At 35.8% G+C, this 144,179-nt stretch overlaps 1 protein-coding gene across 3 annotated transcripts; it reads right to left on the reverse strand.

The window, feature by feature from the left end:
- Window positions 1-308: 308 nt before the first annotated feature.
- On the reverse strand, window positions 309-65,189 carry LOC123679133 (transcriptional regulator CRZ1). 3 transcript variants are annotated; one of them, XM_045616535.1, is made up of 2 exons: window positions 65,142-65,189; window positions 309-3,698 (listed from the first exon to the last, which is right to left on the reverse strand). In XM_045616535.1, exon 2 carries the CDS (start codon window positions 3,672-3,674, stop codon window positions 2,040-2,042), a length of 1,635 nt encoding a protein of 544 aa, XP_045472491.1. In that variant the 5' UTR covers window positions 3,675-3,698; window positions 65,142-65,189; the 3' UTR covers window positions 309-2,039. The 3 variants fall into 3 exon arrangements, with proteins under 3 accessions (XP_045472491.1, XP_045472489.1, XP_045472490.1); XM_045616533.1 differs by lacking the exon at window positions 65,142-65,189 and adding an exon at window positions 56,005-56,221; XM_045616534.1 differs by lacking the exon at window positions 65,142-65,189 and adding an exon at window positions 6,861-7,008.
- Between the last annotated feature and the right edge of the window lie 78,990 nt (window positions 65,190-144,179).

The following is a 144,179-nucleotide window of genomic DNA, read 5'->3' on the forward strand; positions in this document are numbered from 1 at the left end:
TATGGGAAAGTCAGCAGACGAGATTTGCAGGCTCTGTGGATCGGAAACAGAAACAGCCGAACACTTGATATGCAAGTGTCCGGAGCTGGCTGGCCTAAGAACCATTCACATGGGTAAGCCGGTCCTGGATACCAGAGAGGTAACGGCCAAGGCCCCTAAGGAGGTTGTCAATTTTATTAACGTCGTTGACGACCTCCCTGGGTTTCTATGATATGAATGAGTAGGGTAGTGAACAAAAGATCTGCATGGTCGCAGTTCCCGGAAGGCTTACCGAACCAAAACGACCCCAGTTCAAATAATAATAATAATAACGTTCAAGTAACATTTATTGTAATAAGTTTACAATTATAATAATAAAAAATTATAAAATGTAAATATATAAGATTTTAAGTATGACAATACTTGGATAAAATCAATAATACACAAAAAGGAGGACATAAAATCTGATATAACTATACATAACATGTGAAACTGAATAAAATTCACGTCTATGGCAATAGAAACGTATAGATATATAGCTCATAGTATTCAGCATTTTACATAACATGTATATTTCGTCTATAAGTGTTGTAGGTATATAAAGTTTTGTCTTTCAGATAGAACACAGGTTGAAATGAGCTTGGCAGTTTGATTTCAAGGTGTAAGCAAGCATAATCATTCATTTGTATGAGATCCAAACATTAAATAATCCCTTTACCATGGCAAAAGTTGCAAACTCTTAACAAGTATAGAGAGAACCATTTACAAAAATCAACAAAATACTGATTAAAGTAAAAAAGAACAATTGGTATCTGGAAAGAGTAAAAGTCTTGGACAGACGTCTAACATATCATAAATATTTATAAATTAAACAACAAAATTGTAATTCCTTCGTCAATAATTGTTCGCCGCAGTACTCACATTCAATCAATTGAATATTCTTTTTATCATGTGAGATTTTGAAGGTAGACATATCGTGTTAATGCCTTGACATAATGGTAAACTGTAGTTAAGTAAACTATGCACTAAAGTTATACAACTAAAAGCAACTAGGGAAAAAGTACCTTTCTGGAGCACTGTTGAGGAATGTTGAAATTGTAATTAAAACTATTATCGTTCTGGAAAAATATATGAACTTTTCCCACTAAACTTAAATTTGAATGGAGCTGGTATCCACTGATAAATATTTCAAACTCATTGCATGCATCAACACATTAGGATGTGCACATATTTTCCATCGAATAATGATATTATGTACAAATATGATGAGATGATAAGTTATCGATACAATGGGAAGAACGCTATCAGTTTCACCCTGTAAAGAATTTTCCGAGTATTTTGGTACTAATTTTACCATGAATAAAGTCTACATAAAATAAGACAATAAAGAAATGGCAAGATCAAAATATTTTAGTGTAGAACTGAATTGTTACCTTTATACAGAACTTTAGAATTTTATATATAATCAATAATCACAGCACATACAAAATAATTAACAAAAAATGATATAATAATTAGGAACAAGTGATCATTTAAGTGATATGAGAAATGAGTATTATATTCTTTCGTTGTTTTGCTGTTAATTATTGCATTAAAGTTGGAATTTCATAGTTTTGAATATTTCAGAAGATGTTCGTCTTTCTATCGAAATGATAATAAATAAATAAATAAATTTACAATATGAACTACGACTAAAGTTTTCGATTACAGATACTCCTAAAAATAAACGAAAATTATTGTCGAGCCATGAATCTGCTCTTCCAATTCACTTAGAATTAAAATTAGAATAACATGATGGATAACTTATTTTAGATTTGTTTTATTAATATTTTATGTACATGAAAATTCGTAATCTTACATTTCTGAATGAAGTGGTATAAAAAATACCCATAAAATATAAAATCAGTTTTGAATAGATGTCAATTTATTGAATTTCTCCATTCCTTATTGAAATATTAGACTTGTGTAATTTTATTTCGTTTAATTTTCAGAGATATCGTGATATTACATTCACTGAATTAAACATAGAAAATCCAATCAATTTATTAAATCCGAGGTGGCTACCTAGATTTTGTCTTCGTGGTGGCAACATTTCCAGCTGCTGCCGCATTTTTCTGTGCAATGTGAGTCTGGTAATGTTTCGCTAAATGCGCTTTCTGCCTAAAACTTTTACCACATAAACTGCAAGCGAAAGGTTTTTCCCCTGTATGCGTTCTTATGTGAACATTAACCGAGTATTTATCTTTAAAACCTTTGGAACAAATACTGCAATAATGAAGAGATCTTTCCTTCCTTATACCATTACTGGTTGAAGTAGCATTTTGAACAGTGGTCTGTGATTTGTTAGCACTATTTGATCTTTTGTACTTTTTCGTTGTTTGCTTGGTACTAGAAACAACCGGTGCTGCTATCTGTATTGGTGCAAGGTTGTTAAGGATGCCAATGTGTTCTGGACTTATGCTATAAACCGTGTTATCAACAGAGGTATCAATTTGACAGTACTGATTCACAGTTTCAGCTACTTCATCTGCTATTCGCTTCAAGTCTTCAGGGTATTGCTCTAGCTGGCACAAGAGAAGATCGTTCATGCTTTGGGTACTGGTAGGATTCTCTTGGTCATTCACATTCGACCTGTTCGATATGTGCTCCTCAAAGATGACTTTACCGTTTGCATCTATGCCTGCTACTATTGTTGGTATGTGATGATCACTATCGTCTTTAATGTAGATATTATTATTTTCTGTTTTACCTGGCGGTGTGGAAAGAGCTCTCCTGAGTTCCGTATTATTCTCTGCTTTGACTTTGACGTTGCCATTGTAACGCCCGAAAGCTTTGCCCTGCAAGGCACTTCGGAGCAGAGAATCTGCAGCACCATTATTGGTAGTGTTTTGGTTGGTGAGTTTCCAATCGTTGTTGTTGTTATTGAAGTTGTCATGAGCCTCTAGCAGCGGCGTATCTATTATCATACTATTTGCTAATTCTTCTTTGTTGTCGGCGTAGCCACTGTCCTCATACGTGTAGGTTTCAGACTTGATGAGACCATCTGTGTTAGGACTTATATTGGTGTCGCTGTAGTTGTTATTGAAGCCATTGATCTGGCTCGGCATGATGCTCAGAATGGAGTCTATATCCAGATTGGCCTGGAGTTCCATAGAGTTGGGACTGGACATGGACGATTCTTCTTCTTTGGCCGTCAACGGCGGCCTATACCACGTGGGCGTTTGATCCATACCGTTATTTAATACTGTGAGAGTGGTGTAAATGTGTCCGTCAGTGTTCGTTTTCGCATTGTGCACAACACTATTACTAGCCTCGTCCGAGCTCCAACAATACTTATTTAAGTCTTCTAATATGGCGGTTTCTAACTTAACGGTGTCTTTGTCGGTCCAAAAGTTCGCGTCGTACGTCGGAACACAGTCGTTGGAGTTCTGGATGTGCGAACTCAGATCCACCGTCAGCATGTTGTTGGCGGTTGTGGTGTTGTTGTTGGTTTCTTTCTCTTCCGGACTGCCGTTGTTCAGGAAGGCGTTCACCGATCGCATCTGCTTGGTGAACTGCTGGATCGAGTGGGAGTCGTTGGAGTCTGGCGTGACAACGAAATCGAAGAAATCCGTCTTTGAAATGTCCTCGCCTCGGAAGGGGTCGGTTATGTCCATTATCACAGATTCTGCCAACTCCATGGAATCAATTTGCATTCATTTTTTGCCTCAGCGGTTTATCTGAAAGAAGAAACAATAGTTTAGTCTTAAATCCGGATAGATTTGAGTCGATTAAGGTTTAGGAAGAAATGATTTGGCATCAGGACTTTTGAGCGTTTTTTTATGCCATAGAGTAATAAACATGGATAGAGGGAGTATATGCAATTTTTACATGTCCCCTACATGGTTAGGTTACGTTGTCCGATTGTGATGTATCTTCAAATCCACAATTTTACTATATCGTTATGAATGTATATTATATTGAATGAAATATATTTATTTGAGTGATTCCCGATTGAATATGCAAATTTGAATATTTGGAATCCGATATTTTTCCTAATTTTGGAATTTATAATAAGCAGAATATTTATTATTTTCTGTCTCTACCTGCTGAAATCCAAGGTTCGGTAACTTTTGCTCTCCTAATATCATTGGTTGTTTCATGTCGTTTGGCACGCTTGAAGTTTGTTTTCTGAATTCCTTATACATTTAGGTATTTATTTCAATACATTTTGAGTTAATATGAAACGTTGATTCACTATGGGACATAAAAAGAGCCTTCTTTGTGCAGAAATTCGCGAATTGAGTGAAATATCATATCACTGATATGTTTTTATTCCGCGCGTTTTATGTCAAATTTGATGGTTCATGTTGGGGACAAAATTTGCTTACTTAAAATGACATATGCTTCCTCTATCTACGTTTATTAATCTGAGGTTTTTGCGCCCTTATAGACCAGAGAACTGTATATTAGTGTATATATGAAATGTGATTTATTCCGATGTCATTGTTGTTGGTTAATTGATCTCGATGAAGGATTCAGATGATACGATCCCATCTGAATTTAGCAGATATAAACTAAATTTCAACCTAATCGGATTTATTTTTAGTTGTTACGGAAATAATTCGAATTTTGTTTCAATATCCTGCTTGAATTTTCTCTAGGACTTGAAATGGTTATTCACATATACAGTAATTAATAATTATAATAACAACAATTTTGTTAACAATAATCATATAAAAAAAAATAATGAACAGGGTGAGTCTGTGACTTGTACAAATATTTCAACCGAAGATTTCTATGGCCAAAGGAAACACTTTTTCGAATTTAAAGTAAAGTTTAAAGGTATTGTAATGCTTTTATAATTTTACTGTAATACTAACAGATAATTAAGAAAGGAAATTTATTGTATTGTTTTTGAACTACGAATTTACTAAAAAATATCTAGGTATAAAATTTTTTTAACTATTGTATAGTTGTAAGAAACATACTTAACCTTTCTTGGTACATGATTAAAATATTCTTCGCTTAAATTAATGTTTTTTGATAATTACCTATGATGAAAATAATCAAGAATCTGACACGGTACTTTAGTTTTAAATGATACTAACCATCTGGGAACACTTGAATCAACTACTTTAGTTCGAAAACTATTATCTGTTGTTTAGTTTAAAACTACTTAGTATGTGGTAATGACCCACCCTTGTGCGAGAATGTGGTCACTAGTCATAGAATATTGTCACGAAATTCTTTATCTTCTTACAATCTACAACATCATTGAAACATTGAAGTTAGTTTAAAACCACATTTTCAGTCATCGCAGAAAGTAACATTTCTCTCAAAAATACGATTTTCAACTAAAGAGACAACGAGAAGAATATTTAAAAATAATTCTAAACAAGCAAACAGTTGTCATCAACTGGAGAAACATTTTCGCCTAACCATAATTTTCGCAAATATTTGAACTCTTGAAATATAAGAGCAAGTAAACACTACCTGCCGGTAGCCTAATATGGCACCTAATTGTTATTTGCCCGCACACATATTTTAAACAAATAGAAAATCCTAACGACGTCAATAATAGTCGAGCTGAATTTTACTCTTGCAACTTTCACACAATCCTGAATTATTGCCGGAAGATTATAATTAATTATTCATTATAAATCAACATAATTAATATGAATTTCTGCATTCCTTGAATACCGATATTCTATTTGCTGTTTTCGGCGTTTGCATATTTCGGTTTTCACGTTGCTAATTAGTGTTGCACCATGAAATTATACAGGCACGAAATTTAATGATATTATTGCCAAAGGCACCAATTCATTCCACATTCCGCTTCCATCATGTTTCATATTTCTTGATCTAAAAATATATGGAACGAGTATGTCCAGTATTGAGTTCCAATATTTTTCATTCTGGAGATTAAAATGAAAAAATATTCCATAGCGACCTTTCTTTTCTTTATTTCTCGAAAAGAAGAAAATAACACGTCCTTGAGTAAACATGTTTCAGTTCAATTCACAGGGTTAGGACCTTTGAAATCAGGGTACCAATTCTAAGCCAACGTCTCGTTTATATCGTAAAAATTATCAATCTCGCATGTGGCACCAAGGCGATTCTGGAGATACCCCATTTATTGGGCCTTACTGTTTTCGTAGCCGAGATACAGGGTGTTTCATGAATTTTGCCCGTTTCTTTCAGTGGCCATATCAAATGAACCACCAGGTATATTTTCTCCATATTTGGCAAATATGTTCCTAATTGAGAGCCCAAACGTATGATGCAATAACCGCCTTGAAAATCCAGGTCCGGGTTAACAAAAAATTATGAATCGTTTGAATCCTCGAAAAAACACCCTCTAGATCGGAATTTTGAAAATATGTTTTAATATTTGGAAACACTACTTAAAACTAAACTGAGACGAGTACTTCGAATTTTCGCGCAGACAGTTTTACTGCACACATTTTCAACGTAAAAGTAAAGTTTCTAAGAACTTGAATACCTGAAAGTGGTTTGAAGTGACTTTTAACAATGAATTATCAAAAATATTGAATCCATAATTATTTCAACATTACTTTGTAATTCATTTTTACATTTTTCCTTTTAGATTAGGGATAATAATGTGGTTCAACGAAAACTTAACACCTCGATTTTCCGACTTTGAAATGAAAATGTGGAAAAAAGCGGAAAAGTTTTTCCTCCTCGAATCAGAAAAAGACAGGTCCGAGCGATTCTCCACATTTTCATTTCAAAGTCGGAAAATCGATTAAGATTTCTTTGGACCACCGTGTATTTTTAAACTTTATCAAGGCTACAGAGAAAAAGGAACAAAATAGGCATATGTAAATTGAAGTGAAAAATATGTATGAATAAAAGGTGATAGAGAAATATTTTCTTACCAATTTCATTTGGTCGAATAAAGATGATTAGATCTGAATACAAAGGATATTTGAAATTAACAGTAACACTTTGTTAAATGTATAAAAAACCAAGATAAAACGACACAAGGACTAAAAAGTGTATAATAAAAATGCAATCACCGTCCGAACACAACATGAGTAACATTTTGATTTTCATACAGATATCATGTGTTAACATATTTAATTTATGAATTGTGGATTTCACGATTTATGTCTAATAAATCAGCTTATATTTGACATTGATCTGGTATATCGGTCCTGTGAGTAGTAATTGACGATCTCATTTAGTTTAATGAAAATCATTTCGCTGATGTTCCTTTTCTTTCCATTATTATGAATTAAAGAAATATTTATAAGTAGCGCAAAATGCCTTTCATTCAAGTTTTCAGCTATATAAGGAAATTAATGAGATAAAGATAATATGAGTAGTTTTTTTTTTTTTGGAAACACCTCGTATTTTAAACTACAGGTAGTTTAGTTATAATAAACGTAATATCGTTTTATTATATGATAGAAAAATATTTATGCCCATTAGCATGTAGAATACACCCATGCTGTTAAAAATACATTTAAGAAATTTTTAATGATTTTTTCCTAAAAAAATTGAGATTAGATACGTCCAAATTTTCATACGTATATAATAAGAGACCACACCATCCTGAAACCGGTCCTGATTCGTGTTACTCTGGACCATTTTCAACTGCGTTTCTAACGTCCAGCATAAGCCAGTTTTAATTTCGTAGACGATTTGATGCGCATCGCTCGGAGAATATTCGGCATGCCATCATAAAATATTTAATGACAAGTAGCGGGCATCTGGCCGAGTCAAAGAGAAAGTAGCGCTTATCTTTGATGCAACAGCACATACAGCATTTGCTCGCAATTTCAACTCGAATCGCGATTAGAAAAAAAGCTCGATATCACCTCGTTCTTGGGTCAGTTGTCGAGTTGATACGATTCAATTGGGAAACTGAATTTTGTTTCTTTATACAGGGCGTTACAGGAATGACCTCTGTGAAAATTCCATATGGCTTTCCAGGGATTGAGTCTAGTAAATCGGATCAAATCAAATTTATTCCAATAGGTATATAAATTTAGATACAATCAGAATAATAAGTTATAATATCACAAGATCATAGACAATATTCGATTATTATACACCGATTTACGAGACGTAATTCGCGAAACATCACGAGAGCGCAATCGAAATATATTTTCTCTAATTCTGTGGTTATTCCGTTCATTCTTTCACATCTTGTAGTACAAAATCGTGCGAGAATATATCAGAAACGCACAGTTTTCATGGTTATATTTTATTATTCTATGTTGGTACTCCGAACTTTCTGCCACGGCTTTATCTGTCAATTCATCAATTTGCCTTAAAAAAATCAGTTCTGCCAACCAACATTTTTCAATGTAAAAATCACTAAATGATATTTATGGAACTATTTCATTAATTTCAATAAAAATGCAATGAATTAGAGAAAATAATGTATAATACTCGTACAGAAGGCTCATTCTACCACTCGTTCATTCAAAAACTCGCCACTTCGTGGCTCGTTTTTGAATTTTGAACTCGTGGAAGAATATCAATGCCTTCTGCACTTGTATTATAAATAACTATTCTCTAATTCTGTGGTTATTCCGTTCATTCTTCCACATCTTGTAGAACAAAATCGTGCGAGAATATATCAGAAACGCACAGTTTTCATGGTTATATTTTATTATTCTATGTTGGCACTCCGAACTTTCCGCCACGGCTTTATCTGTCAATTCATTAATTTGCCTTGAAGAAATCAGTTCTGCCAACCAACATTTTTCAATGCAAAAAGCACTAAATTATATTTATGGGAATATTTCATTAATTTCAATGAAAATGCAATGAATTAGAGAAAATAATGTATAATACTCGTACAGAATATGTATTATAAATAACTAGTCTTCGTTCAAGTGGTATTCGTTACGATTATATTATTGCTAAGATCTAGACTTCTTGAATCTCGCAGTCTCAAAGTTTCAAAGAAACTTTCTAGAATGATCCAACCCAGGAAGATTACGCCATAGTATTCCTCTTTCGGTTTTTGTCTTCTCCTGAAACTCTTTCTTGTGAATAAATTGACCCTTTATAACGAATAATTTCAATAACCACAACCAAAGAACTGCTATTGATAATTCAATGGCATTTCACTCAGCTTGACTATTATTTTTTGGCGAACGTCCAAGAATGTTACTAAGGAAATTATCACAATATGGCAGGAGGCGAAACACCAAAACGATTATACCACTTCGTCAAGTAGTATATTCACTTATTGATACGCCGTAACTATAGGAAATTTACGGATTCTATTGGTTCATCAGAACATGAGTTATTCAGTGTAATGTTGACATGATTGGGTGAAATTATTTGAAATGAGACAAAATGACAAAATTTTATTGATTTTAGAATATTTCGTATAATTCATTAAAAGCCCTGATACCTCTCAGAAGGAATTATCACGCCACTGGTAAAACGTGGACTAAGAAGACCTCAGCTCCAATAAATTGACACGTGCACCAGGTAAGCAGTATATATAATTGCTCCACAAACTACGACAGCATCTCGTAAAACCCATTGAATTGCATCAAGAAACGAATAAATAGATCAGTCGACGTGAGTTAAGGTGCAGGCGGCCTCTTCTCTTTGACGTAGGCGTCTCCAACTGTCAATTAAGTTTCACTCCTAAACGGAATTCCAAAACAAAGCGTATTCGCGAGTTTCAAAACGCAGATACGCTCTCGGTTTGGTTAGTTATATTGGTACAGCTGTTGGCACGTAATAGACTCTGATTTACATAACTGTGGAGTTCCACAGGTGGTTTGTTTGGCCTATACGCAGTCCCCTCAATTTATTGGACGATTGAGATCCGAGCGAGCCTGATTGGATCTGGACATGTTTTTTTTTTGCAGTGATTCGTGGCATCTCTAAATCGCTTTTCATTGACTCACTACGTACCAGAACAAATTGAGTCTGATTTTGAAGATACCCCCCTCTTAAAACTATGAGAAAAAATCTGTTGACAGAGTAAAATTAATCAAACAAGAAAAAGAAATATACAGAATTTTCGACGAATTATATAAAAATAAAGAACAACGGTATAAAATCCCAATAGTGGAACTAGTATTCTTTAACGACATTTGATGAAGAGTCACAAAAAATTGTAAGAAGTAGAATTTTCTCAGGAAACAACACCTTCTGGATCAAGTAGTATTTGTAACAACATAAAACGTTGGATCCAAAATTGTCAAAATAATTTTTGGACGGCAGCTCCTTTATTCTTGAAGTTACAAATATGTGGTTTGTTTATTTGTATTTGTAACTTTCATTAGCCAGATTTCTTGTTCACAGCATTCACTTAATTTTTAACTTTACTTTTCACGAAGAATTTTAAGGTGACAAGTTGCAGTTGATTGAAAAAAAGGTGAAAATAATGTTTTTTTTTTGTTTTGAATTAATGTAGGCACTTGTTTCACCTACTTCCTATATTTAACATAAATATTCTATCCATTCAAGGTATATCTACTAAATCAATTATTTTTCAAACTAGTTTAACAAAGAGTTTGAATTTTCAAACCTGTACCCATTGTCCAGTTTGATCTGACTTGAATCATTTGTCAGAAAGATTGACTTGAGTTTGACTTAACTACAAGTCAATCTCAAACATTCAAGTGAAACTGGTGAAACTCTAGTAAAAACCTAGAAGGTATGTCGCCTCTTTTCAAAAAAAAAATAGATATTTGTATTTCGTATGTTATGTGCAGAAGATTGTTGCTTTACATGTGATAGATATGTGGGTGAATAATTCCATTTGAAAATGGAAGGGATCTAATGGAAATTGTTCAAATTGATTAGTGCAAAAGCTCGTTAAGAATATTAAATTTGAATGCTAGGTTTGAGTGTATCTAACGCGTCACATTTGCCTCATAAAGAACTAGTTGCGAATGTTGCGATATACAGGGTGGCCACTTTTTCAATGGGATTGTATTGGTAACTTTTAAACCATAAGAGTTAGAAGGTCGGTCAAATGGACAAAAAGTTGCATGCATAGAAGCATTATCAAGCAGTTCAAACAAATCGAGATTATCAGGGCCGGTTATTGAGATATCATAAAAAAAGTAAATTCTGTCATTTTGATTTTTCTTTTTTTCCCACTTTATTTCAAATATTATCAAAAAATGTTACAGGAATTTTTTATTCGAAAATAAATTGTTCTCAATTTGACGAAATCAGATTTCGTATACAACGTTTCGTGCTCTCTGGGCCACCCTCAACCTCATTTTTTTCAATACGGACCTGTATATTTTATGACACTTTTCGAAATAACTTTTAACGCTGAATTCAACGATATATCATACAATGTCATTCAAAGTTGATTATCAGGTGATTTTGACCCTTATCCAATTTTCTTTGGGTCGGATCTGTAGTGAATACAACTTATCAAAAACTGCTGTTAATAAAATAGTCACCAGACGCGAATACAATGATTTTAAATTTGAATACCAAGCCTTGCAAAACTTATATCGTAATGATATCAAAATAAAGTTCGATTCTGGAACAAATGACAAATCCAACAATAGTGATTTCTCGCGAGAAGATTGAGAATGTATTGGATGGTATTCAAGAAGACGAAATAAGCAAATGTATAAGTATGGGTTCCAGAACCGTTAAGTGCATTTTACAAAATGGTGGACATTTCGAACACTTACTTCACTCATTTTCATTTACTTTCGAATAATCATTCGATTTTTCTTTCATTAAATGATAATTCGTTTAATTATTATGAATTGAAATATGTAAATAATTATTACTTGTTTCTTGATTTGATTCTGACATGTTCCATTTAGTTCAAGATGAGTAAGTTGATTTTCTCAACGAAATGTATTGCTTGTTGTTAATTAAACTAAAGGTACCGAAATGTAATACAGATCCGTCCCAAAGAAATTTGGATAAGGGTTAAAATCACCTGAAAATCAACTTTGAATGACATTGTATGATATATCGTTGAATTCAGCGTTAAAAGTTATTTCGAAAAATGTCATAAGATATACAGGTCCGTATTGAAAAAAATGAGGTTGATGGTGGCCCAGAGAGCACGAAACGTTGGATACGAAATCTGATTACGTCAAATTGAGAACAATTTACTGTCGAATAAAAAATTCCAGTAACATTTTTTGATAATATTTCAAATAAAGTGGGAAAAAAAGAAAAATCAAAATGACAGAATTTACTTTTCTTATGATATCTCAATAACCGGCCCTGATAATCACGATTTGTTTGAACTGCTTGATAATGCTTCTATGCATGCAACTTTTTCTCCATTTGACCGACCTTCTAACTCTTATGGTTTAAAAGTTACCAATACAATCCCATTGAAAAAGTGGCCACCCTGTATATTCGTATGAATATTAATCGGATATTCTGATTGATTCGAATGACTGGATTATTGACAATTAATTGCGGTTTATTGACCTTGCCACGACTTTGTCTATATCAAGCCCACTATTGGCTAATGTTATAATTATTACCATTAGTTGTATTGATTCAGAAACTGTATAAGAGTTTTTGTTCGAATTCCTGCATACAAGGACGAAAAAATCGAGTATTCAAGGTGATGGTGGTGTGAATTTCCTTGTTAAAAATCGATACGTTGATTGGAATTCCGATCCTTCTAGGCGGATCTCGTTGATTCATTTTTATGTATATAAATTTACGAACGTAATAATTATTGTATACCGGAACTGCCCAAAAAATACGAATGACGAATATAATTCGTTGAATACAGCCATAATTATTATACATATACAAAATTTATTCATTTTGAATATCGCATTGCGAACGGTGATTGTTTTTGAACTTTCTAGAGCCTACATTTCATGAAAACTTCGACTTTTGACCCTCGGATGTATTATTTCAATCAATGGAAACTTGTACCAAAAGTCAAAGTCATTAGTTATTTCCTTTTCTGTATACATATCTTGCATACACGCTTCCTCTGCTACCATAAAGATACAAAATTTCCTATAACTTTCAAATGGATATGTTATACGTATGGTGTGTGTCGTATAAGTCAATTAAAATAACCGTTATTCTTGAACCATTGGAAGCTGGCTTATTTTCATCACAAGTCAATAAAAGCGTTATTGATGTAGGTTTTACCGCCTGAATTGAATCAACATATGCCTAAAAAATGCTACAAATTTAATTGTGATGAGACCAGAAAAACAGAAAAAACTTGACTGGGTCCACTTTCATTGCCATTACTGCATATATTTATGATTTTTAGAGCAGAAAAAAGTGTTTTACAATCCCCAAATTCGAATGATTAAAATTTTTGGGACTGATTGTTCTTCTGTATCTTCCATAGTAGTAACTCAGATTCGATGATTTTGAAATCTCAGTATTTGTACCCAGATAATATTTTTAAATAGGTGTCCAAACTCTTGTGAGCATTTATTCAATCCAAAATGTATAATATTCTCCGGAAAGTCTAACAGGTAATATATTAATATTCAAATGTTAGTATAATTTATTTAAATATATCACGCATGACACTATTTGCCTAAAAGCAGAAGCATGTAAAAACATTTTGTTTCTTAATTAATCGAAACAACAATTTGTGTTGTTGTTTCAATTTTTTCGGACATTAAATCACGAGAGATTTTTTTAAATAATATTAACTTTTCTCTTGTATATTTTGAATGTGAAACTTTTAAATTCTATAAATATTTGTATAGGTAGTTCCCATCGGAAAACACAAAAAAATTGTTTTTAATAATAAAGATGAAGATGAATAGAACACGACAATGTGAAATACAAACTGAAAACATAATTTTTCTTTAAAATAGAGATCAGTGAAAATACTCGAGGAAGCGAAAATTAATGAATTGACTTTCAGAAACGCTTTGTTCGTCTCCAATCAGTATCTTCGAAAATCTAACGGAATTTTTAACAATTTTTCAATCATGCAACAGATGTTCAATTAAAAACCCTTTATCATGATTTCAAAAGCACAGATTCAATCAGTCGACGAAACCTAGTTCTTAATAAGGCGTTTTTCTTTGTCGAACAATCCAAACTCTCATTGAGGTGCGCCAAGTTGAATCGGGCATAAAAACAGATGCCAACAAAGACCTCCAGTAAACCGTAACGATCTCATAAAATCCAAAGGAAAATATTGTATCACAACTGAACTTATTAAATATAGCTCAACCCACAAACTATATCTAAGTAATAGCGGTTGTACTAACGTGATCTTGTCCGCCGTCCAATAACAAGGCTCGTAGCTTTATTCGATTTCTTTCATGATCCATATTTTATTATCGAGGAAAAATGCGCGGACGAGGATATTTTATCCTAGCCCCGAACGTAAATAAATTTGTCCGTTATTTTTACATCGAAAAAACATGCAGAAATGTCGGTAACGCCCTGCACGAATTTGTTATATATATAAGGCGTTTCACTCTGATCGACACGATCTTTTTTATTTTTTATTCGTAGAGCATAGCGTGGAAAAATGGAGAAAGCAGGCGCGATTGTACCTGAATTCTCAACTATCGTTTTCTCGGTTCTCGACGCGGTCGTTATCGCATAGCTGTGGCTTGAATAAGGTGTTAATGTTCGCCATATTTCAAATAAAGCCATCTTGATCTGACCTTAACACTTTATTACAAGTCATCTAATGAAATTAACGTTTATGGCGTTTGGTCTGGTTGCAACTTTCGACAGTACGTCGAAAAGATGCTAGAAACCATTTTGGCGCTCCAAATGGAACTGATGGAGGTGGACAGGGCCGGCCTAAGGCCCCTCGGAGCCCTGGGCGCTGAAAATAGTTTTTTTGTGAAAAAAATGTCAATTTTTTTAGGACTGTATGAAGTACTGGCAATTATTAAACCTACACAGCTAGCAACATGGGCGTACCCAGCAAGGGGCAAGAGGGGGGCAGCTGCCCTCCCTGGAAGCAAAAAAAATGATCTTTATTGAATTTTGCTTTACTGGAATTCATTGAAATTCTTGAAATAACTTTTTTATAATGAAAAATACTTACACTATTGAAAATTATAAAATTAGGGTAATTTATCGTTATTTTATAAAATGTTACAACCTGAACGGCCATGGTTTGCCCCTCCCTTAGTTTTGATGGTGGATAGCAAAATCAGTATTCTTCAAATAAGTGAAAAACTTGATTTAAGAAAACACGCAAGGTTCAAGGGTCTCTCCCAAAAGAGCGTTCAGTTCATGTATCTTTTCTGAAAGCCTCTCTAAAGGTGATAGAGGCTATGACTCGTATATTAGGTTAGGTTTAGTGAGTAAGGATCTCACACTATTTGACTTTTAAAGAAGTAGTTCGTCCATCAGAATTCCCCCTGCTTGTGAGTAATGAAATAAAACATTAAATCAGAATATGGTATGTATCCAGACGAAGCCATTCGACCCAGAATCCTAAATGGTTTTATAATATTCTTTCACCACCTCCAGACAGGTGTCGACGATAATTTATTGTAAATCTGTTTTTTATGTGGTTCATTTACAGCGTCGAGTTGAAAGTGAGTACCCAACTTCATTATTTTTTTTTTCAATTCAACCGACAAACGCAAAAAAAAATTGGTCATAAAAATGGGGAAATCCGCAAGAAGGAACAAATTGATGACGTTACTTAGAGTATAGCTCACCTACGTTACTGGTACAATAAATGACTAATGATGCAATCCATAGATAGTGGAAAACTTTTGAATGTGAAATAATATATACAATTTTTCCATTGACGGAAAATAGTAGAATAGTATATTATTTCAGAACGAGGAGAATTCTATGTAGCTGGTTGAATAAGCAACTATTTACTTTATTACTGCGACTTTAGAAAATACGGAAAACAAAAATGGCCACTCAATAGACCAAAGATCATTAAAGGTTTAAGACAATAGATCTTTGCCATTGAATAGTGTTTGCATGCAATAAAATAACACATGAAATTTAAGAGATGTTGAACAAAGATACTATTACTGCTTACAAATGAACGGTAGTCAGTTTGAACTTCGTTCAGAAACTTCTAATAAGTTATTCAGTAAATTCAAAATTTTATAACCTTAATAAATTGAGTATCACTCAATCCATTTAAGAATCTCGAGATTGTCACCCCTCTTAAGGTTTTACATCCACGAATGTTCAATCATAAGATGTCTCATTTCAGAATTCTCAGGGGGCTGTGACCAATACTTTAGGAACGATTATTGTGTAATAGTATATTCCAAAACAAGTTGCAGAATGGGCTCCTAATCCAACACGAACGCATGAGTGTTGGAATTGCCTTTTGCAACGAGTATTAGACGATATTTTCTCTATTTCAGTCAAGTTTTGTGAAATATTATCGAAATTAAATGAAAAATTCAGATTATATATCCTAGTGACTTTTGCATTGTACCTTGGCAGTTGGTGAGACTGTTACGAAAATTGACAGATTACGGAATTTGAATATTAATCGTAAGTTTCGAATTTTGAAATGATTTATAATTACGCATTAAATTCGTGAATTATGTCTGACGAAATCGATTTAACACTACCGGAATTAAAAAAATTGCGAATAATGTTGCAAATCATTTCACTATATTTGAATTATATTATATTGACAATTATTGACTTTTGTTGAAATTTGATAGTATTGGAAATCAGTCGAGAAAACCACAAAACGAGAAATATAACTGAAAACTATGCTGTAATGAGTTCATTAAGGCACTGTTTTTAGAACTGTAATGAACTCATTACGATACTGAAATAAAGAAAAACATTTATATTTGAGGTGACTGTGACCAATATTTTAGGAGATGTAACGATTATTGCGTAGAGACCCAAGAAACCCCCCCAAGAAAAAATATACCTTCTGGGCCACCCTGTATGGTAATTTCGATTGAACAATCGTAATATCGGCAATACCTTCGAACAATTAAAATATGTCGTAAACTTCCAGCCGATATCATTTTATTGTTATGGAATAGGAAGGTCAGGTCGAGTTTCAAGGCGGGAATAAAAGTTTTTTCAGAAATTTTTTGGCCTGTCGCCGGGAACCGCGTACAAGGAACTAAACGAGGTGAACAAACTCGATAAGTTCCACTAGAATAACTACCTCGCAGACATTCAAGGCAAGGGTTATCTCCCGCAGAAGCCTCAACCTTGTCCTCTAAAACGGGTCGTAACTGTCCGAAACCAACTGACATTTACATATTTCTCGAATAACCGAAGAAATGGCGGAAAAAAGAACGTCGCAATCAACGGGAAAATCTCCTTTTCGCCGCTCGCTAGATCTCTGATCGCCAACCTTCGTAATGTCAGACGGTTAACCTTTGAGAGTTGAGGTGCGCGCACCATGGGTTTCGCACCCAACATGATATTCAATTTTTCGACCGTAATTCATATACCCGCCGTCAGCCGACCGCATAGGGATTTTTCGTTTATCGGGTTGGTACCTACCTGCGGGTTCCTGCACAGCTTTCCACGTGACATTTGAAATGAATTTACGGTTATAGAGGAAATTACCTCACCCGCTTTGTATTTGCATATTTCTCTAGTCGGCGTTGAACGTTGCAGCGCGGTGATCTTTATTTATTGCTTTGGTGAACTTTGGCCTTAGAGGCGCGTTTTTTCTGGCCATGAGTTGATTTCGATAACTTTATCCGCGGAAATTCGTCATATTTCAATACTTTTTCGAATGTAGGTACTCGTTTATTTTACTTAAAATTTCCAATCTTCATGTGATGTCAAAGAAGCTTTAGGTATGAGGAAAAGTTAAATAATGAAGATTACAATTCACTGCGACCTAATGGCCTGCCCCTCATCAGAGCTATTTTCGCCATAACGCGATCTAAGGCTTGCCTTCCAGGTCCAGAGTTCTAATGAACTCCAGTATCTGGGATGGCTTCAAGGAGGCTACTTCCTCACTTCTACAAGTCTTGTCCAAATCATTTTTTGCGTTGGCTAGTGATGGCGAGGCATTCCGTCACCGGGTGATCCAGAGTTTCTTCCTCCTTCCTACAGAATCTGCAGTCTGCATTTTCTGCAAGACACATTCTCATGAGGTGTTTCCTGAGGCAGTAATGCCCTGTAAGGTATCCATTAAGGAGGTGTGTAGTATATTCTTGCTAGGATCCAGATACTTCTTGGATCTAGCAGTGTCAAAGTTTCGGAGAAATCTTTTGGAATGATGCAAACCAGAAAGAATTATCCAGAGTCATTTTCTTTCGGGTTTTTCTTTCTTTTGAATCTCTTTTCTGTAGGTACATTTGCCTTTACCACAAAAAGGTTTGTGCTCCTTTTCTGATAAGTGTGTTGGCCTCTTCATTCCCTCTATATCCAAAAAAAAGACCTTCAAAATGACTATTTCATTGAGTTTCCTTTGGCACTCCAGTATCATCTTAAAATCGATGATATGTGAGCTCAGTCCTTTGATTGCAGCCTATCAGAATGTATCGCTATATCACATTTCTGGTAGTTTCTTGCTTGTTTGATTTCAACACATCTTAATAGTGCAAGTATGTCAGCCTGAAAGATACCTAGACAACGATATTAAGCATTTGGTGCCAGTCACGGATACTTCAGCGCTAGTCATCGTCGTGGTTTTGGCACCATCTGTGCACCATTTAATGGTATTTTTGTTGAGAACTGGGACTGTGGAATCCTTTTTCCAATCTTCTTTTCTGCTTAGTGTCGGAATGAAGGTGTTCTGGATGCTAATTTTCTTTATCATGCCGTCACTGTCAACACAATTTTGAACGAACAAATCAGAAAAGAAATGATCATTTGAATTATTTATCAAATCATTGTATTGAACAAGAACATATTTCTGAAATGAAGTTGTATAAATGTTTATTGAGTATTAGCTTGATATTACGCGCACGTTTAAGTCTCCTTGAATATTCTACATTGGCTGCTGTTTCTCCTCTTTTATTGTTCTGAGCAGAAAGATTGATAATTTTCAAATTTTCAATTGAATATAAAACCAGTTACTCAACATATTATCATCAAATAATAATTCAAAGGAGGAGTAGTGTCTCACCCTCTAAAACCAGTGAAACAGCCTGTACAAATTAATTGTTCCGATGTGTTTCAACTCGAACATTAAGAAATTCCACAACTTTCCAAAGAGAGAACTCTGCCTAACACTGATCATAAAGTGTAGCAGCAACTTTATTAATACAAAAAAGGAGAACAATAACATCAAATGGCATAGCATTCACGGTGCAATTAGAGTAATTATTCGGATGACTAGTCAACATTGGAGGAATTGTGGGGAATGAGGAATTCCAGACGATTATTCCAAGAATTTGAAGAAGAAATTGCCGGATGATCCATTTTGGCATGCATCGAATAAGGCACAAGAAGTTTTGAATTATTCAATTTGAGAAAGTGTATATTTATCCTCGAAATGGGGCTTGCCGAATGCATTATTTCATCGGAATATCATAAGAAATTTTCCTTTTTTATATCATTTGATATTCTCCGATTCTGCATTGAAAATTATTATAATAATTATTGCATTAATGAATTTAGTTGATTATCAAAACGACGAAAAAGTTCACTAAAAAATTTTGAATGACTGTAAAGTGAATTTGATCGTGATTACAGACATTGTGAAGATATCATCTGAACGTGTACATCATATCATTCACGCAAGGTTGTGGCATTTGTATTCTGGGATGCGCAAGATATAATATTCATTGATTATCTCCAAAAGGGCCAGACCATCAACAGCAATTATTATATAGCGTTATTGAATCGTTTAAAGGATGAAATCGTTAAAAAACGGCACCATTTAAAGAAAAAAGACAATGTGCCGTGTCACAAATCAATGAAAACAATGACAAAATTGCGTCCATCGTATTCGCCAGATCTGATCCCCAGCGACTTTTTCCTGTTCTCAGACCTCAAACGAATGCTCGCTGCAAAGGAATTTAGCGCCAATGAAGAAGTAATCGCCGAAACTGAGGCCTATTTCGAAGCGAAAGACAAATCGTACTACAAAAATGGTATCGAAAAGTTGGCAGATCGCTATAATCGCTGTATCGCCCTCGAAGGCAACTATGTTGAATAATACAATCGAATTTTGCCAAAAAAATTTGTTTCACTATGGTAGACCGGGGACTTTTCAATTGGCCTGTTAAACGAAGAAATTTGAATGGTAGGTCAAGCGAGTAACAGTCAAAACGTACACCGTGAATTCCTATGTTTCAAAATACCGAAAAGTTCCGGAAATTATAGCCGAATAATGAAATCAACCGGATTATGCCACGCTCATAATAAAACGGAAAAATGAAAATACCCATTTCCTCAATATTGTATAGCAGTCAGCATAAAACTTCCAAGTTGTCTCCGTTATCTTCGACTTCCTCACTCAACTACCGCATTGACGTCACAATAGAAACGACAATCGACAATTCTCACTCATTCTCATTGACTACAATGTTGGAATATTTCATTCAACGTCAATCACAATCGATACGAAATAAAATTGTTGAAATATAACTACAACAACAACATTGTTGCTAGAGTGGATCATAATCAGAAATTGTTTGTAGGTTGAGAGACGAACTGTTGAGAACCTAGAATAAATAGACTTAAGTGCACAGTTTAGCATCAAATTAGGTGTGTAAACTTTGCATAGGCTCAAGTAACACCTTCCCATACTGACCTACCTTACGAGATTCTTTTCTCCTGTCTAGACATGCAACTTGAAAAATATGTGTGTGTCAATATTAAGCAGGTGAAAATTGGTTCATGACAAGAAAAGGTTCATGTTTCATTGTAACAGGCCAATTGAAAAGTCCCCGATCTACCATTGGAAAACACATTTTTTTGGCAGAATTCGATTTTGTTATTCAACATAGTGGCCTTCGAGGGCGATACAGCGATTATAGCGATCTTTCAACTTCTCGATACCATTTTTGTAGTACGATTTGTCTTCCGCTTCAAAATAGGCCTCAGTTTCGGCGATTCCTTCTTCACTGGTGTTAAATTTCTTTGCAGTGAGCATTCGTTTGAGGTCTGAGAACAGGAAAAAGTCGCTGGGGGCCAGATCTGGAGAATACGGTTGATACAGAAGCAATTCGAAGCCCAATTCATGCAATTTTGCCATTGTTTTCATTGATTTGTGACACGGTGCATTGTCTTGATGAAACAGAACCTTTTTTCTTCAAATGGGGCTGTTTTTTAACGAATTCATCCTTTCAACGATCCAATAACGCTATATTATAATCGCTGTTGATAATCTGGCTCTTTTGGAGGTAATCAATGAATATTTTACCTTGCGCATTCCAGAATACTGATGCCATAACCTTGCCAGCTGACTGTTGTGTTTTTCCTCGCTTTGGATTCAGTTCATCGTTTGCAGTCCATTCAGCCGACTGTCGATTGGACTCCGGAGTGAAATGATGGAGCCAAATTTTATCCACATATCGACGCAAAAATTCAGGTTTATTGCACTTAAACAGCTTCAAATACTGCTCAGAATCATTAACACGTTGTTGCTTTTGATCGATTGTGAACTCACGCGGCACCCATTTTACACACAGCTTTCTCATGTACAAATATTCGTGAATGATATGATGAACACGTTCAAATGATATCTTCACAATGTCTGCTATCTCGATCAACTTCACTTTACAGTCATTCGAAATTGTTTTGAACTTGATTTTTTCGTCGGTGACAGCCTCTTTTGGGCGTCTACTGCGTTCGCCGTCTTCGGTGCTCATTTCACCAAGTTTAAACTTAGCATACCAATCATATTCACTCTAAAGGATACCTTTTTTAAATTTTTTCCTTGCCTTTTTTTTGGTTATTGTAGAATATTATCAGGTATTGAAACTGGATACGTTGAAGAATTTGCCAGACCTGAAGCATAGGTAATAAAATTCTCGGAATAGAATTCTCTTGGAATCTCCTCATTGTCATTAGTAGAAAATTGGATTTGACAGTTAGTTTTCAATCGACTTTTAGATGAACAACGCATTCCATTCTTGTAGACAAACCATTCTCATGAAGAAGATACAACTAGCAGATGACGTCTTCAATCAAAGCTTTTCTTCAACAAGACACCGGCCATCAGCTATCTAAACAATGAGATAAATACATAATATACTCAGATACAAACTTGCTGTAGGTGAGACTGTACCTGTTCACACAAAACCTTGATAGTGCGTCATCAACCTAGTCCATATAATAGATTTCCCTAGCATATGAAGTATGAATTATAATTCGAACATCATGAGAAAACCGTTTCTCGTATCATAAATTGTGTTCATTCATTCTTATGTGAATACCTACCATTTATGGCAAATTATTAGCAACCAAGAGTTACAATTAAACTGAAATTGTGGTTTCACATTCAAGAATACACACAATGCATCTAGAAGATATGTAATAGAAAGTTTAATGAAACAGTGAGTTATTTTAATTGTTTATTAAACGAAAGAGGAATAATATCGATAATTATCTCATAAGGAAAGTAGGCATCTCCGAGAACATGGGAAAATTGGATTTTCTTTTGATTTAGGAGTGTAGATTAGATTTGTCCCGGAATGGACATACCTATTGTAAATATTGTTTCATCGCAGAGTGACGATCTGAAATTATAGGGTGTTTTTTTCGAGGTATATAACTTTAAGTTGGCATTACTGTTCGAGATGGCGACCGATTTAACAGCTGTCAAATGATTTATTCTCAGTTTGGTTTGGCAATGAATAGACTCACGCCTGAACAACGCTTGCAAATAGTGCAATTTTATTTCGAAAATAATGGTTCTGTGCGGAATACGTATCGCGCACTACGTCCATTTTATTTTGTTTAGCGATGAAGCGCACTTCTGGTTGAATGGCTACGTCAACAAACAAAACTGCCGCATTTGGAGTGAAGCTAATCCTCAAGTGTATGTCGAAACACCGTTACATCCAGAAAAAACTGTCTGTTAGGTGCGCTTTATGGGCTGGTGGAATCATTGGTCCGTACTTCTTCAAAAACGATGATGGCCAGAACGTTACAGTCAATGGTGATCGGTATAGAGCCATGATTACTAACTTTTTCATTCCTGAATTGAACAACCATGATGTCCAGGAGCTGTGGTTCCAACAAGACGGCGCAACATGTCACACAGCTCGTGCCACAAACGATTTATTGAAATACATGTTTGATGACCGCCTAATTTCACGTTTTGGACCTGTGAATTTGCCTCCAAGATCTTGTGATTTAACACCGCTAGACTACTTTCTGTGGGGCTATGTAAAGTCATTGGTCTATGCGGATAGGCCAAAAACCCTTGACCATTTGAAAGACAACATTCGCCGTGTTATTGCCGATATACGGCCACAAATGTTGGAAAAAGTAATCGAAAATTGGACGTCCAGATTGGACTACATCCGAGCCAGCCGTGGCGGTCATATGCCAGAAATTATATTTAAAATGTAATGCCACAAGATTATCTTGCGGATAAATAAAATTCATGTCAATCGAATAATCCATCGTTGTTTTATTGCAATTTAAAGTTCTATAGCTCTAAGAAAAACACCCTTTATAAACAATGTTAAAATTCTTCGGAAACATCAATTTGTGTGTGAGTTGAAGTGAAATTTTTCCATAAAAGATCAAACGGAGTCTGATGTGTGTTATCTGAGCTTGACCTTAATTTAACCAAACTGTAAAAATGCTGTAGGACTGTAAAGCACCAATCAACTGACGTGTGCTTATCAGAAGAATCAGGTCTGTAATCAAGTTGGTTATAAATGAAACTGAAACTGATTATGGAGATTTTATTAGTGGCCTTTTCATGGAAATTGGAAGAGACAGCTAGCCACAGAAGTGTTATCGGCAATAATTGAGGTTATCATTTCAGAATGAGTGACTTTTCTTTTTGGGATATTTATGGACAAAATTTAAACTCGAAGATCTCCACAATTTATGCTCAATGATAAGCATTTAAGAGTATGATCACCTAAATGCTCGAATCCAGTCTTATTCGGGTTAAAATTATGAAGGCTTCTACTGATGAATAACATTGGAAAATATTCTCTGATTAATAAAGCTATATTTCGAATAATTTTTTGAGCATTCGTTCTCCTTGTAGTTTCAGCAATTAGCTTCTGGCTTCTTCTGAATCTACAAGTAACAGGACAATTGAAAAGTGCCTGGTCTACCATAGTTAAAGATATTTTTTGGCAAAAACTCGATTTTATTATTCAACATAGTTGCCCTCGAGGGCGATACAGCGATTATAGCGATCTTCCAACTTTTCGATACCATTTTTGTAGTACGATTTGTCTTTCGCTTCAAAATATGCCTCAGTTTCGGCGATTACTTCTTCATTGGCGCTAAATTTCTTTGCAGCGAGCAAACGATTTCATTAGTTTTGAAAAGATAATAACATGATAGCGTCACAATGACAGTATTTAGAGTTCTAACTCCCATTCCACTAAAAATTTTATTTGTAATTCTTTCAATGGAATGAATATAATGAACTTTTAGGATAAGTTGGTATGCAACTTGGCAAGTTCATGTTTTGATTGCATCAGTCTTGCTATAGAGATAATATTGCAGTTTTCTAGTTTTGAAACACTTGAAACAAAGGTTCAATTATGAAATCGTTTCTCTAAGTATAAGATCGCCATTTGTTTGTTAGCAGAACCTAAAAACTCAGCCTTGGAGTAGCATAAAACGTCGAATTGATTTCTCTCTACATACCTCGAAGCTTCTTCGAAAACACCAACGATATAAGTAGAAAAGAGAAATTGTGCAGCTATGATGGATGACGGACAAAAATAAAAATATGTTCCAGTAATTTGTCTGTGCAACTGAGGTAGCCAAACCTGATGAGCCATCGGAGACGAGTCCGCTAATAGCCATTTAATGACAAGTTTCAACGCCAGAGGGCACAACCAATTTTCGAGACATCGCCATGAGATTGCAACATCGCCGAATCTATCCACCATTTTAATTGATATATTATTCAATTCTTCATAGATGACCGTAGGGCTATATTTGTAACAAAATCTATGAAAATCAGGCCACTCAGCCTTGCTTGCGTGAAACTCTCGAAACAGGATATAATTAATCTAGTGAAATCTTAAAAGTATCGGTTGCTAGTTTTTGTCAGGCCTATTTTACACGGTCCGTTGCAAAAAATCTGCATATGAAAAAAGGTTGATTGAATTTTCTTAGAATTATCCAATCGCATGCGAAGCTGTAAAAATTACTAGTATATTTGCTGACCTTGCAGATTTATTAAAGCACTACGGTATCGGATGACTAATCGAGCTATAAATATGTATAGAGAACCACGTGAGGACCAACGGCAAAGCACCTATACTAATCAAGATAATTCTCAATAGATAACCATACTCTACAAAGATAATCAAAGAATGAAAATATGAGAAAAACACTTAAGTCAGGAGATTCTCTTCCAAACTGAGTCTTTTTTCACGAATGTTTTCCTTCAGATTGTCTAAATAATATTCAGAATTTGTTTTTTACCAATTTTCAAGTAATTCACAAACAAAATTCCTTTCGCACCTGAAAAAACTGATGCCTTCTTGACCGATTTCTGGACACGAACTCGTTTCAGAACCGAAGAACCAGGCTCACACCACTCTTTAGCCTCTTGGTTTGATTCAGGATCATGGTGATAGACCCAAGTCTCATCCATAGTGATGAATCGCCACACAAAATCCACTTTTCCTTTTGAAAACACTCTAATGTGGCTGAGAAGGTCGCATTCGAATGTGTTTTTGTTCCATTGTTAGCAAATGAGACACCCATTTTGCATACAGCTTTCTGAAACCCAATACTCCAGTCAAAATATTGCTCACACTGCCCAATGAGATGCCTAGAGCTTCTACTGAATCTCTTTCATTCACTCGACGATCCTGTATTTTTTCTACAATTTCTGATGTTGCTGTTTTTGGACGTCCTTGACGTGCATCGTCTTCAAGACTTCTAAGACCACGTTTAAACCCATCTTTCTACTATAATAATTGTAGATTATTACTATATAATTGTAGATTTTACCAATATAACAAAAAAATCAGCTCTATGAAAGATATTTTGTTGTTCAGAAGGTTCTGATCAGAAAAATGGATTATTTTCTCTTTGCAAATGGACAGATTTTAAGATCTTGAAAATGAAATGATTGAACCTATTAAATCTCTCAATTATATGATCTTTCTAAATTTCACTGTTTTAAAATGGATATTTATTCAATTGAATATTGAGAAAACTGAACGACTTTTGACAATTCCCGAGCTCAATCGACATATGCAGACCCTGATGATTTCAAATCTCTTATCTCTAACATATTTCGTTGCACTGACAACCAGCCAGATATAATCGCATTTGAACTTGGATTCCTCGCCCGAAAATTCAGAAACTAGCGAAATCAAAATGATAGCCTTGTGTTTCCCTAGAACAAGCGCTCAAAAGCTTCACCATTTGCTAGAATAACAATTCCTCACACAAATTAATTCTACAAACATCCACAGCACAAGAAAATCCCAGTATCAACAAATCTCTATGGGATTCATTCGACTCCTGACATTCCACACAGACATTGCTACAAACATAAAAAAAAATCGGTTGAAAGATTATCTCAACTGCGAGCGCCTGCTCAGATAGTCATCGCTCCAACGAACCAGGAAATGTGAGAACTTGGAGGACAAATAGTTTGAAAAAAAAACCAACTGCGAAGCACTCGACTGTGACCCTACAAACCCAACAAATTGTAGAGCAGAGAAAAACTCACAATGCGGTACACAGATAGAGTCATAAATTCCATCTTATAAATTGAAAGGAAGCGTGTTCCAGTGCATCTTCAAGTGGTGTGTTATAATGGAACATATATTGAATGTATTTATGTTCCAGTACTGACTATTGTTAACTAAGTCACGAGTTTGAATCTTGGTTGCATTTCAATTAGAAACTATATGAATCGAGTTGTATTTTTAATCTTCGCATTGATGTTTAATGCCATTAATGATGTCATCCTGTAATGTTGTTTATGATGATGAGGCGCTCGAAGTGACCAGGCCTAGGAAAGTCCTAGATAGGCTTCCTATAGCGCCTCATTTAGATAACTCTACACGTAAAATGAGGCGGAAAAGGTTAAACGACGTTTTATATTCAATATCGATAATGGCATTATGTAATGCTTCTGTACAGGAAATTCTAGTAATCAAATTGGATCATTCTATACATGCAAATCCGAATCAAACCAGAAAACGTTGGCTATTCTGAGTATATTATTTGCATGTATTTATTCAAGGTCCATATAAGATGGTTACCTACTCCAAAATTTAACATTTGAGGATGTGACATTATAATCTGAAGATGCATCAACTGGCTTTCAAACTATGATTATACAGACTCATTGTGGTATTGAAGGAAATGAAAAAGCTGATGCACTTGCAAAAGGTTGACACCTGTTGGTCCTAAGCCCTTCTGTGGACTTGAATAATACCAATACAAGGCAGCGTGGCAAGGTGCTCTCACCGACCTATACCTGGAAGCTTCTGAAGCTACCACGAGCTGGGCTTCGACTAATGGTGGGACTGCTGATAGGACACTGTCGGTGCAGATACTTTTTGTACCGCATGGGTAAGTCAGCAGATGAGATCTGCAGACTCTGTGGAGAGGAGGAAGGAACAGCCGAACACATAGTCTGCAATAGGCTGACTGGCCTAGGAACCACTCACATGGAATGGAAAAGACAGTTCTGGATAGTCTCGAAGTAATAGCCAAGGCTCCTATGGATGTCGTCGGAAAATAAAACAAACGCTTCTGTTCTACAAGAATTGCAAGTCAGAAAGCGCCTGCTGGACCAAATCAATGGAGCATGTCTCGGATATTTCGGACCGAGTTCGGACATATAGCCAGAAGATTAGGGGAGATAGATAATCTTGTGGTTAAGGTTAAAGTTGAGAGGACGAGATGTAGAGGGAGATCTCCAATGAGATCGTCTGCAACCGGAAATGAACGGACACTCAATATATGAGGCAAACATTTGGCGCCCAAGTGAATGGAGAAAACAAAGTTAAGAAAATACCTGAAATAGTATCACTACACCCTCTATCTAGAGGGTAGAAAGACTCAGAATAAGAACCAACTGTTTCTGACTAGAACTTTAGTTTGGAAAGACATGGTTCTTTAATCAAAATTGTGGATTATGTTAATGCTTGTTTATTTTTTATTTTTTGACCAATGCAAAAGATTGAACATTTTGTGAAGAGAGAAATTGCCCACTGAAAACGCTTGCTTTTTTCTTTAATGAGAATCTATTTATCATTGACTTGGCAAAACTGTCGATAAAAATAAGAAACTCACATCGAGTAGGTAATGAAATGGATACGTTCAAGAATTCAATGATAATAATAGTTGTTGCAAATCTGAAGAAATTAAAATGTAACGAATGAATAGGTCATAATAAATCAACATAAATATGTATTATTGATTAATTAGTGATCAAAAGATTGCCTTTTTGAATAGGTATAATAAATTTGAATTAATAATGCATATTTCTCATTTCATTGACCAATTCTTGGTAGGTTTTCGACATTTGAAATAGTTGATAGTATGAATCACATAATTCTTAAAATTGCAAGAATGGAATTCGTGCAAAGGTGATAACAAAATGACACATTTGCATACATTTATTTCTTTTATACATATATAGGAGAGCCAAAAGGGCAGAGTATTACACACTTAAGCAGTTGAAAAGTATCAATATGTGATTTAGTGGTGCATAGAATCTATAACCATTACTATTTATGGATAATGTGGATACAAATAGCACATATTGCGGTTTACAATTAAGTCTCTAGACAATTTCGTTCTTGCATTGCCAGTATTATGGGGTACCGTAATCCCTATCATTATTACCTATAAATAAATTTATAAATAATTCAAGTCTAGGTGTGTGGATACAAACCCATCAATTCTTTTCATATAACCAGCTCTAGTCAAACAATCGATGCAAATTATTGTTATTTTAACCTTCCAGATAGCTCGTATATCCAGTCACATCGAGAATTTCACAAGTTCAAAGGTATATCCAGGGAAGTGAATGAATCATTCGGTTATTGGGACGAAAATAATGGTTTCATTGTTGCATTTGCTGGTCCATTGTTCATCTGGTTGTTTCAGTTTCTCCAGTCTGAGGAGTTTGCACGACGCGTTCTTATTTCAGAGATGTTAGCCGAACTCGTCTATTCATATTTAACGGAACTAAGTATGAGTCAGTCGTTTTGTTTGTGCTGTTGGCAAACCTACTTTTTCGCCTTCTACGGTCTGGGAGTTACTCGTCTATGAATGTGCAGCGTGCTCTGTGGATCTCTCTGTCTTGCAGATTTTTATTTGTTTATAATGGAAAAGTTTGAATCGCATCCAGTTTGGTTTTTGTTGGTCGAAATATTCTTTTCGAATTTTCGATGAAAATCATAGAGTAATAAACACAGATAGAGGGAGTATACGCAATTTTGACATGTCCCCAACATGGTTAGATTACGTTGTCGGATTATGATATATTTTCAAATCCACAATTTTACTATATCGTTATGAATGTATATAATATTGAATGAAATATATTTATTTGAGTGATTCCCGATTAAATATGCCAATTTGAATATTTGGAATCCGATATTTTTCCTAATTGTTGAATTTATAATAAGCAGAATATTTATTATTTTCTGTATCTACTTGCTGAAATCCAAGGTTTGGCAACTTTTGCTCTCCTAGTGTCATCGGTTGTTTCACGTCGTTTGGCGCGCTTGAAGTTTGTTTTCTGAATTTCTGATATATTTAGGTATTTATATCAATATATTTTGAGTAACTATAAAACGCTGATTCACTATGGGACATAAGAAGTGCGTTCTTTGTGGAGAAACTCGCGAATTGAGTGAAATATCGTATCACTGATATGTTTTCATTTCCGCGAGCTTCATATCAAATCTGATAGTTCATGTTTTGGACAAAATTTGCTCATTGAAAGTAACTCATTGAAAGTAACATATGATTCTTCGATCTATGTTTATTACTCTGAGATAAATATATATAAATATAGCGAAATATTTTTCAAATAAATTTCATTTTTCAGAAACACCCTGTAACTCGATAACGAATCAAGATATCTAGATTACTCAAGGAACGTCAAATTTACTGCAATTCTTCAATGAAGTCTTTTACTGAATAAATGAATTCAGATCGAGTTTCTAAATTCGACTTACGATTTAGTAGAATGAAATTCTTAATTAGTTTATAATGAAATATTCAACAGATTAAATTTTCCACTGAATATATAATATGCATAAGGAATTTATATTCAGTCAACTGACGATTTGCAAGAAATAACTATTCAAATTTTCCACTGATAGCCATCGATGAGTTTGAGCACAAGACAAACTGTCCAATTAGGGCTATCGAACTGAATAAATAAGAGCAAACTCAATTCGTTTTTATGAATTTTTTTTCAGCAATATGAAATCACACAGCATGAATACTCAGGGAGTGTTTTTCGATAAGAAAAATACTGGATATATTTGCCTGTTGCTTTGTTTTAATATAAAAGCACAAATAATATAAATCTTGAAGGCTTTCTTCCAAAAGTTATTCTATTTCCTCTTTTTAATTCTGACAATTACACTCGCTTTTTTATACAGTAGTTTCTTCAGTTTTTACATTCTTGATAATTGGGGTTGCTGCTGTGGCTGAACAATTTTAATGAATTGAGAAGTAGAAATAGAAGAATTAGCTTTTTATTTAGGATTTAAAATGAATTTTCATCAAGTGAAGTCAAATTTCGAAAAATTGAATATTTAATGAATATAGTTCTTATTGTGTGAAGAAATAAACAACATTACATTGAAAACAATTGAAAATATTATTACCGACCCATTGAGTAGAAATCATCGAGCAAGAAGAGCCAAGGTCCGCATTGACAGGTTCAATTTCAATCTAGATTTATCATTTCACGTTCCGACAGTTCAGAATAATAGTCAGCAGAAACAATACGAAGAATGTTGATATTCGTTTGTGTTCTTGTTAATAACAAGAGGGTTTGGTAACGTTCGGTTTCCATTGTAAGATATATAGATAGATATGGATTTAGAAATGCAACAGTTCAGCCACGAAGGATTACTCAACGAACCCAACGTTACAAAACTTCTAAACCTATTATTTGACGCGTATATACACCTTGATATTGTACCCTAATAACATCTGAATTGTACACAGAGCAACCTTGTATAATCAATCACTGTCCGCAGTGATTATCTTCGTATTCACGATAATTTATGCAACGAATGAGAATAGAAACAACTAGACTGATTTTACGTAAGATATCTTTGGTTGGCGGTGTCTTAGGCACCCACATAACAGCGGTAAGGTTCGAGCTCATACTCTATGGGCTTGTTTGAATGTGTGAAGTTCGTTTATGAGCAGTTTCTAGTGAATCAGTGAACAAGTTTTCCCTTAAAAGGAATCAAATGTTATATTTCCTATATTACTGAAACAATCATACATCGACATCTTTCAACGTGACATAGGTTAGGTTAGGTTAAATAAGGATATTTTAGCATGGACTTGCACTAAAGAATAGTGATGAATCCAGATTTGTCTATGCAAGGGTGAAAGACGAGATCCTTAATTTTGCGTTGAAGGCATTTGTACACACTGTTGGGACAACAGTATAAGAATAAGGGGCTCATGCTTATAGAAACAAGTAATCTTTGGTGTACATCAGAGGCAACACAACTTCCATGCGTTATATGTTTTGTTTAAATCATCTTTTTTCGAATCAGTGCAAGTACAAAGCCAATAACATACAGAGAACATTTATACAAATATATATTAGCGACAGCAGGCATATACAGACGCACTGTTTCAACAAGATAATGTGCGATCATATATAGCCAAAATAACTAGTTCATTTCGAAGACAATCAACTCGATTTGCTGTCTTGTCCCCTAGATCTCTCGATCTGTCACCTATTGAAGACGTCTAGGACACTTGGAAGAAGATTATATACTCCTTCAGGCTCTAGCCTTTCTTCTACACTAGATGCAAGTGGCCCGAGATGTGTTCTGAGTTCTGAGTATGCTAAGACGTGTTCTGAGCGCATAAGACGTTGTCTAACACATTATTCATTGGTTACATTCTTCTCAACTGGTGGTTTTTGAACATTTATCAACCAAACCCAGAGAGTCACGTATATAACAAGTTGTTGTTAGAGGGTATACTCCTTTCTTTATTATTTTTATGGGCCAGTGTATACTTATAAACTCTTGTGATAATGTCATAGTGAACAGGAATGGAGCTGCATAAGGTAATAATAGTATAATCTAAAACAAGTTGCAGAATGGGCTCCTATTCCAACACGAATGCGAAATTTGAACGCATGTGTGTTGGAATAGGCTTTACAAGTATTAGACAATATTTTCTCTATTTCAGTCAAGTTTTGTGAAATATTGTTGAAATTCGATGAAAAATTCAAATTATACATTCTGGTGACTTTTGTATTGTATCATGGCAGTTGGTGTGACTGTTACGAAAATTGACAGATTACGGAATTTGAATTTGAATCGTACGTTTCGAACTTTGAAATAATTCATAATTACGCATTAAATTAGTGAATTATGTCTGACGAAATCGATTTAATACCACCAGAATTAAGAGAAATTGCGAATAATGTTGCAAATCATTTCTCTTTAACCAAGTTATATTATATTGACAATTGACGTGTGTTGAAATTTGACAGAATCGGAAGTCAGTGTAGACAATCACAAAACGAAAAATATTACTGAAATAATACTGTAATGAATTCATTACAGCACTGTTTTTAGAACTGTAGTGAACTCATTACGATACTGAAAGAGAGAAAAGCTATTATTGCATGCAATATTCTATAACACCTATATGATTTTATTTGTAAAGTTTAGTAAAAAGAATAGGTCAACCGAATATTAATTAATCTCTCTTCATAGCACATACATTACAAGACATTCATTGAATAATGAATAGTCCATCATTTGATCAAAAAGAAACATTTTGAGGAACACATCTGCCACTCAACGAGACATAGAATTTTCTACTAACTACTCAGTTCTACCATCAGATCTCGACACGGTAGTACCAACTTGACAGATTCTACCTAATGACGGGAAGCAAATTCCTAGAACTAGTTTACTGAAAAGATGCATATCTTCCATTAGAAAAAATTTCTTCGAATATCTAGGTCGCGCTCAATTTGAGCCGATCAAACGACTCAATCTCTTCTCTAAACGCAAACGTCAATTAAGCCGTATCAGTTCTGATAGCTGGTTTGTTTCGAAGCAGGTGTATATATATAGTGTGGAAGGAAACTAAAGGTTGCGTAAGATATAGGATAACAATGTGGAACTGAATGGAGCTTGGCTACAGGTGTTGAATGTCAATAAGGCCTGCTCCAGATAGAGATTATGTACGGCAACAGCATTCGAATTCTTCGAATCGGTGGGCGATTCCACGAAATACCCGAAGGGATTCAGCTCGGGTCGTAATTTCGAGGCTTTGTTTATTGTTCTTCGGCGTTTCCAGATGAATGGCTTGCGTAAGAAATGTTAATTCGGATTGTTATGTGGTGGACCCGATACATATGTGACGCAGATGAATGTCAGTGTGTTGGTGCCTGTTAAGTCCCAAGATTGAACAGCTGGAATGGCTATCTTAAAATTGCTGAATTGCTTCCGCCGGTTTTTCCCAAAATTCGAGGCTTTATTGTGAAAAACTGGTTATATCTTTATGATTCATAGTATTGTCCATCGCTGGCCACTACTTTCTCCCATCTTTCGGGAAGCGTAGGAATCCCGCGTTGAAAAAACTGGTCATCTTTTGAAGCGACACACGAATCGATCCAATTTTTTTATTTTTTCATAAGACCGGTAGTTCTGGTCAGCCAGGCCGTGTGCCATTGGTATAAACAAGAGATAGTCCGAGGAAGAAACGTCTGGATAATGCAACGAGAGGGGTAGGACTTCCCATTTCAACTTTTCGAGTGTGTCTTGACCACTTTCGCAACATGGGGTTGAGCATTGTCATGCTGTAAAATCACTTTATCATGTCTCTCGTTGTATTGCGGCCGTTTCTCTTTCAATTCTCGGCTCAAACGCATTAATTGCCTTCGATAACGATCGCCTGTGATTGTTTCAGTCGGTTTCAACAACTCATAATACACTATGCCGAGCTGGTCCCACCAAATATGGAGCATGACCTTGGAACCGTGAATATCCCTATGATTTTATGCTCTTGGGATTATCGTAACGAACCCATTTTCGTCTCCAGTCATAATGCGATGCAGAAATCCTTTCCATCTTTGTCTTGCAAGCAGCTGTTCACAAGCAAACAAACGCCGTTCAACATCTTTCGACTTCAGCTCGTACAGCACCCAATTTCCTTGTTTCTGAATCATTTCCATGACTTTCAGGCGTTTTGAAATGGCTTGTTGCGTCACTGCCAAATATTCTGCCAATTCTGGTTGCGTTTGACACGAGTCTTGATCAAGTGATGCCTCCAGTTCTGCATCTTCGAAAACCTTCTCTCTTCCACCGCCATGCTGGCCTTTGACGTCAAAATCACCGTACTTAAAGCGTTGAAACCACTTTCGGCACGTTCTTTCACTAATAGCAGCCTCACCATAGGTATTTGAGAGTATTCGATGAGCCTCAGCTGCAGATTTCTTCATATTAAAGCAGAAAATTAAAACCTCCCACAAATGACGAGAATTTGGCTGATATGTTTACTCGAGAATTTCTTTATGATGCAGACACAAATCAACTAATATTCCGATGGTGTTATGTTTACAAATAATATAGCTTATTGTATGATATCTACAATTTATTTATTTCGACTACCACTTACCGTTACAGCCATTTATTGCAAAACGGCTGAAGCAAAGTTGTACTCCTAATAGCATTAAATACTAACGTGAGTTTCAAAGTTGACATCTAAGTCCCATCAACTTTGTGAGAGTACCGTAATACATCCTGATCTCTGTTCCCAAAATATTCTTTATGGTTCTTAAAATTTTTATGAATAATGTTAGATAAGGTTATCTTTGAAGATCAGAGACCAAAAATGTTCAAAGCACCGATTTTTCACACTCAACGGTTTACAGGAACCAGGTTCAAGTTCAAAGAGCGCAAGAACCATCTTCCCAAGTTGCAGCAGCCTCCTTCGGATCTCGACTTTCTCAGGCAGCAAGTGCAACATCCCAACAAGACATATCAAGAGATTAATGAGCGTTGAACATCAAGATAACTAAATAATCATTGAGTGAGACATCCAACTTGAAATATTTTGTCATTCTCTTCCCTCCATCTAATACATTAATAGCTTCTACGAAATTCTTCGTCGAGCATTTGTGGTTCGACACAGCTGTTGATTATTCAATTAAATTTCTTTTTTCAACGTTCATGGTTTATAATTGCGAGACTAGTTGGCAACGATGTCCGTTTCTTCTTCGTTTCTTCGGCGTGGAATGCTGTGATGAAAATATCACGAGAAACCCGAGATATTCCAGATGATACGGCTTGGAAAATGACTTGTGCAATCGATATTTAATCATTTTGTAACCGAACATTTCCTACTTCGATAATAATGCAATGAAAAAATGTTCTATTAGCAAATGCAGGTAATTATAAATAGCGGTTTTGAATGTGAAAAGCGAGTTGGATTTGATTTCTATGGATTTCCCTTGTTGTTAGTGAAAGAGCATTGGTAATTGCAATATTTTAATCCAGTCATGGAAATTAATAGTTTGACAGATGTCTTCTTTTTTGGACAGGAAGAAAGAAAATTAGATGACTTTTTTATTGAAGAATAAACATATGCATTTTCCCATAATAGTTTATTCTAAAACAAGTTGCAGAATGGAATCCTATTCCAACACGAAAGCGAAATTCGAAAACGAGCGACGAAGGAGCGAGTTTTCGAACGCATGTGTGTTGGAATTCCCTTCTGCAACGAGTATTAGACGATATTTTCTCTATTTCAGTTCAAGTTTTGTAAAATTTTGTCGAAATTCAATGCAAAATTCAGATTATACATCCTAGTGACTTTTGTATTGTATCTTGGCAGTTGGTGTGACTGTTACGAAAATTGACAGATTACGGAATCCGAATTTGAATCGTACGTTTCGAATTTTGAATTAATTTATAATTAAATTAAATTCGTGAATTATGTCTGATGAAATCAATTTAATACCACCAGAATTGAGATAAATTGCGAATAATGTTGCAAATCATTTCACTCTATCCAAATTATATGATATTGACAATTGAAATGTCTTGAAATTTGATAGGATCGGAAGTCAGTGTAGACAACCACAAAACGATAAATATAACTGAAAACAATGCTGTAATGAACTCATTACTGCATTGTTTTTAGTACTGTAATGAAGTCATTACGATACTGAAATAGAGAATAGTAATTTACGTAACAAGTCCGGAAAATAGGGTTTTTTTGGACGAATAGACAAAATTCCAGGAGTAGCGAAAGCGAGTCCTGGAAGTCTGTGAGTCCAAAAAAACCATTTTCGGGCGTGTTGCGTACAATATTTTTTCGGCAACCATGTAAAATAACTCTATCGCTGCTGCTTTCCATATTTTATTGCGATTGCGATCAAAAAACATGTAAATTTTTGACAACTAATTTCATATGAACTGTCAGCCGTTATCTCGGTTGCTATGGATTCTATGATTCTTTTCCGGCCTAGTCCGGGAAGTACGTACTTTCCGGACTAGGCCGGGAAATGCTACTTTCTCAGAGAAAAAGCGTCCGGGAAGTGAGCACTTCCCGGACGGTTGCCGAAAAATATATTTTCGTGTCTCATAAAGAATATCTACTTCTAAAAGAAGTTTCAATTGCTGGTGGTAAAAGGGTGTTCCTTATGAACTTAAACTGTTGGATCAAAATAGGTTCAAGAAGAAGATCAAGCTTATATCCTTTATTCTTCATAATCATGATTACTGTATTGTGTCTTTGTGAATTATATTTATTGATATGCTCATATATCTTCTTCTTCTCTTTTTATTCCTGTACCTACTCCTTGAGATTTGTAGTGAAATCTTCACCGCTGTTAAGGACATTTAATCAACAATTTTGTCATCAGAAACAAAAAGAAAGATAAGATTGAGGAAATAGTCCACAAGTTTTTAGAGAAAAACAGCAGATTTTCCCAGTAGATTATCGGATGCTAGACGAATCACAGCGGTAAAGTGCGAAATCAAGAACTGGAACGAATGCAGTTCGTAGAATTCGCATTCGTCGAGCTGCAAGATACCAACGACTCAAATGTCAACACTCTAAGCTACATGTTGTGGGTGTTATGTCACCGCGCACAATAATCGCTCTGCTTCTGTTTTTCCCTGCCGAATGAAATTCAGAACACGAATTAGCCATAAAGAATAAAACAATGCGGATCACAGGTGCCGCTCAGCTATACAGCGAGCCCACAATTGAATAACGCAGGCTGTTTTCATGCTAACTAGACAACTCGTTTCAGTCGGCTAAATGGCACTGTCTATACGCATTTTCTATATGCCATAAAATCGTTCGGTGTTTTGCATTGGATACGGTCAATTCTGAGGCGATCAGAACGATAAAACGATCGTAAAATCGGTTCCCGCTACTTTGCGGACCATTTCGAAATTGCGCTAGACACAAGACGCACGATTCTTATTTCGTCAGCTATAGACGGAATTCAGATGGTTCCGATTTGGGTAAAAACGCAATCGGAATTTGTGACTCATCATGGTCTGGCTGTATCCCGATTTCGAAACTTCGATCTTGAGTCATTCTTTAAAAGATACTTCTTTGATGACTGCTGAACTTATAAAGCTGGCATCAATTAATAGATTGAAGGTTGAAAAAACATCAGTTTAGGGGTGTAGTAAACAATATGATATTTATTATTTACCTATAACTCCAATTTCGTATCTATTTCACTTGAAAAGGGTGTTTTTTTTAGAGCTATAGAACTTTAAATTGCAATAAAACAAAGATGGATTATTCGATTGACATGAATTTTATTTATCCGCAAGATGAGCTTGAGGCATTACATTTTAAATATGATTTCTGGCATATGACCGCCACGGCTGGCTCGGATGTAGTCCAATCTGGACGTCCAATTTTCGTGACTTTTTCCAACATTTGTGGCCGTATATCGGCAATAACACGGCGAATGTTGTCTTCCAAATGGTCAAGGGTTTGTGGCTTATCCGCATAGACCAATGACTTTACATAGCCCCACAGAAAGTAGTCTAGAGGTGTTAAATCACAAGATCTTGGAGGCCAATTCACAGGTCCAAAATGTGAAATTAGGCGGTCACCAAACGTGTCTGTCAATAAATCGATTGTGGCACGAGCTGTGTGACATGTTGTGCCGTCTTGTAAGAACCATAGCCCCTGGACATCATGGTTGTTCAATTCAGGAATGAAAAAATCAGTAATCACGGCTCTATACCGATCACCTTTGACTGTAACGTTCTGGCCATCATCGTTTTTGAAGAAGTACGGACCAATGATTCCACCAGCCTATAAAGCGCACCAAACAGTCAGTTTTTCTGGATGTAACGGTGTTTCGACATACACTTGAGGATTAGCTTCACTCCAAATGCGGCAGTTTTGTTTGTTGACGTAGCCATTCAACCAGAAGTGCGATTTTTCTTACATTTCTGATAGTTTTTTGCTAACTCAACAGTGTCAGTGACAAACGAATAGTACTTCAAATATTGCACACTTCTTTATAATTCCTCTTCATGGTGAAATATCTAGGAAGTCAATTCAATTTGAAATTCGAGAAAAGGAAGCTCCAAATGCCAAACTCATTTGACACACAAACACAAAAACTCTAGTATAACAAGATCAAAATTTGAATTTGTCCAATATTCTACAGTAACTAAAAAAAAAATTAGGAGAATTGAAGAAATATATAATTATCTTCTTCGCTGCTTCGAAATCGTAGCACAAAATTTAGTCTCGCCTAATTTTCGAAATCCGTCTCGACCCAGAAACCTGAAACTTTTTTCTCCAGCTCATCTCCATCTTTTCATATCTGCATATCCAGACTCAAAAACTTATGATGGTATTAAAACTGTATCTTATCTCTCCATCAGATCTTGGAACATGGCAGTCGAAAATTCGAAATTCAAACACGAGTTTTATTGATTTGCATTCGTTAATATGCGTTCACACGGTAGATTTCAGACTCTATACGCTCTAGGCTTTCCATACTCATTAGGAGTTACCAGGCACAGTAGAAATCGATCAATTATAGAAGGTTTATTGTATTAATTTGTTTTGTGGTGGCGTAACCAAATGACATTGCGCAAGGACAATAATTCTGATTAAACCGTTAGATTAGGGTCCAACAGTTAACTACAACTCTGACCTTGAAATGGAATAGAAGTAGACCAACAGAAGGATTTTATGTAATGACAATAAAATTCGAAGTGAAATTTTGTTAGTTCATGTTTTGAAATTTAAAGGATACAAAATCAATTCCTTGATTTCAGTTTGAAATCTTTTGGAAATTTTCATTTTCAACGAAAAATACAGAGAAAAATTCCTATGGTTCACCAAAAATAAATCTATACGATATACATCGAACAGACGAATTTTTTTCACCTGATTTCAGATTCTTCACATTCAAAATCGTAAACTATCAACGATGGCTATCAGTAGAAAATTTAAATAATTACTTTATGCAAATTTTCAATTTACTGAATGCATATTCCTCATATATATTCAGTGGAAAATAAATTCGTCTGCATATTTCATTAAATTCCTCATTAAACGTTTCCATATTGAATATGATAAGTCGATATAATAATTTCACTGAAACAAATTACATTTACTTGGTTTTCATACATATGATTCATTAAGAAAAAGCATTAAACATTTTAATCACAGCAATTCATTCAACTTCGTGAGCAGGAGAAGCAAGAGAAAACAACATAAATTTTTGGAACATACAAAGAATGATTGCCATTGATAATTTAGATGAAAAAAGTTGAACGTTGTTATTTTTTCTCAGTAAATTTGAAGAATTCCACTTAGTAGAGTTTCATTAGATTCTTTGTTACTATGAGAATGAATTTTTCACTGTTAAGTATGTAATTCGATTGACATGAATTTTATTTATTCGCAAGATAATCTTGTGGCATTACATTTTAGATATGATTTCTGGCATATGACCGCCACGGCTGGCTCGGATGTAGTCTTCTAATACCCATAAGCTTTGAGCATGATTTTTGAGGATTTTGAGGAAATAGACTCCTCTAATTTAACTCACACTCTCTTTTTCATTGGGGCCTAGGAAAGTCTGAATAGAAACAACTTTTTATGAGTGAGTAATAGCGCGTTATGATATACTTTCCACAGGACATCCTGTACAATGTAATAATGAAATGAACGAGATAAGTTTAGCTAGTTTAGCTTTTTTCAAACTTAGGTATCATTTAATGGATTGAGTTATATTCAACCAACTCTCAGTATAAGGACATTGAAAAAAATTAAAGACTTTATATGTCTATTTATTTGCTCTGAAATATTATTTCTATTAATACCATCATATTCATTTCGAATTCTTGGACATTTTTGTAGATTCGACACTCGGTAATATCCTGATTTCTATCATTAGTGAGCTCCCAGTCAGTGTATCAATTAAGGTATAACTAACGGATTTGCCAGCGCAAAATTGTAGGGAAGTACATCTACTACACATCATAAAGGCACATTCGATACATCGTTATAGGCGACTTAATTGTAAAGCGAAATGTTCACACAATATACTTAATCCGCAATGATCAACACTGAGTACTATTTATGTCACATTTTGATGAATGATTCTTTGTGAATAGAAGCTGTTAATGCCTACCTTCGACTACTGATTAGCTGGGAAGATAGATATCGGTCTACATTCAAAGACCGGGTGTATAGAAATCGAGAATGGGTAGGAATTGAACATCGTTTAATAGCGAAAGGTTTTGCTACTCACTTGACTTTGTATCTTCGTTAGAAACATATGAGTTTAGTAGGGATATTTATTTTTAGACCATTCTCTATTATGAGTAACTTTAATTAATTGGTTTTTTATTTCTCCTTATTGATAACATTTCGATCAATTGTGTAACTATAGCATTTAAGACAACTGGCATACTATTAATATTCTCGTAGTAATAAACATAGATAGATGGAGCATATGTCATTTTCAGTAAGCAAATTTTGTCTTCAACATGAACTATCAAATTTGAAATGAAGCGCGAGAAAATGAAAACATATCAGTGATCCGATATTTCAATATTTCACTCAATTCGCGAGTTTCCCCACAAAGAACGCACTTCTCATGTCTCATAGTGAATCAACGTTTCATTTTAACTCAAAATATATTGAGATGAACACCTAAATATATCAGAAATTCATAAAACAAGCTTCAAGCGCGCCAAACGACGTGAAACAACGAATGACACTTGGAGAGCAATAGTTGCCAAACCTTGGATTTCAGCAGGTAGATACAGAAAATAATAAATATTCTGCTTATTATGAATTCGACAATTAGGAAAAATATCGGATTACAAATATTCAAATTTGCATATTTAATCGGAAATCACTCAAATAAATATATTTCATTAGATGTAATATACATTCATAACGATATAGTGAAATTGTGGATTTGAAAATATATCACAATCCGACAACGTAACCTAACCATGTTGGGGACATGTAAAAATTGCGTATACTTCCTCTATCTATGTTTATTACTCTATGGTATCTACAGATTCTTGATCAAAATATTCTAGGGAAAGATCACGGTGTGAATTCCTCAGATGTTTCCACGTCCAGAAACGTCTGTTCGAATATCTCCGATTCAATCAAACCTCTGATCGATACAGCTAAACTGAACAGCATGCCCCTCAAAGGCGAGGATATTAAGAAGTGTATAAACAGTCGTGAAAAATACCGTTACCAGCATCAGCATCCTCGTCATTCCCGAACCATGGGAAAGTGTATGAAATGTCTGATTGTCCTAAAGAGCGCTCGTAAATGGTAACCTAAACGTGTATTTTTCGACATTAAACGTTCTGAATCTACCTTAAGATTGTCAAGAAAGAAATTCATGTTCTTCGTGATTATGGCATATGAATGTTAATTCGGCTGGGATACCTACACGTTTGGTTCTATTCTGGAGCTCACATTAGTTGTACGTAAACAGATCTCGTTAGTGTTCTCGGAAATAGGGATGCCAATAAGATGATATCGGTTCTTGGAAAGGACACCGCTTAAATTGGAATGGTCATTGAATGAAGAAATTCTTCTATGACGAGAGAGAAGTGATCTTCTGAATTTTTTTATTCTGAGTAAATTGTCATTATTTATGGTTATTAATTTTTCAAGTCAAGTAGTAATTTTTCAATTTCAAGTCGAGTATTTATTTATCAAGTACCTGATTCGAATTTGAGTTGATTTCAAGTCAAGACGAAGTCAACTAGCTTGAATATCAAGTCAAGCCGTGAATCCCTAACTGCAGTAGCTAACATATTGGCTTCAATTCTTTCCAATAATTATTTTCGATACACGAAAATATTACTAAGTAAGTACTTGAACGTATATCTCGAAAAAATATCATTATGAACCGGTTCTGAAAAGTTTTGTTGAATCCACGTTTTCTTATTAAAATTCTATGAATAATTCTGTTCGAAAACTTTTAAGATATAGGTATATTAAGTAATTTTTTTGTAGATCTGAAAAACCATGAGGTAACGGAAATGGTATCGTATGCTGAAGTTGACTTTCGATTGAGTGATCGACAATATACCTACATGTGAATGAAGTTGAAATATGGTGTTCAAGCTACAGCTTCCAACCGTGTCAACCTCTATATCAGGAAATTGGCAAAAAGCGGATTTAGTTCGAATATATAATGCCAGAAACTTGTATTGATGTGTTAACGTTACCGGGAGAAAACCTTGATTGAAATGGATTTTGTTTTTATTGTGTGTGGGCATTAACATATTCACAAGATTCTTTTAGGTCAATTTGTTAGCGCAAGAACTGACACGTTACAATTTCTTGGCGATCAGTATCAAGAACACTGAATGAAACCAAGATCAGTTCATCAAAATGCTTATGAATAAATAATAAATAAAAAAAAATCAACTGAACTCAACGGATACTCTGCAATGAATTACAGGAATAATATTTCCTCAAATTTTATTTTTAATTATTATTCTTGCCTAATTGGATAGAGACTGAAGAAATTTTCGTAATAAACATAGATAGTGGGAGTATATGCAATTTTTATGTCACCAACATGGTTAGATTATGTAGTCGGTTTGTGATATATTTCCAAATCAACAATTTCATTATGAATGTATATCATATTGAATGAAATATATTTATTCGAGTGATTCTCAATTAAATATGCAAATTTGAATATTTGCAATCCGATATTTTTCCTAATTGTCGAATTTATAATAGGCAGAATATGTATTATTTTCTGTATCTACCTGCTGAAATCCAAGTTTTGGCAACTATTGCTCTCTTAGTGTCATCGGTTGTTTCACGTCGTTTGGCGCGCTTGAAATTTGTCTTCTGAATTTCTGATATATTTAGGTATTTATCACAATATTTAGAGTAAATATGAAACGTTGATCGACTATGGGACATAAAAAGTGCGTTCTTTGTGGAGAAACTCGCGAATTGAATGAAATTTCGTATCTCTGATATGTTTTCATTTCCGCGCGCTTCATATCAAATTTGATAGTTCATGTTGGGGACAAAATTTGCTTGAAACACTTGAAATATTCTCTGATGAATATCCGAATTATCTTATCGAATCGAAAAGCGTCATCGTCATTCACATTTATTCCTTCCTCCATAAAATGAAATCACTGAAAGTCATCGTTGAATTAATGAATTACATCCTCTGGGATAAGTTTAGTAGGTACATCATTATCCATGAAATAACTGTTAATTTCGAATAGGAAGACAAGCCTACACGCGCTATATGTAAACCAGGCAGTCCGGCGAGCAAATACACGTGCTTGCATAAATTCCCAACGATATATTTCAAACCATCAATATTGGCACTAACTGCCTTTGAAAGCCATTTAATTGATGATCCAATCGTGATAGAAACCATAGAAGAGCAAATGACTGTTCAACATGGAATTGATTCGGTCTAACAGTATTCCCTATCGCAGTTTCACTACACTCCGATCTGAAATATCTGGTGCAGTCAGTTACGAGGTGCTTTCAATAAATTTTTCACAGTCATTGGCCGCTAATTTCTCACTAGAATGTTGGAAACATGGTGTATACCTTTCGTGTTTTAAAGTTGATAGTGATTTTGTGCGCGTTGCAACTATTTATTAATTCTGAAGTGATTTACTGACGTGTCGTTAGGAGCTTATTGCACCCATAATGCATCGAAATGTGGTGTATAACATAAATACCTAAAATATTAATTCAAATTTTTATCCTTGTACGGTGCATAACATCAGTAAAGTTATTTGAATACTTGTCTGGCATGAAATTGATCAATCATTTCTGCGTGGTAATTGAAAGATCTTTTCAGTTTTGTTCTCATCTCTTACAGGGTTAGATGCAAAACCAATTAATATCTAGAGTAGAACTATTGACTAGTTGTAATCGAATTCAGGTTACTATTTTGAAGAAACTCCGCTGTACCTACCTACTTTTTTTAATAAATGAAATAGACTATCATTCATTAAAATAGAAGTTAGAAAATATATTGCCAATCGTTCTCACAGTTCATTCTTGTTATAATAAGTCAACATATTTCATTCGAAGGACCCACATTGCTTTTCAAGCATTTCAGTAATTTGATTCAGCTCATAATCAACATATCCCAAAAGTTATTAAGAAATATTCATTATAAATTATTTCCTGCAAAAATTATAAAGTAAATTTTGGTCTCTGCTGACGTCTACTTCGATTTCATACCGGAAACTTTCACTCTAGATTCTATAGGAGTGTTATGCATAACTGGTGCTGTATAGATACAATCATCTTCTAATTGTATAGCAATTAGAAATATCAAGAATTAGACATCAATCTTCCTATTATGTTAGCATCTGAACCAGATTGAACTCATTACTCATTGTTTAGTTTTTCATGCGAAAAGTATTGTATGGATATAGATCTCTTATATGTTATCAGGTTTGTGAATAGGGTTCATCTCAAAATCTGGAATTCAAAATTACTCGATAATTATAATGCCACATAATATCGCCTCAGAAACGTGATCCCGAAAAACATTTGAATTTTGAGTAAAATAACCTTCTTGATACTAGGCCCTATTATATTGATCACGTGATTGAAACAATGAGATTTTCTCCATTACTATGATACCTACTGATACCAGAATGAAATCTTTTTTGGAAATGAGTATCATCATTGTATATCTCTAAATTGAGAATCTATAAATGATAAATAATCATTGTATGGGTGGCTTTTCTCAAATCACCGTTTTCCAAGAAGCAGGTTCGTTTATGATTCTCCGAAATTATGATTATGAAGTGGATCATTTGACTGTTGATCTTGTCCTTCCAGTTTTAGGTTTTCTGAACGTTTCAGCTGCTCCGAATATAGTTTTACAGATATTTATCAACTCGATCTGTGTCGACTATAAACACGCCAACAGCTAGATCATCATCATCAATTATTAGAGATAATCTTGAAATTTGCAATGCAAATGAAATTTCGGGTGGTACTCGAGAATGTTTATGACACGATAAATCGAATTTGTCAAAAGCAGAATCGTGTTAGTGGAAGAGTTTATACAAGAGTGGTCATGATATTATGAAAGATTTGTTTTCCTCTGAATTTGAAGTTAAGATGTGAAGTTAGTGACCCATTCTGAAAAATAATCTAAAACTGAATGGATAGCCTGAAAATCACCATATCACCATGAAATCAATAAAAACCAAGTGGTCAATGGTTTATTCGACACCACACTCATACAATGGGTTTTCAATAGAATGCCATTCATAGAGCATACTATTTCAACGAACATGACCAGCTTCAAGTCGATTCAAAGTACACAAAATTTTACTTTATTTTGTTTAGCGATGAAGCGCACTTCTGGTTGAATGGCTACGTCAACAAACAAAACTGCCGCATTTAAAGTGAAACTAATCCTCAAGTGTATGTCGAAACACCGTTACATCCAGAAAAACTGACTGTTTGGTGCGCTTTATGGGCTGGTGGAATCATTGGTCCGTACTTCTTCAAAAACGATGATGGCCAGAACGTTACAGTCAATGGTGATCGGTATAGAGCCATGATTACTAACTTTTTCATTCCTGAATTGAACAACCATGATGTCTAGGAGCTGTGGTTCCAACAAGACGGCGCAACATGTCACACAGCTCGTGCCACAATCGATTTATTGAAAGACACGTTCGGTGACCGCCTAATTTCACGTTTTGGACCTGTGAATTGACCTCCAAGATCTTGTGATTTAACACCGCTAGACTACTGTCTGTGGGGCTATGTAAAGTCATTGGTCTATGCGGATAAGCCACAAACCCTTGACCATTTGGAAGACAACATTCGCCGTGTTATTGCCGATATACGGCCACAAATGTTGGAAAAAGTCCTCGAAAATTGGACGTCCAGATTGGACTACATCCGAGCCAGCCGTGGCGGTCATATGCCAGAAATCATATTTAAAATGTAATGCCACAAGATAATCTTGCGGATAAATATAATTCATGTCAATCGAATAATCCATCGTTGTTCTATTGCAATTTAAAGTTCTATAGCTCTAAAAAAAATACCCTTTATAACTCTCCGACTTCACTTTTATAGGCAAAGTGGACTTTGGAATTCACAGAAGGATCAAGCTCAACTCTCAACTCAAATCTAGAGTATAATTATGATTCAAGAAGGAGTTATTGAAACTTACTTTCAATTCCATATATTAAGTACTCTTGATTATCCAATTGAAAGCAGAAAGAAGTTTTGTCTTCAATGTGCTGATATAGTGTTTTTGAAAAGACAACATCAATTTAATTGGAATGCAATGAACATTCAGATATAAGAGATCGGAAGGTTACTTCATGGATCTACTCAAATCCGGAGCAACCATAGATCATTCTGCCAATATCCGGGACCACCCAAAACCGGCTCATCTCATCTTCCCAGACTAATTTGGCAGGATCGCACTCCTGCGATTGCGTGAAATTTGAATAATCCCCATAACAGAACCGCGAGACAGAAGTCGACTGGTCGTAAATTCGTGGCGGACATAGTTGGTCAGCCGATCCGAAGAAAACAATGAATCCTGCCACAGTGATTTACCGCGTCTCAACTATAATTGACAGATCATTTCAGAAAAGAACTTTTTCTGTCCAATTATAGCGCAGAGTCGCCTTTAACGGCTATCAGATATCTTACTGTTTGTTAAAGTGAACCGGCTGCAATTCCGTCGCATCGAAAAAATAGGTTAGAATTTATGAGGATCTATAGGCAGGCATCGGCTACTAATCATATTGAGTAGGACGACAATATATTATTTATAGGTTATTCAGTTTATGCTCCTACTTATGCTCGCTGCGGAGCAAAGTGCGCATTTCCTGGTTAACGAATGTTATGTAACTCGATCCGAATCTGTTATAGCTACTTATATGTTTCATTCATATACTTTGTATGTGGTTTTCACATGCTGCCAATGTTTCAGAATATACCAGAGGAGATTGACGCAGAGGTAATTCGCCGAGAAGAGAAGATTCCAGAAGAGAAAATAGTCTTCGAAGGATTCAACCCCCTCTTGAAGAACGATGGGATATTGAGCTTATTGTTTTGTGGTATGTCATAACACTCTTGCAGTGATGTAACGGCACTGCACCTTCTCCAAGAAGTTGGCATTTATGCTTTATCGTGGCCATCCTGTTTACTGGACTCAAATCTCACCGACCAAGTTGGAGCTATGGTTGAGCAGAAACGGTCAAAAATCAGAAAATTGACTAATATTCCATTTTTTTAGTCAACAAGATAATATTAACAAAGGGACCTATACGTCGATACACGGTTTGTTGGATATAACTAAAAACCAAATTAGTTGAAATTGAAGAAATTTACAGGAAACAAAAAAGACTACGATGAAATGCATCATTATGAATAACCGTTATTTCATCATAATAAATAATCTAATATGTATATGATATTGTTTGGGTAACTGTAAAAAGATCCGTTCCTTTAAATATTCGCATGAATTTTGACTTGATTTGAGCTATCCTGTTCGGATAATTCATAGCATATAGATACAATTCAGCTCAACTCGTAAAAATATCTCGTATATTATAGTATTATATATATTCAATTATTTATGATTCAACTGTATGTGTGGACCAAAGTAAACAGGCAATGGCAATGGCAATTATTCTATAACTACTTTTTAATCCTATAAATAACAATTGTTTCGCTACACGGTAGCTTATAATAAATGAAGATCAATATCGAAGAGGCTACTGGGTAGAGAAATATTTCAGTTCATATAATTAAAAAGTAGATATAGAATAATTGTTGTTTCATTTCAGATTTCAAATGAATTTGCATCAAGTGAAGACAGAGTCAATGCAATCATTTTATTGTGTGAAAAATTACTAGAAAATCATTCAAATTGTATACCTTGAAAATCTCAGTTGATTAGCACAATTCGGAGAGTAAATTTGAATGATTTTCTGGTGTTTTGAGCAGAATAAAACGAGACAATGAGAAGATATGATTCGTTTCCTTGTGAAAGTACTGATCTGTGCAAAATGCAAAAGGAAATTCAAAGTCCTTCAAAATGAGGTGTTACTCGAATCCTGTTTTCTATAATATTATTTGGGGTTCCAGAGGATCGCATTTTCAAAAATCAAAAGTACGGCAAATCATTAAAATATGAAAAATATCAAGACTGACGAACATAGCGCAGTCAAATTACATTTTGAACAGAAAGGTTGCTTTGCATTCGAAAATGGAAAAATTAAAATTCATAATATACAAGTTATATGCGTCAGATTTCAGACATAAGTTGCTATTCCAAAAAAAAAATAAAATAGTTCATTAAAAAGTAGTAAATGTTCTTTCGAATGTTGCCATCAAAGTTAGAGCCAAATTTCTGACTTCTGTCGGTTCACTAGTTGAATATAAATGAGAATAACTTGCTCGACAACCGTTGAATTATGGCATTAAGAAAATCCATAAAAAAGTGTACCCAAATAGAAATGAACACACGTACACAAAAACAAACAATGAAATAATGCTCTCAGCTAATATTCAGTTAGTAAAGTGGCATTTCCTGCTACCTGCAGAGCGCCGAAGTCGCTACATCCGCTACATCGAGAATCGGATCAGTTGCTTCGATACAGTTCAGCAGGCAATTCGATTTAAATTCCAGTTTTATAAAAAGACGGATCTCATTGAGGAGCTGAACGGAATTTTTTATATTTTACATTTTCCGCCGGATGACCCGGGCTAGCCTCAATTAAAACCCGTTAAGTTTTTTATTAGCATATGCACCGACAACTTCTGCGAATACATTGCTCATTCTGAAATCGGTTAATTAGAGCTTGAGAGGAGAGAGATTTCCAACATGGAGTCGATCGAGATCAATTTCAATATTCAGAAGTATATCGATATGAATATTGATCGAAACTTCCCTTCTCTTTTTCTTGTTGAAATATTAGTTGAAAGTAGTTGAATGTAGTTGAAAAAAATCCATTATTTTTGCAAAAGATGGATTTAGTTATCTGTATCTCGCGTTGTGTGAGTCTGACCGAATTTCACTAGATGGCATGAGAAAGCTGATATTTCATACTACAAAAACTTTCCAGGGAGTTTTGTGATGAGTTGACTCAGTTTAGTTTGAGCGCATGTCAAAGATGGACACTAGAAAAGGAAAAATACCCTATATTTAACAGTTTCTTTCGATGAAGCCGAAAATGCAAGCCAAGCGACTGAAAATGTGAATAGTGTTTATGGCCCTGATACGGCAACTGACAATCATGCTCAATTTTGGTTTTGTTTATTTCGTTCCGGTAATTTTTATGTCAAAGATGCACCACACAGTGGAAGGCCAATTGTCCAAAATGTCGATAAAATTGACGATTCCAAACATCATGTAAACACTGTTTCGATTGTCCAAGGGCTAAAGATTGCACAAAAATCCGTTTGAAACCATTTGCATACGGCTGGTCTCAAGAAGAAGCTCGATGTTTGGGCACCACACGAGTTAACGCAAAAAATCTTATGGACCAAATTTCCATCTTCGGGTCCCTACAATATCGACCCATTTTTAAAGCGTTTCGTGACTGGTGATGACAAATGGATTACTTGCGACAACGTCAAGCGAAAACGGTCGTGGTCGAAACCTAGTGAGCCGGCGGAAACGGTGGCCAAGCTAGTATTGACGTCCAGGAAGGTTTTGCTGTGTGTTTGGTGGGATTAGCAGAGAATTATTTACTATGAGCTGCTTCCCTACGGCCCAACTGTTAACTCGGAACTGTACTGTCAACAATTGGATCGTCTGAAGGAAGCAATCGCCCAAAGGCGGTTAGCCAATAGGAGAGGAATAGTGTTCTATCAGGACAACGCTAGATCACACAGATTAATAGTGACTCGCCAGAAGCTTCGGGAGCTTGGTTGGGAGGATTCTATGCATCCTTCTTACAGTCCGAACCTGGCACCAAGTGATTACAATATGTTCCTGTCTATGGCGAACTATTTTGTTAGTGAAAAATTCGCTTCAATAGAGGCTCATGGAAATCGACTGTCTCAATTTTTTGCCAATAGAAACGAGGGTTTCTATGGAAAAGGCATAATGATATACCTTCAAATACAAATACAAAAACTTATCAAACAAATTTGACCTAAATCTTCTACTAACTATGGTAATTAAAGCCTTGTTTTCCATGCAAAAATAATGGATTTCTTTTTACTACAACTTATAAATAATAATAAGCAATAAACAGTACTATTTGAATTGTATCATTTCTATTGAAACACCCTCACCAATCATAGAGTTGATCCTGAGGTTATCCTTTCCGAAATTCAAACGAAATTATCTCAAATTCATTGAGCTAGACACTGCCTTATCTATTGTTACCGTAGCAGTGGTAAGTAGTTCCTGGTAATCAAAAACAAAACCACAATTGAATAAAAATCTGATATATACTCGAATTGCTAATGAAAAATTGATTGTTAAACCGCATTTTAAAGTTCGAAAAAAATAATAATCGGGATATTTGAAGGATAATAATAAAAGAATACAATTTATATCAAGAAAATTGTAGCATGAAAATATGAAATATTTCCAATATTTTCATCAGTACATAAGTATTTGTCAAAATAAACAATGACTTTCATGAAATAAAACTACGTTTCAACAAGTTTCACGATAGAGATAGTACACACCATCACAATACCTAATCAACTGAGAAAAAAACCCAGAAAATCGAAAAAAGAACCTTGAACTTCACAGATCAATACTAAATTAAGTTCAATCTCATCGTGACTCCAATTTTCATCGACGAACTCGAAGGAACGAACAATAATCTTGATTAGATGATGAAACTGAAAATTTTCGATATCGATTTTAACGCACTCGCTTGAGTAACTTCATTACAATCTAGCGCGTGGGGCAATCTGGGACCGAACGGAGTAATGAGAGAATAAAGAGAATATTTATATCGGAACCCGCAGTCTAACCAACCTCCCAAGACATTATCGATAAATCAACATCGTAGTCGGTTATATACTACAGATTTAATGAAAACACCCGCGATTCGTTCATCGATTAGAATTTTTTTTTAGTTTGATGACGATATGTTTATTACTTGTTAGTGTCTAGTTAGTTTCTTCGATGTGGGTTCACAATGCTTGCCATATTATGATGGTTAATCTTAGAATTGGCGATGGAAAATATTATGAATATTTACCTAATAAATTTTAGTTTATCTTTAGTTTTAAAATTTAAAAAAAATTTTCTCTTTCTAGAAATGATAATGACAAATTCAATATTTAATTAGTTTTCTCTCTTTAATGTTTTTGAACATCGTACACGATCGTTTTGCTGAGAATTTTTATTTTTAGAATTATTCACAAAATCTTCAACAGAAAAATCTACCAATTATAATGAAAAGCTTTAATTTATTATCACAAATAATAAACTGAAGTAAATATTAATTTTGGATCAGAAAACAGATGGTGAGATTTGATACTTCAGTAATTGTATTTTCTTTATTTGATCGTATTTATTCTTGACACTATCATACATTTCAATTTTAATTTTTGTTTTTTTATAATTATTTGTTGTGAACGAATCTATGCGATTTGTTTCTGGCTTATTATGGTAGAGCTTCATTATTACATACTATTTACTTGGTTGTGAGCAATTATTGTCCAGGAAACAAGGTCCTGAATTCAAAATAATATTCTTTTATTGTTTTACTTTCACATAAAAATATTCAGAAAGATAGGTTAATGATTTTCTTATAAATATCTATCAATTCAGAGAGTAATTTTTCTATCGTAGTATGATTTTCTTATATAATATTTTATTGTTATTTCATTCAATATAATAAGTTTTTTTCAGATGATGTTCAATATTGTTTCAACAGTACATTTTCCTCAACTGTTATATCACTACTTGAACTCAATTTCATGAATTCAGGTGAAATTATTTTTTGGGCAACGAATTGTTTCAATTTATTAGTGATTCTATCGCTTTTTGTTTTCAAAATCAAACGATGGAGTTGAAGAACTTTTAATGGATAACAAATGTTTTTTGTTCATGTCAATAGATTAGGAATAGATTTCACATCCTTTAAAATATGAAATTCCAATGTTATCTAAAACTTCCAGTGCTATGTAGATATTCAGATTATTAGGGAAATGAAATTGCTTTCACATAAAATGAAATAATTGCGGAAATTCTCAACTTTGAACGTTAATCACTAAGATATATCTTGTAATTGTCGATCATATGCTTACTCGATCATATACTCAATATTATTACAAACACATGAAGAAATTTATCCTTATTTTCAGGAAAATCATATAACACTTTAGTGACTTCATTCTTATGTTCTTAACTACACGATTAGCTAGTAAAAAAATGTTGCCAATTATATTAGAAATAACTGTTCGATGTTTTATGCAGTGTAATACGAATTTAACAAAACAATTACATAGGTATATGATACAAATTATGGGTGATGAATTTATTGGAGCAGCGCAATCTGCTTGTTGCGATATGTGTTGATTCTTATTTAATTATTATTAGACAAATGAATAAGTGCTTGCGTTATTCTAGTTGGTAACAAGGTGTTTAGTTGTTAGATATTGTTACATAAAAGTGATCTCGAAATTTGTAATGATATATAATCTAACGTAGGTGATTTGTTTTGATATTAGGTATAGCGATATTATTCCACTGATGATAAAAAAAAAAGATTTTTTCACATTGTTTGTTATGTATAGGTAGGTATAGATCTATTTTATATGACGTAATATGTAATTATCTATATTGTGATTATATGAAGTATCTGGTCTTTGAACAGAAACTAATATTATGTAAATAACTTGATTTGATCTGAAGAACTACTGATGATGATTTGAACTATCAGAAAAACTATGTTTTTTAGTATGTTGTGTATTTTATCAGCAATATATGTTTATTTTTCGAAACTAACTATAAGTACAATTAATCGCCTAAAGACTTATAAATGTAGGTATTTGATTTTTAAAACACATCCTAACAAATTCATTTCAAAAAATATCTCAATAAAATGTATAATTTGATAATTGAAATAACATGTACTGATCTAACTACAAATACCGATGGCAGTAAAATTTATACCTTATATTTTGAATTGATTTCGTCCGGAAGAAACACTAATTTTGGTAATTAATTTTCAATAATATCCTGCCTCGAGAATTCAGAACAAGGTTGGCTCTTATTAACGTGAAATATCATTATTCCTCATTCTCTTGCAAATTTTTCCAGTTACCGAAAATTCCAGTTCCGTTGCTTTACCCATATCTGAATCGTTTTCGTTCCTAATTGCATCAATTCGCGTAATGAAGCTCATAATTGTCATCACTTTAATTAATTCTATAAATCTCGAGTGGAACAAAGTTCCGAAAACTTATGGCCAAGAAAATAATTTAAATTAAGGTAATACTGAACGGTAAGGAATTAAGATACTCAAAAGAATAGCAAGAATTCTTTAAGTAGGAAATTTCACAACATTGAATTTGATTAAAGTCTTTCATCGAGTTTCTCGCTTAACACACCATTGAATTCTCAATATTGACTTTTCGAATTTAATATTAATCTAATGAGAAAATTGTTGATGGATTAAGGAATCTTGATAACATTTGAAAATATCCAATCTCAATAATAAAGATGACATTAAATGAAATTACAGAACGAAATTCGTAGTTTGATGTCATAGAAATATTCATTGGAGATTCGCGCTTAAGCCACCATTGAAGTCTCCATAGTTACCGATTAAAATTTGATATTAACTCAATTGAAAAAATTCTCAATCGATTTCGGAATCTTCTAATAACATTTGGAATGATAATCAAATGAAATTACAAAAGAAAAGTGTGGATTCAATTTTATGGAAGAATTTCTTCGAGTTACTAGCTTAACCCACCATTGAAGTCTCCATAGTTACCGATTAAAATTTGATATTAACTCAAATGAAAACATCCTTAATCGATATCGAAACATTTTAATAAAATTTGGAATGATCATCGAATGAAATTACAAAAGAAAAGTAGTGGATTCCATTTTATGGAAGCTTTTCTTCGAGTTACTAGCTTAACCTACCATTAAAGTCTCCCATAGTAACTGAGTAAAACTCGATATTAACTCAATGGAAAAATTCTGAACCGTTTCCAAACCCTTCCAATAACATTAGGCATGGTCATCCATCAAATCAAATTACAGAACAAAAATTGAGAATTTAGTTTGATGGAAGCATTTCTTCGAGTTACTAGCTTAACCCACCGTTGAAGTCTCCATATTAACTTATTGAAATTTGATATTAGAATTAAAGTTGGAGAAATTCTAGATTGATTTTGAAATCATTCAATGAAATTTCACGACGTGTTTAGTATTTAATGAGGAAACAAAATTCTGGCAGACATTTCAACTAATTGTGAAAGTTGGCTTCAATTCGGTTATAGGTAATTTGTGGTTTGGAGTCAGAAAAGTTTCAGCAATTTCTTCTTTTATATTTGCCGTGCAATATATTGCAAAATGAGTTTTTGATAAACATTCATTGAGTAACGGTATTATTTCGATAAATTTTCCTACAGAGAAACCAAGCAAATTGTTCTATACCGAAATTCACTCAATTAGTGTAATCCCGCTCTAATTAAGACTTGAATTCAAATGAGTCAAAACTGTTTGATGTACCCCAATTAAGTATTCTCAGTTGGGCTATTCAACTTCGCCAACCAACGGTAGCAGGTACAATGACTTGAGTCATTGCACCCAAAAAACTAGACCGTTGTTCTCATCAGACCATTTATTCGTTCGGCTTATTGCTTTCCGATGTTGAATCAACCGCAGAAGCCAGGGATTTTCCAGTAAATTTCGAAAATTGAAACACTGTAATCTCCTCATATCACCAATGAAATAATTTGAGGGAAACTCAACCTTTGTTTTATACGTTTGAGAACTTATAGAGATTCTTCATGCAGAGAAATCTTGCTGAAGAGGATATTTCCATGAGAAGAAATGAATATTTGATCACAGAAGCTTTCCCGGATTTTTCAAAAGGATCTTGGGTTGAAATATCGAACACACAAATTTATCATATCCTTATAAATGTCGAACGCATATTTCAAAGTCGATCAGTCCACGGTTTTTCCTCCTGGTAGAGATTATACGTTAAGTCTTTCTGCATCCGTGAGTAAATTAGAAACGTTGAATATTTCATGAGCAGTATCCGGATGTGAAGGCCCAACAACTGAATAGACTTAAAATAATACCCAGAACGTAAAACTCACTTGATGCACATAACTCCAAAAGTATCCAAAATAAACGAGGAGGTCCTTCAGTCTCCAAGTCCGAAAAGATGGAAGGAACAAAACTTAAAATCACTAATATCACAAAGAAAGCACAACAAATCGAGTTGAGAGAAACACGCGCAACGTACGAACTAAACAACTAGGTTACCATTTTAGTGGGACTGTGACTTGAAACTAACTAAAGGCTAGTTTCTTCTTACAAGGTTGTTCATGGACGGCTGCCAGCAACAATCTTAGAAATCTGAGAGGTGGGGAAACTCTTCGGGCCCAGAGTGTACCAGCGACCAAAATCGTAGGTATCCGGTCTGTCCACTAGCGGTTTATGCTAAACGCGCGGATAGTCCTTTTCTATCCTTTTTTTTCTACGATTTAATTATAACTACTTTTCGACGAGACAAAAATAACTCTACACATACGAGTGAAAAGCTGAGCGGCATGTGAAAGTTATTAGGTTGTTGCACTTATTGTCGGACGCTATACGATGTGTTGATGTTTGAGGTTTGGTGCTAGGAATACTAGACAATATTCATAATAATACGAGACAATACATATAATAATTTATTGATTTTCTCGGAGATGTAATATGAGTTGTCATAACATAAAGGTGAATTCAGGTCATCCAGTAGCTTCTTGTATATCCTAAGACTGTTAGTTTCGGGATACAGGATACGTGATACAGGGTGATTCATGAAATCAGCACTTCGATTTTGTTTGAATTTTGTGGGTTTGTTCACTTCATACTTCTCTTCAAAATGTTTTATGTAATTTTGATATTTCCAGGAGCAGTATCCAGATTTTTGTATTTTTCCTTTAGACTTCGAAATCTTTATTTTTACATGTGTTGATGTTTGATGTTTGGTGCTAGGAATACGAGACAATATCAATAATGATACGAGACAATACTTATACCTAGTAATTTATTAATTGTCTCAGAGTTATACAGGATGTAACAAGAGTTGTCATAACATAGTGGTGAATTCAGGTCATCCAGGCTTTTCAAAGAGTAGCTTCTTGCGTATCCTGAGACGGATACGTGATACAGGGTGATTCATGAAATCAGCACTCCGATTTTGTTTGAATTTTGTGGGTTTGTTCACTTCATACTTCCCTTCAATGTTTTATGTAATTTGATATTTCCAGGAGCAGTATCCAGATTATTGTATTTTTTCCTTTAGACTTCGAAATCTATATTTTTACATGTTTTGATGTTTGATGTTTGGCTCTAGGAATACGAGACAATATTCATAATAATACGAGACAATACTTATACCTAGTAATTTATCAATTTTCTCAGAGATATACAGGATGTAACATGAGTTGTCACAACATAGTGGTGAATTCAGGTCATCCAGGCTTATCAAAAAAGTAGCTTCTTGCGTATCCTAAGACGGATACGTGATACAGGGTGATTCATCAAAATTGGCCCTATTCTTCTATTCTGTATCGCTTCCGTGAAGTATTTTTTGAGAATGGCATATATCATCTTATTCTTATCTTTCTAATAACTCCACAGAAAATACTCGAGAGGAGTAAGATCCAGCGATCCTGGTGGACATGCCACAGAGCTACAATAACATGAATTGAAATGAGTACATTTTTCAAAAAATTAAATACTTCTTTTTGCTGCAGATCAAATAGAATCACTGTTTACATTTTTTGAGATGGTTATTTTTTTGAATTTAGTTTCAAAAGAATTCGCGTTTTGATCATGCATTCTGCTAATTAATATTTTACCCAGCTTGCAACAAACCTCAGTAGGTGCTGGAAAACCCTAGAGCCATTAAAAATGAATATAACAAATTCCTGCAGCATGTTAACCCTTGTTTGAATTGATCACTTGAAATAACTGTTATTTTGATTCATGTAAAAACCCCATTTAAATCAAATTAAGGAGTTATACAAGTTTGATTACTCATTTTACCTTGGGTATTGATCAGCAGAATATTTTCACGTCGAAGAGGAGAAAATATTCAATGCGTTCATCGAATAGAATAAATTATGTATTTCGAAAATTGACAGGAATGTTAAAACGATCAAGATTGTTATCTGCAAGTACCATTTAGTTAGTCATTATGGTGGACAAGTTGCTCAACTCTGAACCTTAATACAGAGTAGACTCAAGAGACACATTTGACTGTCATGTGTTAGATTACGCACTATCGACTTAACTATTAGAGGTTGATTTTATACTGGGTGTTAATTATATAAACTGGGAAACAGAATTTTTGGGAAGATTTTTTTTGAATCATGTCAAACCTGATAAAAGAAAATTTCTGATATATAAATGAGGATTCATTTTGGTAATGTAATTGAAAGATTTAAAAAAAGCAAGGGATACTTATTTTAGCTAAGCCAACGACCGTTGTATAGTATAGCTGAAAAGGCTGAAGTTTCATTTGGTGGGTCTTAACCTGATAAAAAAAAATTCTGATATATAAATGAAGATTCATTTTGGTGATGTACCTGAAAGATTTTAAAAAAATTTAAAGTTATATTTACGCATTTTCTGAATATTTGACTGATGGACGACGTGAGGTTCAAAAATTTTGATCTATATAATATATTTTCGGGATTTTTTGTTTATTTTTTTTCTATCTTCGAAATTTATAAGACAACTAATGAGTTACAAGTATTCACACTATATCTCACCTTCACAACTTATTTCTAGATTTGAAATATGAACATAAAATATATATTTTTTGAAAATATCCTTTTTTTCACTAAACTAAGGAATCCCATAAATTAATCGAATTATTTTCACATAACTGCCTAAATCAATTCTTGCTCCATTCCATAGTGAGGAAAGCCGAACTCATTCTATTTGAACGATATGAATCGTCACACATTTTCTTGCCCCTCCTACGTAGTTATATCAAAGAATCCGTTTGAATTAGAGCGGCACTGGAATGTATGAATGAATAATGAAGAGCAATATTCCTTTGTTATTCATAAGGCGAAATGGTTGCTGCTCATTCCAAGATTCAAGGATAAAACGAAATTTCGGTTTATGTAGTGGTAAAGTCATCTGATAACTGCTTTGATATTGTTTGATTTATTGCCGTGATACAAGGATCTACAAAAGATAACATTTTTTCCGGTAGAATATACAACAGATCTTGTAGCATTAAATTTGGAATGAGACAGTGATAAATCACAAAACATTTCACACAAAAATATTCCATTCTGAAAAATTTTTTTAACAATAACTAGCGATAAATATTTTCAATAAAACACTGATTGAAAAATCATGTAAAGAGATAACCTATTATGATATATAATAATTCATCAGCTATTCGAAATACCAACATATTTTCAGAACCTCGTCAGAAGTCAATGTAAGATCTTAAGAATATTTTCCAAACTCGAAATAACATAATTTTCAGAATCTTGTAGATGATAGTCGAGATGAAATATCTGATATTTAAGTAAGAGGATATTCAATGATATTTATCTCTGTTGAGAAAATTTTGATCGTTTGGCTCTTATAAGATTTTATCTAGGTAAAAAATATGTATCGATTAAAGTATAGTTTTGACTCTAACCACTAATTGAGACGAATCTCAATATTTCTTTCAAAAAAACTGGAAAATATCCATAATAAGCGGGTATTTCTGATAGAGGTTCCGAATGAGTGGTTGAGAACACCGAAAATATGAAACAGTTCTGATAGAATGAGTCAATGTAGAAACGCAGTTCCATGAATATTTCATGACGTAAAAATTCCACTGAATTATTTGAGACTTGGATTGATTTCACTCCATTTGAATTAAGATTAAAACCTTATTAATCGTATTTGGTAATTTTTCTTCACTTGAATTCTATAATTTTATATTTCATTATTCATCAAATATGAATGTAGGTATTGAACATAGATCATCAGAATCATATAGTTGAATGATATGAAAAAATGACAATGAGGTACCTATTGAATTCATTAAATATGAATTATTATCTAAAGGAGATAATAAATCGCAATAAAAATTAGTTAGAGTTTGTTTTATGGCTTTCGTTTTTTGAAACTAATAATTTCTGTCAAATAATAACCATATATGTAATTTATATATTTTGGAACTGCTGATATGATATATCTCTATTGGATGAAATTTCTCAATTCAATCCATACTTGACTTTCATATCACGATTTGACTGTTGATTTATGTACCCGCAGAAACGATAATATAAATTGGAGTGAACTGATTTCGTGTGATGAATACATTAGAGCAACAATGATCGATGTAAAAATACAGAAGAAACATTGACTTAGAGTTAAGAGCTTGTCACCCTTGGCGTATATTCTCTGATGAAGCTATCAACACAGAATTGTGTAAGAAATTTGACAAATTCATTCATAATACAGAGATATCCCGAGTATTATTTACTTGTAATAAATACGTCCCTAATCATACAGGGTTGTTCGAAATCACAGGCTTCAACGAAACATAGTAAAATGATGAAAAGTGCTTTTTTCAAATGTAATGACCTGCATATCATAAGATGGTTATCTTTGTTTTTTAACAGTCTTTCTTTATATTAGGGTTTTGTTTTTTTAAGGGAAATTGAACTATACAGCCTAATTTCCCTTAAAAAACAAAACCCTATCATAAGATGTATCGAAAAAAACGAAATTTCTTTTCAGATGATATGAAATGTTCCCATATCTAAATTGAAGGTTCATAGCAAAAAAAATTCAGGATGAGTACAACTATCATCTGTCAAAGTTTTCCAAGAAGCTCCTACAACACTCTGTTTAGATCACAACTGATTTCTCGAACAACTTTTGTCAAAACTGCTGTGCAAAGAAAAAAATTTACATTTTTCTCATTATGATTATTATGTGCGTTAATCATTGTCAAAGAACCTAATGATATTTTCGAAAATCTTTCCTTTCTGGTACCTCGTGCGTCAGTTCATTATTTATTCATGTTTTTTTTCAGACTTAGACCTGGGAGTTAGAATTTAATTGAATTAGCGAAATTCCACATACTCACATTGAATTTGCATAGTATTCCTACCAGTTTTTCAAAATACCACTGAATGAACATTCGAGTTTATCCAAAAAAGGACACAAGCCCCTTGGCTCATGCTACTTACACATAAGTTTCCGTGATCGGTCCGTGCAATCTACAGCAATTATAAAAGTCGAATTTGATAGGTTCCATTTGATAAACGAACAAATTGAAAGCTTGTGAAACGTCCAATATGCAAATGACCATATTGGAATATACGTAACCAATTATTTATTCGTCTGGTTAATCAACACATTATTGTTGATCAACAGGACGGATTAAGAAATGAGTATATCGAACTAGTGTTTGATTGAACTGGACGAGATTTATTGTGTGGGTTTCTCGTTCGCCAGGATCTAGAGCGTGTTGCATCCGGTTAGAGTCCAAAATAGAATACCTGCAGAGCATAGCGTCAACAAAACCAGATCTGCGAATTCTTGGTTATTTATTGCACGAACTTCTAGGAATATTTTGAATTGAACGTGCCTATTGGTTTTATTGTAAGGCAGAAGCTCCTGCAATATATTCTATAAATTTCCAGCAAATTTATGTCCTGCAACGATCTAAGAGGAAAAAAATTCCAAAAAAATTGTTTTAGGAACGTATAATTTTTGTTGATCACTTTTCATATGGAAAATATTTTGAAATGAAATAATTTTTGTGACAAAATGGCGAATGCGACAGTATCAGATTATTTCCTGTTGAATTTCGAAAAATTTTCATTTTTATTCAGCATTTTAAAATGCTAGAAAACTTCACCATAGTGTTCTCAATGACTTATTCAAATAACATAGCGATTGGTGAATTGTGTAGTAATTCATTGAGGACACACAGTAATACATTCGTTTTTCATTAATTTGTTTATCCAGAAAGGATTTTAATTCTATCCGAATGGAATTGAGAATTTTCATTATTAGGCCAATTGAAAAGTCCCCGGTCTGACGCACAGATGGAGGTGCTAGTATTAAATCCATATGATTTTTAGTTAGTACCAACCTTCAAACGATACGTGTCAAAATTTGACAGCGATCTGACAATCACTTTGTGAGATATTGCGTTGTGAGTGTAGCTGAGTAGAAAGCTTTAGTTAGGTTAGGTAAGGTAAGGTTAATGATTCTAAGCAGTGTTTGAAGCAAATTAAATGCAATAAACCTGAATTTTTGCGTCGTATTGTACAATAGATGAAACATGGCGCCATCATTTCACTCCTGAATCCAATTGATAGTCAGCTGAGTGGATTGCACACAATGAACCGAATCCAAAGCAAGAAAAAACACAGTGCTGGCAAGGCTATGGCATAAGTATTCTAGGATGCGCAAGATAAAATATTCATTAATTACCTCTTAAAGGGCCAGACCATCAACAGCGATTTTATTATTTAGCGTTATTGGATCGTTTAAAGGATGAAATTGTTGAAAAACTGCCCCATTTGAAGAAAAAAGGTGCTGTTTCCTCAAGACAATGCGCCGTGTCACTAATCAATGAAAACAATGAAAAAATTGCATGAATTGGGCTTCGAATTGCTTCTGCATCCACCGTATTCGCCAAATCTTGCCCCCAGCGACTTTTTCCTGTTTTCAGACCTCAAAAGAATGCTCGCTGGAAAGAAATTCAACTCCAATGAAGAAGTAATAGCCGAAACTGAGGCATATTCTGAAGCGAAAGGCAAATCGTACTACATAAATGGTATCGAAAAGTTGGAAGATCGCTTATCGCTTTAATCGCAGTATCACCATCAAAGTCACGTTGAATAATTAAATTGAATTTTGCAAAAAAATGTTTTTTCTATGGTAGAACAGAGACTTTTCAATTAGCCTGTTATCAATGCCTTCTACACTTTTATTATAAATAACTTTTTGAGCTCTCATTAGTCTCAGTATCAGTGATCAAACATCATTTAGTTTTCCTTAAAATATTCGAATAACATGTTTATACTCGGTTCTGGCTATACTCCTAATACGATACGAAAATTTTCCATTCTAATCAGCAACGGAGAATTCCCAAGAGAAAATGTCCACACAATTTCTCTAATCCAAGAATGCAAATCGAAACTCAACACCATTTTTCAGCAATAAACAAACCAATAAACTTTATTGCCACTTAGAGAGAGAACTGGTTATCCAAATAACTCCAATTTGAATATTTATCAATTTGAATTAGGCCTAAGGGGCTCTCTTGTTAATGGCAGCATGGAAAAATGGACCGACAAGAACAACGACGGCGTTGAATTAATCAATTATTTGTGAGACGAAATGGCTCGGTGAATCGCCAAAGTATACGTTTCTAATTGATTATCGAATCCAAATTAGTAGGTCTTTACATCTTGTTCTTCCTTTAAGGTGGGACCGTCGTAAAGCAAACTGATTCACCTTCTAAATCACCAGGATGGAGTGGAACTTGATGCGCCTCATTTAAATTTGACAGTTATGGCATGTTGAAATTCGAAATACGGGGAAAATGAGTAAGACGAGGTAAAGACTTGGAACTGCAAGGATATATACTACAAGGTGATTTCCAGAACGGTACACTTCGAAAAATGTATCTTTAAGAGAACAGTTGATTTCAATTCAAGTCCAGTCGAGGTATTTCCAATTTCTTTTATTACCACCAAGTGCATACTAAAGGGTGTTTTTTTAGAGCTATAGAACTTTAAATTGCAATAAAACAACGATGGATCATTCGATTGACATGAATTTTATTTATCCGCAAGATAATCTTGTGGCATTACATTTTAAATATGATTTCTGGCATATGACCGCCACGGCTCGCTCGGATGTAGTCCGATCTGGACGTCCAATTTTCGATGACTTTATCCAACATTTGTGGCCGTATATCGGCAATAACACGGCGAATGTTGTCTTCCAAATGATCAAGGGTTTGTGGCTTATCCGCATAGATCCATGACTTTACATAGCCCCACAGAAAGTAGTATAGCGGTGTTAAATCACAAGATCTTGGAGGCCAGTTCACAGGTCCAAAACGTGAAATTAGGCGGTCACCAAACGTGTCTTTCAATAAATCGATTGTGGCACGAGCTGTGTGACATGTTGCGCCGTCTTGTTGGACCACAGCTCCTGGACATCATGGTTGTTCAATTCAGGAATGAAAAAGTTAGTAATCAAGGCTCTATACCGATCACCATTGACTGTAACGTTCTGGCCATCATCGTTTTTTCTGTGGGGCTATGTAAAGTCATTGGTCTTTGCGGATGAGCCACAAACCCTTGACCATTTGGAAGACAACATTCGCCGTGTTATTGCCGATATACGGCCACAAATGTTGGAAAAAGTTATCGAAAATTGGACGTCCAGATTGGACTACATCCGAGCCAGCCGTGGCGGTCATATGCCAGAAATCATATTTAAAATGTAATGCCACAAGATTATCTTGCGGATAAATAAAATTTATGTCAATCGAATAATCTTTCGTTGTTTTATTGCAATTTAAAATTCTATAGCTCTAAAAAAAACACCCTTTATAAAGTCCTCAACAGTTAAGAAACAAGCATTTTAAAAATCACTTCTTCATATTCATTTTATTTTTATTTATTGAAGTTAATTGTGATTCGATTACGCAGATCATTAGCACTACGAAATAATTATATTTCTATTACAATTATCACACAAATAATTTCATTTTCATGTAGAAGGAAACATACATAAAAAAAATCCTGGAAATGGCTCACTTCGAAGGTCCTCACCGAATATTTCAACTTATCCGAAAGTTCGGAGTTTTATTTTATTTTTTGCGCAATACTATTTATTTTTAATTACCCATTACATTTCAATGAGATCAAGAAATCGGCGATATAAAACAAATAAATCAATCTTAACTGTCGAATAATACCAATATACGATAATTGAAAATCAATACCAGTAGCGATCGGACAAGACATGGCCGACTTGCATAAACCAGTAAAACAACAGTCTCAAAATAATGAACTGAAATCAGAATAGGCGCTGGGATAGTGTGCGAAATTTATAGAAGAAATTCAGGAATTAACATTATATAACCTCATTAAACCTATACCACTTCAGAGTAATATAACCATACCAATTTGATTTTATTTTCGAATTTAATGATGATTAAGTAATTTGTTGAATAACTCACTTCTCGTTTTATTGGTGGACGTCTTAACACTCGATCTTGTTATTAATCTGGAAATGAAAATGTCGATTAGAGTTTGCGCTAGCTTATAGAACTTGTCCTGGTTAGTGTGGGTGTTTTACGATCATTCCGAAACATAATTAGGTAAGGAAGGATTTTCTCTGGAATGGCAGGAAAAAATTTATGGACACACTATATATATGCCGTCAGATGATGCTCTTTAAACTTTATTGATGGGGAATCGTTAAATTCGAAACACGTAGGAAGATTGAGACGAAGATTCGATATTTTTGAGTTTTCGGTTTTATAGTGAGTGAAACTTAATTGAAACTCCATGAATTGTATAGGTAGACGTATAAATGGATACTGCTTTTAAATGGTTCTTCAATAGTAAGTTTCATTTGATATAGCTATTTGGGCTAGGGATTCATCAAGCCAAAGTAGCTTGACATTTCGACCCTCTACTTCACGCGTCGCACGGCATATAAAGGGTGTTTTTTTTTAGAGCTACAAAACTTTAAATTGCAATAAAATAACGATGGATTATTCGATTGACATGAATTTTATTTATCCGCAAGATAATCTTGTGGCATTACATTTTAAATATGATTTCTGGCATATGACCGCCACGGCTGGCTCGGATGTAGTCCAATCTGGACGTCCAATCCAACATTTGTGGCCGTATATCCGCAATAATATGGCGAATGTTATCTTCCAAATGGTCAAGGGTTTATGGCTTATCCGCATAGAGTTTATGGCTTATCCGCATAGATCAATGACTTTACATAGCCCCACAGAAGCGGTGTTAAATCACAAGATCTTGGAGGCCAATTCAGAGGTCCAAAACGTGAACTGAGGCGGTCACCAAACGTGTCTTTCAATAAATCGATTGTGGCACGAGCTGTGTGAGATGTTGCGCCGTCTTCTTGGAACCACAGCTCCTGGACATCATGGTTGTTCAATTCAGGAATGAAAAAGTTAGTAATCATGGTTCTATACCGATCACCATTGACTGTAACGTTCTGGCTTCATCGTTTTTGAAGAAGTACGGACCAATGATTCCACCAGCCCATAAAGCGCACCAAACAGTCAGTTTTTCTGGATGTAACGGTGTTTCGACATACACTTGAGGATTAGCTTCACTCCAAATGCGGCAGTTTTGTTTGTTGACGTAGCCATTCAACCAGAAGTGCGCTTCATCGCTAAACAAAATAAAATGGACGTAGTACGCGATACGTATTCCGCACAGAACCATTATTATCGAAATAAAATTGCACATGTGTCATAGATCCTGGATGGAAAATTATGATCAAACAAAGTCTGGAGGTTTCTCAATATTAAGAAACCTCAGAGATATCAAGCAATTTGCAATGTGATCAATTATTACCAACAATTCCTTGTCACTTCTTTCTAATTTTTCATCCCATCTCAATCTGAAAGAACACGTAATAAAAAAATTAATCCCACGAAAATGATAGATATATAAAATGATTGATCCCAAATATAATTTGGTTCTGCAACTTCTCTTGCTCAATATGATCTTGACCCGCCGAATTATCAGAGATTTGAGGTTCGTACTCAATTGTTATCAAAATAGACCTCGAATATAGATTTCTGTTAGGATCATGCGAACAAAAAGTGAATCAATCAAGACTGTCTTCCCACGACAGATGAGGCCGTTTTGAAACGAGAACCCAAATAGAAACGTGATCTGGGAGACAATGAAATGAGTCCAATTTCCTGACCTTTTGCCATCTACATTTGATTACGGATTTGTAGAACAGAACCCGTAAAACTGGCCTCACACGATGATCTTAATACAAACCTTTTTTTTTCAAATTGGGTAAAGACAAAGAAAAATATATATGTGGTAATTGAATTAAGGCGATGTATACAACTTTGAAAATGCTAACTGACAAAGAAACTGCAACACCCAGAAGGACCTGTTAAAATTTTGCCCAAGATTCGGAATCAAAAATATGAAGACTCAAAATAAAAAAATTTACTTTTGTTACCTAGAAATCTTTATAAGCCAACCTGTTTGAATTTACGATTTCACACGCTTTCAATTCACAGAACAAGGATTACGAGGCCAGTTCAGAAAAAATCTTTTACAACTCCTAAAACTATAATAAGCCATTAAATAGCTACTTCTTAATATTATGTGCCACTAACTAGAATGCAAAGTTATTAAATTTAATATCTAATTAACAGAACGTATTCTTCTCAAATCTCTATGCTGGAGGTCTCAAATCTTATGATTGTTAGACATCGGTTAGTATCTTTCAATTTTTGCTCTTTTAAGTTTATCTTAAGCCATTCTCTCTGATTCCATATAAGGTTGAAATCTGATTGAATATTGCAACATTAAATATTAATATTACAACCTTTTGCGTGTGTATTGACTTTTTGTCTTTCTGTGAACAAAGATATTTCTGCTTTGAGCTTGCATAATGAATTTCTGCAGGTTATTTTTCGGATAATTTTGAGGAATGGTTATTTATTGTTCAAGACGATACATTTGTACATTATCTTTGACAGTGTTTTTTAGAGAGTTAAAACATTTTATCTAAGGGGTGTTCTTTTTTCGAGGTATATAACTTTAAGTTGGCATTACTGTTCAAGATGGCTACCGATTTAACAGCTGCCAAGTCATTTATTCTCAGTTTGGTTTGGCAATTCATCACGAATAGACTCACGTCTGAACAACGATTGCAAATAGTGCAATTTTATCTCGAAAATAATGGTTCTGTGCGGAATACGTATCGCGCACTACGTCCATTTTATTTTGTTTAGCGATGAAGCGCACTTCTGGTTGAATGGCTACTTCAACAAACAAAACTGCCGCATTTGGAGTGAAGCTAATCCTCAAGTGTATGTCGAAACACTGTTACATCCAGAAAAACTGACTGTTTGGTTCGCTTTATGGGCCGGTGGAATCATTGGTCCGTACTTCTTCAAAAACGATGATGGCCAGAACGTTACAGTCAATGGTGATCGGTATAGAGCCATGATTACTAATTTCTTCATTCCTGAATTGAAAAACCATGATGTCCAGGAGCTATGGATCCAACAAGACGGCGCAACATATCACACAGCTCGTGCCACAATCGATTTATTGAAAGACACGTTTGGTGACCGCCTAATTTCACGTTTTGGACCTGTGAATTGGCCTCCAAAATCTTGTGATTTAACACCGCTAGACTACTTTCTGTGGGGCTATGTACAAACATTGATCTATGCGGATAAGCCACAAACCCTTGACCATTTGGAAGACAACATTCGCCGTGTTATTGCCGATATACGGCCACAAATGTTGGAAAATGTCATCGAAAATTGGACGTCCAGATTGGACTACATCCGAGCCAGCCGTGGCGGTCATATGCCAGAAATCATATTTAAAATGTATTGTCATAAGATTATCTTACGGATAAATAAAATTCATGTCGATCGAATAATCCATCGTTGTTGTATTGCAATTTAAAGTTCTATAGCTCTAAAAAAACACCCTTTACCTTTGCTGTTCAAGTGTTACTTTATCTACCATTGGGGCTAAAGTGATGCTATATCTACTCAAAAGAGTTGCTATAATAACATTTCAACATTAGTTATAAAAAATGTAATTTTATTGACATTCATTGACATGCAATTGAAATGTTGTGTTCATCATTGCCACTAAGATATTCCAAGCTGAAAATCATTTTTCAATTCCTCGTACAATTTGTGATCTGAAATTCTTATGATTTCATAATCATCGTTAATACAGTACTCAAATAATATTAACTGGAATTGTTGAATTTCTATCATGTTAATTTTTGATCGGTCAAGAGCGGAGCAACTTAATTTCGTACGCTTATGGCCGGACAAATATGTGAAATCGAACATTATTATAAAGTCGATACTTTTTGACGTTAGCCAAAAAAAAAAATTGACGGAAAGTAAATGCATTCATATTCGACACGAATATATTATTTGTTCAAATAGTATTACTTTCAACACTCTAACCCACAATTTAGACCTCCCTCGAGCTACAAAAACAAAGATAAAAGCGTCCGTTTTCACTGCATTGCAAAAATTCAGAAGATTGATTGACAGATATCTCTTTAACATACCAGGCACACGTGAATTCGTTTCTAATTCGATGCCTAGCTATGCAAGCCGAAGGCGTTCATTTCTCAATGGAACGATTTTTGTGGTCAATGCAGACATAAACACTAATGATCACACTCCATCCGTCGTTGCAAAATGCCAATGAGTCTTATATGAGGCTATAGGTAGATATTTCGATTAATTATAGTGGGTAAAATCAGCAGGTACCCATAAGAAGTTTCTTGGATTATGCAAACACTTCGATGGAGTTCTCGAAAAATTTTTATCTGACCGTATATTTCGAGAAGGAATGCATTTCAGAAGATGAATACAGTGATTAGATGAACATACAAGTTAGGCATGAAATGAAATATGCTGCCTCAATTCGATGTATGTGTAAGTTGTAATTTTTTAGGGTTTCTACCTACATACTATTGGTCAATAAGTTTTGCGGTAAAATCACAATATTAAGGTTTGAAATACACTTTATTATTCAGTATGGTCTCCCTGAACATCAACACACTTGTTCCTACGAGATTCCAATTTATGAATTCCATTCCTGAAGTGATATTCTGAAAGAGTTTCAAAATAAGCTTCTACAGCTGTTATGACCTCATCATTCGATGAAAAACGCTTTCCACGCATGAATTTTTTAGGTTTGGAAACAGATGCAGGTCGCTAGGGACCAAATCTGGTGAATACGATGGATGCTTCAACAATTCGAACTTTAATTCATGGATTTGAGCTATTGTCAAAATGTTCGTGTGGCACGGTGCGTTGTCTTGATGAAAAATAATTTTTTCTTATGGGAACCTGGTCTTTTTTCCTTCAACTGGTCTAAAAGGTTAGAATAATATTTAGAAGTTATTGGGTTATTAGTTTTAAAGATTTCCACAAACAAAATTTCTTTTGCATCCCAAAAAACTTATGCTAACACCTTCTTGGCCGATTTCTGGACACGAACTTGTTTCAGAGCTGAAGAACCAGGCTCACACCACTCTTAAGCCTCTTGTTTTGATTCAGGATTATGGTGATAGACCCAAGTCTCATCCATAGTGATGAATCGACGCACAAAATCCTCTTTATCATTTCGAAAATACTCTAAATGTTGCTGAAAAAGTCGAATTCGAATGTGTTTTTATTCAATTGTTAGCGAATTTGGCACCCATTCTGCAAACAGCTTTCTGAAACCCAATACTTCATCAAAATATTTCTTACACTGCCAAATGAGAAGCTTAGCTCTTCTACTAAATCTCCTTCATTCACTCGACGATATTCCAATACGTTAGCATATATTTTTCTACGATTTCTGGTGTTGTTGTTGTTTTTGGACGTCCCTGGTGTGGATCGTCTTCTAAGCTTGACCATGTTTGAATTCAGCAATCCATCTTTCTAATGTAGTAATTGAAGACAGAGAGGGAGAGAGATCTTCCAAAAATAAAAATTCAATCACTGCACTTGATACTTGATTCTTTCCATTGTAAAAAAAATACTGAGAGACGTTGATACTAAATAGCTTGTAAACAGAGAATGCATTTTAAATTGAAATGAAACTCTACACATTTTACATCCGTTTATATGAAGAGGGTATCAGTATAATTAAACAATTTAGGCTAGTAGCAACGCAAAACTACAAAACTTATGCTCATACTCCTGTATTTCCCTCAAAACTTTTTTTTATAAATTATCAAAGGTTATTACAAAAGTATCTTGTGCTGAAAAATTCATGAAATACTGTGCTCTATGGAAGTGTGTATTCCTTGGTACTTGAAAAAAAAACTGTTTCAATTCGCTAATGGTACATTCCCAAAAGATTCCGATCCAATTTGAAATTCAATCCTCTCCTGACCATATATTCATTAACCTCCATTGAAGATCTTGAACAGTTATTCGATAGAATCAATACCATTCAATTAACAAACTCTTTGAGGACAACACGTCCACTCTAATAAACTATAAACAGCTTTGGTACCGCTCTTCTTGTGCACGAAATACCCTAGAGAAAATCAAAGCACATATCAATCTTGCCACTCATTGGTTTCTCATTTGTCGTAGGCAGTTATAAACTTCAATTAAATTCTTCCGATATCTTGCACTCCTCCCAAACACAGCCGATGGCTATCGACCATACTATTTTTGGTCGGAATTTCGGATCAAGCCATCCTACTTTCTATAATTGTTCCTTGAATCTATCGGTCAGATATTGAAGGTTCTTTTGTTGTTGGAAAGACGATCATGTCGTAGATTGCTATGCAGATCGATCCGACCCGGGGCTTTCATAATGGAAGTATGGGATATCGAAGGCGATCTGCTACGCCTCAATCGAGTTTCTTGCTCAAAGTTAGGAGAAATTCTGTTGGGGTCATAAAATCTGATGGGCGAAAGGCATAAATCAATGGAGGTTTTCATCATGGAAATTATTGCGTTGCGTTGGAGATGTTTCGTATGTCTTGATTTATTTGGGAATTATAACGTGATATCATTTGTAGATATGTCGGAGCTCGAAAAATGCACAAAAAGCTACAGTTACGAATGGAGATGCAGATATGCGTTCGTTATTAAGAAATAATTTTGGAGTTCTAGTAATCCCGAAATATTAGGTGTAATAAAAATAAATCAATTAGATGACTTTAGTTATCTGTATCATAGCGTTGTATGAGCCCGATCAGGTTCCCCTAGATGGCGTTAGAAAGATGAGATTTCGTACTACAAAAACTTTATTGACAGTTTTGTGATTAGTTGACTGAATTTAGTTTGGACGCGCGTTGAAGATGGACAAAATGAAGAGAAAATGCAAACTAGGCAGCTGAAAATGTAAAAAGTGTTTATGGTCTTGATACTGTAAGAGCTAATCACGCGCAATTTTGATTTCGTCGATTCTCTGCCGGTAATTTCGATATCAAAGATGCACCACGTACTGGAAGGCCAATTGTCGAGAATGTCAATAAAATCATGGACTTAGTCGAGTTCGACCGTCATGTAGGCACTGATTTGATTGCCCAAGAGCTAAAGATTGCACAAAAAACTGTTTGAACCATTCGCATAAGGCTGGTCTCAAGATGCTCGAAGTATGGTACCACACGAGTTATTGCAGAAAATTCTAATGGACCGAATTTCTATCTGCGAATCGCAACAAAATTGACCTATTTTTGAAGCGGTTAACTTTGGCCAATAGGATAGGAATTGTGTTCCATCTGGACAACGCCATCAGACCACACACATCGATAGTGACTAGCCAGAAGCTCGGAGAGCTTGGTCGGGAGGTTCTTATGCATTCACCTGATTCTATCCATCACGAACAATTTTGCTAGTAAAAAATTTGGATGTAAGAGTTCGTTTACAATATTGATTTAATATTTTACATTTCAAATAGAGTTTCGCGTGTCACAACGATGAAATTCTGATAAGATTTTTCGAAACTGGGATAACAAATAATCTTATGTATTTCATAGATTTTTTCTTCTCAAAATTGAAATTAATGATTCAGTGACACTTTCCATAGTTGATGAAGACGTTAGAGCGAAAATTCTCAAGATAAGTAGTAATTAATCTTCATGTGTTTTGCAGTGTTCTTCGATTGTTTACTAATGGAATCGTCCTACTTCGTCAAACTAAACAATTTTTTTGTAAGCAGGTTCATTAAAGTGAGAAACTTGTTTAGGAAATTTGATTCACTATATGAGGTGATTAATCAATGTGAGAATGTGGTCTAGGTTGTCCTGCTTACCTAAACCAGACGATATTTGAGCAAATTTTTTTTTTTAATGGAGTCATTCAGGTGATACATCAAATTCTGTTGGTTGAAAAAATTGAAATGACCAACATCTACCTATCTTAATTTTCAAAGAATATGCAAATTTTATATGGATTACTTGAGGCACGGTGTACCAAATTTCGATGCTCACTGAAAGCATCTTAAGAACTATAAGACAGAAAATAAAGTTTTTGTCTTAATGTAGTATTTGGCGGAATCAGCTCGGCGTAGTGAGTTGTTGAAACCGACTGAAAAAAAACACAGGCGATCGTTATCGAATGCAATTAATGTGCTTGAACTGTGCATTAAAAAACAAACGGCCGTAATACAACGAGGGACATGATAAAGTGATTTTACAGCATGACAATGCTCGACTCCATATTGCGAAAGTTATCAAGGCATACTTGGAAACGTTGGAAACCCTACCCCATCCACCGTAGTCTCCAGACGTTGCTACCTCGGACTATCACTTGTTTCGACCAATGACACACGGCCTGGCTGACCAGCACTTCCGGTCTTATGAAGAAGTGAAAAATTGGATCGATTCGTGGATCGTTTCAAATGATGACCAGTTTTTTCAACGCGGGATTCGTACACTGCCTGAAAGATGGGAGAAAGTAGTGGCCAGCGATGGACAAAACTTTGAATCATAAAAGCATTAGTAGTTTTTTGCAATTTCGGATTTCGGAAAAAACAGTGGAAGCAAAGTTGAACGCCTATGTAGTTCTCGAGATGCTTTCAGTGAGCATCAAATTTAGCACACTCTGCACAAAATATGAAACGAGGCAACAATATATTTTTCTAGCCGTACTTCTGCAAAAATCAAGTGACTCTCGAACACAGCACCAAACCAAACGTTTCGACAAGATGTCACAACCGTCCGTAACCAAACAAATTGAATAACATCCATCAAAACCCAACAACGTTGCCTCACCTACGAGCTATTCTCGCTCTGTACCAATCGTCCCATTACTCTCGATAGAAATACCGAAATAAACTCGTAGAGTGTACGGCCCACAGTTGTGCAAATCCCATCTTGGGCAATAACTCACCGACAAATCGTCAGTTATAAATCAGTTAGCGTCGAATCTTTCTGACAACGATGATTTACGTGCGAATCGTCATTGACAAATGCATAAACATAGGTAGAGGTGTTACAGTTCCTTTGTAAAGGATGAACGTGGTTCGAATACGCCTTAAATCATCCTCACACCAACATTTTAATATATATTCAGCTTGTTGTCAGGTCGATTGTGTCGGCCGGTTAAGTTGACAGTGCGGATGCTACCTGTCGGTAAAAAGAAGAATGCTCTATGCGCGGATGAGTTGGATAACAGTGCCTTCTTACTCGCGCTTTTGGGGACTGAAGGAACACGCACCGCATCAAAGAGATTTTGCCTTTTGTGAATTTGCTCGAATTTTTGTAGAACTCGTGATGCTGATCAAATGTCTTCATTGCATCACCGCTCTCAATTCAACTTTTTAAATTATATAGGGTGCTAAAAATAACTTTTCTAAAAGTTTAAAGTCCACTATATAGACAAATGATTCCTGCACGCACAGAAGATATTCAGGATGGCTCCATAGATATCAAGTTCTTCAAGGAACATATCAGTAAAGACACCACTTTCTGATCCACCTATATATTTCATGTGCCTAACTGCTGAGCGATTTTTCACCATGAACGATCCATTTGATAATCGACTATTCCAAAAATAGAATAGAATCTTCTTCATACTTCAACTAAGGCATATATCCTGTTTCTTCTCTTAGTATATGCTTAGTCTGGTCTCAAGTTGTCACTCCATATCTTCCTCGGCCGTCTGTTACAATTCTTGTGTCGTTCATTCGATTAGTACATTTCCTGTTAATCTATTCAGCAATATTTTGCCAACAGTCCATCTGAGAACTCTCATTTCTACCGTTTCCAATATCCGTCTAGTCTTTGATGTATCTGGTCTAGTTTCGGCGGTGTATGTCATTAATGGCTTTATTGTTGTCTCATATATTCTGAATTTCGTTTCTTTCAAAATGTGTCTGTTCCGCCTAATTGAGTTATAGAAGCAATCTGCCATTAGAGGCCTTGTTGGTTCGATCTTGAACCAAGGCTTCAACGTCACCATATCTCCATTTTATCTATACCGAGATATTTGAATGTCATGACTTGTTCAATGATTTTATCATCAATAACTAGTTCACTTTTTGTTGAAGTTTTTGTCTTTGTCATGCATCTTGTTTTAGTTGTTGATATCACCATATTGCGTGTTTTGGTCGTCTGATTGAACATTTGTAGATACCTCTGTAGGTCATGTGACCAGGACCGTATCATCGGCGTAACATAAGATCTTGATCTCTCTATCACCCATTTTGTATCCCCTCAGTACAGATACATTCTTTATAACTACATCCATGATGAAGTTGAAAGGAAGTGTGCTTAGAGAATACAACTGCCTCATTCCTTCTTCCACTTATATTGTTTGGTTGAGCTTATTATTGATTCTGGCTTGGATTGAATTTGCCCCATATACATTCTCAATGATTTTTATCAGGTAGAAGATGTGTGATGTCTTAGAGATGAACGCGAACGATCTTTACAAATTCATATTTCTCCGGTGGGAACACTGGGTAGTTGGTATTGTCGCACAACAATATGGCGACGGTGAATATGGTCAATTCCACTTGTCAGCTCCACAGCAAATTCCCGCCTTCATACGTGTGCCTCATATTGACACAGCGGATGCTACCTGCTGCCTCGAAAAAGACGAAACCTCGTTTCGTCAAATACGTTGGCGCCTACTTACTCGCGCCGTTGGGGACCGTGAAATAGATAAAATTTAAATTCGACCAAGGAGCGGCCGCTAAAACCGGTAGCTGAAAAGGGGACCTGTTAATTAGGGACACAAGGCAAACAGTTTTGGTGCGGAGAGCGAAAATAGCAGCCAGCTACGATATACATATATTTTTTTTTTGGTCTAATTGCTCAATTATGCTGGAAGGTGTCATTTCGATTAGAGAATTGTTTATCGCCGCGTTCGAGTTTGTGGACGTTGACATGATACGCGTTGTACGATGAGGTTTGTGTGTTAATTTGATTCATTTGGAGTATTTCGGAGGAATTTGTTTACTTCGATGATAATTTCCTAATCATTAATAACTATAACTATGTCAATGAAGCACAATATATGTGTAGTGACTCTGTCTGTCCGAGAGGTGGCGTTACGGGCGTCGCGATACACTTTGTTGCGGCCTCGGAGGGTTTAAGGGAGCAGCCGCGTTGAAGCAGAGTCACCTCTCTACGATCCTGTGAAAGGGTATCTTAGGCAGAGAGTCTTATCTATATTGATGAATTAACGCATAAAATCCTCTTCATCATTTCGAAAACGCTACAAATGTTGCTAAGAATCTCGCACTCGATGGTGTTCTTGTTCCATTTAGCCACCAAGGTTTTCTGCAACCCAAAAAGTCAAAACATTGCTTACACTGCCCAATGAAATTCCTAGGGCTTCTACTGAATCTCTTTCATTCACTCGACGATTTTCCAATACGATATCCTTCATTTTTTTACGATTAGAAATAGTCACTAAATTGTAATTCTGGTTGAATTGATCAAGTAGACATTAACCAAATGAAATTGGGACCTCAAAATCTGACGGAATTTAATGTCACTCGAAAGTAATATTGTATAGCCTATGACCTCCCGGTCATGTCCGGCACGACCAATTTGGACACCTGCAAGAAACTTAGAAAGTAAACAGGAAACTCATCACCGTAATTGTCTAATCAATCTCACAGTGATACCCCTTAATAACTTAATCATTCAGTCCCGAAAATTGTGTGTCCACTTCAATCAGACATAAACACACCACACAGCTAAAAATTAATCCAATCTAATGAAAAAAAAAATCAAACGGCTCAATTATATCTAAAACGGAGAAAATTGACTGGTTCCTGTACGACATTCGCTCGCCGACATCATCTTCAGCGGTGTACTCTCGACCTGCAGACTTCACTCCCAAACGGCTCTGATGTCGATTTCATAGACGGTAAACGAAATTAGCCGGACAGAAATATTCGGGACGCAGTGGAGTGAATCAATTAGCGGTAACCGACGATTAGAACGAACTCTACTGAAATTATACACATTTTTATATACCAATTTGCCTCAGTTTAATGTCGTGACTTGCTGAAAATGCGGACGGCCTCTTGGGAGACCCTAGCACTTCGACTGGAAGCGGTCATTTCCCCAGTTTCGTCGGCGATTCCCAGCTGCCTAGATGGTATTAGCATGGACATTTTAATATTGTGGGTGGAGATTCAATATTTATTAGTGGCACGACTTTCTGATTTGATCCTAGAGTATCTTAATCTAATCTGAACGTGGACTATTTGTAGTTTGGTTGAAAGTTGTGTGTCTGAGGGTCTGATGGAATGACTGAAAGAATTGGGATTGATACGCAATTTTTTACGTGACACCGAATTATATGAGCTGATGACTTCTTCTGAAAGCTGCTGCATGAAGATACCTTTACTCATGGAAAAAAACTGAGATTGGGTAATGCCAGGTATCCTAATAGGACACTGCCACGTGAGATTATCGCCCGAAAAACATAAGACATAATAACATGACGTCTCAAAAGTTTTAGCTCAATTTTTTTATACCTACATTTTTAAAAATCTGGTCCCCAGTGGTTACTAGCTTTCTGACCTCAAAAGAATGCTTCGGAGAGAATTGTAAAGCAAAGATGAATCTTCTTAACAATATCGGATATGTTCATACTGTGGAAAGTGATTGCGACTTAGGAGTACTTACTCCTCCAGAAATAACGAAGTAGCTATAAATATCGATTGTAGAAAATGTCGAATGATTTATTCGCATTGAGAATAATCACTTTGCTGCCTAGGCAGGAAAAATAATACTTTGCTGATTGTTATGTGTCTGCAAAATCAATATTTGCTGTCAATCGGAGAAAAAATATTTCTTTGTCTCTAGAATAACGCACCGTGTCACAAGAGCATTTTGACAATAGCTGAAATCCATGGATTAAAGGTAGAATTGTTAAAGCATCCACCGTATTCATCAGATTATTTATGCAATAATCAATTGTGCATTAATCAATCTGAAAAATTAGGCCTCTAGCGACTTGAATCTGTTTCCGAACCTAAAAAAATTCATATATGGAAAGCGTTTTTCATCAAATGATGAGATCATAACAAATGTAGAAGCATCTTTTCCAACCCTATCAGATTTTCACAATCAATTGGATTCAATTGGAATCTCAACACTCAACAAGTGTATCAATGTGCAGTCAAAAACGATGATGGCCAGAACGTTACAGTCAATGGTGATCGGTATAGAGCCATGATTACTAACTTTTTCATTCCTGAATTGAACAACCATGATGTCCAGGAGCTGCGGTTCCAACAAGACGGCGCAACATGTCACACAGCTCGTGCCACAATCGATTTATTGAAATACATGTTTGGTGACCGCCTAATTTCACGTTTTGGACCTGTGAATTGGCCTCCAAGATCTTGTGATTTAACACCGCTAGACTACTTTCTGTGGGTCTATATAAAGTCATTGGTCTATGCGGATAAGCCACAAACCCTTGACCATTTGGAAGACAACATTCGCCGTGTTATTGACGATATACGGCCACAAATGTTGGAAAAAGTCATCGAAAATTGGACGTCCAGATTGGACTACATCCGAGCCAGCTGTGGCGGTCATATGCCAGAAATCATATTTAGAATGTAATGCCACAAGATTATCTTGCGGATAAATGAACTTCATGTCAATCGAAATATCCATCGTTGTTTTATTGCAATTTAAAGTTCTATAGCTCTAAAAAAACACCCTTCACAACTGTAGGAGCCTTTTTCCCAACACTGCCAGATTCTCGCTTCAGGGATGGAATTGATAAACTGGAATCTCGGTGAAACAAGTGTATTGATGTTCAGGGAGAATATACTGAATAACAAAGGGTATTTCAAATCATAAAATCGTGTTTTTCTCATAAATTCCAATAAATGTCTCCTCTACATCCGCTATACTCCACAACCTTTCGAAAGCCAAAGCTGGAGCAACACGAATCAGACGAGAAAGAAATGAAGCTACGCGTCGACAGAATTAAATATACCACATCGATTTCTTTTCACCAATTATATTTCCGACAAAAACCCCACGGAGCCTCAAGCCTTCCTGTTTCAAGGCGGTCCAGCTCCTCTCTTCGAACGGTAGCAAAAACCTTTAGGACTTCTCGTCCGCATTCAAACATGCGTGTGTCACATTCATGAACGCCTCGATCGCATTATCATTATCGTGTTTTCCACACAATTACATTATTTTATGCAGCATGTACGGGGAGTTGTTTCGCGACGCAGAAGAAGAGGAATACTTATGGAAATCCAACGTTACCGGCCTTACGGTTATGAGATAATTACTGACATTTATGACAGTGTCAGTAAGTTGAGAACGTGCTTCTCAACCGGATGCGTATACGTTGACAGTGTCGCTGAAAAAGCATCAGAGCTGATGCTGGTGCATTTCCATTTCTAACTAAGGCGGACGAAGACGTTGAGATCTGTCTCAGTTCTGGATGGAACCAGTGAAACTAATGTTGTGGTTTTGGATTTATTGCTGTTCGTCAAGCAGCGAAATCAGTTTCTTTATATAAATAATCACATGAATAGGCATTGCCAACTTTCCAAAAGAATAGGATATTTATCGTAAAAACTACATACAGGCAAAGATTAGATAACGAGTTTACCAAATCCATAACACTATGGGAAAAGATATAAGACAAGGCGACTCATTGAGCCCTCTGCTGTTTAATATTATCATGGGTGAAACTATAAAAATAGTCTGTAGATAAAAAGGTTCTAAGATAGCCAATGAAGGTTATAGTCTTGAGGCAGAAAGTGAGGATGACTTGCAGAGGCTTCTACATGTGTTCAACGCAGTTGCTCAATCTCTTGGGAAGATACTAGGTATACACTTTTCTCCCGCCGTTTTGCAATAGATGGCTGAAGCGGTAAGTGGTAGTCGAAATAAATAGATCGTAGATGTCATACAATAAGCTTAGGTATTTGTAAATATAACTTCATCGAAATATTAGTCGATTTGTGTCTGCATCATAAGGCCAAATTCTCGTAATTTACGGGAGGTTTAAATTTTCAGCTTTAACATGAAGAAATCTGCGGCTGAAGCTCATCAAATGCTCTCAAATACCTATGGTGAGGCCGCTATTAGTGAGAGAACGTACCGAACGTGGTTTCAACGCTTCAAGAATGGTGATTTTGAAGTCGAAGACCATCTTTCGGGCAGCTTACGAATCCTGTGTTGGAAAAATTGGTCATCTTTTGATGGACAATACTTTGAATCATAAATGCATAACCAGTTTTATACAATAAAGCCTCGAATTTTGAAATAAAAACGGTGGAAGCAAAGTTGTACGCCCATGTGATAACGGCTGTTTTTTTCGAGGTATATAATTTTAAGTTGGCATTACTGTTCAAGATGGCGACCGATTTAACAGCTGTCAAATGATTTATTCTCAGTTTGGTTTGGCAATTTATCGTGAATAGACTCACGCCTGAACAACGCTAGCAAATAGTGCAATTTTATTTCGAAAATAATGGTTCTGTGCGGAATACGTATCGCGCACTACGTCCATTTTATTTTGTTTAGCGATGAAGCGCACTTCTGGTTGAATGGCTACGTCAACAAACAAAACTGCTGCCGCATTTGGAGTGAAGCTAATCCTCAAGTGTATGTCGAAACACCGTTACATCCAGAAAAACTGACTGTTTGGTGCGCTTTATGGGCTGGTGGAATCATTGGTCCTTACTTCTTCAAAAACGATGATGGCCAGAACGTTACAGTCAATGGTAATCGGTATAGAGCCATGATTACTAACTTTTTCTTTCCTGAATTGAACAACCATGATGTCCAGGAGCTGTGGTTCCAACAAGACGGCGCAACATGTCACACAGCTCGTGCCACAATCGATTTATTGAAAGAAACGTTTGGTGACCGCCTAATTTCACGTTTAGGACCTGTGAATTGGCCTCCAAGATCTTGTGATTTAACACCGCTAGACTACTTTCTGTGGGGCTATGTAAAATCATTACTCTATGCGGATAAGCCACAAACCCTTGACCATTTGGAAGACAACATTCGCCGTGTTATTGCCGATATACGGCCACAAATGTTGGAAAAAGTCATCGAAAATTGGACGACTAGATTGGACTACATCCGAGCCAGCCGTGGCGGTCATATGCCAGAAATCATATTTAAAATGTAATGCCACAAGATTATCTTGCGGATAAATAAAATTCATGTCAATCGAATAATCCATCGTTGTTTTATTGCAATTTAAAGTTCTATAGATCTAAAAAAAACACCCTTTATAAATGAAAGAACGTTCAAAAACTCCTGACGTCAAGATAGTGTTTTCCGCGAATTTTCAATAAAAACACCTGTTTTTCTCATCAAAGTCGAGCTTGAAAGTTATCGAGAAGAACTTTCAGTGTATATTTGCTTTAACTATAGATCTACTTAGGGATCTTCTGCTTCGATTCCAGTCGATGAAAGAATGACTCGCTAGACTTGCAGCATTTATAAAAGTAGGGAATAAGAGAACATCCGTCGAATAACGAACTGACATTCCTCAGTTTCATCTTCGTTTAAGAGTTTTATTGCACCTCTCAACGGCGATGATAAAAAGCTTATAAGATATTCAGAGCGGTCATACGTGATCAAAGAACGATTAACAGAGAAGTATCGGCGACAAGAAGTTGACATAAAACATGACCGAAAAAGGAGAAGCTCTCTCACTGTGGTAAAATTTTTACAAGCGTGGCATCATCTTTCCCAGTGGTATTTGTGAGAAGTTTTATATTACAATAAAATTTTATTAACTGAAATATCTCATCGGTCTTAGAATGGATATTTATTTTCAACGGGGTTAACGAACGTCGATGTCGTATAAGTTGGGAATTATTGATAAAATATTTTCATATTTTTTTTTATTGTATTTTACTATAATGCAGGTAGGTACTCTCTTTTATTCAAATGAGATTTCATCGAGAAAGTTGAGAATGATTGATAAAATATTTTCAGATTTTCACATTGTATTTCATTATAATGAAGGTAATCTCTTCTATGCAAATGAGGTTACAATCATTCAATTGACAAATTGAAGTTGAGGAAAATTTTACTATTTCGAATGAAAAGGTTGAATGTTGTAAGCCATACTTACCCAGTATTTTTGGTGAGGTAAATTTATCTGAAAAATAAAAAAAAAACATTAAATAAGTTTTGAAAAACAGCCACTGATGAAATATGAACATAAAAGAAAAAATTAAATCCACAGCATTTTCTCAAATTTCGAATGCAAATCTTGGTATATTTGGCTAGACAATAAACTCATAAAGAGTTTTGATCTGTAGTTACTGTACTTTTCTCTGTGAGTAATGTGTCTTGAAATATCCGTATACTAAATAAGTCAATAGTGCTGCATCTGTCAAAAACTCTCGGAAATTTTGTGCTAGGAGAATGATTCAAATTTTGACAGAATCGACAGTACTAAGCGTATAGCTCAAATTATTTTTGACACTACAGTCTGGTCCGAAAGTTGTGAAAGACAGTACCACTCTGTTTTTTACAATGAGAATGTCCAATTTCACATCATAGATCCTTAAAAACTCCATCAAATCAAGCAGAATATCGCTAAATGAGCAAAAATCAGCGATTTTCGAGCGTACATTTAGGAATTCACCACTTGACTTGATTGTCAAGCTACTTGGCTTAAGCTTGACTTGATTTCAAGTCAAGTAGTAGTTTGTCAATCTCAAGTCAAGTATTTATTTATCAAGTATTTGATTCATATCGGGCTACTAAATTTTTAGCATTTTTATTTTTTATTGTGTAGTGTCCCATCAATGAAAAAATGATGAAATGAGACGGAACATTGCATTAAACACTTTTATTTATTGAACTTATTGTATAAAAGAACTGAAAAAATCAACTTTTTCGACATAGAAACATAAATTGAATAACTATAAAATATAACAAAATGAAAAATAATGAAAAAATGAAGTTTCTTAATATTGAGAAACCCGCAGGCTTTGTTTGATGTCATAATTTTCCATCCAGGATCTAAGACACATGAGGCATCTTATAGATTTGTCGCCTAATTTATTGCGGGTGTTTGTAACTCTAAAAGCAGCTCTGGAAAATTGTCTTTCAATAGGAGCTGAAGATGCTGGTGTCGATGAAAAATCCTTGTCCATTGTGGCTTAGTTTGGAACGATATTTCTGAAACTACCAATATCTACCAATAGATTTCATAGAAATGTGAGAAAACTACTAATAAAGTCAAACTGGCGATTGCTTCAGTCTATCGGCGCTCGAGGAATCCCCTTATTTAGTCTAAGCGCGCACGAGATTGCAGAAATATATGCCGTGCGACGCGTACATATCAAGCTCAAGTAATATCAAGTGGCTTGATATCAAGTCAAGCAATAAATATCTAAAATCAAGTCAAGTCAAGCTCAGTATGTAATTTTTCACGAGATTGACTTTCGAGACAAGTAATTGGTTGAAATGTCAAGCTAGTTGGCTTGATGAATCCCTTATCAAGCAGAATATCTCAAAAAAATACCGACCTGAATTTTAACGCATGCACCGTTAGAGCACTTGGAGACCGCATAGACATAGACCTATAAACAGTATCATACGACGCAATTTGCGCATTGATGAACGAAATCCCAAAAGCTCTAGAATTCAAGTCAGTTCTAACTCAAACCGTACAAGGCAATATATTCCATATTTCCCATCTTCCATGCCAACATACCTAGTCGATCGAAAAAGTGCGTACGCCCCTGGCAACATCACAATTTACGAGAACGATTCGTTTTCGATCGATCTCATTCTCTCGGCATCGAACATGCAATAAACTAGCCAAGAACAACACTTTTTATGTCATCTGCGATTTTCAACAACATTTCGCTCGTGTATTTCACAGGGATAAAAAGCTATCCGATCTTTATTATTGATTCACTTCCCACACGAAAATATTATGCTGCATGGTAGTTAATCGATTGCGTTGTTCTATTTTATATTCGTGGGAACTATGGTCCCGCCGCAAGAGGATTGATACTAGTTTCTAACGCTCTTTGTCGGACGCTGCAGCCAGTGCGGAGACTATATTCGATATCTGGTGTCCGTTGTTGGTTTTATTGGCTTACAGAGCCCATACACATTCGGTTTGCTATGAAAATTTTATCTAGCGTGGGGTCGTGACTTTAGAAATGCGTTCTGTATGTGAAAATAATCGGAGATACTATGTTTGTTCAATAATTTTTGCGGTTCGATGAGAGGGGGCATTGCTATTAGTCTATATTTTTTGTTTTTATGTTGATATACTCTTCATATGAACGTGTGTGAAGCTTCATTTCAATCTGTCAATTCATTCTTATCACTTGGTGAAACATAATTTCAATATTAATAAAAGAAATAAAACACTTGACTATACGTTCCACAAATTTTAATAAAAATAAATAATGTAATGATGTTGACATGCACGTTTCGGGTTTCATCCCATTATCAAAACTAAATATAAAATATACACACAAGTACATATAAATTCTACGTAACAGATGTTAAAACCGGAGACAGGCGAAAATCTAATTGAAACGTGCATGTCAACATCATTACATTATTTATTTTTATTAAAATTTGTGGAACGTATAGTCAAGTGTTTTATTTCTTTTATTAATATCAAATATGTTAGATTTTGTATCTTATTTTTATAGCCAATGTGGAGCAGTGTATAAAAAATTATCGATGGCATCTATACAAAAAAAAATAAATATAATTATCATAAAATTCGAAAACATTCGAAATATTCCGATTTCCAAATGAATATTTCCAACCATGAAATAATTCATAGGCTGTAAATACCATCGAATTATGTGCTAACAAACTTCAATCGTATTATTCCCAATTATCACGATCTATATAGAAAGTTTTTTATGGGAATCGCTAAAAACTCGATGTTGCACTTGAGAATTGGAGACGATATTCACTTGGCGAAGATTAATAGCGAATAAATAAGCGACAGCCATGAAAACAGAGCAAAAGGATGCCACCCACCAAAGAAAGTGGTTAAAAGCACTCTCAATCCAAATGAAAAGGAGGGACAAGTACAATATATCATATTTCAGCCAGAATTAATGGCTTCTCTCGTATCACATCCATAAAGAGTCTCGTATTATGTATTATTAATGTAAAAGGATTTGGCTGCAATTTTTCAGTCGGCCATGCCCTCCAGCTGGAACGAATCTTACGTTTAGAATCTTGCGCTTTTGGCTACATTTTTGGAACGTACCTAACTGCTAGATTAGTAGAATTATTATTCGTGCTACTTTTCTTTCGTAGCAAATTAGCTGTCAATATTTATAGTCGCGGGATTGATAAATGTTTCGTAAATCTGGATATAGCTCGGTGTTAGCGGAGGCTGCATTATATTCAAATCTTGCTATAGGATGTGAACCGCAGTTGACCTGAATTTTTTTCGTCGATGGTTTGTAACATTTAATAGTTACCTTAGCTGAGAAGAATAGATCATAACTCTGGTATATTGCAGGTAGTAGTGGAAATTGTTTTTTTTTTTGATATATCATACTATATTTCGAAATAAAAACCTCAAAACTTTCTATTTTGCAGGTACGTATCTCGAAATCCCTTTGAGCTAAAAAACTAAATTGAATAACTGAATTAAAATAAAGACAGATGTACGTTGCGGATTTTTGTATTATTAAATACAATTTTTTCTCATCAGCTTTTTATAGTTCAAAAATCTTACTAAATTCACAAACTTAAAACTTGTATACTCACTTCACTAACTAGCCTTTGAGAACATCTTAGGCTGACTGACAGGAAAGTTTTTCAGGTACGATTTACAGAGATAGCAATCTCAACAAGTGAAGTCATAGATATAAACTCCATTACTCTTCTGTGAAATGAATATGCAAATCAACATTCACAAGTAAAATAATAATTTTGGTTGATGGTGATTTTCAAGCTACAAGTAAAACAGAAAATTGGAAAATGGCGCGAAACATAACGTTCTCATAACTTCTTCATTAGTGATGCTTTGAACAAAGGAAAAAATCTGGGGTTAAATTTGGAGACCTTGGTAACCAGCGAATACGATCTGAAGTTCACAAATTTTCAAAGATGTAGACACTTGGTTGATTTGCTTGTGAAACTGAAAAAGCAATTTTATTTCTTATAGTAAGTTTTATGGATTACATTCAGAAAAACACAAGTTTGTAAATGAAAAAAATGATAACACCAATAGATTCTATTCAAAAAAGTGCTTAATGCTCTTGTTTCATGTTTATAGCACTAGTTATATGTATAACAAAGATCTTGCCATTTTCCAATTTTCTCTTACATCTCGAAAACAGTTGAATTTATAATGTTTTAGTTTTCACCAAATTAATTCCCTCAAAACTGGAGCCAGAAAATGTGCCATTCATTTTTTTCTAGCTCATAGATATTCTGGGATCCCCTCACTAGACAACGAATTTGGGACATCTGATACACAAATAAAATGAAACCAGTATCATACTACCTAATAGTTTTATTATCTGGAATCTCATTATTTAGACGTATAAAGTAAAGGAGTATGTTCGCGCATTTGATTGAAATGAGGTGAAGGAATAACTTCAATCGGTCTCAAGTGTCCACTGATGGTAAAATGAAGCCAGACATGCAAACCGTGATCCTATTTTCTGCCTCAATGTCGGCATTCAGGTCGATCGTTCAGAATAGAAAAAAAAAGAATATTCGTCTATCATGTTAAGAGATAATAAATTCCTCCGGTGCTCATGTTCAGTGTAATAATTGGCGGAAGTGTGACTAATCTGAATTCTGAAACGTGATTTCGCTAAAAAATCATACAAAGTTTCAGTCTCACAAGGCCAATCAACCTATCTTTGATAATCTGCGAAATTCAGATAATTAAAATATTCGGTGGCCACCAAGGTATCCGGGTTTAATACCGTCAGATTCTTCACTTCGCTTACATTTCGAAAACAACATTTATAATTCTGAAAATGTTGAAATACTGAAAAAATCTAACGGTGTTAAATCCGGAGGCTTTGGTGGAGCTCGAAAATGTGCCATTCACTTTTTTCTTGCTTGAAGGGATTCTGAGATCCTCTCACAAGACAACGAATTTGGGACACACCATAGAGTAATGAAAATAGGTAGAGGAAGTATATACAGTTATTACATGTCCCCAACATGGTTAAATTACGTTGTCGGATTGTTATATATTTTCAAATCCGCAATTTTAGTGTATGGTTATCAATGTATATTATATTGAATGAAATATATTTATTTGAGTGATTTACGATTGAATATGTGAATTTGAATACATATTTGGAAACTGATATTTTTCCTAATTGTCGAATTTATAATAAGCAGAATATTCATCATCTTCCTGCTGAAATTCAAAGTTTGGCAACGTTTGCTCTCCTAGTGTCATCGGTTATTTCACGTCGTTTGGCGCGCTTGAAGTTTGTTCTCCGAATTTTTATATTTATGTTTTTATTTCAATATATTTTTAGTTAATATGAAACGTTGATTCACTATGGGACATAAGAAATGAGTTCTTTGCGGAGAAACTCGCGAATTGAGTGAAATATCGTATCACTGATATGTTTTCATTTCCGCGCGCTTCATGTCAAATTTGATAGTTCATGTTGGGGGACAAAATTTGCTTACTGAAAATGACATATGCTCACTCTATGTTTATTACTCTGAGGTACACACGATACAATTCGAAGCGTTGATTCTCCAGAATGGTTTTCGCTTTGTGCTTGTAGTTTTTAGTACGAAGGTTTTTCACACTGCATGACTCCTAAGCACTTTATCATTATAAATATAATTAATATCCTTCATAAGATTTCATGGTATTGGGTATTAACAACACATTATTATTTCCCCTTGTACAAACAATGATCATTTTTTCTTTCTGTCGCTATATTTCTCGCTTTCCTTCATGTTTGTCCCCTTCCAGCTACCATTTCTTCTAGTTTCCCCCAGGTTTCAAGAGGTCTTCTACGTTTTCTTCTACCCGCATCTTTGGATTGCCATATTTTTCTTGTAGGTCTCTCCTGGGGTTTCTCACAGTTCATTCTATTCATATTTCCTCACCAGCTTAAGAAGAGGTGATGTCTTCTTCAATTTTTCGTCCTATGCATTTATATTACACCTTTCCATCGTTTGTATTCTGCTCTTCCCTCTTTTATCATGTGTGATTCACAGCATGTATACGAGTCCTCTAATAGTTATTTATAATACAAGTGCAGAAGGCATTGATATTCTTCCACGAGTTCAAAATTCAAAAACGAGCTACGAAGTGGCGAGTTTTGGAATGAACGAGTGGTAGAATGAGCCTTCTGTACGAGTATTATACATTATTTTCTCTAATTCTGTGGTTATTCCGTTCATTCTTCCACATCTTGTAGAACAAAATCGTGCGAGAATATATCAGAAACGCACAGTTTTCATGGTTATATTTTATTATTCTATGTTGGCACTCCGAACATTCCGCTACGGCTTTATCTGTCAATTCATCAAATTGTCTTAAAGAAATTAGTTCTGCCAACCAACATTTTTCAATGCAAAAATCACTAAATTATATTTATGGAAATATTTCATTAATTTCAATGAAAATGCAATGAATTAGAGAAAATAATGTATAATACTCGTACAGAAGGCTCATTCTACCACTCGTTCATTCCAAAACTCGCCACTTCGTGGCTCGTTTTTGAATTTTGAACTCGTGGAAGAATATCAATGCCTTCTGCACTTGTATTATAAATAACTATTCTCTAATTCATTGCATTTTCATTGAAATTAATGAAATATTTCCATAAATATATATTAGTGATTTTTGCATTGAAAAATGTTGGTTGGCAGAACTGATTTCTTTAAGGCAAATTGATGAATTGACAGATAAAGCCGTGGCGGAAAGTTCGGAGTACCAACATAGAATAATAAAATATAACCATGAAAACTGTGCGTTTCTGATATATTCTCGCACGATTTTGTTCTACAAGATGTGGAAGAATGAACGGGATAACCACAGAATTAGAGAAAAATGATGAATACAATCTAGTAAGAGGAAATGATTCAAAAGCGTTGATAATGAATAGCTTCCATCAAAGAATGTCGCAGAGCGCTTGTTACCAGTCATGTAACTCCATCATAAGGCGCTTTATCATCCCATCCAATTGCTAATTGTGAAAAAGACACCGAAACTCCACTACCTAAATGGCATTCCCCTGTTAATTTCTCATCGACATGGCGCGAAAACGTTCGCAAAGATAGGCCCAACACGATCTTCGTAACTGTTAGAGGTTAGAGCTCCACCTCTTATCTACACATTGTCGAGCCGGCACATGAGGCGATCAAACTTAATGGATTCATAATTTCCTCGGGTTCCGATGTAGCAGCTACGCCCCTGCAATATGAGGCGGGCTAACGCATTTCTTTGTTTTCCGTGGGTGGGCCATGATTTAAGAACTTTTTCCATGTCCGCACTTGAGCCTTTGATTTCTCATAGTTGACCTCGTTTCTCGGGCTCTGTTTCGCAACTAGCTATTAGTGTGGCTCGGTTTATCTTGCAGATAAGCGGGCTCTGATCGAATTTATCGGTAATTGAGTGCAAAATGGTTCTTGCCGCGTTGTTTATGAATAATTATTTGGACGATCGAAGGTACGAATGTGGGCTGGGATGCTGGAAAAATGCGCGAGATGATGAGATCAGAAATCGGAGTGGGTCAGATTTTGTTTTTGAACGGATCGATTTTATGGGCAGATCCAGATCTCTGGCGGTGATTACTGAATGAAAGAGGTGATCGGACGTGGTTGTATCTGAATTTCTTCGGTGATGAAGAGTATTTTTGAGGTTGGGTCGTTTACTAGCATGTTATAGGCAGCAGAATCGCCGTCAGAACCGGCATACCGGACATTTTGCCGGGGCGCCAAAATGTATGGGCGCAAAGTCAGTTAAAATCAAAAAATATTATTTGGCATCAATATTGTTTCTTAGAGAAAAAACCGCACTTCGTATTAAAATAAAAAGATTGCCAATCGTCAATTTTATTGAAATCGAATAGGCGCTCCCAACTAGTCAATTTTGGTCTTACAATCCCAAACCTAAATTGATTCAACGAAATCCTATGAATAGGTAGATACTGCTGCCTATAAAGCAAGGCGGCAAAATTTTATTTTGCCGGGGCGCCAAAATGTCTGGAAGTGACCCTGATAGACAGCGATTTTCTTGACCATCGGTTAATAATTGGTGGGTATAAGGTTGTGCAATAAGTTTTGCAGTTCCATAGGAAAATTAGTTATTTATGCAACAAGTGCAAAAAGTGAATCTGGAATTTTGTCCATTCGTCCAAAAAAACACTATTTTCCGGAGTTGTTACGTAAATAACTATTTTCGGCAACCGTCCGGGAAGTGCTCACTTCCCGGACGCCTTTTCTCTGAGAAAGTAGCATTTCCCGGCCTAGTCCGGAAAGTACGTACTTCCCGGACTAGGCCGGAAAAGAATCATAGAATCCATAGAAACCGAGATAACGGCTGACAGTTCATATGAAATTAGTTGTCAAAAATTTGTATGTTTTTTGATCGCAATCGCAATAAAATATGAAAAGCAGCAGCGATAGTGTTATTTTACATGGTAGCCGAAAAAATATTGTACGCAACACGCCCGAAAATGGTTTTTTTGGACTCACAGACTTCCAGGACTCGCTTACGCTCGTCCTGGAATTTTGTCTATTCGTCCAAAAAAACCCTATTTTCTGGACTTGTTACGCAAATTACTATTTTCTCATCGAACTGCAAAACTAATACAACAACCATTATACAGGGGGTTTCCTAAACATGCGGCAAAAATTCAGGGGGTTGTTCCTTGGACTATTCTAAGAATATTTTGTCCTTTGATGATTTTTGAAAAACCTATTTGTTTCGAAGATATAGGGGAAACAAAATTTCAGATAATAACATTTTATTATGAAAAATTACATGAAAATTCAACTCAACCTACAAAAACTGTTGAAAATGACCACCTCTAGCCAGCATACAAGCATCCAATCTTCTCCTCATTGACTGCCGAACCCTTTCAAAAACACCAGGATCATTTCTTATTAAGTTACACCCAGCAAAGATCCGATTTCGCAAGTCTTCCACATTTTCTACTGGAGTGGTATAAACTAATGATTTTAGATGGCCCCATAGGAAATAATCTAAGGGTTTTTAGTAATTGGAATGTTGTTAAACAAATTTAAAAATAAATTGTACCTACTTAGTAAACACAGTGCGGTACGCATTTTTATTTAAACTATTATTAATTTTAAAAATATGAAAAATGTTGTTCGCCCTGTATCTTCGAAACAAAGAGGTTTCCCAAAAATCATCCAAGGACAAAACATGCTTAAAATAGTCCAAGGAACAACCCCCTGAATTTTTGCCGCATGTTTAGGAAACACCCTGTATAAAGACAATTAACAGCGTACTAAAATATTCAAAAACGCACCGTTTCGATCCTCCCAATACCAACCACACGCTAATGAAACTCTAAACGATCTGAATTCCGTGCGACCATCCGAGAAATCCCCAAATTACCGATACAAAAGGAACAAGCGACCGAATAAACTGCATAAACTACCAACAACGTAGCTGCAAGAAGGCAAATTTATATTAATGCCATCATTCGATATCTCTGACAGGAAAAATATATGGCACTCAAAAGTTCAAAGGCGCCGAATCTACGCGGCCTCAGGCGTTTGTTTTCGGCACGATACGAATTTCCGAAACAATGTTTTTTGCTTGTCGGGTTGAAAAGAAAGAGGAGAGGGAGGGGCGTGGATTTTGATTACTATTGAAATTCGGCTGTACAGTTAGACTGTAATAATATGACTATCATGTCCTCCGTGATATATCAATGTGTATAGTCTCTCTCTCGGCGATCAGCTACCTAATTGACAAAAAATTGAACAGCGTATGGACGCAATTCATCCGAAATAATGAGGAGGTGGGTTTTTTTTCTCTACGAGATGATGCGTCTTAGGCGGAGGTCTGATGGATCCATTGTTTGATGGATGTATTGGTAATGGCGCTCCTGATGATATTTTGAATATACGTGTCGGTTTATTACGGAGGCTCTCAGCTTTCGGTTTGTTATTAGTGATAATTAATTTTTGGAATGATTCGAGAATGAATTTTTTTTTAGCACTTTCCAGTGAGAAATTGAGATTTGGATATTTGGATAAAGAGTGCAGTTTTGAGGTTATTTATGTCTCTTTCGCATTGGTGAATCACTATGCCAATATCAATCATCAATATCAAAATGCCAATATTTAGGGGCTGTATCTTAGTAACCATTATACCTACAAAGCTGGCCCTAGTCTCAAAAAAAGTTCACAAAATAATTTTGAATGACCGTAAAGTGGTGTTGATTGGGATAGCAGACATTGTGAAGATATTATCTGAACGTGTACATCATATCATTCTCGAATATTTGTACCTATATGAGAAAGCTGTGTTCAAAATGGGTGCCGCGCTAGCTCACAATCGATCAGAAGCTACAACGTGTTGATGATTCTGAGCAGTGTTGTTCAAGTGCAATAAATCTGAATTTTTGCGTCGATATGTGGCAATGGATGAAACATGTCTCCATAATTCTACTCCGGAGTCCAATCGACAGTCAACTGAGTGGACTGCACACGATGAACCAAATCCAAAGCGAGGAAAAACACAACAGTCAGCTGACAAGGTTATGGCATTAGTATTCTGGGATGCGCAAGGTATAATATTCATTAATTACCTCCAAAAGGGTCAGAACATCAACAGCGATTATCATATAGCGTTAGTGGATCGTTTAAAGGATGAAATCGTTAAAAAACTGCCCCATTTGAAGAAAAAAAGGTGCTATTTGATCAAGACAATGCGCCGTGTCACAAACAATGGCAAAATTGCATGAATTGGGCTTTAAATTGCTTCTACATCCACCGTATTTGCCAGATTTGGCTCCCAGCGACTTTTTCCTGTTCTCAGACCTCAAAAGAATGCTCGCTGGAAATAAATTAAGCGGCAATGAAGAAGTAATAACCGAAATGGTATCGAACAGTTGGAAGATCGCTATAATTGCTGTATCGTCCTCGAAGGCAACTATATTGGATAATAAAATCGAATTTTGCCAAAAAAATGTGTTTCACTATATGGTAGACCGGGGACTTTTCAATTGGCCTGTTGAGAGCATGTAGACAATAGCTAAAATTCATGAATTAATGTTCAAATTGTTAGAGCATCTCCCGTTTCCACCAGATAAGGTCCTCTAGCGACTCTCATCTAATACCAAATCCAATAAATTCATGCGTGGAAAGCGTTTTTCATCAAATGGTAAGGTCATAACAGCTGTAGAAGCGTATTCTGCAAATCTCACTTCAGGGATAGAATTCATAAATTGAAATCTTTTTCGAGCAAGGAAAGGAAGACTTTACTAAATAACGAAGTATATGCAAACCATAAAATTGTGTTTTTCCCATCGTACCGCCAAACTTATTGAACAACCGTACAAGGAATCGGCTCTGCTACCTTAAATATGCAGCGTTAGCGAATCAAACTCACGAATTCCCAAAAATCGAGCGATCCTTAATCGGTTAAATCGTGCTACGCTTACGCTCCACATTTCAGAAAATGTGGATGGTAATTTAATTGCCTTTCTTCGATGCATGGCAGAAAATCACATCGAGAGGTCGTAAATAAATTACTGATTATCCAGTGCGCCAGCTATACGAATCTACGTTCTTGATAAATTGGTTGACACAGTTTATAAATCAAGTCGATTTCCATTTATAATAAACAGAAAAGGTGTGTCCGGACACTTCTTCAATTAATTACAGTAGCCTTTTTATGGTAGGAGTTCGCTAGTTTTGTAAATGTCTTCGAGTGACGATTTGCATTCGCAAAAGTCGTGTTGCTATTGTTGCTTGAGGCAGTCGTAGAATTATACCACTTCGCTATGTTCCGTTTTTCGGAATCGGAACAATATTATAAAAGGTTTCTTCAATACCCTTTTATTTCACAGAATAAATGAATAAATAAATAAAGAAATAGGGAAAATTGAACTTTCCACGCAAGTATTTATTAGTTTGAGTGTGCTCTTTCAGTTACTCAAAAAAATTGTTTCAATAAAATGATAACATTGCGTAATCACGTAATTATATTAGGTGTACAACTTTGCTTCCGCCGTTTTGCAATATATAGCTGTAGCGGTAAGTGGTTGTCAAAATGAGTAGATATAATAGATGTCATACAATAAGCTTAGGTATTTGTAAACATAACGCCATCGAAATATTAGTCGATTTGTGTCTGTATCATGAAATTATTCTCGATTAAACATGTCAGCTTACGAGCCAAATTCTCGTCATTTGCACGGGGTTTTAATTTTCTGCTTCAATATAAAGAAATCTGTGGCTGAGGCTTATCGAATGCTCTCCAATACCTAAAGTGAGGCCGCTATCAGTGAAAGAACTTGTCGAGATTGGTTTAAACGCTTCAAGAGCAATGATTATGACATCGAAGACCAGAATGGCGATGGAAGATGTGGAAAGTTTTCGAAGATGCAGGATTGGAGGTATTACTTGATCAAGACTCGTGTCAAACGCAACAAGACGTCTGAAAGTCATGGGAAAGATTCAGGAACAAGAAAATTGGGTGCCGTACGGGTTGAAGCCGAGAGATGTTGAACGGCGTTTGTTTGCTTGTGAACAGCTGCTTGCAAGCCAAAGACGAAAGGGATTTCTGAAAAGCATTATGACAGGAGATGAAAAATGGGTTCATTACGATAATACCAAGCGCAGAAAATCATGGGGATCTATTGGCAATGCTTCCACGTCGACGGCCAAACTAAATATTCACGGTTCCAAGGTCATGCTCAGTATTTGGTGGGGCCAGCTCGGCGTAGTCTATTATGACTTGCTAAAACCGATTGAAACAATCATGGGCGATCGATATCAAATGCAATTAATACGTTTGAGCCGAGCATTGAGAGACAAACGGACGCAATACAACGAGTGACATGATAAAGTGATTTTACAGCATGACAACTCGGAAACGTTGAAATGGGAAATCTTAGCACACCCGCTGTATTCTCCAGACGGTACTTCCTCGGACTATCATTTGTTTCGATCAATAGCACACGTCCTGGCAGACCAGCACTTCCGGTCTTTTGAAGATGCAAAAAATTGGATCGATTCGTGGATCGCTTAAAAGGGTGACCAGTTTTTTCAACGCGGGATTCGTACGCTGCCTGAAAGATGGGAGAAAGTAGTGACCAGCGATGGACAATACTTTGAATAATAAATGTATAACTAGTTTTTTACAATACAACCGGAAAAAAAACGGCGGAAGTAGAGTTCAACGCCTATGTATGTTCCTTTAAAAATTATGATAGGATCAATCAGGGTTTCCACGATTTGATTGTTGCGAAATAACTTTTTAAAGGTTCAAGCAAAATTTCGTGAAAAACGAATGAAATTTTTATAAGCATTTCTTCAGCGGTACATCAAACGAATATAGGAATATTAAATTCAAGCAATTCTCTACTCCATTATCTTATATTTCTCGACTTCACTCCACAGATATCAAATAAGAATCATTAACGTCCTTCCCTCCACAAAAAGACATTTTGTTGTTGTAAACCAATTACGTCAATCCCTTGCGTGTGTGGACACCATAATTCGAACTTAATTAAATTCTGCGTTTGGCATTTCCAGATAAACCCCTTCATATCTTATATCGGTAGGGAAATTACATGTAATTATTCGTTTTTTTGCGATTCGATCTGGTTCAATTTTTATATCAGATAATACAGTTTGCCTGTTAAATGGAGTGTTGCAGAGATATACGAGGATAAGCAGGAAATTGAGACATTTCGCAATTATCCAGTGCCTACAATGAGTTTCCCTTTTTTTTCTAGGGTTCCGATGGTCATTAAATGCTCGCAAACAAATAGGTCACATTCATAAATGATTAGTTGTTATAGATACAGAGTGATCATGTAGGGTGTTTTTTTTTTAGAGCTATAGAACTTTAAATTGCAATAAAACAACGATGACGATTGACATGAATTTCATTTATCCGCAAGATAATCTTGTAACATTACATTTTAAATATGATTTCTGGCATATGACCGCCACGGCTGGCTCGGATGTAGTCCAATCTGGATGTCCAATTTTCGATTACTTTTTCCAACATTTGTGGCCGTATATCGGCAATAACACGGCGAATGTTGTCTTCCAAATGGTCAAGGGTTTGTGGCTTATCCCTATAGACCAATGACTTTACATAGCCCCACAGAAAGTAGTCTAGCGGTGTTAAATCACAAGATCTTGGAGGCCAATTCACAGGTCCAAAACGTGAAATTAGGCGGTCACCAAACGTCTTTCAATAAATCGATTGTGGCACGAGCTGTGTGACATGTTGCGCCCTCTTGTTGGAACCACAGCTCCTGGACATCATGGTTGTTCAATTCGGGAATGAAAAAGTTAGTAATCATGGCTCTATACCGATCACCATTGACTGTAACGTTCTGGCCATCATCGTTTTTGAAGAAGTACGGACTAATGATTCCACCAGTCCATAAAGCGCACCAAACAGTCAGTTTTTCTGGATGTAACGGTGTTTCGACATTACACTGAGACGGCCATCAATGACCGTTTCAAAAGGTACTCGGAAATCGAAGATAGTTGGAATCACATCCAAGGGTTTTGCCAAGAAGTTTGAATCTAATTGATTCATATGTCTAATCCAGTTTCCCGGTCGCAGATTTCCATTGCCGTATATTTTTGTTGTATTGACATGATATTTATTGAAGAATAAAACTACTTCACTTCGAATTGCACCACCTCTCACGCCATTGTGTAGAGGTGACTCTGTTACAACGCTACGATCCCTATAAATCTGCCGGGGCCAAAGTTTGTGTGGCGCGAAAACCAATAGTGCCATCTGTGAGCAGACAGAGTCACTACACCCATATGGCGTTCTTTGTGAAATATTTTTCACAACACTGTTCGAGTAAATTGGATAATTTTCGATGTTGATACCCATATCGTTGCATGCGGTCTATTTTCTCAACATTTAAACACCCATGCACTTCTATTAAGTATTTCACCGTTGCATATCTATCACGAAAATCAACTATGAAAAAACTAATTTCATAGACGAAAGAACACATCAATAATAAGCGAAAGCAAGTTCCTACATGTACGGAACCGATATGAACGAATCAATTGAAATAGAGGCTTTCTAATTCACTTGGTGTGATATTACGATTTTCGAGTAGCAGTAGCAGGTAAGCCGTGGAAAATAAGTGATTTATTAGTTTCTCTCACCGATTTGTAACACGAAGTATTAGAAGAAGAAAAAATCACGTGTAAAAGTGGCTTTCGAAACATCGAGTATTATTACATGTTTAATTATATCCGTTAAAACAATACGCAATATGCGTGGTCCAGCTATCCTGTAATTAACCCAATAATCTTCCTAATTACACAGTTCTTAGTTATTGATTAATTGACGGTTTAAGTCGAGTAAACTGTTATTAATTTTGGTTTGTTCCTGAAGGCCTCTAATGAGTGCATAGCCTGACTTGATGTATTAATTGCGGTCATTTCCTCTCAACTTCTGCATAGGTTTTATGCTGATTTTGCTTTGTGTTATGTCATTAGATAATTTGTCCTAATGCTCACCAATGAAGATTCAAAGAGAGCACATTTATTAGGCCAATTGAAAAGAATCTGCTGCAGATGGTGGTGGTAGTATTAAATCCATATGATTTTTAATTAGTAGCAACCTTCAAACGATACTTGTCGAAATTTGACAGTAGTCCGACCATTAGTTTGTGAGATATTGCGTTGTGAGTGTAGTTACTTTTGATATTTGAAAAAAATGGAAAAAAAGAATTTCGTGTGATGATAAAATATGGCTTTTTGAAAGGAAAAAATACAGTTGAAGCAAATTCTTGGCTTGATGAAGAGTTTCTGGGATCTGCACCTGGAAAATCAATCATCATTGAATGGTAGGCTGAGTTTGAACGTGGTGAAATGAGCACCGAAGACGGCATTGGATGCCCAAAAGAGGCTGTCACCGACGAAAAAATCAAAAAAGTACACAAAATAATTTTGAATGACTGTAAAGAAGATAGCAGACATTGTGAAGATATCATCTGAACGTGTACATCATATCATTCACGAATATGTATTTGAACATGAGAAAGCTGTGTGCTAAATGGGTGCCGCGCAAGCTCACAATCCATCAAAAGCAACGACGTGATAACGATTGTGAGCAGTGGTTGAAGCTTCTTAAGTGCAATAAACCTGAATTTTTGCGTCAATATGTGTCAATGGATGAAACATGGCTCCATCATTTCACTCCGGAGTCCAATTGACAGTCAGCTGAGTGGACTGCAAACGATGAACCGAATCCAAAGTGAGGAAAATCACAACAGTCAGCTGGCAAGGTTATGGCATCAGTATTCTGGGATGCGCAAGGTATAATATTCATTGATTACATTCAAAATAGCCAGACCATCAACACCAATTATTATATAGCGTTATTTGATCGTTTAAAGGATGATATCGTTGAAAAACGGCACCATTTGAAGAAAAAAAAAAAGGTGCTCTTTCATCAAGACAATGAGCCGTGAAAACAATGGCAAAATTGTATGAATTGGGCTTCGAATTTCTTCTGCATCCACTGTTTCAGCCAGATCTGGCCCCTAGCGACTTTTTCCTGCTCTCAGACCTCAAAAGAATCCTCGCAGGAAGGAAATTTAGCGCTACAAAAATGGTATCGAAAAGTTGGAAGATCGTTATAATCGCTGTATTGCCCTCGAAGGCAACTATGTTGAATAGTAAAATCAAATTTTGACAAAAAAATGTGTTTTACATGGTAGACCGAGGACTTTTCAATTGGCCTGTTAGAGCTTGTAGAACAACCCTGTGTTCATTTTTTGTGGGTTTTATATTCAGTATTTCATATTCCTTCATGTATTGAGATCGTGTTGAGAATATCGCATGGAATAAATTTTTTCGCCGGCAATTCAACTAATTTACTGCAGAGTTTTATTGCTTACAAGACCGTACATTTATTCTGTTCGTGATTGAAATAAAAATGGAATCTGTCAAACTGGGTAATTGATTTTATAAGGTTGCCGAGTGTGGGCGATAAATAATGAAATAATTTACTTTGGAGCAATTATGTGTAAGAGAGCATGGCAAATACGTAGCAGGTGGCCTGATTTTTGTGAATTGGAGCTTATGATTAATCACCTCTGGTGTTACATATTTTGACATAGACATAGTTGGTCAGCTAATGGAAAGAGATCCCTAGAGCGCTAGCCAATAAGTGCACAGTAATGAAAATTAGTTCATTAAAAAATGAATTAGTCTAATGTTACTCAATAAATTGATTGAGTCTTCTTATTGCATGAAAATATCATAATTTATCATTTTTCACATTGAAGTGGGTATCTTACGTCCAGGAGAAACGACAGCGTCGAGAAAATTATCGATTTTTTTTTGAAAATTTCAGTTTATAATTCCGTATTGCATATTTGAGTGAAAATTTTGGACATAAAAAGTTTTTGGTTAGACCTGAATTTGGCTAATACGAGATCGTCAATTTCCACTCCACTCACCGATTTACGTAGACCTCACAGTTTAAGAGGAAACTCGAATTTTGGAAAAATCAGTAAAAATTCAATTTTTCACGAGAATCGTTATATCTCCTGAAATATTAGTTACAGAACCCTCAAATAAAAACAGCTTCGAGTAAACTTATGTCAAGGGTTTGTGGCTTATCCGCATAGACCAAGGACTTTACATAGCCCCACAGAAAGTAGTCTAGCGGTGTTAAATCACAAGATCTTGGAGGCCAATTCACAGGTCCAAAAATTAGGCAATCACCAAACGTGTCTTTCAATAAATCGATCGTGGCACGAGCTTTGTGACATGTTGCGCCGTCTTGTTGGACCACAGCTCCTGGACGTCATGGTTGTTCAATTCAGGAATGAAAAAGTTAGTTATCATGGCTCTATACCGATCACCATTGACTGTAACGTTCTGGCCATCATCGTTTTTGAAGAAGTACGGACCAATGATTTCACCAGCCAATAAAGCGCACCAAACAGTCAGTTCTTCTGGATGTAACGGTGTTTCGACATACACTTGAGGATTAGCTTCACTCCAAATGCGGCTGTTTTGTTTGTTGACGTAGCCATTCAACCAGAAGTGCGCTTCATCGCTAAACAAAATAAAATGGACGTAGTGCGCGATACGTATTCCGCACAGAACCATTATTTTCGAAATAAAATTGCACTATTTGCAAGCGTTGTTCAGGCGTGAGTCTATTCATGATGAATTGCCGAACCAAACTGAGAATAAATCACTCGACAGCTGTCAAATCGGTCGCCATCTTGAACAGTAATGCCAACTTAAAGTTATATACCTCGAAAAAAACACCCATTATTATTGCTATCGACGTATGAGCTACTCAGCTGATTGAGCAATCCCAATAAACTCGTAGATCAGATAAACCACTCAACCGATGATATAAGACCTAAAACCAAAGATCCGTCGATACCGATAAAAACAAATATTTCCATACCCAATCTAACCTTTCCCTTGGGACGTACAGAAGTGGACAGAGTGTTCGAATTCTTCCTTATAATAAACATTTCACTCCATAAGCCTGCTTCGATGGCAATATCTTCCAGCAAGGGGTATCGAAGGTGTACAAACACATCCATACTTCATCAAATGAAATGTTTATGGGTATTGAGCCTCATCGATCTTTGGCCTCACCTCACCAGGAATTATGAATTTTCATACGGTGGTAGTGCTGCGCTCTGCAGAGGTGCAGAATTATTGGGAAATAAATCAGCGGTCTCGGTCGACTGTTGAAAATACTACATTGTGATCAGTGATTAATTAAGAGATCATCTAGCTATACGCAGACTCATTCGATTTTTATCTGTTTTGGTCTTGTGATTAATAACACAGAAGCATTGATCTTAATCGGTTGAAAATGTCAATGTCAAATTTCTCTATCCGCGCTTGTGGTAATCTTTCGGATCTTGGTGTGCATACCGGGAATTGAGAAGCAAGAAATGAGAGGAATTTTTTGATTGGTATTTATAGATTGGGTTGATGACTCAATCGAATTGGAAGAATTTGATGCTTATTTTTTAGATGTTTTCTTTGGTGCAATGATTTTTCTTAGTGAGCTATTTATGTAGATTGATAGACATTGAAGAAATGTCTGCAGTCTTAATATCTTCCAAGAAAAAGATTTTCTCTAGCAGCTCTGGAGGTGGGTTGTTAACTAAAGTAGTTTCATAGATTGAGCAAAAAGGACCGGAATTTGGCTAATAAGAAATCGTTAATTTCCACATCACTCATTGATTTTTCGTAGATCTCACAATTTAAGATGAACTAAACTCGAAATTCAGGAAAAATCAGTAAAAATTTATTTTTTTCACGAGAATCGTCATATCTCCTAAAATATTAGTTACAGACCCCCCAATTTTTCGAACATGAGCACTATTGAACCAAACAGAACAACAGTATTCAGCAGCAGAAAATACCAAGGCCAAGGCTGCCGAACGAAGAGTGCTTGGCCCTGTGTGGAGTCCATCATTGAGTAGAGACTCGGCATTGTTGGAGAGCGTCCAGCGACGGGCAACTCGTTTGCCCTACGGCATCTTACGTCCCAGTTATGGTGAAAGACTGTCCATCATGAATCTGTCCACGTTTGATGACAGGAGGCTGCGTGGTGATCTCATCATAACTTTTCGTGCTCTCCACAACTTTTTTGGAGTTGACCTCAGTGGTCTCTTCAAGTTGAACCTGGACGACCGTCTGCGAGGTCACGCTTTCAAGCTGAGGAAGGAAAGTTTCAAAACATCCCAAAGACAGTTCTTCATCACAAACCGCGTGTTTACCGTTTGGAACTCTTTACCTTCATCGGTGGTGAACTCAGTTTCTGTGAACTCTTTCAAGAACAACTATGACACCTGGTTTCGTCGCGAGTAAGTGCTACTTGTGGAGCTGTAAATTACTTTTTCTTTTTTAATGCATTTTTTTTAAGTTTCGGTGTATTTTTTCATATATTTCAATTTTTGTGAGTTTATAGGCTTGGCCTCAACTCTTTACCTTGTAATAATAATAATAATAATAATCACTCCATGATAAACCAAACCTTTAAAGAAAAGGTCCTATGAGCAATGTGCAATATTGCACTTCAAATCTAATTGATTATACATTTTTCAAATGGGAATAAGAAGACTCAAACGGTCATTCATACCATTTTTGCCCACACAGTACAATTTGGACCAGCAGACTGTACTTATCGTGACATCTTTTACATCTCCCACACGACATCGGGAATTATGTCAAAACTGAGAAGCAGCGTATTTCACACACTAAAAGTACATCCTATCCTAAAGCTATGCGGTTCATTAGGTAAGAGTTGAACTCCCAGTTGTATGCAGCCATTGTTTGATCACATCTAGGAAGAATGAGTAAGACCCACTCGAGATTCTTAAGGAGACTGCAAATATATACAGAGTCAAGATTCATTCATATATTTGCTGTCAAATTGCGTCAATATTTGAACGGAATACTGAAACTCTTGAGCTGGTAACACGGAGTCACCTGAGTAGATACCTGTCAGGATGTTGGAAACTTACTCTACCGTGTAGAAAGTGGACGCAGCTTTGCGGTGATATCAATATGGAAGAGATAAACATAATAATTATTTGACAACGGATTTCTGATATTGTTCCGCTAGTTTTCGAGATCTCTAGTTTGGAATCTGCGTTATATGATAGGTTTTATGAAGCAAAGCAAGCTGATCGGTACCATTTTAAAATTTTTAAGTTTGCCGATATCTGAGCAGATCATGTGAGCTATAAATATTGAAAATATGCAGTCATTTCTAACTCCTAAAGAATATTCATATCCAATTCATTTTATCAAAATGTTTCCAAATACATATCTTGGTAATTCCTTCGATTTGGATTATCTTTAATTGATATTACTAGTAAAGGGTGTTTTTTAGGGCTATAGAACTTTAAATTGCAATAAAACAACGATGGATTATTCGATTGACATGAATTTTATTTATCCGCAAGATAATCTTGTTGCATTACATTTTAAATATGATTTCTGGCATATGACCGCCACGGCTGGATCGGATGTAGTCCAATCTGGACGTCCAATTTTCGATGACTTTTTCCAACATTTGTGGCCGTATAACGGCAATAACACGGCGAATGTTGTCTTCCAAAAGGTCAAGGGTTTGTGGTTTATCCGCATAGACCAATGACTTCACATAGCCCTACAGAAAATAGTCTAGCGGTGTTAAATCACAAGATCTTGGAGGCCAATTCACAGGTCCAAAACGTGAAATTAGGAGGTCACCAAACGTGTCTTTCAATAAATCGATTGTGGCACGAGCTGTGTGACTTGTTGCGCCATCTTGTTGGAACCATAGTTCCTTGACATCATGGTTGTTCAATTTAGGAATGAAAAAGTTGGTAGTCATGGCTCTATACCAATCACCATTGACTGTAACGTTCTGGCCATCATCGTTTTTGAAGAAGTATAGACCAATGATTTCACCAGCCCATAAAGCGCACCAAACAGTCAGTTTTTCTGGATGTAACGGTGTTTCGACATACACTTGAGGATTAGCTTCACTCCAAATGCGGCAGTTTTGTTTGTTGACGTAGCCATTCAACCAGAAGTGCGCTTCATCGCTAAACAAAATAAAATGGACGTAGTGCGCTATACGTATTCCGCACAGAACCATTATTTTCGAAATGAAATTGCACTATTTGCAAGCGTTGTTCAGGCTTGAGTTTATTCACGATGAATTGCCAAACTAAACTGAGAATGAATCACTCGACAGCTGTCAAATCTGTCGCCATCTTGAACAGAAATGCCAACTTAAAGGTATATACTTCGAAAAAAAACACCCTATATAATGAAGTACAAATGGAGCATATTGAAGCAAAAATCTACATGTAAAACAAGCTCGCAAATGCTTCTCACTCCACGACAGTACTCAGAAAAACAAACACACAACCTAGTTCGAATTTATCTTCGATCACACCATTAACATCCGATTCCCAAGAAAGCATAATAGATAATGAAAAAAACCGATACAATCCAACTCGAACAATCAGAATCGTGATTAGTTCTCTCATTGCCCGATAATACATATAATGCACCAACAAGAATTCCACAATTGTACCCATCGCGCAATATGGAAATATCAAATAACGTAGTCTGCTTACAAATGAAAAATAAATACGAGATCGTGTGGCACTTCTAACATTGATACTTCAGATGGGCAGGTATTCAAGGTGACTAATATGTCAAGTCGCTAACATCCTCATAACTGTAATCTTCCAGGTGTATACAGGATCGTCTTACCCGCCTTTCAGCAAGAAAGAAGCGGTGTTATAAAGCATGAATGAAGGTCTATTTTCTCCTCTGGGTTACAGTTCTTCTCCAGGAACTGTCCCATAATTAAGATGGAGACATTCGCATGAGATTAACGATCCATGGAGAAATTCAATATTAATTTTCCTGTGATCGCTTCGAGCTCGATTTTCTCCTTTGATCTGTTGGTGTGGCTCTTTTATGGTCCTGAAACTGAATCGTAATACTGATTGCCGTAGGAGGAATACAGGCGTGACACATTTTTACTTTGAATATCGTGCTAACACCAGACTAATTGGCCATTAACTATATGCAGAGTTTAACGTTAATATAGTTGTGATGCTAGAAGTTGGAAAAATGGAAGTTATATCTTAAGGTACGTCCTAAAATGCCCTAGGGAGTTGGAGCTTGTAGTTTTTTCACTATTCGACCTCTGTAGCATCACCTCCTAACCTGAGGATGGTTTCAAAATTATGTGAACGAACTGAGCAAATATACCGCACAATTTATTATCATGTTTTCACGAGGTTACACCTTGCATTATTTAATATGTATTCTTTGCTTCCGCCTTTTAGCAATTGATGGCTGTAACGGAACTGGTAGTCGAAATAAATAGATCGTAGATGTCATACAATAAGCTTAGGTATTTGTACACACAACGCCATCGAAATATTAGACGATTTGTGTCTGCATCATTAAGTTATTTACGATTGACCATGTTAGCTCACCAGCCAAATTCTCGTCATTTGTTGGAAGAGTTAATTTTCTTCTCATGAAGAAATCTGTGGCTGAGGCTCATCGAATGCTCTCAACTACCTATGGTGAGGCCACTATTCGTAAAAGAACACGCCGAGAATGGTTTCAACGCTTCAAGAAGGGTGATTTTGACGTCGAAGACTAGCATGGCGGTTTTCGAAGATGCAGAATTGGAGGCATTATTTGATCAATACTCGTGTTAAACGCTAGAAGAATTGGCAGGATCATTAGGAGTGACGCAACAAGCCATTTCAAAACGCCTGAAAGTCATGTGAATGATTCTGGAACAAGGAAATTGGGTGCCGTACGGGTTGAAGCCGAGAAATGTTGAACGGCGTTTGTTTGCTTGTGAACAGCTGCTTTCAAGGCAAGAGTGGATACGAGAAATGGTTTCATTACGATGATCCCAAGCGCAAAAAATCAATGGGATATCCCGGCCATGCTTCCACGTCGACGGTCAAACCGAATATTGTACCCCTATGTAGCATAAATGAAAAGTCAGAAGGTGTTTCATCATTATATTTTATCTTTTCTATTTTTTTTACCATTTTCAACAAAAATATCATATCACCTCTCCAAAAGTATGGTGCAGCCTGGAATTTGTTTTTGTGAATTCATATCACATATTGATGTTTGAGAAATGTGTTACTCAATCGGAAATTTTGAAGCCAGATGTTCCTATTGCTTCGGAACCTTATTCGAGTACCATAATGGGATTTTTTTTTGATACAGAGCAATCCCAGCATCCGTTGACAACTTCGTCGGGTTTAGGAAGTATTTTTGTAAGACGTGTTCAACCAAGATACTTAACACAAAGAAGTAAGGACATTTCTTCGTATCATGGTGTTCAACTACTGAACTACTACCCACCTAGTGGCAACAAAATTTCATAGAAATAATTTATATTTTGAAGTTGCCGATTGAAGCAATAAATGAGGCTGGGTTATAAATAATAAACGAAAATCCATTAAAAAAATTAAGTTTTTTCCATTGATTATCTCCAAAAGAGCGAGACCATCAACGGCGTTCATAATATAGCATTATTGGATCGTTTGAAGGATGAAATCGTTGAAAACCGCCCCATTTAAAAAAAAGATGCTGTTTCATCAAGACAATGCGCCGTGTCACAAATCAGTGAAAACAATGGCGAAATTGCATGAATTGGGCTTCGAATTGCTTCTGCATCCACCGTATTCGCCAGATCTGACCCCCAGCGACTTTTTCCTGTTCTCAGACCTCAAAAGAATGCTCGCTGGAAAGAAATTTAGCGCCAATGAAGAAGTAATCGCCGAAACTGAGTCCTATTTCGAAGCGAACGACAAATCGTACCGCAAAAATGGTATCGAAAAGTTGGAAGATCGCTATAATCGCTGAATCGCCCTCGAAGGCAACTATGTTGAATAATAAAATCAAATTTTTGCCAAAAAAATTTTTTGTACTATGGTAGACCAGGGACTTTTCAATTGGCCTGTTAGACTAGGCTGAAATTTAGTCTGTACAGATGTTAAAATAATGACTCGATAAGACAGTGCCTGTCCCTATTTTTTTCTACAAAATACTCGTTTCATAACTAAACTCCTCAATTTTTTTGATCTTCCATTAAGTGCTGAAATAATGATCTCTCCAATAAAACCCCAATCAGAAAAATCCAGACAATCGCATATCGTATGCCCCCTGGCGCGCAATACATCGTTATGGCAAGTTCACTTTTTATCACCTCCTCATTACGGAGCCAAACCGGAAACAGGCGATTCCTGCATAGTGTGTGTGTTGAAATTCGCCAAAGATTATTATCATTATCGGGAACTGGTAGTTTGTTCGTGTACATGTCCAACGTATTAGACAGCTGTTGAGTTGCGTTTAATACGTCGAAACAATAAAATCTGACCGCGTAAAAAACGGGAGAAAGTTCAGCGCTCGTGATGGACGGTAATGATAATCAAATTTCCAAAGATTTTGCGCCGACGTGACTGCAGCAAAAAAACCGGCAAAATCGTTAACCTAATGAATTGGATGTGAAACAGCCATGCCTTTATTTGGACCGAATGGGTTTAGTATTCTGACTCGCTCTGCTCGCCGAAGGGGCTCCGCCCCTTGGACCCCGTCACTATGCCGGTAGATCCTTCACTGGGTATCCGGCTAGAAAATAAAAGCTTTTTTTCCGAAACCTTGTATCGTTAGCTGATTTCAGACGATTCACTCGGTATACTATGCTGGTTCTAGGTTGGAATTCTATATGATTTTTTTCCTAGAATATACCGTTTCGCCCTTGCTCACATGAAAATATTTGATGCAAATCCTAACTTTTCATGACGACAAATCAAGGGCGGTCCTAGCCTTAAATTTTGAGGGGGTTCGCCATTTTGGGCTTCGAGTTTTTCTATGGGACCAAATCCCATATTACACCGATATCAAGCCTAACCTCTCAAAAATATTTATATTTAGATATTCATATGAATATTTATATAAGGCGTACAACTTTGCTTCCGCCGCGGCAACGGCGCGCCGTTTTGCAATAGATGGCTGTAACGGTAAGTGGTAGTAGAAATAAATATAACGTAGATGTCACACAATAAGTTTAGGTATTTGTGAACATAACGCCATCGACATGTTAGTCGATTTGTATCTGCATCATAAAGTTATTCACGATTAGCTGCCATACGTCCCGGTACGCCGGGACATGTCCCGGTTTGGACCATTGAGTCCCCGTGTCCCGGTTAGTTATTCAATTGTCCCGGTCAGTAATTTGACCGTTATGAGATTCATATTTCCTTATATAGTGTAGGTGAGACAAAATTTGTTTTCATGGAATCTCAACGGATTCCAGTAATCATAAATCTGAAATGCTGTTTCCGTTGCTCAAACATTATTTTTCAGAAACCGAAGGATTGAAAATAAAATTATTAAAATTGTTCAAAAAAATAGTCTTATGCAATCACTTTATTTTATATTGAATCCTTAGAGTACCTTAATATTTCCATATAAAATATTTTCGCTGTCAGTGCGGTACTTACTTCGAAGTGAAATAAAGGCGATTTTTTTTTTAATTCGACAATGAAACTATCGGTTGTCCAGCGCATAGACTTCACAATACTGCTTCCACTTCCGCCGATATGATTTTAATTTCTGTGCATTCTATTGGTCTTAAAATTTTCAAATATTTTTCGATATTTTTTGTAAGGGTCGAACGATGAAAGGTTTTCGTGAGTATGCAGAAACAACTTACAGCAATGTTCTTTCTTATTCTAGAATTCGATGGCTTTCACTAGTTCTAGCTATTGAACGCTTGCTGAAGCTATGGGTGCCATTGAAAAAAAATTTCTTACCTGAAAAAAAGGCCTTAAAAGCTGTAACCGATTTTTTTTGACTCTTTATTAGAACTTTATACTCTATTTCTACACAGTCAAGCATTTCTGATTGACAAACCGATTGAAAGTATTGAAAAATCATTAATTACTGTTATTAAAGATTAAAGTAAAAATTAATTGAGAGGATAGGTACTAAGAAAGAGTTGAATGGAAGATTACTAAATAACTATTTCGGAAACCAAACAAGACAAGTCTACAGGGTGGCCACTTTTTTAATGGGTTTGTATTGGTAGCTTTTAAGCCATAAGAGTTAGAAGGTCGGTCAAATGGAGAAAAAATTGCATGCATAGAAGCATTATAAAGCAGTTCAAACAAATCGAGATTATCAGGGCCGGTTATTGAGATATCATAAAAAAAGTAAATTATGTCATTTTGATTTTTCTTTTTTTCCCACTTTATTTAAAATATTATCAAAAAATGTTACATGAATTTTTTATTCGACAGTAAATTATCCTCAATTTGACGTATTCAGATTTCGTATCCAGCGTTTCGAACTCTCTGGGACACCCTCAACCTCATTTTTTTCAATACGGACCTGCATATTTTATGACATTTTTCGAAATAACTTTTAACGCTGAATTCAACGATATATCACACAATGTCATTCAAAGTTGATTTTCAGATGATTTTGACCCTCATCCAAATTTAATGGTGTGTATGTAAGAAAAAATAAGTTTATTAACGATATCAATGTTCTGACCCAAATTCAATCGAACCCAGAAAAAAATCGAGAACTGTGGCCAGTGAATGGAATTTTTCAAAAACTGCTGTTAATAAAATAGTCAACAGACGCGAATACAATGATTTCAAATTTGAATACCAAGCCTTGCACAAATTATATCGTAATGATCTCAAAATAAAGTTCGATTCTGTAATTTGTTTCAACGGAACAAATGACAAATACAACAATAGTGATACCTCGCGAGAAAATTGAGAATGTTTCGAAAGGTATTCAAGGAGACCAAACAAGCAAATGTATAAGAAGTATGGGTTCCAGAACCGTAAAGTGTACCTATTTTACAAAATGGTGGACATTTCAAACACTTACTTCATTAATTTTCATTTACTTTCGAATAATCATCTGATTTTTCTTTCGTTAAATGATAGAGGAGAGTTGCCAAAATCGTACCGCCTCCTAAATCGTACCACCTTAATTTTAATAAGAAATAAAGTGACTACAGCCTTCGTGCGGCTTTACTAGCAACTAGTGCTTCGTTGTAGCGACGAGACAAAGTTTGGTGCTCATGCGGTTACTCTCTAAGTAGTTGTGAATGATTTTCTGTTTTGGAGCTACTTCATAGTGTTTTGGAACCTTTTTCGTAAGAACGTTGTGACTATCAAGGTATGTACTAATGTAGTTTATTATTAGTTTGCAGAACTAGCATTAATATAGAGTGTTTTGATGGACCGGTTTGTACTCACACGTTTGTGTGAGTTTAGAAATAAGGCAATGTTTGTCGAGAGCCACAGTTGCCTAAATCGTACCCCTAATGGTTTCTCAAATCGTACCGGTACGATTTGGGAGCCCATTACATTACATGTTCCATATTTGTCATTTTTGTGTATGAATAATGTTAAATTGCTATAGGATTAGTTTGTTTTTAAAATATATAAAATAGCGGACTTGTTTATAACTTACTTTATGTGTTTCAGAATGGCAAAAAGAAAGTATGGAGATAACTTATAGAAACGGAGATATGGGTTTAAACCAGGGCTCTAGACAGTACGAAATTCCAAAACCGACCCTTAAGAGTCATTTAGACAGCAAAAATGTAGAGGCCAATGAAGGTACCAAATCAATGGGGCGTCACCCTACATTACCACCCGAACCCGATGTAGAGCAACAGCTTGTAGACCATCTAAAAAAACTAGAAGCGTGTTTTTTGTGCTTACAATAAAGAAATGGTATCCCTCACGTCTTTAATGAGGAGAAGCAAATCGCTGGTAAGAAATGGTATTGCAGCTTCATGAAACGCCACAAAGACATCTCCCTTCGCGAGCCTCAAGCAACATCCTTGGCAAGGGCATAAGGGTTTTCTAAAGAAAATTTCAAAGAGTTGAAATATTGAAAGAAGCTATTGATGAGAATAAAATTGATGCTACTACTATTTTTAATATCGACGATACAGGCGACAAAGAAGTCGACCACCAAGACATCGACAAGAAAAAAACAACCACAGGAGGCTGTCATTTTAAAGAAAGATCCAAATCTGACAATCCTAAACCAAACTGGAAAGTCAGACCAGAGTGACGTACTGATTGAAATCGAACCTGAAGGGTGGTTTTGCTTGGTTTGCGAGGAAAATTCAATCGAGGACATGGTGCAATGCTTGCATTGCAGTAAAGGGGTTCATGAAAGTTGTGCTGGCTCAGAAGCAAAAATCAAGAAGTTTATTTGCTCAAATTGTAGTTCTTAAGTATTGTATACTTATGTATAAGAAAGTACTGTATTAAAGAAAAAGTTTCTTCAATTATTCTTGCCGTTTCAGTGATTGATTCATTTTATTTTCAACTTCAACCAAGGTGGTACGATTTGGGAAGTGGGGGGTACGATTTAGGCAACTGGTTTCCTAAATCGTACCGATTGCATTACTTTACAAAAAGTGTTTTATCTTGCACAAAATATCACCTTAGTAGTGAATAAAATTTAGATATACTGGTCTAAATAACCAATACTTCTCAGGGTTATGGTACTTTAGCACTAGTTTTTCATATAAGGTAGAAAAAAAATAAAATGTAAAAAGTGGTACGATTAAGGCAACCTTCCTATACTTTCGTTTAATTATTATGAATTGAAATATTTAAATGATTATTATAAAAGAAGAACCAAGAAACCAGTATACTGGTTTCTTGCTTTGATTCTAATATGTTCCATTTAGTTCAAGATGGGTAAGTTGACTTTCTTATCGAAATTTATTGCATATTGCATGTTGCCAATTAAACTGAATAAAGGTAATACAGATCCGACCCAAAGAAAATTGGATAAGGGTCAAAATCACCTGAAAATCTACTTTGAATGATATATCGTTGAATTCAGCGTTAAAAGTTATTTCGAAAAATGTCATAAAATATGCAGGTCCGTATTGAAAAAATTGAGGTTGAGGGTGTCCCAGAGAGTACGAAACGTTGGAAACGAAATCTGATTACGTCAAATTGAGGATAATTTACTGTTGAATAAAAAATTCCTGTGACATTTTTTGATGATATTTGAAATAAAGTGGGAAAAAAAGAAAAATCAAAATGACATAATTTACTTTTCTTATATCTCAATAATAATGCTTCTATGCATGCAACTTTTTTTCCATTTGACCGACTTTCTAACTCTTATGGTTTAAAAGTTACCAATACAATCCCATTAAAAAAGTGGCCACCCTGTAGACTTGTCATGTTATGAGTTTCCATACAGTTTTATAATACGTCATAATCTCAAACAATTCATTAATATGAATTTCTACCAAGTAAAGACCGATCCCATCAAGAAGATCTGGGCATACTGGCAACGTTGCAGATTATTTGGCATTTGACAGACGTTACGTATTGAACATAATTGCCGCCACCGGATGTAAACAATGAATAAAATAGTAGTTTTTGACGAGAAAAAGCCATTTTTTTTTAGGGAAAAGCTTGAAATGTGATTAATTAATCATTTCTAACGAGAATCAGTTGATAAAATACAAGAAAACTAGCTATTAATGTGGATAACCTTACCTTCATCTAGCCAATTTTACAAATTTTTAAAAAAAACCAGCAGGATTGAGGAATTTATGTCACCGGATTCGTGATCTAATACCCAAAATTAGTAAGTAAGCAAAATTTCATCACTTTTGAATCATTATCAAAATTAATTCTATATAGTAAACATTCACCTGTTTTTCTTTTCAGAAGATGGATTATTATACAGGATTTGGATGGATAATTATACAGGATTTTTATTTGTGGAATATCAATTAGAAATATCTAGAGATGTTGGACCAATTCAAGTCTGAAAATTGAGATTAAAGCTTCAAATTATTAACTAATTTGTAAAGAAATACACAATATTTGATCAACTATTATATAGGGTGTATATATTTGAAGTAGTAATTAGTCATTTTTGGAGAAATGAGACATTTTGAAATCTGAAATTCTCATTTCTCTAGAAATGGCAATTTCTTTCTTATTTAAAAAATTTGGGAAAAATGCATAATCAAAATGTGAGAGTTATTATCAGTCAATAGAAATACTACCTGAAATAAAGAAACTGCATTCAATGTTTATTTTCAGTTTTGACAAATATTGAATTTACATAATCATTCGATAAGATCTATGAAAAGACCTACAGTGAAATGTTGTTTTAGGAATATTCAGTATAGCTGTAATAAACAAACTGAAAAGAGGCAGAATGAATAATAGATCTACCTTTCGGATACCCATATCTGAGAAATCAGGTTATAAGAAGTCCCTCATTTCCAAGGTTTATCAATACATTTTTCAGTTGAGCAGCAAATTATTCTTCTATTCCATATTTTGTGAAGAAATACAATATAATTGAACAATTTGAAGGACCTATTGGAAATTCCTGACGAACTAAGGAGTTTTTTAGTATCTGAAGATTGTATTGATGCTATGTTATAGAACGAGACTTGTGGCTCTGGGTTTTACTCAGAAGTGAATTAAACAGGGCAATTTATGTCCTATATAGTAAATAAAATTTTGATAGATAAAAGTTTCAAAAGATCAACAATTGATCATAGTATTTACATAAATCAAAAAATAACTGGCTTACTATTGTTGCATTGTACATGGATGACTTTTTTGTTTTAACTAATGTTAATTCTGAATGAATTTTCTGATAGAAAATTTTATGATAAAGAAATTAGGGGAAGCTAAAAAATGATTAGGGATGAATATTACTAGAAATTATGGAAAAGGTAGTAAAGCTATCGATTATATTCTTCAAATATGTATTGCAATAATTCAACATGTCTGATTGTGAACATGTGAAAACTAAATTGAATTTTGATTCAACAAAAGAGAGTTGTAATGATGAACCATATAAGAAATTAATAGGTTTATTAATATCTTCAGCAGTATTAACTAGTCCTGATAGCATACTCTGTTAATTTCTTGAGTCAATTTAATAATGATCTCATTGTTGAACACTGGAAAAGTGCAAAATTCATTTCAAGATACAAAGATAATTGTTCAATTTTTACTTCAGTCAAAAGGAACTGAGTATTTGAAATCGGTACTAAAATTGTATCGGCCAATACTATTGACCCATATGGGTCAATAACTACATTGACTTGATTTTTTCAAATGTTAACTTTGGATCTGAATCAATGAATAATTTAATTCTTACCAAAATGAAAAGCTATGAATAAATCAGTAGGATAGCATTTTTGAAATGGCCATATAGCACCTATTCCTATAACGATTAAAAGATTGGAAACTTTAGCGAACAAATAGGTAGGTATCAACATTTTTATACAAATTTGATCATTCATTCATGACATGGAAATTTTCAATAAATAGTTGCTTTTTAAAGTATTTTATACCTTCATTGAATTGCTGGAAAATTGATACCAATTTCGAAAGTGACTGCCATGTTAAATTCTTCATATACTGAATGATCCTTCAAAATTTATTTCTGTCGTAACATTTTGACTAGTATTTCAACTGATATATTCCATACGTCATTGAAATCAATATCTTCAAAGTACTATTCGAAAGACTTATAATGGAATTTAGAAAAATATGTCTTTCTCAATTTCATAGTCATATATGATATGATGCATAAGTCCAAATTTAATTAATTCACATCTAAAGTGAATGTTATTTTTAGAAATATTCAGTATAGCTATAATAAACCAACTAAAAAGAGACATAATGAATAGACTTGCCTTTCAAATACCCATGGCCTATGTTACCTCATAAGCAATTACCTACAATATCTTATCTTGGTGAAACCTTTTTGAGAAATCAGGTGATAAGTTTGAGAGTCTCTAATTTCCAAGGCTTATTAATACATGTTTCAGTTGAGCGGAATATAATATAACAGGGTATATATAGTTGAAATTATTAGTATGAAAGAGTTGACTTATTCATTATAAATTCAACAGCACTGCACTCAAATTCTTCAAAAACGGGGTCACTTATATTTTTGCACTCCTTTGTCGTAAAAGTGTATATTTTAGATATTCAAAAAACTCATGGAAACTTTTGACTGTTATCTGACTAACTTGGCTCTTTTTTTTCCAGTAATAAAGCCAATTGTGAATTATCTATAAGGAGTCTTTCTATCTGTTTAATACTGTTTCATAGTAGCATAACTTTTACTCCAATCCAAGACTGAATTGATGAATGAAGCTTCTGTTCTCTTTGGTAGTTCCATCTTCTGTCGCAATAAATTCAAATTCTCACGAAAGGAAATGTAGTTTTATAGATTGTGGAAAATAAACGAAAAATTCCTGAAATAAAGTAACATTCATCCAATTAATTCCAAATAATACAAACCCTTCAAACAAACCTGAATTGAGGAAAATGCATTCGATGATATAAATGTTCATTTCCAAATTTTGACAAATATCTATCGAATTTTTGATTCGCCGTAGACTTTGCATTTTATCTGTCGGCATTTATTTAAATATTGAATAACAATTTTGGAAACTGCAAACTTTTTCAAGAACTTTCATATATCGAAATGGAATATTTATTATTAACATGACACTGACAGCCAAATTGTCCACAGATACCACAGAAATATGGGACTTGAAATGTCAAAATGATCCGAAACACCCCGTATACTCGAAAACCGCGGGGAGAATCGAAGGTTTGGGATTTTTCCCGGGATCTCCAGACGATTTTGAGGGGGGTCTTATTCTTGTCATTTTTGCTCTAGATGGTCCCGTTTGGGCTGTGATTTTACGTTTAAAGTTTGACGTATATGTGCAAGCGGTTTTATATATACTTAGATGCATTGGTGCTAATTACTAGGGGAACTGGAGTTTGCACATACTGATCTCGCAGGTTCTGAACGAGCCCAGATATCTAACAGGCCAATTGAAAAGTCCCCGGTCTACCATAGTAAAACACATTTTTGGAAAATATCACGAACATTTTTCGACAGAAAATTTTTCAGGTGAGATCGGAATTCGTCTAATCAGGGATCGTCAATGGACTAGTTTAGTGATGTTGATAATACTATATTTGACACCATAGAATTAAAAAATAGAGCATAACTGATAAATCAGTGAAAAATTTTTGAAAATCCATCAATAAATGACTGAGAAATAGATTATTTAAATGTACGTATTTTAGCGCGGAACGTCTTTGGTCTCCGACTCGTCTGTGACGTCACGCCACTTGCCTGTGATCGCTACACCATAAATTACGTTTAAATACTTAGCCGCGCCAAGGCTCTCTCGCCGTTTGTAGTTGTACAGTGTAGTTTTAACTCGAGTTTTGTTTTTATGTCACCATAATGGAAGAAGGCTTCGTGAAAGGACAAAGTTATTTTTACTCAATAACTTATTTCAACCCAACTTACACCTTAGTATTTTTATTATCAGAAATAGACAGCTGGTACTGATAGGTACTTACATCAACATGATCTTCACACACATATGAAGTAGTTTTAGGTTCAATTAAGTCACGCCTCATTAATTTGCACCACTTCTTCCTTTGATTCATGTCATTTGGTACATGAAAAAACAATTTATTGGGGTTTTGAATTGTCGTGCTTGCACACATAGGCACAATACAATATTTGTAGGATTTTTTTTTAATTTCAGCCATCGTGTAACGAACAAAACACGACACGAACGGCACAAGTGATTGTACACCAATGAATTCGTAAGCACTCTGCGAATACCAGTCGCCTCGTGTAAGTGGCGTGACGTCACACACTAGACGCTACGTACTATGAAATTATTCTTCCAAGCGCAACTTCAAAGTCCCATAACTTTTTCATTTCTAGAGATATTTCAATGATTCTTCCACATTTTTGTTTCATTTTACTTAAATTTTTAGAATTAATCCTTAACAAAAAAATGAAAACTAGTCCATTCTGGCTCCGCTCACCGATTCTTCGTAGAGCTCACGGTTTCGAGGAAATTTGAACTCGAAATTTGGAAAAAATTGAATTTCTCCCCAAAAATCGTTATATCACCTGAATTATTCATCTCAGACGGCTCAAATCATCAAGTTCCTATCTAAAACACACTGAGGTTTCAAGGGCGTAGCTTGCGTCCAGGAGAAGTTGCAGCCTCGGGAATATCAACAATTTTTTTTCTCGAAAATATCAGGTTTTTACCTATAATTTCTTGAATAATCTACTGATCGCCCAATTGCAAACATTATCGTGATCTACATACTCGAATCAATCAATAAAATGATACAATATCATCATGAAGGAACTTTTATTTTTTTTCAATTTTCTAAGGCAGGAGACCAATATTTTTAGAGCAGTTCTTTACCCCAGATTTTTCGAAAAGCATCAATTTTTCAAAAATATCACGCGTTTTAGAGATATTGAGTGAAATATGAGAAGACACCCTAATATCAACGCAGATTATCGAAGGCCATCTCGTCTGAAGTCGTGAATCTGCAAAGCAGATATTCACGATCAAACTCTTCCATCGCACACCCATATACATTTCCAATGTTGTTAATGATGTAATTGTGTTGAAGTTTTTATGAGATTCATGCAACAGCTAGTAAGAATCCTACGGTCATAATTTCCAGTCAAGGATTTCTGTGTATATTAGAATCAGAGCACCCAGCTTGATATCCTTTAGAAACGAACAGAGTAATTTTCTCTATGGGGCATTCCTGCTGCGTAATTGAAAATTAATGCGAATCCATTGTCGAACATTTGTCAACGAATTGCATCAACCAGACCAGGAACCGATTGTTGTTTTTGTAATAATTTCGCGTTTTCAATGATAGAGCAAATCCCTATTTTTCGATTGAATTGCTCGACTGTGCGTGACTCTACGATTCATTTACAATGATAATTTGCGGTAAATATTGTATATTCAAGGTGTCACAACTGAAACTAATGAACTTACCTTAAAAGCATTGCCAAATTTTTTAAGAGCGATCATAAACCGATAATTGTGGAAGAACGTATTTTCGAAGAAATTTTATAGCATGAACGTTTCGTGTATATCGCAAGAATAGATTCGTCATCAATTTCGAGGCTCTGTTATTGAGATGAATAATAAAAAATTCCGAGGATAGCACAGATGCAAATCTGAATCTCAGATCAATATGAAATAATTTCTCTCCATTAATGCATTATTTCACAATTTTTGAATGATTTTGTCGAAGAAATACCTGCGTAGAATTTTCGAAAACTGTTTCGTTCAATGGTCCAGACATTACTGCAAGATAGGGCACATCAATGAGATCCTGAACCTTTAGGATTACACCTTTTTCCCAAAGTATTCTCTCTGTGTTCATCCTGGAACAAGCTATTCAACATTTTTCAACTAGTTATAAAGGGTCACTAATCTGATGTTTCTAAATTATCGTTATTTTCTGTAGAAAAATGAATTAATTTACACAGATTTGTTGGTATTTAAGTGCCTTTTGAGATAACGATCTGGAAATAAGAAAAATAATATTGGAGAGACAACCGGACATCCTGTTTAGCTTCCACCTGTACTACACTACGCAAAAAAATTAACGCACATTATGGAAATCTCAAATTTATTCTACAACTGAAGGTGTTCTTAATGATAATTATTTTATCAGAATTATGCATGCATATGTAATTCACTTTCAACGTTTTTCTTCAATACATATGTTTTTTCCCAGCAGGAATAAAAAAAGATGAGATTATCAGATTTTGAATGTATTGGCTTCATTCTGAAATCAGTTGTTCTCGATCAATTCTAGTGATCAATAGTTTTTCTTTCGTTTGATTTTCTACACTCGATCGCTATGCAACGCGAAACACGCAATTTGACCCAAGAGGAATGTGCCCAAGCGGTAGTTTTGCGAGAAGAAGGGTGGACATACAGAAGAATTGCAGAAAGGTTTGGAGTTTCCCATACAAGTGTGTCCAGAATGTTGCAGCGATTCAGGGAGACAGGTATGAATGTCTGAAGACCAGAACAGGGTAGACCACGGGTAACAACTGTCATTCAAGAACGTTACTTGAGAATTTCTTCGTTGAGACAACGGTTTGCAACCGCTCGCCTCCTTCAAAATCAGCTTGAGCAAACTCATGGGGTGCAAATTAGCACTCAGACAATAAGAAATCACCTCAGAGAATATGATTTAAGGCCTCGTGTCGTGGCAAGAGGCCCAGCTCTTACCCCAGACCATCGATTTTGCGCGTTTGGATTTTGCGAGAGAGCATATCCATTGGGAAGAGGCTGCTTTGGAAAGAGTTCGCTTCGCAGATGAGTCTAGATTCTGCCTCTACCATTGTGATCGACGTTCCCTTGTATACAGACGTCCATATGAAAGATATGCTTAGTGCAATTTCCTCAATACTACTGGTTTCGGGGGAAGATCGATTATGGTATGAGGTGGAATATCTTTGACTGCTCGCACAGACCTAGTGGTTGTTGATAATGGAGCTATGAATGCTGATAGATATATAAGGAACATTCTTGAAGAGCATGTAGTGCCATTTGCCCCATACATTGGTAAAAATGTCATTTTTATGGACGATAATGCCAGACCCCATCGTGTGCGCATCGTTCAGGAGTACCTTGAAGATGTTGAAGTCTCTCGGATAGAATGGCCAGCAAGAAGTCCAGATCTCAATCCAATTGAGCAGGTTTGGGACAACCTCAATAGAAGGCTGATAAGTTCAGAAAATCATTCAGCTACTCTTAATGACTTAGAAATCCAACTCAGAGAAATCTGGGAAGGATTAGATCAGAACATTTTAAGATCACTCATTTTGAGTATGGACCGTCGTTGCCGAGCTGTAATTAACGCAAGGGGTGGAAATACTAAGTATTAAATCACTTATCAGCATTCCAGTATTTTGAAAATTGTTTATTTCTCTTCTTTCACATGTGATTCGGTGAAATCCTGAATTTTTCTTCCATTTAAAGTGTCTAGTTTCGTTCAAAACCTTCCCGAGAGAACATAAAAAATAAGTCAATGTAGAGTTAACTTTCATTAATATTGAGATTTTCAGAATGTGCGTTAATTTTTTTGTGCAGTGTATTTTACTTCCTTCTACTCCCTAGATTTCTGCAGTCCACTATTCAAATAATCTTCAACTTTCAGCATGTGGAAAGAACTTCATCGTGTATTCAAACCTATAGATCATTCATTTGCTACTACCGCGTAAAGAAAATCATGAGGACATGCTTGACCAATCCTCCAATTTAAATCAAATAATCAACTTAATTTGCCACTTAACCTTATAATATATTGTTTTCAGCTAATAATTTGAACGCAATTTGTAATATCATAATTACAATTTCCTATTTGAAACGGCCCTTCAATTCATACTGCACAAACTGGTAGTATGAAATACTGGCATGGCAATTTTTGCTCGTTTATATAATTGTGTTACGTGCAGGTAGTGTGATTTTGTATCTTTGAGGCACTTTAGAAAGTGTCTTAATTGTCTTGAATTAATTAGTTCGGGATTGAAATCACATCGAAGTTTGTGGGATTAATTAAGAGTGATAATGAAGTTTCAAAAATTGTTAGTTTATGAGAGAAAACACATGCATTTCAATTAGACGTTAGATAATTATGTACTTTTATTTGAACTGGAACTGTGTCTCGTACGAAGCTATTTAGGAGAAGCATTTATAGAAATAATATATCGTTTAATTTCAAATATTTTGAAGGACTTGATTGAATAGTTATGTTTTTTCTCAACTAGGCCCTTGTGAGCATTCTAGGAAAATAAGTATGTTTCGTAACTATGTTTTTTCCGACACCTAAAGCTCAACAATCTCAATGATAATTCTACCAATCCATCTTATTTCATTGTAATGTATTTGTTTTTGGTATGGTAGGTACATATCCGAACATTTATCTTCTTATCAATATAAGTAAAAAAAGTTGTGGTTCGTCGTTAAAATTAATTGAAAATTAAGACACAGGCAAACAAAACAAACAACAAAACAAAACAAAATTGGTGGCAGAAGTGCAACAATTGATTTCAATTTCAAAAACATTAAGATTAGTTGTTGGACTTATGGAACTATTTTTTTTTCATTTGGTTGGCATGTGTCTTAATATCGGTTAAAGCGTTCTACTATTAGGTAATTTTTCTCTTTCTGGATTACACCAATGATCCCATTCGCACGCTTACGGCCTGAGTTAGAAAAGTGACGTTTTCCTTCAACATTATGAACTGAAATTGCCGACAGATTTCGACGTTTGCGAAAAAAACTATTTTCCCATCGGATATTTCAACGTCGAATCACAACTTTCTATATATTAATAAGAGGAGAAATGATCGAACATATACCATACCAATTACAAGATCTTGAAACCAGAAAATTGTCTTATCACTATAACTCAATATGGACTCAAGCCAGGTTCTTTAGTTATACAAAGATGGTATAAATTTCACCAAGATCAGGCAGGTGACATTACCTCTGCTTCAAAATCCACATGGGATCAGCAATTAAACAGTCATTAAACCATTTGAACCATATGTTAGCCGATTTATTATCCTAACTAGCAGTGTTTCAACGGAAACCATATTTGGTACCTGATAATCACTAATGGCATATTATCCGGTAGATGTCTACCCTACCACGATGTTTAATAAGCTCCCATACGCATACCTAAAAGTAATATTTGGTACTGATGAATGTAGGTGTTATAGTTATTATTTATTCTGATCATGTTCTATTATTAATTTTAATCGTGGTCTGTGTATAGAAAACAGGAGATAAGTACGAATTACCGAACGTGAGAAATTTTAATTCTGTCTAATAACGTAAGAAATTGATTTAGATATCAATCATAAATCTCATTCATTATTACATAATATTATTTTATCACAGAGTTATTCTGTTCAAATTACGGAAAAGAATAACTGTAGAAATTTCACTAATAATAATTATATCAGAGACATTTGTGTACTAGTTTTTGAACTTGTTGACTACCGAATGGTATTCGATGGTTGTTTCTATTGAATATGAAATACTTGTCTTTCATAACACGCCTATCTAAGAGGAAAATCTTTGGGATCTTTTGGAATGTTTTTTTTTCGATTTTTTCCTTATCCTGAAAAAAACATTCTGGCGGAATCTTTCAATGTTGGATCCTTCCAGAACCTTTGACACTGCGAGATCCAAGAAGTATCTGGATCTTATAGAAAAATATACTGCAGCTCCTTACTGGATTCCTCACAGGGCACTACTGTTGCCTCGGGAAACACCTCATGAGAATGGGTTTAGCAGAAAATGACGAGTGAAGATTCTGTGTGGAGGAGGAAGAAACTACGGATCATACCTTGCCATCACAAACCAATGCAAAATCTGCTTGAGACAAGAAACTTGTAGAAGTGAGGAAGTAGCCTCCTTGAAGCCATCCCAGAAACTGGAGTTCAGTAGAACTCTGGAATTGGAAGGCGAGCTGCAGTTCACGCTATGTCGAGAATATCTCTGATGAGACACAATAGACCATTAGGTCACAGTGGAAGGAAGCCCCCTTAATTAAATCTTAATTAGATATACTAATCGTGGAATCAGTACTATGGGGGGGAAAGGGGAAAGAAACGCGTTTTTTTAAAAGGGAAGAAAAGTTTACACTTTTTTCGACCGTTCGCAGTGAAGTACGAAGGGACGCGATAATACGTTTCGAAAGAGGAAAGACGGACATTTGTTACGGTACCGGGGTTTTTCGGCAAAAGTACCCCGATTATTTTATAATTATTCTCAAACTGGACGAAAAAATCGATTTTCGTCGAAAAGTGAAAACTTCTAGAAACGAGATGGGGCGTAGGATATCGTCGGGACGAGATGTTTTGGCTCAATCTGATGCACGAAAGATGAACTGGAAAAGTAACGGAGCCCTTTTTTCGATTTTCGTCTTTGTTTTCTCGAAAAATTCACGCAAAAATGTGCAATTTTGGTAACATTTTGACGTTTCTCTTAAATCTGTGTTCCCCGATAACATCCATCGATGGCATTCAGAGTAGGAACGCCCCTAATTATAAATAAGAAACGATGCGAATGAAAATGAGAAACGTCAGATGATATTCGACTAGAAACATTGAAATTTGGACGAATCGAGAGGAAATATACAAGAAAAGATGTTCAGATCCGATTTCTATCCGTTTTTCGAGGTATATTTGATGATATTTTAGAAAGAAAACGTTTTTAGTCAGTGGGAAGCTTGATTTGCCAGAAGCCTCTACCAGGAGTCATTTGGTTATTTGAGAAGTTTTTTAACGAGAAATTTGAGGAAATAATAGACTAGAACTGTATGTACCCCCCTCTTATGATGATATTTTTGCGTTTTGTTGAGATTTTCATGGAAATTCGTCAAATCTTGAAGCATTCCGTTTCATGTAAATTGTCAAGGACATACGTAAATATATCATTTCAGACAGATATTAGCATCCAACCTGAAATGAGCCGGTAGGTAGAGATATTTTAATTAGATAACCTAAATATTTAACGATTTTTTAAACGAAAATCATGAAAATTCATCAACTTATAGAATCTCTGTCACCATTTATTTTGACATTCCTATAAGAAGCACAAATGCACCAAATTATGCAAAGGCATTGTGGCCGGATCGTTAGGGATGCGGTCGTACAAACTGAGGTCTCTATGGGTTGCGAGTTCAAATCTTGCAGAAGCTCATAATTTTTTTTTCTTATTTTTTCGCCAGTTATTAATTTTTATATCATTTGGCAGTGAATACTTTGGAATAGTGAAATGGATCAAATAAAATCAATGATTATTTTAAAATAATAGGGATTCCCACATTCCCATTTTATACAGGGGGTACAATTTTCAAGCGTCAATTATACCTATATTTCTGGAAAATCGAGACCTTATAAATCTGAAAATTGGAATTAGAGCTTCCGGTTAGTTTTCTTTTGCATAATTTGCGAAAATATACGTGCGATGAATATTTTTTATACAGAGTGCACAATTTCCGAGTTCCAATTGGACGACTCTGGATAACTGAAACCTGTTGAAATCTGATAATTGAGATCTTAGATCCAGGTTATTTTTTTTTGCATAATTCTTGGAGGTATACACTGAGTGATTGACGATTTCATACAGGGTGTATTATTCTTGAGTGGCAATCAGACGTTTATGCAAAATTGTAACCTATTGAAACAACGGATTATAAACTTCGGGTTATTCTTAGTTTTCATAATTTGTGAGGAATAATATAATAATTGATTAAAAATTTTACAGGGTGTATTGAATTGGGATATCAATTTGATATTTTTGGAAAAATAGGCAAAATGAAATCTGGAAATTTGGATGATAGCTTTAGGTTAGTCTTAGACATTCCTGAAGATTCCGTATGGAAAATTGGTATCATAGCATTTGCTCTTTCTGCCATCTTGAAGGTATTCGAATAACGAGTCGGGCATGTTCATTGGTGTTTTTGGTTGCTTTTTTTTGTTTCAACAAAAACTTTATATACACGATGTTTGATGTCGATTTGATTAAAATTATTCCTCAAATTACATACAGACTGTGCGTTGTATATTAGTCCGATTTGAATGAATTTTATATGGGGTGTACATCTGTGGCCAATGCAGATCTATGGACAATGTGGATCTATGGACAAAGAGGATCTATGGGCAATGTAGATCTACCTACAAGGTGTATCTACGGGCAAAGCGAATCTACCTACAAGGTAGATCTACGGCGCGTACTAGTTAGATATACTAATCGTGGAATCAGTACTATGGGGGGGAAAGGGGAAAGAAACGCGTTTTTTTAAAAGCGAAGAAAAGTTTAGACTTTTTTCGACCGTTCGCAGGGATGTACGAAGGGACGCGATAATACGTTTCGAAAGAGGAAAGACGGACATTTGTTACGGTACCCGGGTTTTTCGGCAAAAGTGCCCCGATTATTTTATAAATGTTCTCAAACTGGACGAAAAAATCGATTTTCGTCGAAAAGTGAAAACTTCTAGAAACGAGATGGGGCGTAGGATATCGTCGGGACGAGATGTTTTGGCTCAATCTGATGCACGAAAGATGAACTGGAAAAGTAACGGAGCCCTTTTTTCGATTTTCGTCTTTGTTTTCTCGAAAAATTCACGCAAAAATGTGCAATTTTGGTAACATTTTGACGTTTCTCTTAAATCTGTGTTCCCCGATATCATCCATCGATGGCATTCAAAGTAGGAACGCCCTTAATTATAAATACGAAACGTCAGATGATATTCGACTAGAAACATTAAAATTTGGACGAATTCAGAGGAAAGATGCAAGAAAAGATGATTAATATACGATTTCTATCCTTTTTTCCACGTATATTTGGTGATATTTTCAAACGGAATCGTTTTGTGTCAATGGGAAACTTGATAAGCCAGAAGTCTCTACAGGAGTCATTTGAGGAGTTTTTAACGAGATATTCAAGGAAATAATAAACTACAACTGTATGTACCGCCCTTTTATGATGGTATTATTGCGTTTTGTTGAGGTTTTCATGGAAATTCGTCAAATTTTGAAGCATTCCGTTTCATGTGAATTGTCAAGGACATACGTAAATACCTATATCATTTCGGACAGATATTAGCATCCAACCTGAAGTAAGCCGGTAGGTAGAGATATTTTAATTAGATATCCTTTATATTTAACGATTTTTTAAACGAAAATCATGAAAATTCATCAACTTATAGAATTTCTGTCACCATTTATTTTGACTCTTTTCTTATAAGAAGCACAAATGCACCAAATTATTCAAAGGCATTGTAGCCGGATCGTTAGGGATGCGGTCGTTCAAACTGAGGTCTCTATGGGTTGCGAGTTCAAGTCTTGCAGCAGGTCATAATTTTTTTTTCTTATTTTTGCGCCAGTTATTAATTTTTATATTATTTGGCGGTGAATGCTTCGGAATATTTATATGGATCAATTTTTTTTTGGTCTATTGTGTGAATGATTTCGTAGTATACACATATAATTATGTTTTTCCGATTTTCAAAGTACATATAAGAATAACGATTATACATTGTTTTTTTTCAAGTTGCCTATTGGAGGTTTTTCGATAAATTGACCAATTTGAAATCTTAAAATGAAAGCGATTCCTACATTTCCATATTATACAGGGTGTACATTTTTCGAGCGCCAATTATGCTTTTCTGTAAAATAGAAAACTCATGAAATCTGAAAATTGAAATTTCAAGTTTGATTTCACATAATTTGCGAAATTATACGTGCGATGAATAACGTTTATACAGAGTGTACAATTTCCGAGATGTCTCTGGAGAACTGAAAACTTTTCTTATAGTTGACATGTTAGCTCTAGGTTATCATTTCATTGCATAATTCTTGAAGGTATACAGGTGGGGATTGACGGTTATATACAGAGTGTATTATTTTCGAGTGGCTATTAGACGTTTATTCTTCTTTATCATAGAGAAAATCATTGAGGAAATATATAATAATTAATTAACAATTATACAGGGAGTAGAAAATTGGGATAACAATTTGATATTTGTGAAAAATTAGACACAATGAAATCTGAAAATTGGTTGAATGAAACCCAATGGCTTTCGAGCAATAATGAACATCACCACATGGGAAGCTTTAGCAATTAATTATAAATAATAATTCAATAAATGAAATTTATACAGGATGAGGAATTTAGTGGCAATTAGATATTTCTGAAGAATTGAGACAATATAAAATATGAAAATTGAGAATTGAAATTACAGCTTCTTTTTTTTACAATAGATTGGGATTTTTTCTTTTCATTTGTGTTTCTACAAGAAATTTATATACAGGATGTTTCATGTAAATATACAGTTTATACAGGGTTGAGTTGATTGTCAGTTGATACGAATTATTCGATATTATTCCAATCCTCAAATTACATACAAGATGCGCGTTACTCACGCGTATATTCAAGAAACCTTAGTATCTCGCTTTATCTTAGCCCGATATCGATTTTACAGGAGATATGGGAGTATTTATGAATGAATTCAAAGGTAGATCTATGGGCTATATTGATCAAACTAAACGGTAGATCTATGGGCTATATTGATCTACCTACAAGGTAGATCTATGCGCAACAATGATCTACCTACAAGGTAGATCTGTGGGCAACATTGATCTATATAAAAGGTAGATCTGTGGGCAACATTGATCTACCTAAAAGGTAGATCTATGTGCAACATTGATCTACCTACCTATTGATCTATGAGCTACATTGATCTACCTACAAGGTAGATCTACGGCGCGTACTAGTCTTAATCTAAGAGGAAAATTGGCCTCTGATCTTGGTATCAACCAGGATCGTATTAGAGGTCAGAAGACACATGTGTTTTTGGCTCCTCATGTGTACAATTGCCCTTCCCAAAATCTTAAGTTGCCAACTTCTATGAGAGACTTCCAGAGGAAGACAAAATCATAGATATTTAATCAGTCGAGATAGGTGTAATGATGTTGTGAAGTGTTGTTTTATCGTTTTTATTTCTTGGACTGAATTCTTGAGATGTTATCATATCTCAAAGTTAACAAAGATCATGTAACAGTTTTACACTCGCACTGAAATGTTTCTGAACATGATTTTTTTCTTCCGGGATGTGACTTCGAGAATATTTTGTTTATTCAAAATTTGACTTGATATTATTATTTTGTTGAAATAGTGAAATTTTCTAGACAACTTCACTGTTCGTGGCATGTTTTCATCGAAACTATTATGAAAAATGAAATCTAATTGGATGATACAGAATATGGCAAGTAGTTGGTTATGTAACTTTGTATAATGTTGATATCTGACTTGAAATAACTCAATATGGCTTTCCATAACTCACGCCGACATTAACATGAATTGTCCTTTTGCAATATTAGGCTTTGAATGCTTGTTGGAAAGAAATTTAGCGCCAATGAAGAAGTAATCGCCGAAACTGAGACCTATTTTGAAGCGAAAGACAAATCGTACTATAAAAATGGTATCGAAAAGTTGGAAGATCGCTATAATCGCTGTATCCCCTCGAAGGCAACTATATTGAATAATAAAATCAAATTCTGCCATAAATTGTATATAGTGCAACAAGTGAAGAAAGTCCAACTTTTCTCGCGAGTGTGGAAGTTTGTAGCACGAGCCTGAAAGACGAGTGCCGCAAACACACTAGCGAGAAAAAGACTTTCTCCACATGTTGCACACTATACTTTTCCTACAACTGAACAAATATCAATAATTCAAGTAATGGACTTGATTCAAATCAGAATGGCCTTCGTTGACAGTATGTGCTAATTTATTGCGTTTCCATAGAAACGCCTCAAAAGCCCAATTTCATTGGTCTACCAAGCGAGGTGTGGGCAAAGTGCCGTGAGAAATAATATTTCCCACAGTATGAGCAATACATAGTTTTGAAATTGAGTAAGCTATGAAGAAAACTCTACTTTTCAAAGCGGTTGTAGGAAAAAATGTGTTTTACTATGGTAGAACTGAGACTTTTCAATTGGACTGGTATAACTGTATTCGTCTACCAAGATGAATTTGTCGACTGCTGAATCTGCATCCCAAAGAAACAACCTACGCTTGTCCCCTTCTAAACCCAGCACTGAACGTTAGATTGTACCTGAATTTCCTCGATAATTTTCCTCCACTTGTACCGGTACAGTTACCTACAAAACCGATAGTTAAATTCGCCTACTACCATAACATTTCCGCCAAAAAAAAAACATGCCGAACTCGTGACCTTCAAAGACCTCCCACGAGATATCCTATCAAGATCTGATATCGATAACAACGAAATTAGTCCTTTCCTCGCAATCTAATAAATACTCACCAGAGCGGACAGGTAGACAGATACCGGGTAATAATATTAAAATCACCATTATGGCTGCTCGCAGTGAAAATATCTTACCCGGAGATCACCACCATCAGGCTACTTCAGAGCAGTTCCCCCAGGTCCCGAAATTATTGATCGCTCCACTTTCAGAGGCTCGTAAACTGCGCCACAGATTTATGCAGCAACTTCATTAGTTGCTGCTACCACTAGAGATGAGCGATACCGTGATTTCTAGATCACGCTGTGAAACGTGAACGTTACTTTATGATTTCAATGAAATTAAAGCGTGACGTGATCACTGTTTAGGTTTATTGTTATTAATATTTGTATGAATCACCCAAACCTTAGTTCGTTTATCTTTGCAACTCGAATTGGTCACAGTTATCATTCAAAGCAAAGCAAAATTAATGAAAAATTATTATGAAAACATCCATTTTTCTTACATTTTCAACTCTTTTCTTTATTTCAGCTTTAGTTAGGAACGTAACAGAAGGAAATCGATTTTTCAAATGTTTCCTCAGACTTGAAGAGGTGGTTTTGAAAGATAATTTCAACTTGCACAAATTACAAGTAGCATAATTTACATCAACTTTTTTGAAGAAAGCCCAAAGATTGCTGGTCTTTCGCCAATTATTATGTCTCTGACTTGTTTTCGTTTATTTTTTATAATACAGAGTACCAGAGTCCCGAAATTATTGATCGCTCCACTTTCAGAGGCTCGTAAACTGCGCCACAGATTTATGCAGCAACTTCATTAGTTGCTGCTACCACTAGAGATGAGCGATACCGTGATTTCTAGATCACGTTGTGAAACGTGAACGTTACTTTATGATATCAGTTGAATTAAAGCGTGACGTGATCTCTGTTTAGGTTTATTGTTATTTATATTTGTATGACTCACCCAAACCTTAGTTCGTTTATCTTTGCAACTCGAATTGGTCACTCTTATCATTCAAAGCAAAGCAAAATTAATGAACAGTTATTATGAAAACATCCATTTTTCTTACATTTTCAACTTTTTTCTTTATTTCAGCTTTAGTTAGGAACGTAACAGAAGGAAATCGATTTTTCAAATGTTTCCTCGAATTTGAAGAGGTGGTTTTGAAAGATAATTTCAACTTGCACAAATTACAAGTAGCATAATTTACATCAACTTTTTTGAAGAAAGCCCAAAGATTGCTGGTCTTTCGCCAATTATTATTATGTCTCTGACGTGTTTTCGTTTATTTTTTATAATACAGAGTACCATTTATTGCTTCGGTCGGCAACTTCAATATAGAAAGAATTTCTTTGGGGTTGTTCATCAAAGATAAGCATAAAATTAGAATTTTATTGCCACCACCAATTATGCAGTAATTCAGTAGTTATTATTTGTTTGTAGCAAGTATTTATTGTTTAACTAGTCCTACAAAAATACTTCCTAAAGCAGGCGAAGTTGCCTACGATGCTGGGATTGACATGAAAATATGCAATTATGTTAGTCGAAAAAGGTTCCGAAGCAATAAAAACATCAGGGTGCCTTCATAATTTACGATTGCAACGGACGATGATATGCCCTGAAAAGATCTGTGAAATGTTCAAACTGTGATCCCGTCACGCTCTGTATTCGTTTTTCGGAACCGTGACTACCTGTGACATTCTGTTATCAGTGATTAAATCACAGTTCGTGAAATATCGCACCAATTATGGCATTAATTCAGTAGTTATTATTTGTTTGTAGCAAGTATTTATTGTTTAACTAGTCCTACAAAAATACTTCCTAAAGCAGGCGAAGTTGCCTACGATGCTGGAATTGTCATAAAAATATGCAATTATGTTAGTCGAAAAAAGTTCCAAAGCAATAAAAACATCAGGCTGCTTTCATGATTTACGATTGCAACGGACGACGATATGCCCTGAGAAGATCTGTGAAATGTTCAAACTGTGATCCCGTCACGGACTGTATTCGTTTTTCGGAACCGTGACTACCTGTGACATTCTGTTATCAGTGATTAAATAACAGTTCGTGAAATATCGCTCATCTCTAGCTACCACCACCACCACCGCCAACTTTATCTTGAGTAATGTGAAGAAGTCCACCCCATTATTATTATCAGATCCCAAAAGGCGCTTTCGAAGAGGCCACGAGATCTATCAATCATTTAGATCTAGCAGTACCATTAAGACAACTGGAGATTTATCACTGGAGCAGCGGCGGTTGTTCCGCATGGTCAGCTGGCCAGTGCCTCGGGCGAGGGGGGGCCGAGAGGCGAGAGGGGCGGCGTAGGTCGTGACTCGGGAAATTCCCCTTGCCCTTACCGCGTCGTCCGGTGAACCGGAGTTTTCTTGTGCTCTCTTGACCAACACTACTGTTTTGTGGCCTGCGGGCGCTCGGAGCTTAGAGCAGCGGCATCCGCTTCTGACTGGATGCCGGAATTTCGGTGAGATATTGTTGGTATGGATGAGATTCGATGGAGGAATTTGAATTAGAGGTGAAGTTTGGTTTTTTAGGTGATTAGAAGTTTTATTATTCGTTTTATTTCGGAATTGATTCGACCAAGGCCGGCGCGAGAAATTTTGTGGCGCCCCTGCTGAAATACACTGCGCAAAAAAATTAACGCACATTCTGAAAATATCAATTTTAATGAAAGTTAACTCTACATTGACTTTATAACTTATTTTTTATGTTCTCTCGGGAAGGTTTCGAACGAAACAAGACACGTTAAATGGGAGAAAAATTCAGGATTTCACCGAATCTTATGTGAAAGAAGAGAAATGAACAATTTTCAAAATACTGGAATGCTGATAAGTGATTTAATACTTGGTATTTCCACCCCTTGCGTTAATTACAGCTCGGCAACGACGGTTCATACTCAAAATGAGTGATCTTAAAATGTTCTGATCTAATCCTTCCCAGGTTTCTCTGAGTTGGATTCCTAAGTCATTAAGAGTAGCTGGATGATTTTCTGAACTTCTCAGTCTTCTGTTGAGGTTGTCCCAAACCTGCTCAATCGGATTGAGATCTGGACTTCTTGCTGGTCATTCCATTCGAGAGACTTCAACCTCTTCAAGGTACTCCTGAACAATGCGCGCACGATGGGGTCTGGCATTATCGTCCATAAAAATGAAATTTTCACCAATGTATGGGGCAAATGGCACTACATGCTGTTCAAGAATGTTCCTTATATACCTCCATTCATAGCTCCATTATCAACGACCACTAGGTCTGTGCGAGCAGTCAAAGATATTCCACCCCATACCATAATCGATCCTCCCCCGAAACCAGTAGTATTCAGGAAATTGCACTGAGCATATCTTTCATGTGGACGTCACAATGTGGAATGATCGAAAACACGGGACAACAAATTTTTAGAGCTAGAGATTTTAGAGCTGATTTCAACTATATTTAGGACGCTTAATCTGAACATGCAATCCGTTTTTCTCTATCAGCTCTACTTTTTTAGATACATCAGTTTATCTACCAATGTGGGTTTCATTCCGTATATTAATTTATGAGAGTTCTAAATGTATTATATACTGTGTCCCTAAAGTATGTAACAAATTCATTTTTAGCTGAATAGACCATTTTGAGAAATAATCCTGAAACACGTCGATTCTTTTTAATTTACCGCATTTTAAAATAATAATTTAATATACAGGTTGAATTACTTTCGAGTAATGACGTCTCCGTCATGTTTTTTAAATGGAACACCCCCATTTTCTCTCAATTTTCCGATTACTCTAGCTGAGCTGATTACAAAAATGTATCACATGTTGATTCCAATTGGTACAGGGTGGACAAAAATACAATAGTTGTTTGTGTGCTCATAAAGTAACGCGTAACATTCTTAATTAGTTAAATTAACAATGTTATCAAAAATAATTATTGTCTAACGGCATTTGTTTTGATTAAAACACCCTGTAGTTCGTTACATTTTCAGATTAATGAAAATGTATAAAATAAGAAATAATTTCTTTCATATTCTGTCTGCTAGACCACAAGTACCAAACATGTTTGGAAACAGCTCATTTTTATTAATCTAAAAATCTAACAAACTACAGGGTATTACATTCAAACCAATTGCCGCTAGACAATAAGTGTTTTTGATAATATTGTTAATTTAACTAATAAAGAATGTTACGCGTTACTTTATAAGCACACACAAAACTATTGATTTTTGTCCACCCTGTACCAATTGGAATCAACATGTGATACATTTTTGGAATCAGCTCAGCTAGAGTAATAGGAAAATTGAGACGAAATGGGGGTGTTACATTTAAAAAAATTGAGGATGACGTCATTACTCGAAAGTATTTCACCCTGTATATTATATTATTATTTCAAAATACGGTAAATTAAAATAAAAGTCGACGTGTTCCAGGAGTTAAAATAATGTAACTTATTTTTCTCTTAATTTCTATATCTTAAAATTTTGAGCTCCTAGGTAAAAATGATTCAGTACATAAAATTGATATGAAATCAGCTCAAAAGTCCTCGATACCAAAACAGCTGTTCTCCTGTGATTTATATTAGGAAGTATTTCTGTTCAAAATATTGAATAAAGTTCAACCTATTGGTGTAACTAAATCAGTTTCTACAAAAAATTTAGTGATATGAGAACACAGTAGATATGTGTTATGTGTGAAATATGGAATGAACCAAAACGAAAATCTTCATTCAATGAGAAACAGGAGAAACACCACTCGTAAATAACAACGCAGCGTCATCGCTGCGTTATAATAATTTATAACGTCACTTTCGGATTCATTGTTAGCGCAATTTAGATATCCGGCTAATATAATTCCTATACTCGTCCATTTTGCCGTCATCTGTCCGACAACAGAAAATGAATTAAACGTAAATCATCGTAACCATTGCCAGGAAAGTTATTGTTACGGAAATTGTGCGTTATAATGTATGCGCGAGCGCGGCAGGCAATCTGAAAATCATACATTACACTCAAAATTATAAGGATCTGATAGAGGAATCAATGGTGAAAACGAGGAAACATAATGGACAAGATAAAAGGTCGATTTATCGACGTTATTGTAATGGTAGAATCGGTGCTATACTTCAATCGATATTGACGATGCAGGGATGGATCTAGTGAGTTAAGTAGATATATGTAGGCAGATCTGCGGCATGTTATAAAGGGTGTTTTTTCAGAGCTATAGAACTTTAAATTGCAATAAAACAACGATGGATCATTCGATTGACATGAATTTTATTTATCCGCAAGATAATCTTGTGGCATTACATTTTAAATATGATTTCTGGCATTTGACCGCCACGGCTGGCTCAGATCTAGTCCAATCTGTACGTCCAATTTTCGATGACTTTTTCCAACATTTGTGGCCGTATATCGGCAATAACACAGCGAATGTTGTCTTCCAAATGCTCAAGGGTTTGTGGCTTATCCGCATAGACCAAGGACTTAACATAGCCCCACAGAAAGTAGTCTACCTGGTTAAATCACAAGATCTTGGAGGCCAATTCACAGGTCCAAAACGTGAAATTAGGCGATCACAAAACGTGTCTTTCAATAAATCGATTGTGGCACGAGCTGTGTGACATGTTGCGCCGTCTTGTTTGAATCACAGCTCCTGGACATCATGGTTGTTCAATTCAGGAATGAAAAAAGTAGTAATCATGGCTCTATACCGATCACCATTGACTGTAACGTTCTGGCCATCATCGTTTTTGAAGAAGTACGGACCATTGATTCCACCAGCCCATAAAGCGCACCAAACAGTTAGTTTTTCTGGATGTAACGGTGTTTCGACATACACTTGAGGATTAGCTTCACTCCAAATGCGGCAGTTTTGTTTGTTGACGTAGCCATTCAACCAGAAGTGCGCTTCATCGCTAAACAAAATAAAATGGACCTAGTGCGCGATACGTATTCCGCACAGAACCATTATTTTCGAAATAAAATTGCACAATTTGCGAGCGTTTTTCAGGCGTTAGTCTATTCATGATAAATTTCCAAACCAAACTGAGAATAAATCACTTGACATCTGTTAAATCGGTCGCCATCTTGAACATTAATGCCAACTTAAAGTTATATACCTCGAAAAAAAAACACCCGTTATCATCCTCCCCATTCCCAAATCACAACAAACGAACACACGCTCATTAAACAGATACTGGTTGGTTTTATCATCCATTGGACGGATCCGAGCCTGATGATGCCAAGGCATTGATAAACGAAGAGGCGTGCTACGAAGAACATAAACAATATGAATTATCTATTGACAAGAGTAGGACGTATTGGTACTCGTGGGCAAGCAGCAATATTGGATCACCACAGCCCGCTTCGTCCTGACGCTCGGAAAAAATCCCTACGCTCTAATGCTCCTCCTGATAACAGATCTCTGCGTGCCTCGCAGGTGTCTTGTGCGCACCTCAGATCGAGATGGACTATTGCGCCGACTAAATAGTTTTTCTAATGATAGACTCCGGGTTGGATGTTTAGAGTAAATTGTGCAAACCGAAGTTTCTTCTGAGATGTGTTAATATTTCGTGCTTGTTTTAGGCGTGTAATTATGGACATTGTTATGAGCGCATCTCACCTCTCGGACTTGAGAGATTTATAGCAACTATTCGTCTTCGTATAGCTTTGGATTCTGGGTCGTGTGAGGGCGAATGGATTTGAGCCTAAGGGTATGCGCTGTTTGCTCTAGATGCGCAAATTAACTGCCTTACCATAAAGAAGATTGATACTTATTAGAGTAATTAAATTAAGGACTGGAATCCAGAGTAGATCAACATAAATTGTGTGAAAGAGTAGGAGTAGGAGTATTTGATACATGCAATGAAAATACTTTGCCAATAAGCTAGCGCAAAGCTGATCGAATGAGCTGAACCTACTTAGGCGTACAACTTTGTTTACGCCGTTTTTTCCGAAATTCGAAGCTTTATTGTTAGAAACTGGTTATACATTTATGATTCAAAGTATTGACCATCGCTGGCCACTACTTTCTCCCATCTTTCGGTCAGTGTACAAATCCCGCGTTGAAAAAAAATTGGGCATCTCTTGAAGCAATCCACGAATCGATCATAAGACCGTAAGTGCTGGTCAGCCAGGCCGTATGCCATTGATCGAAACAAGTGACAGTCCAAGGGAGCAACGTCTGGAGAATACGGCGGGTAGGGTAGGACTTCCCATTGCAACGTTTCCAAGTATGTCTCGACAACTTTCGCAACATAGGGTCGAGCTTTTTCATGGTGTAAAATCACTTTATCATATTTCTCGTTGTATTACGGCCGTTTGTATTTCAATGCTCGTCTTAAAAGCATTATTTGCGTATGATAACGATTGCCTATGTTTGTTTCAGTCGGTTTAAAAAACTCATAAGACACTACGCCGAGCTGGCCAACCAAATACTGAACATAACCTTGGAAACGTGAATATTTTGTTTGGCCGTCGAAGTGGAAGCATGACTGGAATATCCCCATGATTTTATGCGCTTGGAATTATCGTAATGAACCCATTTTTCGTCTCCAGTCACAATGCGATGCAGAAATCCCTTCCGTCTTTGCCTTGAAAACAGCTGTTCACAAGCAAACAGACGCCGTTTAACATCTCTCGGCTTCAACTCGTACAGCACCCAATTTTTTTGTTTCTGAATCATTCCCATAACTTTCAGGCGTTTTGAAATGGTTTGTTGCGACACTCCCAATGATCCTGCCAATTGTTGTGGCGTTTGACACGATTCTTGATTGAGTAATGCTTTCAATTCGGCATCTTCGAAAACCTTCTTTCTTCCACCGCCATGCCGGTCTTTGACATCAAAATCACCGTTCTTGAGGCGTTAAAACCACTCTCGGCTCATTCTTTCACTATAAGCTGCCTCACCGTATGTATTTGAGAGCATTCGATGAGCCTCAGTCGCAGATTTCTCCATATTGAAGCAGAAAATTAGAATCTCCTGCAAAAGGCAAGAATTTGGCTCGTGAGCTGACATAGTTTATCGAGAATAATTTAATGATGCAGCCACAAATAAATGACAACTACGATCTATTTATTTCGACTACCACTTACCGCTACATCTATTGCAAAACGGCGGAAGCAAAGTCTTACACTAAAAATTTCAAACCATTTTTGTTCCAACTCGAATATATATACCAAATTTCATCAAAATCAAACTAGTAGACTGCGAAATATTGAGATCCCAGGTGTTTAAAATCTGAAATTGGATTGGGACCATCTACAACCTAAATTACCCTTTGAATCTAATGAGAATTGTAGAGATTGACGCTCTTTCAAGAATTCGACGATACACAGACTGTCCGATTGATTGAACTACAGACAAATATGAAATCAATGTTGCCAGAAATACCTGGGTTTATTTTGTAGGCGGAAATTTTTTCCTCGAAAAAGTTATCACAAAAGTTTCCTCTACCTTGGGTTCACTCGGAAGTAGAATTAAAATGCAATAGTCATAATGATTTCCTTGTTGAGTTGCGCAAAGAGAAAAAGATTTTTATTCCGTTGTACAAGGCCAGTTTGATATAATGATGATAATAGCTATGTGTTTATTTGAATACGAATATATTATGGAAAATGTCAGAAAAAACTCAATGCGTTCTTCGTCATCAATTGAACCGCTAAAGGGCGTGTAAGGAGAATTTAATATAATAATAATAGCCCTTTTCGTATTGTGATTAGTGAGCTATTTCAAATATTTCGATAATAATAGTAATAATGAATACCATTTTTTAATAAAACCAGTTAGAATAGTTTAAACTGGAAATTGAACTAGGAAATAGTCAAGATCCAGCACACTCAATGCCTATGATCGAAAAAAAAAAAATACAGGAGCATGAACTAGTCCAGTAGTCCATATAAAAACGCTTGGCCAGATGTCCCTTTGAAGTGGATATCGCGATCCGCTAAATACCAGGTTTTATTTGAAAAATGAAAGTATTATTAGACAATAAATTCACTGACCCCAAAGGAATTTCTGGAAACCTAGACAACCCTCGTATAATCGAAATATTCTGGCTTCCCCTAAGTGACTTTGGATATACTATACCTGTCAAAGTCAAGCGACTCCAAATATTGGGAATAATCCAAAAACAGGAACTGGGAAGAGTAGGCACCGAACGTCGAAGGGGCACAAATGAAGTTCAAGATCGACGTCTGAGACTTACGGCCACTAGAGGCCGATTTGCGACAACTCGAAATTTGGCTGATGCATTGTTAGGAGAACAAGGCCATCCTGTAACTATTCGAACGGTTTAAGGCTGGATAAGGTCTATTGGACTGCAGCATTATCGACCCCATACTGCGTTACCTCTGACGGTTGAGCATTGCCGGCAACGATTGCAGAGAACGTCAATATTGGAATGATGGAATGGCATCAGGTCGTCTTTTCTGATGAATCTCGATTTTCCTTGGGTGCACATGATGGCCGAAGAAGGGTTAGACGACGTTGGGGAGAAAGACGTGGACCTCAGTTTGATGTTGAGCGTCATGTACACCGGACAGTAGGCGTTATGGTATGGGGTGCTATTGCACATGCAAGTAGGTCACTTTTAGTCTTCATCGGGGTAACATGAAAACGCTGCGTTACCTTCAAGAAATAGTGGAGCCATATGATCTCCCTTACCTCAACCGGAGGCTCGAGAGTACACTATTTCAACAAGATAATGCCCGACCCCATGTTGCCAGAGTTAGTTTAAACTTTTTCAAGGCGACCCATGTGCATCTCTTGCCATGGTCGCCCAGACATCATGGGTAGAAGGCTTGGAAATTTACCTATGCCTCCTCGGACTTTGGCGGTTCTGAGACATGAAGTACAGGTAGCTTGGGATAGTATCCCTCAAGAAGAAATTTTTTTTTTTTTTTATACGCATCTCTCGGGAAAAGACTGAGCTTATAACGCCCTTTCAAGCGCCCCGAGATGAATTTAGAAGAAATCGGTTTGTGCGTGTCTTAAACTGCTGTAAGTTGTAACCAAGGGGGAATACATCTTGAGGTAGGGTATTCCATAGCCTTGCAGTTCGGTAAAGAAAAGTCTTCTGATACACCGATGTCCCAGCTGTAGAAAGATGCACGACAAACTGGTGACTATTATCGGCTAGCCTTGTTCGTCGATCAAATTGAGCCCCTGGAGGAATCATGGAGGCAATGGCAGCAGAACACCTTCCGTGGTAGTATCTGTAAAAAAGGCATAAGTCTCCAACCTTCCTACGGTGATCGAGACTATGAAGGTTGGCAGTTAACGTTGGATCGTCTATTAGGCGCACTGCTCTTTTTTGAATGGAATCAAGTAGGAGTAACGAGTGCTTAGGAGCTGAACCCCAAGCATGAGAGCAATATTCCATAGCTGGACGCACTTGAGTCTTATAAAGTAATAAAAGCTGCTTTGGAGTGAACAATTTCCTCGCACGAAATAGATAGCTAAGCTTCTGTGCAGCTGACTTGGCAACTGAGCAGACGTGCTCATGCCAGGTTGCATTTGGACTGATATTGACCCTTAGAAGCTTAAGTCAATTGGTTGGTTTTATTGTTTTATTGTCCATTTAGACCATCTTATCGCACCAATGCCGAGACGTGTTGGGGAGTGTATAGATAATCGCGGTGGACAAACATATTATTAACAAATTTGTTAGAAAAAATTGTTAACCCTTCGTTTTTTTCTCCAAATTTCAATCATTTACTCCTTGCTATACTATCTATGTTTCACCAAAAACAGCTCCTTCTGGGTGTTGAAGTTCCTTTGTCAGCTAGTATATTTTCTCATTTCAATTGATTTCTTCAGTAGGAGAACAGTTTTATAGAATGTGTTTACGTTTGATTTCGAAATCCCGGTACCGATGTGACCGAAGCTTATCATCAGCCAATCCCCAGTCAACACCACGGGAACCGTGTTAACATCATTGCCGTCAAGTGTAGCCAACCTACCACCGGAATTACTTACAACCTTGTCGACGATAACAAGAACAAAACTGCAAACTGGACCAGTTTACGAGAAACACGCACTCTATCATATTCTCACTTCTAAGCAGTGCCCCCACGTGTGAAGGACGTTTATTAACATAACCACGTAAACATTTTTAGGGTGCGTATAGTCGTGGCTTAAATGGGTAAATAATTGGCTCGCAATAGCGCTCCAACAAAGTGTGTATTCGATATGGAAGTGCACTTGTTCAGGTCTCCTGTGTTCACTTCGTATGATCTGATTAGATCTCAATCGGATAATGACTATCGTTACTCGAGCGAATATTTGCGTGTGTGGTCTGCAAGAAGCGCATCCTACTTTTCTTGTTAGCGGATTGTTGTTTAGACTTGATTCGTTTTTTTTTTGGAGCGCTGGTTCTTAGAACCGATCTCTCTATTATTTTGTCGCACCTATAGGGTGTTTTTTTTCGAGGTATATAACTTTAAGTTGGCATTACTGTTCAAGATGGCCACCGATTTAACAGCAGTCAAGTGATTTATTCTCAGTTTGGTGTGGCAATTCATCATAAATAGACTCACGCCTGAACATCGCTTGAAAATAGTGCAACTTCATTTCGAAAAAAATGGTTCTGTGCGGAATACGTATCGCGCACTACGTCCATTTTATTTTGTTTAGCGATGAAGCGCACTTCTGGTTGAATGGCTACGTCAACAAACAAAACTGCCGCATTTGGAGTGAAGCTAATCCTCGAGTGTATGTCGAAACACCGTTTATCCAGAAAAACTGACTGTTTGGTGCGCTTTATGGGCTGGTGGAATCATTGGTCCGTACTTCTTCAAAAACGATGATGGCCAGAACGTTACAGTCAATGGTGATCGGTATAGAGCCATGATTACTAACTTTTTCATTCCTGAATTGAACAACCATGATGTCCAGGAGCTGTGATTCCAACAAGACGGCGCAACATGTCACACAGCTCGTGCCACAATCGATTTATTGAAAGACACGTTTGGTGACCGCCTAATTTCACGTTTTGGACCTGTGAATTGGCCTCCAAGATCTTGTGATTTAACACCACTAGACTACTTTCTGTGGGGCTATGTGAAGTCATTGGTCTATGCGGATAAGCCACAAACCCTTGACCATTTGGAAGACAACATTCGCCATGTTTTTGCCGATATACGGCCACAAATGTTGGAAAAAGTCATCGAAAATTGGATGGACAACATCCGAGCCAGCCGTGGCGGTCATATGCCAGAAATCATATTTAAAATGTAATGCCACAAGATTATCTTGCGGATAAATAAAAATCATGTCAATCGAATAATCCATCGTAGTTTTATTGCAATTTAAAGTTCTATAGCTCTAAAAAAACACCCTTTATAAAACCACTTCTAGACCAAATTTAAAACATTTATCGACAGATCGAGCGCTATCGACCCACGCTGTACATCCTGTATAACTCTTTCTTATCATCTTGCCTGCACAAGTAAAAGCAAATATCACATCCAGGCCGCAAAAAATGCCGAGTCCAATCTACATGCGACTTAATTTTTGATTCGGCACGGTGTGAGGCACGGCGATACAGCCGTTCATAATTAATTTCGACGGGAAAAAGAGCATCGTACTGACATTTTCTTGATTGGTCGGCATCTTAATGAAATCAGGGCACCGGCATAATCCCGGACAATTCCGGTAAACATGCACCGCGAGGCAGGATGGCTTGAAAGTGATACTCGGCGGAATTCGCGCAAAAAAACGATGCCTACTTCGCAGTGGCGGCGACAACCTTGTGAAAACTTTACTGTATTCATTAATCAAAATTATGAAATATTCCGATACAAAAAATAAGACTGATTGCTCAATAGGGTAATCATATCGTTAGAATTTATTGAAATCAGAAAATTATCTATATGAAATATGTATACTAACTGACAAAGAAACTGCAACACCCAGAATGAGCTGTTTGAATTTCACTTTATTTTTTGGTAAAACATAGATAGTATAGCAAGGAGTAAATGATTTAATTTTACAACAAACGAGATCAAAAGTCGATGTTTAGTTGTTGTTAAAATGCCTAGAGCACGTGTACGCGGAATTCATCGTCAGCCAAGTGAATTTGAATGAGGTCGAATTATTGGTCTAAGGGAGGCGGGGTTGTCATTTCGAAAAAACGCTAAACGTACGAACAAAAATCCAACTACTATTATGAGGTGTTGTCAAGTGTGGATTGATAATGGCCAAAATCGAAGAAGTAGGCAGAGGAAGTCGAAGAGGTCCAAATAAAGTTCAAGATCGACGTATTAGACTTATGGCCATTAGAGACCGCTTTGCGACAGCTCGATCCTTGGCTGATGAGTGATTAGGATAACAAGGCCATCCTGTAATTGTCCGAACGGTTTACCATCGGATCAGGTCTTTTGAACTGCAGCATTATCAACCCCATCTTGTGTTACCTGTGACGGTTGAGTATCACCGACAACGATTACAGAGGTGCAGAGAACGTCATCATTGGGATGTGGAATGGCATCAGGTCGTCTTTTCTGATGAATCTCGATTCTCCTTGGGAGAAAATGATGGCCCAAGAATGGTAAGACGACGTCGGGGAGATGTTGAGCATCTTGTATACCGGACAGTAGGCGTTATGGTATGGGGTGCTATTTCACATGCAAGTAGGTCACCTTAAATCTTCATTCGAGGTAACATGACAGCGCTGTGTTACCTTCAAGATATAGTGGAGCCATATGTTCTCCCTTACCTTAACCTGCCCAAGAATCCAATATTCCAGCAAGATAATGTCCGACCTCATATTGCTAGAGTTATTTTAAATTTTTTCGAAGCGACCCATTTGAATCTTTTGCCATGACTGCCCAGATCTCCCGATCTTTCGCTCATAGAGATTGTTTGAGACATCATGGGTAAAATACTCGGAAATTTACCCCAGCTTTCACAGACTTTGGCGGCTCTGAGACATGAAGTACAGGTAGCTTTTGATAGTATCCCTTATTGCATAAATAGCGAGACATGTTGGGGAGTGTATAGACAATCGCGGTGGACAAACACATTATTAACAATTTTATTGAAAAAAATTCTAAACTTTTCGTTTTTTCCTCCAAATTTCAATCAAATACTCCTTCCTATACTATCTATGTTTCACCAAAAAAAAAATAAAATTTGAACAGCTCCTCTGGTAGTTGCAGTTTCTTTGTCAGTTTATATCCGGAAAAAATTACCCACTTTCTTTGGGAAAAAACAATTTCATAGAATGTGTTATATTGTGATTAGTCAGCAGACACGAAATGTCAGTCATTTTTTCCGTCATAAAAAAGTAACCTAGTTCATTACCTTTGTCGCCTTACAGCTTTCAAACCTCTCGAGCCGCCACTGCCCCTTTTATTGCCTGCTCTAGCGCGCTATCTCGACTATCTCGCGTCTGAAAATACGAGCGAAAGATTAATAATAATAATAATAATATGAACTATGAGAGCGACGACGAATAGGACGATAACGTGTACGATATTCCTTATTCGGAATCCATTCAATTTGAAATATATTGTGGAGTATTAATATAAAGTGGATTTGCGGTAGTTTCTATTAATTAAATAGGAGTCGGTTTCTTGATCTTTCATGTTTGACCCATGGCCCCGGTCATTTACACTGCGGACTGCAATGGGTGTATTGATATATCTAGTCGTCAACGATTCCGTAGATGTTCGCCTTAGCCGATGGTAATTATCAGATATACAGCGGGTTTCCTAAGTGCCATTCAAAAATTAACTAACTGACAACTACGACACCCAGCAGCTGTTTAAATTTGACATTTTTCTTCGGTTAAACATAGATAGTATAGCAAGGAGTAAATGATTGAAATTTGGAGAAAAAAACGAAGAATTTACCATTTTTCTTCAATAAATTTGTTGATGATGTGTTTGTCCACCGAGAATATCTATATATTCTCCAACACGTCTCGGCATTGATGCAATAAGATGGTTTATTTCTTCTTGGGGGATACTATCCCAAGCTACTTGTACTTCATGTCTCAGAGCCACCAAAGTCCGTGGGGGCTGGGGTAAATTTCCAAGCCTTCTACCCATGATGTCCCAAACGTGTTTAATGCTCGAAAGATCGTGTGATCTGGGCGGCAATGGCAAAAGATTTACATGAGTCTCTTCGGAAAGGTTCAAACTAACTCTGGAAACATGGGGTCGGGCATTATCTTGCTGAAATATTGGATTCTCGAGCCGGTTAAGGTAAGGGAGAACATATGGCTCCACTATTTTTTGAAGGTAACGCAGCGCTGTCATGTTACCTCGAGTAAAGTGTAAAAGTGACCTACTTGCATGTGCAATAGCACCCCATACCATAGCGCCTACTGTCCGGTGTACATGTCGCTCAACATCAAACTAAGATTCACGTCTTTCTTTTCGACGACGTCTAACCCTTCTTCGGCCATCATGTGCACCCAAAGAGAATCGAGATTCATCACAAAATAGGATCTGATGCTATTCCACATTCAAATGTTGACGTTCTATGCACCACTATAATCGTTACCGGCGATGCTCAACTGTCGGAGGTAACACAAGATGGGTTCGATAAAGCTGCAGTCCAAAAGACCCTATCCGGTGGCAAACCGTTCGGACAGGATGGCCTTGTTC

Source organism: Harmonia axyridis, chromosome 4, assembly GCF_914767665.1.
Source record: "Harmonia axyridis chromosome 4, icHarAxyr1.1, whole genome shotgun sequence".
In the NCBI taxonomy this organism is placed as follows: Eukaryota; Metazoa; Arthropoda; class Insecta; order Coleoptera; family Coccinellidae; genus Harmonia; species Harmonia axyridis.

Coding starts and splice junctions, on each gene's coding strand:
- LOC123679133 (XM_045616535.1), bottom strand. CDS start 3,674: ATGCAAATTGATTCCATGGAGTTGGCAGAATCTGTGATAATGGACATA.